General features: G+C 37.5%; 1 protein-coding gene and 1 pseudogene across 2 annotated transcripts; one reads left to right on the top strand and one right to left on the bottom strand.

Annotated features, from left to right (window-relative positions):
• Positions 1-11945: 11945 nt before the first annotated feature.
• LOC141519093 (mpv17-like protein 2 pseudogene) lies at positions 11946-17574 on the bottom strand (annotated as a pseudogene).
• Positions 17392-116932, top strand: USO1 (USO1 vesicle transport factor). 2 transcript variants are annotated; one of them, XM_074228467.1, is made up of 25 exons: positions 17451-17638; positions 35100-35186; positions 35270-35334; positions 37719-37798; positions 64660-64760; positions 77082-77184; positions 77318-77373; positions 79193-79313; positions 81718-81896; positions 88284-88424; positions 91704-91792; positions 93860-94014; positions 97355-97566; positions 98465-98485; positions 102692-102802; positions 103167-103285; positions 105227-105408; positions 105638-105759; positions 108489-108627; positions 110797-110960; positions 111521-111610; positions 113825-113923; positions 114484-114591; positions 115023-115238; positions 115753-116932. In XM_074228467.1, exons 1-25 carry the CDS (start codon positions 17573-17575, stop codon positions 115909-115911), a joined length of 2985 nt encoding a protein of 994 aa, XP_074084568.1. In that variant the 5' UTR covers positions 17451-17572; the 3' UTR covers positions 115912-116932. The 2 variants fall into 2 exon arrangements, with proteins under 2 accessions (XP_074084569.1, XP_074084568.1); XM_074228468.1 differs by lacking the exon at positions 98465-98485 and having other exon boundaries at positions 17392-17638.
• Positions 116933-144179: the final 27247 nt, after the last annotated feature.

Raw genomic sequence — 144179 nt, forward strand, 5'->3', positions numbered from 1 at the left:
TGCATGAATACACATATAATTTATAGGGAATTTCTGACCTTTTTAATGGAGGGTGAGAATTTGGAACTCGAAGTTTTAAATATGAATGTTAAAAATGTGTAATTGAGGAAAAATTAAATTAAATAAATGAAAAGAAAGAAAGAAAAATCTTAGCAAGTGGTTTAATAGAGTAATAGTCTGAAAATTGGAGATGTTTAGGTAACAAACTATATACTCCTTAGCTGACTTCCACCTTCTTATGAGTCCTGGGATTGATTCGACAACCAATTGTAATTTCAGTGGAGTAATAATGAAACATTCTTCTCATCACTACAACACAAGCATAGAAGTTACATGAGTATTTTTGGAAATGGCCACTGTATATATTTGTTTTTCCTGGCTATGCTCATTGATCACAAGAGATAATTATTTGTTTTAATTGGGGTTAGTGAAGTATTAGAGGAGAGAAAATGGGGTGATAAAAAAAAGGTTAAAGTGTCAAACATTTCAAAAATGCTAAGAAAAGAACAAAAGGTAGACCAGAGGCAAACAAGGACAAATGGGACAGCTTTGAAACTAAAATGTTGAATCTAAAAATTAATACATAAAGGATATTATTGGTAATCATTTTCTAGCTTTGTATGTAAAATCACTTTTGTTTACTGGTGCTTTCTAAATCAGGATAGCAAAAAAATTTTTTTTGAAAGCAATACCAAGGGGGCAGCTAAGTGGCATAGTGGATAGAGCACCGGACCTGGAGCCAGGAATACCCCAGTTCAAATCTGACCTCAGACACTTAATAATTCCCTAGCTATGTGGCCTTGGGCAAGTCACTTAACCCCATTGCCTTGCAAAAAAAAAAAAGCAATATCAAAAATTACCCAAGTGATAGGAGTGAGAGGGGAATTCTACAAAGTCAAAGAAAAGCCTATAGAATATTCTAGATGAATTACCTGTTTTGGGTCTGATTTTAACTTGGACTTTCATTTCTTACTGAACTTTAGAAGAAATGCTACAAAACAAGTGCATTCTCTCTACAACTCTAATGGGTGGAAGTCAGAAGAAATGATACAAGGATACTGTCAGGGTCTCTCTGAAGACCTTTGGAATCAATTGTGTAATATGGGAGATGAAGTACAAGATCTCCCATATTGCATGCTTTCTGTGCTCTGTGAACAAAGTACAATTGCAGAAGCTCAAAAGAAATAAGAGATGAGCAATTTAGAGACATCTCCATTCTCAATGTTCACGCAGACTATTTGTGCCTGACCTGTGGTAGAACCTTCTGAGTTTGTCCTGGTTTAATCAGTCACGGTCAGACACACTATGCCTTCAACGTGTTATGTCAAACTCCAACACAGTAATTTCATTTTGGTTCTTTTTGAGAGCAAAAGATAAAACTTACACAACAAAGGTTGTCCTGGGGAAGGCCTTCTCATCTTTGTGTGCTTTATTGACATATAATTCACCTCCCTTTTAGAAAATGATGATTAAAAATTCTTTTTTGAAAATAGAAAACATTCACCAGTTACCTCCTAAACTCCTAAATGAAAATACTAAATACATCAAAATATTTATAGCAGTACTTTTTTTGTGATAGTTAAGAATTAGAAATAAACTGAATTGCCATCAATTGGAGAATGACTAAGCAAATTATCTCATATGAATATATAGGAATATCACTGTGCTATAAGAAATAATGTTGTGAGATACAGAGATGAATGGGAAGATCTATATAATTACCAAGTAAAGTAAGCAGAGCCAAGAAAACAATATACTTAATTTTCAACAATGTAAATGGAAAGAACACCACACCAAAAAAATATATAGCATAAGTAAAAAGATCAGTCAAGACTTGTGTGAAGAAATAAGACATCCCCAACCTACCCCTCCATGAAGGTTGGAGGTCCACAGGTGTTACACATTCATTGCACATGTTTTTTCAACTTTTTCAATGTATTGATTAATTGTGCTGATTCCCCTCCTCCCTTCTCTGAAAATCACTAGATGTTATAGGATATAACTTTCTGAAAGAGGATAGAAGAGGGCTATCTGGGATAACTGTGATGATATAAGAAACAAAAAAGGATCAATAGAAATCTACTAATTTTATAGAAAACCAAAGCCAAGAAGGTTTAAAAAATTTGTTGTGGTCCAAGAAGTAGCAAGAATCTGAGGTAGGCTTGGAAGCCATTCCTCTCATTCTAGAGCTACCATACCAGGCTGCTTCCTCAATTCTATAATTTATAATCTGATTCTCTAATATATAGTTACGTTTTTATATTATTCATGTTATTAATATTTAGAAAATAAAATATATTTATATTATTATTATTCTAATTCCTGTACTTTTATAAGATTGTGTGTGTGTGTGTGTGTGTGTGTATGTATGTATGTGTCCATGTAAAATAAATAATTCCATAGGAGTTTTCTAAATGGAGCTTGTGGGTAGCATTGATAGAAATCTCTGGAATCTTGCCTACCTCTCTCTAAGGGAGTCTGCAATTTCTGTCTTACCAGGAGCAGGAGAAGGGCCAAGAGGCTGTGTTTTTTCCTCCATTTTCTGGGAAGGGTGCAGTTAGATCCTAATTAGCATGAACATTGTATCCCATGAAGTGGTTGCAGGTGTATTCAAATTCAAAATTAGCACTATTGGAAGTTATAATTATGTAAAATATGGCAATTGATTCTAGCCTAATGAAAATATGCAGTGTGAATTTGAATGAAGTGGCTACTTCACGAGAATCATTTTGCACATTAATTAGGACCTATCCAACTCACTATATTAAGTGAATATCACATCCAAATATTGCTGGTCTAGGGGTAAGATTTTGGGGGATTCTAAACAAAAGCTACTCCCTTCATTGCTAGTTCTTTAATTGCATTCACCAATTTGAGTTCTTCCTGCCAAATACAGGTTATGCAAAAGAACATTACAATTAGTGATGAATGAATAAACCCATTGATACAAGCAAATACTAAACAGAAATTGGAGGTTTTATAAATTAGAATATAACAGAAAATAGACAAGCAAATTATTTCTTTGGATGAAAGTGAGATAAGGTCTCAACTCAACCAAGAGAGAAAGACCCTAATTTCACCCAAGGAGAATTCCCTGAAGTTACTAAGGAGCAAAATAAGAAATCACAGATATGGTTAAGAAATATATTCCCCACAGTTTCCAAAGTGTTTAGCCTTTTCTCCTGAAAGAGAATCTAGCACCATAGGTGATGTAAAGAATATCTCTCTTCTCCAAATTCTTACACCAACTTTATCCTTCCCCCAACCTTATGTCAGCATTTTCTCTACAAATCCAGAGTTCCATCAAAATGATAACACCTAAAACTCCTCAGGCTAGAAAACCTGGGTTATACTTGGAAAGATTTTGTTTCCATCCCACTAAGTATGCAAAAAAAATAAAAAGAACTGAATATATAGTCTTAGAACTATCAGTTTTGAGTTTACAGCAGAAAACAAAAGAAAATCTACACGGAAACAAAGAAAAGATGGATAATTTTTAACCTAATGTGTAGTATTTATCATGTAGGCAATCTCGAAATGGAAATTTTTATTGCTTTATGTTTTGAATCCCCATGTTCTGCTGTGCACAAGATAATTTTTTCTTTTCTTAATTTGTATTGAAGTTTAAAAGTTAAAAAAATAACTATTTTATAAAACTATCTGTTCCTTTTGCAATGTTTTCAAATTTCAATCTTATGTTTTGATTACTACTTTATAAAAACCAGCAATGTCATCTCTATAATTTATTAAAAAATGACCCTGGGCTTCTAGTAGATAAAAGTGAAATATCTAAATATAAGAAAATATATTTCAAATTCTTGCTTTCTATACGAGCACTTGCTTTTGTATGATTAATGGGAGCATCCAGTAAACAAATATGCAGAGTTGTCACTTTTCAAAACAAGCAACAATTTGAAGAATATTGACAAATTGTAATGAAGAAAGAGAATAGGTCCTAGACTATAAAGGATCGTATTCAAATCCTGATGCCAATACTGTATAAAATTTAGCTAATAAGCTAATAAATTAGCTAAAACTAATAAGTATAAAATAATACTTGTAGCATTAAAATGTGAATTGTTATTATCACATAGCTGAGAGAAAACTGAAAACTTCAAAGTAAAACAAACAAAATAATAAAAGGCCATAGGGTCAATGACAAAACATCATCTTGCTTATTAATCCAGTAAATTACTCTTGAAAAGTTGCAGAAGGGAAAATCAGATTTCTGAGTGAAATTATATCTTACCACCAGATGGCATTGTCAAGCAAGCAAAGCTGAGTAGGTCATTATGTTCTGAACTAGAAGACTCCTCTGAAGATGCTCAGAATCTCACTTCCATTGCGCACCTGAGATGTGGCTTTCCTTTCAAGCCCAAGGACAACATGACATCTCTTCCCATTCTTGTTCCATTAGTTTTTTTTAATCAACCCAAATGTAACTAGGATTGCATTGGTCTAAGGTATTTAAAGTATTACCAGGTCTCCCCACTTTGCCTAACAGTCCTAAATTAGTTTCAAGCACCCAGATCAGCTTCACTTGACCAGTTTGTTTCTAATCTCTAAATAAGGAATCATTTCTCTAGAACTGGGAATTCCAAGGTTCTTTTTTCTTTCTTCATTTATATCAGTATCTGAATAATAAATAAACTAAGGTAAACAATACATATTTTTGTTTGCCAACATCCTTATTGCAGCTTAGAAGTCTTAGAAATTAAAACAAAATGTAAGGGAGTAATGGAAAAGTAGAATTAAAGAAAGTAAGTAGCAACAGGGAGACTTGATTTCACCAGTTGTGGAAAAGGTAGATAAAAGAAAATTCACCGTTCTCTTCCATGCTTGCTTGGGTCAGCAATGAATTGGTCTATCATACTTCTTGGTCTTGATTCTCAGCAAGTAATCTAAATGCTAATCTAATATCTTCTCTAATCAAGAATGTTATCTCTTGTATATCCAATAGCACAACTTTCCAGTTTTTTATTTGCTTGTCTTTCTGTTTCCCTTACAGTGAATTAAAGTACTAAAGGTTGGAAGGAGAATGAAAAATCAATGTTACCTGACCATCTGGTCAAATCCCTTCCCCAAATATTTCTTCCATCTTTGTGAGTATTACTAGGTTGGAGCTATACTCTACTCTAGGGCCACAACATTTTTTAGTTTCTTGTAAATTCAATCACATTTTATTTGAAATCTGTATATGTATATATATTATATATATAAAATATATATTTCAAAAGCATCAAAACAAGTGTCAGCACTTAAAAGAAAAATGATTATACCAAAACAAGGAAATAATCTCAAGGTTTCATTCACAGCAAATGTACATTAATGGTATGTGCAGTTATTTTTAAGAAGAAATTCAAATCAAAGACCCTTTGAAAAAATATTCTAGTAATACTTAGAGAAATATAAATGCAAAGGTTGTCTCCTCAGTTCTAGGGGTAACCTTGAGAGACTGAGAGGGTTTCTAATACTACTATCCATGATCCTATACCAGTGTATTTGTTATTAATTATCCAGTTAATATAAATTATTCAGCCAGAGTAATTAGCTTTTAGCTTGAAGGATTTGCTAAGATGGTATCAGAACAGTTAATTTTTTTAAAAAAGTATCTCCCCCTCCACAATCTGGCATGTACCACCCCACAAGTATGTAGAGAGTCATGGACAAAGTGGGCTCAAGCTTAGACAGCATATTTGACAAAATTTCTTCTTAGAATTCCTTTTGTGAGGTATTCATGAAGTTTTCTTGAGGTAGGTATAACTTTCTGTGGGCTCTGAGAGTTGAGGGCTGTTGTACATTCCTACAGCTGGCATTAATACTGCCCTGAAGAGGTTCTTCCTGAAGCTTCCTTTCCTTATTGTATATAAGTTTGCCCTATTTCAGCTCCCAGTTGGATACTCGTTTGTTACTGGACCAGTGTCACTGATGATAGGATCAGTGGGATTGGGGATGGAGGTCTTTCTAGGATCCCTCCCTCTATTCCCTTTTCTTGCCCTCTGTTGGGCAAGATTAGATGGACCAGATTCAAGGGTCTGATTTTTCAAAGCATCCCCATAGTTTACTCTTTTTAAAAGTTGTTTTAGTATATATGTTGTTTATTTTTTTAATGTAAACACATTTTTTAACATATGTTAATTAAAATGTTGATTTTCAAATTCTCTGCCTCCTTTCTCAAGCAACCCGATATAAATTATACATGTGCAGGCAAGTAAAATATTTTCACATTAGCCATATTACAAAAGAAAATGCAAGGCAAACCCCACTTTACAAACAAACAAACAAACCCAAGAATAATAAGGTAAAAGTAAAAGGATGCTTCCATCTGCATTCAATTTCAATCAATTCTTTCCCTGGAGGTAGATAGTATTTTTCATCAAAAACCCTTTGGATAATTGTGTCTGCTTCTGATCATTTCACTTTGAACCAGTTCCTGTAAGTCTTTCCAGATTTTTCTGAAAATATCCTGCTAGTTATTTCTTATTGTACAATAGTATTCCATTACAATCATATACCACAATTTGTTCAGTCATTCCTCAATTGATGGGTTTCCCCTCATTTTCCAATTCTGTCACCACAAAAAGAAGTTATAAATATTTTTGTACAAATAGATTTCCCCCCCCACCTTTTAAAAAAATCTCTTTGGGACACAAATCTAGTAGTGGTGTTGCTGGATCAAAGAGGGTGACCAGTTTTATAAACCTTGGGCATAGTTCCAAATTGTTCTTTAGAACAATAGGAGAGGTTCTTACAATAGGAGGTTTTTTTTAAAAAATAGCAGAAAAAAGAAATAAAACATTTTTGAGAAAAAGACAGTATTTCATCCAATAGAGGAAGAATTTGGTTTGCCTGGTCTCAATGGGCTTCCTTTTCTGCCAAATTTAAATGTAAAGGCCCCTAAAAGGAATTAGGATATGCCATACAGATGCAAGATCTTAAATAAGAAATTTCTTACTGGGTAAAAGGAGAAACTTTTTCAACCTGAAAGTTTTGTCTCTGATCAAATGTTATGCAATGGATTTGTAATAAAATTATGCTCATCTGGGAAAAATAGATTCAATGGAGAAAAGGGAAGCTAGATCTGAAGATAAAATTGAAAATATAATTTGAAAGGAGAGAAATATAACAGTAAGAAAATAATAATATAAAACAGTAAAATCCCAAATCAATATGAAAAGAAATGAAGTGAATTGCAACAAAAGTTCTGAGTTGGTCAATAAATAATTTAAAAACTAAGAAATAAACATTTACACAGTAGACAGAGTACAAATATTTATTTTTGACATTGATTTTTTTTTTAACAATTTTAAGTTCTACATTCTCTCCATCCTTACAACCTCCCCCCTCCATCTATTGAGAAGGCAAGAAATATGATATCAGTTATATATGTAAATGTATAGCTAAGTGGCCCAGTATATATAACAGGTTGGACTTGGAAGAGGAAGATCCAAGTTCAGTTTCATATCAAACACTAGCTGTATGGCCCTGGGCAAGTCATTTAACCTTGCTTGCCTCAGTTTACCCAACTGCAAGCATAGAGAAGGAAATGGCAAACCACTCCAGTATTTCTACCTTGAAAATTCAAATGGAGTCACAAAGAGTTGGCCAGAACTGAGATGAAGAGCAATAGCATATTTGTTGTCATTCAAAGTCCATTTCCATATTAATCATGTTGCCAAGTAAAGCTAAAGTAAGAAAAAATAAAGATACAAAAAGTATTCTTCATTCGTCACCCAGAGTTCATCTGTTCTCTCTCTGGAAGTAGATAACATTTTTCATCATAGGTCCTTAGGAATTGTCTTGGATCATGGTCCACTTCAGAATAGTTAAGTAACAGTTGATCATTGTTAGAATGTTGCTGTTGTTACTTAGTTATTTCAGTCATTTCCAATTCTTCCTGAAGTTTTCTTGGCAAAGATATCAGAGTGGCCTGCCATTTAAGTCTGAAACTCAATTAAAAGACAATTTGAAATGTATATAAATGCTATTAATAGTAGAAAATTTTTAAAAATTCACCTTTGAATACAATAGAATTCAAATGAGTGGCTTCCATTTCCACAGGAAGAGAGGTTTTGTGCCTTTTTTTCTTTTACTTAAACAAGAATTGATACTTTTGCCAACTTGTTAGAATTTCCTTTAAAGGTCAATTTTAAAAATCTAGAAGGAGAAAAATCTACCAAGCAGGATGGCAGAAAGTGGTAAATCAAATTTAAGATAGATGAGATAAGAGATGATTATGGTGACTACCAATACCTATAAATGAGCAAATGTCACTAAAAGAAATGGTAACATTCTGGCGGAGTCAGAGTTAATTTTGAGATTTCTTAGAATTTATTAAAAGTGAACATTTAAAAATTTGGATTTATTTAGGTTTGATCAATTAATTGTAAGCAATTATTATCCATGTCATAATTTATCTGTATACTAAATAGTAATTATTGGTACTAACTCTTTGTAGCTGTGAGATTAAAAGTACCAACAATTCTGGACTGATTTCTGAGAGTAATTATCACAGAAATGCTAAAAATTCTACTGTCTACAATACACCTTTCTTTTTCCCTCATAATATTAGTTCTTTCCCTCTATTCATTATTTCCTTTTACTCTTGTTTTTGTAGTTTGTTTCTTCATATTTGTTTAAATATTGTCTTCTCCACTAGACTGGGAGCTCCTTGAAGGCAGGGACCATCTTTTTTTGTATTTTTGTATTTTTTTGTACTTTTTGTATTCTCAGCACTTAGTAAAATGCTTTTCAGATGGCAGTGCTTAATAAATGCTTTTTGGCTGGTTGAAAATTGGAAGATAAATGAATGAAAGGTTATTCCATGATTTGGAGATGTATTAAATTAGATTTATGTTTTCAGTTAATGAGATTGTTTTCATTTTAGTGGGGTATTACATTGACAATTTGGCATGATCTTCTTCCAGATGAAGAACATATCAATTTTGGAAAGTTTTGTATAGTAGTGCTGGGTTGTTTTATTTTGTTTTGCTTGAATTTTGTAATAATGTAAGGTTTATATTACATTAGGAACCTATTCTTTAGCCTGAGTACTTTGATAATTTCATGAATTAGAGCTGTCATTGTAGAGACAGTTGTCTGGAAGGCAATGCTATGGTTCTTCACTGAGTTGATATGGGTTTGGCAGCCAGTACAGCAGTCATTGGGAAACCAGAAATTTTCACAGAAAGCCTAATTCTAAAACACTTAAGTTCAAGAAGGAACAATATGAATGTTCATATTGCTTTTGATGGTTGTTCTGTAGAAATCCAATGGTGATAGCCTCTCCAAATGATTTCCATGCTTAAGACTGTTCAATTTGTATCATTGATTTTTGCAGCAGGATCTATTAAAAACCCCTGTACAGCAGCCTGCAGACTCCTCTTTCAGATGAAACATTCTTCAAGACCTCTGCCCAAGTGGAGAGGAAACAAGTTTAGGAGAGTAAAAATTGAAATGAAACATTTAAGCCTTTAGCAAAATTCACCATCTTTGTTTTCACAGATTATAAGAAACCTGTACAGAGAGTTGTTTCAGAAATCAGAAATCCAATCCAAGACCATTCTTCTCTAAATCTCCAGGAAATTTAGAAAATGAAGGTGGAGGCAGAATCTTCAAGCAAAGCAATTATTACTTTATCTTACTTCTTCCTTAGCTTCTAATTAGCCATTCTAGAAGACTTTGCTCTTCCAAAAGCCCAACTGGCTCGTTTGTGCCTAAGGTCATTCTTAACTTGCTTCTGTGGTTGGCATAATAAGCTCAGAGTAAAGGGGGAAATTGGTGCTAATTAGTCCAACTACAATTCAAAGATGTTTTTCTTTAAAGGCCCAACAATATTATTGTACCAGCCTTATCTATCAACATAATACTGGAAAACCCAACAGAGACAAAAAGAGAAGCCTATATGATAAGTCTTTTTCTTTTCTTAGAATAATGTTGATTTTATTCAAAAGATCAAATCCTATAATGATATTCTTGTTATAGTAAATATGATTTTAGGATGAACTGAAATTTACCCTACTGTTAAAGCCAATGACCAAAATACTATTTACTGTTAATCACCCAAACAGCTGCTTAAACCAGGATCATCCAGGCTGAGTTCATGTATTCCACTGTAAAGAAACTTTTTCTCTATGTTGTCTGATGCCAAATGACAGGGTAATTATCTTCATAACCTTTCCCCTATCCAAAGTATAGTAGGGCTATTCCAGAGCAAAGACTGTGTTTTGGGGTAGTATATCTTCTATTTCCAAGATTTTTTGTTTCCCAAATATTGGAACATTTAACTGTCCTTATTTCTTCCAAATCTTTGCTTTCTACCTCAATGATTTATCAGTGGATCCTCTAAGTGTCAAACCCAGAAAACAAATGACCAAAGAGCCACAGAGGTTATACAACAGCTGTTAATTCTAAAAATACCAAACAGTTCACAAAGATTATACACCAACTGTTAAACTCTGAAAATAAAATAAAATCAAAGACCCAACAGTGGGTATAAACGAAAAACACTATTTTGTTGGAGGAGGGAAATTAGACATTCATGCTAAGGGGCTGCTCTATGATTGAGCAGACCCCCTAGGCAGTGACATTTAGCCTTCATATATATAGTTGGGGTTAAACAAAGAACCTAGCAGTGAAGTATGGCCATGGTAATGAGGGGTAAGAGTAATAATGAGGCAAGTTTGATTCACAGCAGGGCTTCATGATGGGAATATGGTTCCTGTAGGTTCTTGTCCGAGCTCAGGAATCACAAAGGATTATTGTTATGTCAGGCTCAGGGTACAGCTTTCTTTCTGGGCCTTAGCTCTGGAATGCAAGATGTCTCTGAATAGTAAAAAGAGAGGGGAGGTCTTGGCAATGCAGAACATTGCTAAGTATCTATATTTACATAGTATCTATAACGTTGCTGTTATTCAGTTGTGTCTGAGTCTTCAGATACAAACTTCATCTGGAGTTTTCTTGGTAAAGATACTGAAGTACTTTGTTTTTTTCTTCTCCTGCTCATTTTACAGATGAGGAAACTGAGGCAAAAAAAGGTTTAAGTGACTTGCCCAGGTTATATATTAGTAAGTATGTGAGGCTGAATTTGAACTCACATAGATAAATCTTCCTGATTACAAACCAGTGCTCTATCCAAACCAGCCCCCTAGCTATCCTGTCTATAATTGACCATTACTATTTATTGTAGGTACATTGATATAAAAACCATTCTTTATAATGCCAACTCTTCATTTTGTAAGGTAATAAATACAGCCATGGTTTCGGGTACTATTGATTTGGGTAAGATGGGAATCACCGGTATTCTGGAAAATATTTATCAACACACTCTCTGGGAAAAAATATATTTATGATACACTTTTTTTTTTTCAGAATTAGAATCTTTTATTAGCCCAGGACATATGGCAGCCCAGAACAAGTCTCCTCCCCAAACGCTTGGGCTTCCCCACATCTGCTCCTGTCCACCTGCTTCCCCCTTGGGGGAGCCCCCTGGCCCCAGCCCTGGGCCAGAGCTAACTTGGGGCCTTAGGATTTCTACTTTCTGATTTGAATCAGGGAAACCCCAGGCCAATGCTTGTTCCTGCTCTGGTCCTCCATCCCAAGGACCTGTCCTGGAGTCAGTCTGGCCTGACATAGGTCGGCCTAACCATGCTGCTTTGAGCTCCCTCCTTGCCAGCCAGCCCCTCCACTGCTTTGATCCATAAAGTGCTTTGAGATCCTCAGTGACTTGTCTCCAGAAAAGTGGAGTCCTATTTGGAAGAGTGGGTCTGAGTAGCCCCTACTCATATTCTTCTCTATTGCCTGGATGCAGGAAATCAGTTAAGTTAAATGACAATCTCCGATTAGGTTTCTAGGGCCCACGAGTGTTTAGCAAGCTCATGGCCAGTCTTGTTCCAAGCTCAGGCCCAGATGCCCAGGTCCCTGCCAGGTGCTTGGCTCCTCCTGGTAGCTCAGTCGGTACGGGAGGCAAGGCCCCTGTGGCCAGGGAGGCAGTCCCGGTGCTTGAGGTAGGACAGGCAGGTATCCCAGCCCAAGGTCATGCTGTTTACATACATCACTCGGTAATGGGTGGGCACATAAAGGAAGTTCACCAGCTGAGCTGCCGGCCACAAACACCAATCAGCCTTGTAAAACTCCCAGAATTTCTCCTGCAGCTCCTGGCAGGCACTGTCCAGGCTCTGGCCCTCTAAGCAGCCCATCCCCAGGAAGTCCCAGACACCCAGGAGCGGGGAGGCCACCAGCTGGGCCACGAGGACCTTCTTCAGGATGGTCCGGATGCCTTTAAAGCCCATGGCAGGGAAGAGCTTGTCCAGCCACTGCTACCAGTAGTGCAGGAAGGGGCCCATGCTGCAGCCCACAGCAAACATGCCAGCCGTGCGGCGCAGGTCCAGGCCTGGCACACGCCAAACCCCGCCGCCATCAGGGCGCCACAGCCCAGCGTGTTGGTGAGCCCAGCAGGCGGTCCACACCCGCCGAGGCATCGCGGCCCCCGCGACCCGCTGGGCTCGGCTCCGGCCATGATACACTTTTAAGCTTCGTTATTGTCCTCCTCCTCCTCCTCCTGTTTTTGCAAGGCAAACAGGGTTAAGTGGCTTGCCCAAGTCCACACGGTTAGGTAATGATTAAGTGTCTGAGACCGGATTTGAACCCAGGTACTCCTGACTCCAGGGCCGGTGCTTTATCAACTACACCACCTAGCCGCCCCTCATGTTCTTAAATCGAGATAATCAACAAAACAATAATTCAAACTGCTGTTTGTAGTGGTTGCTGATTTCTAAAATGTGAATTCTCTGAAAACTGAGCAATCAATTCCTCAGTCTATATGAACTGGCTCTAAGGTCCTCCTGGATGATACCATTATTTCTACTTTATTGTAGAATCTAAAATTGGGAAAGAAGGTAGGCTGTTATAATTGTTATACGAGGGATTTTTTTTTAATGACCCTTTTCTTTACTGTCTTTTGCTTGCTAAGAGGATAGGTCTCTGAAAGATTTGTTAGTACCTAATTGTCCATTCTGTCTAGGAGAGGTAAGCCAAATTAAACTGGACAACTCTTTTTTTTTTTGTTTTGCTTTCTAATTTTGTTTACTTTTTCCAATTACATGCAAAGATAAATTTCTACATTGTTCCTTTTGCAAGCTTTTGAGTTGCACCCCTCCCCATGGCTGCAAACAATGTGATATTGGTTGTACATTACAATTGTGTTTAACATATTTCCATATTAGTCATGTTGTGAAAAAAGAGTTGGAAGTAAGGCGAAAAATCACGAGAAAGAAAGAAAAAAGCATAAAAAATTTTTAAAAGCTCTGTTCTGTATTTGTCCTCTGGATATGGATGGCATTTTCCAAAAGAGGTCTCTCAGAATTGTCCTTGATCACTGAACTGCTGAGAGGAGTTGTATACTTCAATACATACTGGATATCTATGTGAAAAATGAAATAGGACCTTGTACTCTCCCAGATTACCTAATGTGGAGGTCCCCTACTTCTCAGAGGTCCCCTATTATTGGGACAGAAAGTAGCCTTTTTGAAGTCCTTAGTAGTCATCGACTACATCTTTAAGACGGGACAATCTCTGTCTAGCTATACCCAGAAGGAAAGAATAACATCGATAACAGCCTTAGGTATGGTGCAATTCCACTGGATCCAGGAATTTGAGCCAGAATTCCAGATGTAGAGAGTGAGCCCTTTACTTATAGTATAGTGAAGCTTCATGTCAGAATAGACTACTCCAGTCTCTTCTCTCCCAACCCTCCTCCAAAAGAAACTAATTCCTACCAGGAAGAAGAGCAGGGGGGCTGCTCTACTTTCCCAGGAAAGCAAGTGGTAGGCTAAAATTAAATCTAACTGCTTCCTTAAATATTATTAGACTAGAGGATATGATGAGGTTCACTTTAACCTCTGACCACTGTTTTTAATTATCAGGGGTAAGCAGCATCACAAGCATTATGTCCAAGACTTGACCCTTTCCCATCTAATACCAGTTTCACAATCAGAACACTTAGCAAGTAGCAAAGAACCCCAGTCTTAGCAAAACAGAAATTGGAGAGTGTGTATATAGGAAGATATATACCAGATGATACACAATGAAGGAGCTCTTCCATTGGGATTGAGATAACTCAGGAAACTCCCTAGTCTCTAGAACAGGGACATTGCAGAGACTTCCAGGTCCTCTCTTTTTTTCCCAGAGACATTTCCTTTAGCAACTTGAAGCAGGGTTGGCCTCTTTAATCCTCTCTCTTGAAGCTGGAAGCCACTTGTCTCCAACATAATTTTCTTCTTGAAGAGGATTTGAAGGTTGACCAATCCCAAAGGAAACTGGCCTTGAAGTGTCCAAAAGGGGTACTGATGAAAGCTGAGGCTCTCTGACCTCTCACCAACTCCATCCCATTCCTTGAAGGGTGTTGAACTCAATCAATAATGATCGAGTTCCCTAGCAGTGGGCTTAGAACATGGGTTATACCAGGCAAGACATTCCTACCAGTTTGGCAGAAAAACCCTGAGAAGTCAAAAACTGTACCCAAAGAGAGTTTAGGATTTGGCCTTTGAACCTATATTCTATACAGGCCTTTGAACCTATATTCTAGCTATCAATCTAATCTAAAGAGATTGAAGTAATATGGGGGTTAGGGTTGATTGGAATTATACCTTCCACAAGTTGGGGGGAGTAAATTTGTATATTTGAGGACATACCTTTTGAAGTCAATATTCCTTTGTAAAAACTAATCTGTTAGAGGGTGAATGGAATTGAGATATTGGGCATCTTGAGGGACACTCATCAGTGGGGGCCAAGGGAAGTCATCATATAAAGTCATATTGCAGTTTCAGTCTGGAATGGACATAAAGGTCAAGGAAAAGACCATTAGTCAATGTAATTAGAAAAGACCTCTGTCCTTAAGACAGAAGTCTAATTGAATCAACTCCAAGTAGATTCTTCCAGAGGCAATGCAGAGCTCTCCCCTCCTCATTAAGGAGTGCGATTGTTTAACAGGCTGAAATTCCAATGGAGCAATAGGTTATGAGGTCCAGAATTTCTGGAATTTCCAGCTCCGAGCCATTCCCGATGACTTCACAGATCAAAGTTGGCTTGACAGTTCAAAGAAAGAGCCAAGAATTCTTTCTGACCTATAGCCTGGAGGTTCTCAGGGTTGGGAGAACTCACTATGAACCTTTCCTATCTGTCTGATGGACCTGTTAAGGGAATCCTAGTCCCTGATGCAGGATCCAGGAAAAGGATGCAGGTGAAATTGAGTAGCCCATCCTGAGGCCAGAGAGAGCATCCTCTGGTCATACACCAATATTCCTAGAATCATGCCAGAATGGACTGGAATGGAATGGAAAATGGGATTCATGGACTTTGCCATCATAAGAAAAAATGTAGTTTCACTGTGGATAAAAAACAGAAATTTACTGAACCAGTCTCTAACCTAAGTGAAACAGAGTGGGCCAAAGACAGTGACAGTAATCAAGCATTGATTTAATTAATTACTCTTGTGTGGGGAATTTAAACCCTAACCCAAAATGACTGCTCAGAGTCCTCTCAAAGTGGCAGCAAAGAGTTAAAATTTAATTTGGTTCTGAGAGAGAGAGAGAGAGAGAGAGAGAGAGAGAACAGGAAAAGCTGAATTACAGAAGCTGAAGCAGGGTTAAAAAAACCACAAAACCCACAACCCATTCCCCCTCCTCTTTTCTGCACCCTTACAACAATTGGTCAAACTTGATGGTCCAAAGAGATGGGGAGTATACCTGAGCATTCCCATGAAAGTTAGTCTTTGTTTGCATCTTGTAAGGTTAGGGTGACATGATTTTTCTAGCCCGAGATCCGGGTTCTCACGCTTACCTGATTCTTAAGAAATAGAAACTGAGGCCTATGGCTTAGACTAATTTAGCACTATGTTTCTGAAAAGTCAGCACTTTGCCCCTCACACTCTCTTTGCAAGGAACTGATCTGCAAATCAAGATTTGTCCACCGTAAGGCAGAGAATGTATACTGGAATCATAAGTGGGAAGGAAGGGGGAAGGTAGATCCAAAAAATGCAAATCAACATTTGTTCACCTTCCTGCAGGTGAGGCAGACAGTGTACATATGAATCATGAATGGGAAGGAAGGAGGAAAGTGAATCACACACACACAAAAATACCCACCCAAACATTTTGGGGGCTTGAGTGATTTGCTTAGGTTAAGCCCACCTGTACAGGACTTTAGAACAATTACAGCAAATTTTAAAAATTGTGACCACCTGGGTAAGACAACACATGCATTGGAGGTCTGTGAAAATGGTGAAGTTGATTGCATAGTTTTGGGGATACTTCATTATTTTGCTTGGGGACAGAACAGGTTATACAATTTTCTGTTTCACTTCATTTCGCACAGACTGTACAGGTCAGGGAAAGAATTCTGGCTTGTCAGGGTTAATGAATTGTTCCAGGTTGCTTTGTTCTCTCTGATTCCCAAGCCAGAGCTTCCTGGGAAATGGATTTCCAGAAACTAACTTCATGACATGTCATGTGGATCAATATAAAATCATAATTCTCATCTAACGGAGTCCAAGCTGAGGCTCCTGGTAAGATCTGTTGGGTTAGACAAAGAAGATGGAGAATGCTTTGCAGGTATTAGAATGAATAGGTAAGATTCAGAATATTTATTTTGTAGTAGCTACAGCTAAGTGGATCAGACTCTGGCTTGCACAACAGAATGATATGAATTTTATTATGGCAAAGGGGTTAAGTGGCTTGCCCAAGGTCACACAGCTAGTCAAGGATAAAGTGTCTGAGGCTGGACTTGAACTCAGGGCCTCCGGACTCCAGGGCTCTATCCACTGCACCACCAAGCTGCCCCATGATATTAATTTTAAATTCACACTGCCTTGATCTTGCAGAACCTTCTGGTCCTGTTCATATTTAGGCTGGAGACCCAACTGTCTGAATCCTGAATTTCATCCGTGCCTACTTTATTGCCGCCTTCCGAACCCTGATCCGAAGCGGTTCTCTCAGCCCCGTCCCCCCATTTAGTGCCATGATACAGTGCCCATTATTTCTGAAGGTTTTATTTACTTAGAGTGCCCCCCCCCCGCGGCCTGCCGGTCTTCCCATCATTTCTGAAGGTTTTATTTACTTAGAGTGCCCCCCCCCGCAGCCTGCCGGTCTTTCCGCGACGTTTGCCGCCCGTTTGTGTCCCGGGACCTCGGCTCGGCGGGGACCGCGGAGGGGTCCCGCCTCCCATCCGGGCTACTAGGTGACTTGCGCCGGGTCTCGCCGCGAAGCCGGGGGTGGGTCGGGCCCCTCCCGCAGGGGGCGGACCGGGGGCGGGAAGGGGGCGTGTCCTCGGCGGCGGGGGCGGGGCTCCCGAGCCGTTGCCGCTCCCCTCCCCTCCCCCTCCCGGCCGCCACGTCAGGCCACGTCCCGGCGCAGGCGCAGGCGCAGGCCGGGCCGCGCGGCGGTGGTTTCCGGGCTGCGGGCGGGCGGACCGACGGGCCGGGGGCTGGGTCCGGAGTTCAAGGGCTAGGCCCGGGATTGGGGGCAGGGCGCCGGGGCCGAGCGGGCAGGAGCCTCGCCCTCCCGGACACGGCGGCAACATGAATTTCTTTCGCGGGGTGATGGGGGGTCAGAGCACCGGACCCCAGCCCTCGGGGGCCGAGACGGTGAGCGCGAGGGGCGGCGGGCGGGCGGGGGAGGGGCGGCCCCGGGCCGGCGGGTGGGGGCGGGGCGGCTGCGGGCGCCCCGGGGCCGCCCCTCCCCCGCCCCGGCGTGCCGCGGGGCCCGGCCGGGCTCCCCCCGCGCCTGCCCCTGGGCCGGCCGCGGGGCGCCCGGGGGCCTCCCCGGGGTGCGGGCTCCGCGGGGACCTGGGCCGCGGCCGCCGTGCGTGCGTGCGTGTGCGCGGCCTCCCGGCCTGCGGGCCGGCCGGGGGGCGGGGGGCGTGGCGGGGCCCCGCGCTCCTGCCCCACGGCGAGGTCTTTACTAAGTGTCTGAGGCCGGACTTGAACCCGGGTCCTCCCGCCTCCGGGCCCGGCGCTCCTTCCCCTGGCACCACCTCGTGTTTTGTAGTGAACGTGATGGAGCAGCCGCAGATTTATTAATTGCCCACTCTGTGCCAGTCACAGTGCCAAGTAACACCTGAAGATGCAAAGGGCAGATGCTTCAGTGTAGAAAGAATTCCAACTGAATTTTGCACCAAACTGAAGTTGGATTCCTAAAAACTTTTTCCTCCATTTTTCTTTTTTTTTAACTTTACTTTTTAAAATAACGAGCAGTTAAAAATAGGTTTTGATTGGCATGTCTTATCTCAATTTTTCTCATTAACCTCACTCATATAACAATTTTTTTTAAAAAGAAAAAAGAAGGGGGCAGCTAGGTGGTGCAGTGGCTAGAGCACCGGACCTGGGAGTCTGGAGGACCCGAGTTCAAATCCTACTCAGACACTTCCTGGTTACCTGTGTGCCCATTTGCCTTGCAAAAACTACTTGGAAAAAAAAGAGGAAAAAATCTGCACAGCTTCTCAATGCTTTGAAAAAGTAACAAAACACTCCCACCCCCCATCCCTTTCCCTCTGACACATCCCCACCAAGGGGGTGGGTGTGTTTGGAGAGTTCTCTCATTTATTTTGAATCAACTTGCGCTTCAGAATACTTACACTTAGCCCTTTTAATAAGTATCACTCTTAAAAGGTTTAGAATGATGCCTCTCGTTTTGAACTTCTGTTCTCCTCTGAGTTTTATATTGGTTCATTGCTGCTCATTTTAAAAGATTTTATTTATTTTGAGTTTTACAGTTTTCCGCTAATCTTACTTCCCTCCTCCCACCCCCCACAGAAGCCAGTTTACCAGTCTTTACATTGTTTCCATGGTGTACAGTGATCCAAATTGAATGTGATGAGAGAGAAATCATATCCCTAAGGAAAAAACATAAAGTATAAGAGATAGCAAGATCAGACAATAAGATATCAATTTTTTTTTCTAAATTAAAGGTAATAGTCCTTGGTCTTTGTTCAAAGTCCACAGTTCTTTCTCTGGATACAGATAGTATTCTCCATTGCAGACAGCCTCAAATTGTCCCTGATTGTTGCACTGTTGCACTCATTCAAACAAGTCCATCCAGGTTGATCATGCTGCTCATTTTAAAAAGTTTGTACTGGTGTCTACCTTTAATAAATATAATTAAGGGAAACAATTTGACATCCTTATTCTACTCTAGTCCACAGGAGAATGGAAGCATGCTTTTCTCTTTGAAGTTTTGAATGCTCAGAGTTCTTTAGTATTTCAAAACTTTTTTTTTTACAGTGTTGACTTTTTAGATTGTTCCAGTGTTCCTCTCTTCACTGTGCATCCATTTACATAAGTCTTACAGGATTCCCAGAATCTGGCCTTTTTTGTAATTTCTTACATCAAAATAATATTCCATTATATTAATACAATTGGTTCATCTTTTTCTCAATTTGAGCTTTCATTTTATTTTCATTTCTTTACTAAAAAGTGCTGCCATTAATATATTTGTTCAGAGGGTGTCAGAATTTAAGAAAAAAGTGCTGCTCTTGATATATTTATACATATGGATAAAAGTTTAAGAGGTGAGTTCTTAAATGATCATTTAATCTAGTCCACCTCCTTCATGCAGGAATTCTCATAAATCTACACTCACCTCTAATTGTGTGACTGTGCAAAGGTCACTTAACTTGTCTGCCTCAGTTTTCTCAACCTGTAAAATGGGGATCATAATCATACCTGCCTCTCAGGGTTATTGTGAGGCTCAAAAAGATAATATTTGTAAGCACTTTAATGTGGTGCTGACTGGCACTCAATGAAACCTTACTCATTTTATTTCCCCTATAAAATACAAGTGTTCACTCAGCCCCAGCTTCAGCATCCCTAAGGAGGCAGAGCCTGTCATGTCTGGAAGCAGGCTAATTACTTTTGGATTATTAACCCATTTCAACAAATTTCTTTCCTGACATCAAATCTGTTTTTGTCTTTTTTGTAACTCAGACCTAATGATCCTGTTTCTTCCTTTTGGGGCCAAACAAAAACTCCAATTCCTCTTCCACATTAGACAGCTGTCTTCTGCACAGTGTTTTCTCCAGGATAAAGTATGTCCTTTTCCTTTCACCATCCTCAGATAACATGAACTCGAGATCCTTCCCTAGTCACCCTCCAGTTTGTCAGTGCCCAGAACTGACCACCATGTGCTTAGGATGAGACCTGATAAGAACCCAGTGTAAGACTAACTTTCTTGTTCTGGGAAGTGGGGCCTCTCGATTTGGTCCAAGATCACATTAGCCTTTTTGGCCATCACATCACATTGTAGGCTCAAGTTGAGCTAATTGTAGTTCATGAAAACCCTTAGATCCTTTTTCTGAACAATTGTTCTTTTTCCAAGCCTCTGAGATTTGTGATTGTGAAGGTGTTTTTTTGTTTGTCTTGTTTTTGTATCCAAGTGCTAGACTTTACATTTATCCCTGTTGAATTTCTTGTACTTAGAATGGGCTTCAAACTCCAGCGAGGTTAGACTAATACTGCTGGATGTCCAATCCCTCTTTTTGTATATCCTTGGATAAGATAAATAAAGTGATATTGTATCTTAAAACGTAAAGACCATTCTTAGCTTTATAATTAGAGTATGCTTAGATCTAACTTGCATAGATCCTTTTGGATTTTGATTCTTTATCAGAATGTTGGCTGTTCCTCCTCCCTTTTCATTGGGTAGATCTGTATCCAAGTCATTGACAAAATGTCCAGCTGGGCTAAATAGATCTTTGGAGACCTGCTACTTTGCTGTTTGAAACATTCACTTCTACTTCTGAATCCATCTTGAATTACTTTCCAACCCCAAGTCATATACCTCTCCATATTCTCTGAAGAAAAGTATAAAGTACCTTATTTATTTTTAGGTTTTTGCAAGGCAAATAGGGTTAAGTGGCTTGCCCAAGGCCACACAGCTAGCTAATTACTAAGTTTCTGAGACCGCATTTGAACCCAGGTACTCCTGACTCCAAGGCCAGTGCTTTATCCACTAGGCCACTTAGCAGCCCCCTATAAAGTACCTTATTAAGGATTTTACTTACACCTAGATAAGCTGTGTTCACAGTATTCTGTCTTCTACTAGTTTAGTAATCTTGTGAAAAACGAAATGAAGATCACCTGGTTATAACCTGGGTTTTTTCCAGTTCTAGTTTTTCTGTGATTGTCTTTTTTTTAAAAGAATTTTTTTCCAGTTACATGTGAAAATAGTTTTTAGCATTTTAGAAAAGACTTCTGAGTTCCAAATTTTATCCCTTCCCTTTCCCCCTCCTTGAGTAGACAAGGAATTTTATTTAGATTACACATGGGCAGTAATGCAAAGCATTTCCATATTAGTCATGTTGTGAAATAAAATATAGATCCTAAAAAAATACCAAGAAAAGTATAAAGTATACAAAGCATAAAGTATGCTTCAAACTTCATTCAGAATTCATCAATTCTTTCTCTGGAGGCAAAGCATTTTTCAACATGAGTACTTACGTCTTAGATTGTAATGCATTGCTGTTGATCATACAATATTGCTGTTATCATGCAGTCTCTTATTTCTTCTCACTTCACTTTGCATCTGCACTTGCCATGTTTTTCTGAAAGCATTCACCTCAACATTTCTTGTAGCACAGTAGTATTTCATCACAATCATACCACAACTTGTTCAGCTGTTCATTCCCTAATTGATGGGCATTCCCTCAATTTCTTTTGAATTCTTTGTCAACACAAAAAGAACAGCTATGAATATTTTTGTACATGTATTTTATTTTCCTTTCTCTTTGATGTCTTTGGTATATAGACCTAGTTATGTATGATATTGCTGGATCCAAGAGTGTAATCCAGGTCTGGCTCTTGATACTCCCCAGTTCTTTTTCTAGATGATTGCCAACCATTTCTTTTTAATGATCTATTTTAGAATTGAGCTAGGAATTGCAACTCTTGAAGGATTTTTTTTTTCTTTATTAAATAATAATGGACCTAACCAACACCGAATAAGATGAACACTTCCTTACATATAGCAGAAAGGGAGAAGAGAATGATTATTCATCTCTATTGTGAATAGCTTTTCATTTTTTGCCTCATGTTTTTCTCTTTAAACATTAACCATCATTTCTCCAAACAGTTTTGTTTGTATTTTTTACTTGTTTCATTCTATTCTCTAATATGTTTTTAAATTCTTTAATACTTCTTTGCAAAAAGTTTTGGTGATCTTAGTGCTGCCCCCCCCCCCCATGCCTTCCCTCTCCTTCCATTCCCCATTTGAAAGAAAGAAAAATAAAACCCTCATGTAAGATATACATAGTCAAGTAAAATGAATCTCAGTGGCCATGTCTGAAAAGAGTTAGTCGAGTTTTTATATCTTTCAAAGTTATATTTATATACAATAGGATATTGGATATATTGTTCTTTGGTTTTTGCTCTTTTCATTCTCTGGTTCATATAGGTCATATCAGCTTTTTCTGAAAACATCAATTTTACCAATTCTTATGCTTCCATTTAATTAGATTTATATGCCATGATTTGTTCAGCCATTCCCCAATTACTGGGCATCCTGTATTTTTTTTTTCAGTTCTTTGCTGCTTCAAAAAGATATAAAAAGAAATTGTAAATATTTTTGTATATATAAGTCCTTTTCCTCATTCTTGGATCTTTTTTGGGGTTAAGTCTAGCAGGTTCATGCCTTGTATACTTGGGAGTATAGTTTTGTTTTGTTTTTTGTTTTTTGCAAGGCAAATGGGCTTAAGTGGCCTGGCCTAGGCCACACAGCTAGGTAATTATGAAGTGTCTGAGGCCGGATTTGAACCCAGGTACTCCTGACTCCAGGGTCGGTGCTCTATCCACTGTGCCATTTAGCTGCCCCTAGGAACAATTTTCAATGAAATTTAGATGATAAATAGTTAAATGACAAAATGTCCCAAATCACTCACAAATTTAAACTGAGAATCTACTAAATGCCTATTGGATCATCAAAAATGACAAAAAGGGGCGGCTAGGTGGCACAGTGATTAGAGCACCGGCCCTGGGTTCAAATCCGGCCTCAGACACTTCATAATTACCTAGCTGTGTGGCCTAGGGCAGGCCACTTAACCCCATTTGCTTTGCAAAAAACAAAAAACCTAAAAAAAATTTTTCATATCTTAACCTATAATTTGCAAACCTTTTTTCCCCATTTTTGAAAATCGGGACATGTATCCATTCATCTTTAGTCTTTTAGATCATCTCCTGTTTTCTATATTCTTTCAAATATCATTAATTTAGGTCAGCATTTAAATTCAGCAATTAAATATACCAGTTCTTTCAGGACCCAAGGAGGATATTTTGGGCTTTGGTGGTTTGTGTTTATCAAGCACAGCTAGGAGCTCTTTTACTATCTCTTTACTTCTTGTGTATCAACATTTGTTAGTAATTTTTGTTCTTTCACTTCTAGTATAAGGGTCATTCTCCTTTGCAGGAAAAAAAACCCAAATGATTTAGTACCTCTGCCTTCTCCACTATAAGCAAAGATCTATTTCATCTTTGATCCTTTTTCTCCTAATATAGCTATACTCCACACCTCACCCAGCAACCCCTTTTTATTTTTATTTTTCACTAGCTCCATTCATTCTGAGCTTTAGACTACAGAATACTTTACAGGACTATGTCACGCTCTGATATTCAGCTTTTGTTATTTTGATCTTGCTTTCTTATTCTGTACTTTTCTTTTTAACATTGTCAATCTATATCAGTCTCTTCAAGCATAGTCCCTTCTTCCACATAGAAATTATTTACCTTTGTGACATTAGAATTTTATTCTTGACCATTCCGTATTCATATTGAGCTTATTTCCTTTGAGGCATTTCAGTTCGTGGAATCCTATCCCTATTTTCTCTGAATCAGAAGTATGCTTTCCTAGAATCTTTGTGCAAATCAGACTGTCCTTTTCCTCTTCCTTTGATCTCTTTGAGTGAACATCCTTGATAGTGGAATTGCTAACTCAAAAGGATCACAGTTTAATGATGTTTTGGGTATAATTTCAAATTGCTCTTCAGAATGGTTGGATCAATTAACAGCTCCAACAGCAGTGTATTAATGTGCTTCTGCTCTCATTCCTTCAGTAATTGTCATTTCCCTTTTTTATATATCACCTTTGCTATTCTGATAGGTATGCAGTAGAATTTTAGAATTATTTTACTTAGTTTCTATGATAAGTGGTTTAGAGCATTTTCATTCGTTATGGATAGGTTTCTTTTGGGAACTTCCTCTTATCTTTTGACTTTTTAATTTCTTTTAAATGATTCTAGTTCTTTTATATTTGTATTAATTTCTAATGTTTTTTGGATAGTTGACTTTAACAGAGAAATTTTGCCAGAAGATTTTTCCAAACACTTAACTGTGAACCTTATTTTATTTTACTGCACTGCATCTATTTGTTTATTTTCAATTTTATATGATCCGAGTTGTCTCTTATCATTGGTGATCCTCTGTATCTCTTACTTGGTTAAGAACTCTTTCCATAGATAGTTATGAAAGATATTTATTTTCTGCTCCTTTGATTATGCTATTTATTGTGGTCTCTGGTGTGAGTTATTAGTCTAAAACTCTAAATCTAATTGTTATCAGTTTTCTCAATAGTTTTTAATTGAATAGTGAATCCTTACCTTCCTATTTAGAATCTTTGGTTTTATTGATCATCATTAGGCTCCTTCCTTTTGTCTGATCTTCTACTGATAAACTTATTTACTTTTAACCAGTAGCAAATAGTTTTTTTCTTCTTTTTAAAATTTTTTTTATTTTTAAAGATTTTATTTGAGTTTTACAATTTTTCTCCCAATCTTACTTCCCTCCCCCCACCCCCACCCCCACCCCATGGAAAGCAATCTGTCAGTCTTTATTTTGTTTCCATGTTGTACAAAATTTTCCAAATTGAATGTGATGAGAGAGAAATCACATCCTTAAGGAAGAAACAAAAAGTATAAGAGATAACAAGATCAGACAATAGGATGTTGGGTTTTTTTTCCCTAAATTAAAGGGAATGGTCCTTGAACTTTGTTCAAACTCCATTGCTCTTTTTCTGGATACAGATGGTATTCTCCATTGCAGACAGCCCTAAATTGTCCCTGATTGTTGCACTGATAGAACGAGCAAATCCATCAAGGTTGATCATCACCTCCATGTTGCTGTTAGGGTGTACAGTGTTTTTCTGGTTCTGCTCATCTCACTCAGCATCAGTTCATGCAAATCCCTCCAGGCTTCCTTGAATTCCCATCCCTCCTGGTTTCTAATAGAACAATAGTGTTCCATGACATACATATGCCACAGTTTGCAGTAGCAAATAGTTTTGATGATTACTGTTTTGTAATATAATTTGAGATCTTTTACTCCTAGGTTCTTTTCCCACTTTTTCCCTTGAGATTTTTGATTTTTGATCTCTATATATTTTATAATATCTTTAATACTATATAAAGTAACCTTTTTTTGGAGTTTGGTTAATAAAGAATTTCATCTATGTGTTAATTTAGTTAATATTACCATTTCTATTGGTATAGCCCAATCCAGAGTAATTGATAAAGCTCAAATTATTTAAGTCTTTTATTTTTCTAATTGGTTTTATTAGTTGATTTCATTTAATTTCTTTCTTGGTATTTATAAGGTAGATTCCTAGGTATTTTACACTTTTTGTTGTTACTTTGAATGGAATTTCTTTTATCCCTTCCTTATATTGCTGCAGTTATCATTTCTGGATATACATCAAATAATAGTGGTTATAATGACCATCCTTTTCTTTGTCTCATCTTAGTGACAAAAAAGACTGGCACTGCTTTTTGGATGGGACATCTGTGGGAAGCCTGGTTTCGCCATGTCTTTTCACATCACCATCTTAACTGGAAGCCACTCCTTGCTGTTCTTCACTCAAACCATTCCATCTCGCACCTCTGGACCTTTGTACAGGCTTTCCAAGCAGGGAATGCATTTTTTCTGCTTATTCTTTCCTCTTAAAATCTCTAATTATCTTCAAAACTTAGTTCAAACACCATGATTATCTCCTCCCCCAATCTTTTATGGGCTCCACCTGCCAATTACCATTTATTTACTTTGTATATATTTAGTGTATATTGCATGTTTAGGTCCCAGTTAGAATGTCAAGGTCTCTTTATATCTATCACAGTGACTTTCATACAGTAAATATTTAATAAATGTTTGATTGCTTGATTTGTATCTCCAGAATTTTGTTATGTGGCTTTTTTTGGTTTATCTATTTTGGATATTGGAGGTCAGACTAATCCACAGGATCAAATCATCCCTCAGATACACATTAGTTGTGCAAACCTGGTTCTCTTTCCTCCCCTGTAAAATGAGGGTGTAGAATTTGATTACTTCCAAAGTGTATTCAGTTCTTAGCCTATGAGCCTATGACTAAATTTCAGATATAGGTTAGTTTAGTCAAGTTGTTGCCATAGCATGTTAAAGGAGTGAGATAGAGTTCCTGATTGTTTTGAAGCTCAGGAAATCACAGGTCTGGGGTCAGGGGTGGGGGGAGGAAAAGTTTAGTAGAGTCCTTAGGCTTTATTTTGTTACTAATCTAGATTGAAACCAGGTAGTGATGCCATAATTTAATTTATATGATTGTATTAAATCGGATCTGAGAAACAAGGTTTTTTTAAATTTGTTTGTTTGGTTTGGCTTTAAAATAGATACCCTCAACCCATCTAGTGTAGATAGACTAGATTGAGATGGACTTTAATTCAAGAAGTCTGTGTTTAATTTTGCTTATTCACTTTGGGCAAGTCAGCCTCAGAACCTACTTTATCATAAAGATCTTGGTAAACCTTAAAATGTTTTATAATCACTAATAATAATAATAATTGTAAAAAATTATGCCTCTGCCTTTTGTGGCTCAAGTTGATTCACTTCACTAGTCGTTGAGTGACTGCTGGGCAGGAGATATTGCTCCAGATCTGGAGGGAGCACTGTCCTGATGAAGCTTAGAAGGGTCAAGTCCTGAGAAAGCTGCTCAGATTATGTGTGTTTCAGGAGTCCTCGACAGCTTTGATTTTTCTTTGGAAATGCTTCAAAGTCTAGTAGTTCACTGATGATCTCCTCTTAGGTTAAAGTCAATTTTTCAGGACAGCTTCTTTTGGTTGTAAGTGTTTGGTATTTGTCATTTGGAGTGTTATATTCCCAGATCTGCAATCTATAGTAGCAGCCACCAGCTCTTAGGGGATTCCAACAGGTTCTTGACTGTTTAACTTGTTGGTTTGGTCTTTGACCTCCCTGAGATAGCTCCTTTTGGAATTCTTTTTAGAAGGGGTTAAGTGAACAGCAACATGGGGGTGATGATCAACCTTGATGGACTTGCTTATTCCATCAGTTCAACAATCAGGGACAGTTGGGGGCTATCTGCGATGGAGAATAACATCTGAATCCAGAGAAAGAATTGTGGGGCTTGAACAATGACCAAAGACTATTACCTTTAATTTAGGGGAAAACAACCTATCTTATTATGAAATCTTGGTATTTCTTATACTTTATTTTTCTTCCTTAGGGACATGATCTCTCTCTCATCACACTCAATTTGGATCAATGCATACCATGGAAATAATGTAAAGACTAACAGACTGCCTTCTGTGGGGGGTGGGGGGAGGGAAGCAAGATTAGGGGAAAAATTGTAAAACTCAAAAATAAAATCTTTAAAAGGAAAAAAGGGATTAGGTGGATTCTTTCTGTCTTGGTCTTTTTATTTTAATAGATTGGAGAAGCTTTCATTTATCTCTTGAAGGATAATACCATTTAAATGTGTTTTCTACTTAGGTTTTTCAGGAACTCTGATGATTTTTTAAGTGCTTTTTCCTTTTGATTGGTTTTTCTAGGTCATTTATTTTTATTTTTTTAATTTATTTTTATTAAAGATATTATTTGAGTTTTACAGTTTTCCCCCAATCTTGCTCCCCCACCCCAGAAAGCACTCTGTCAGTCTTTGCTTTGTTTCCATGTTGTACCTTGATCCAAATTGGGTGTGATGAGAGAGAAATCATATTCTTAAAGAGAAGTCTAAGAGGTAACAAGATCAGACAATAAGATACCTGTTTTTTTCCTAAATTAAAGGGAATAGTCCTTGCACTTTGTTCAAACTCCACAGCTCCTTATCTGGATACAGATGGTACTCTCCTTTGCAGACAGCCCAAAATTGTTCCCGATTGTTGCAGTGATGGAATGAGCAAGTCCTTCAGGGTTGAACATCACTCCCATGTTGCTGTTAGGGTGTACAGTGTTTTTCTGGTTCTGCTCATCTCACTCAGCATCAGTTCATGCAAATCCCTCCAGGTTTCCCTGAAATCCTGTCCCTCTTGGTTTCTAATAGAACAATAGTGTTCCATGACATACATATACCACAGTTTGCTAAAGCCATTCCCCAACTGAAGGACATTTACTGGATTTCCAATTCTTTGCCCCGCAAACAGGGCTGCTATAAATATTTTTGTACAAGTAATGTTTTTACCCTTTTTCTTCATCTCTTCAGGGTATAGACCCAGTAGTGGTATTGCTGGATCAAAGGGTATGCACATTTTTGTTGCCCTTTGGGCATAGTTCCAAATAGCTCTCCAGAAGGGTTGGATGAGTTCACAGCTCCACCAACAGTGTAATAGTGTCCCAGATTTCCCACATCCCTTCCAACAATGATCATTATCCTTCCTGGTCATATTGCCCGATCTGAGAGGTGTGAGGTGGTACCTCAGAGAAGCTTTAATTTGCATTTCTCTTAATAATGATTTAGAGCATTTTTTCATATGGCTATGGATTACTTTGATCTCCTCTTCTGTAAATTGCCTTTGCATATCCTTTGACCATTTGTCAATTGGGGAATGGCTTTTTGTTTTAAAAATATGACTCAGTTCTCTGTATATTTTAGAAATGAGTACTTTTGTCAGAATCATTAGTTGTAAAGATTATTTCCCAATTTACTACATTTCTTTTGATCTTGGTTACATTGGTTTTATCTTTGCAAAAGCTTTTTAATTTAATGTAGTTGAAGTCATCTAATTGGTTTTTGGTGATGTTCTCCAACTCTTCCTTAGTCATAAACTGTTCCCCTTTCCATAGATCTGACAGGTAGACTAGTCCTTGATCTTCTAAATTGCTTATAGTATTGTTTTTTATGTCTATGTCCTGTAACTATTTGGATCTTATCTTGGTAAAGGGTGTGAGGTGTTGGTCTAATCTAAGTTTCTTCCATACTAACTTCCAATTATCCCAGCAATTTTTATCAAAGAGGGAGTTTTTATCCCAATGGCCGGACTCTTTGGGTTTATTAAACAGCAGATTACTATAATCATCTCCTGCTTTTACACCTAGTCTATTCCACTGGTCCACCACTCTATTTCTTAGCCAATACCAAACAGTTTTGATGACTGATGCTTTATAAAATAATTTTAGATTGGGTAGGGCTAAGCCACCTTCTTTTGCACTTTTTTTTCATTAAGCTCCTGGCAGTTCTTGACTTTTTATTTCTCCATATGAATTTACTTACAATTTTTTCTAACTCGTTAAAGTAATTTTTTGGAATTTTGATTGGTAGGGCACTAAACAGTTTAGTTTTGGTAGAATTGTTACTTTTATTATATTAGCTCTACCTATCCATGAGCAGTTGATATTTGCCCAGTTATTTAAATCTAATTTAATTTGTTTGAGAAGCGTTTTATAATTGTTTTCAAAAAGATTCTGAGTCTGTCTTGGCAAATAGACTCCCAAATATTTTATATTGTCTGAGGTTACTTTGAGTGGGATTTCTCTTTCTAGCTCTTCCTGCTGTTTCTTAGAAAAGTTGAGGATTTATGAGGGTTTATTTTATAACCTGCAACTTTGCTAAAATTGCTAATTGTTTCCAGTAGTTTTTTTAGATGATTTCTTGGGATGGTCATTTATTTTTGATATGATATAGTAATCTTTCTCCTTCATTTTTAATCTTTAGATTTTATTTTCATATTTCCTGCTATCTCTTGGAATCATGGTTTCTGTTTGGTTCTTTCAGGGAGTCCATTTCTTAAGTAAGGTTGTAAGTCTTTCCTCCAGAGCTTTTATTTCATTTTTATCTCTTGCTTCATTCTTCTTCTAGGTATTCATGTTGTTCTTGTGGAAAATCCTTCTTTTTCTCTCATTGAGCCTCATTAATTTTTGATAGTCAGTGTTTGCTTTGATTTGTTTGATAGGCTTATCCCCCACAGTGCTTTTTTTTTTTTTTTTAGGTTTTTGCAAGGCAAATAGAAGGTTAAGTGGCTTGCCCAAGGCTATACAGCTAGGTAATTATTAAGTGTCTGAGACCGGATTTGAACCCAGGTACTCCTGACTCCAGGGCTGGTGCTTTATTCACTATGCCACCTAGCTGCCCCCCCCCCAGTACTTTTTAAGGGGTGATTTATCCTGTTGGTGGTCCTGTCTTGATTTCCCCCTCTGGACCCTTGCACTGACCTCCCTCTCCTGGGTATTGGGTGCCCCTGGATCTTTGAGATTCAGAATGTTTTCACTTTATCTCACTCCCTTCCTCATTTCTTCTGGCATAGCAGGACCTCAACCCCCTGCCCTTTGTTCTCCCAGTCTTAGTGTGATGGTCACTAACTCCTATAGCTCCAAGGGCCCCATCCTGGAGCCTCCTTGAGAGATACTTCCTTCCTCCCTCCCCCAGCTCTCCTTCTTACTGCTCTTAGGATTTGGGATGAAAGAAGTCCAGTAATTTCTCATCCATTACCTCATAATTTCTTCTAGTTGAGAACTTTTTGAAGGTTTTGCTGGAGTATTACATGAAGCACCACCTCCCATTCTGCCAGTCATTGTCTGGAAGCTGTCTGTAGCATCAATTTTTTGGTTTCCTCGTTGATGTGCTAACTTTTCTCAGCCTGTTCATGGTAGTTAATGGTCCCATATTTAATAGTCTGTCCACAACATGACACTTGACTCCCTTTCTCCTCTCATCCAGCAGCAACCTGTTTATCCTTTGCCCGGAGCCCCTCTACTGTTATAATATACTGCTGTTCACAGGAATGACTTTGTAAATGTTTGTTGAATGAATGAATATTGCTCATGGACCCCCTCATCTGAAGGAGGCTGTGGAAGGCCAGGTTCAGAGCTATCTCCTCATGCTCTGGTATTGACATAAAAAGAATGACAATAGTGAGCAGATGTCTTCAGGAAAACAAATAGCCTGTAGGTGGTAAAGAAATTGGAGAGGGGCGGAGCCAAGATGGTGACATGAAGGGATCCAGTCTTAGGAGCTCTCTGATAAAACGTGAAACTAAGGACTCTAACTAAACTTTCGAGAGACAGAACCCACAGAGGGACCCAGTGAGGCAGTTCTCCTACTCAAGGTAACCTGGAAAAGAGCAGAAAGGCTCTGCTCCCCGGGGTTGGAAGGGTGGCCCGCCAGAGCAAAAGAACTTAAGCCTCCCGGAGGCAGGCCCAGGGCGCTGGGAGCCTCAGCTCACAGCAGCGGGGGAGTCTCTTGAGCTGCACCCCAGGGAGCACCAGGCACAAAGTGGGGGAACAGCGGGGGACCTCTGCCAGAGCCAGCATGTGGACCCCAGCCCTCAGGGCACACAGCAAGCAGTTTGGTCTTTCAGCAGCCCAGACCCAGAAACAGAAGCAGGCGGGGGCCAGTAAGCAGGAGCCCCCAGGGCATGAGCCCATTGAGCTGAGGGAGGGGAGTGAAGAGAGAGAGACTGCCTAGCTCTGTCCTCTGCCCCTAAACAGGACTCTGGAGCTCTGACCATATTCAGATCCTGATCGCAGTCTAGGCCTCCCCCAATAGAACAACAGGGCCCCCCCACCTCAGCCCCGTGGCAGAGGGAGGTGCTTATGGTCATTCACAGACCAGGAGGGAGGACAGAGCCTCACACACTGAGACCCTTGTGGGAGTGTCCCAAAAGCTCAGGAAGCACCCCAAAACCAGGCCCAGGCTGGGAAAATGAGCAAGCAGAGAAACAAAAGGAAGGCTATTGAGAAATATTTTGCAAATGATCCCAAGAAGGATCAAAATACTCAGTCTGAAGATGAGGAAGCACAAGCTCCTGCATCTAAAGACTCCAAGAAAAACAGAAATTGGGCTCAGGCTATGATAGAGCTCAAAAAAAGACTTTGAAAATCAAATGAGGGAGTTGGAAGAAAAACTGGGAAAAGAAAGTAGAGAGTTGGAGGAAAAACATGAAAATGAAGTCAGCAGCTTAGTCAAGGAAATCGAAAAAAATGCTGAAGAAAATAGCATGCTAAAAACCAGCTTAGGTCAAATGGATAAAACAGTTTAAAAAGTTATTGAGGAGAAGAATGCTTTAAAAAGCAAAATTGGCCAGATGGAAAAAGAGATAAGAAAACTCTCTGAGGAGAACAAATCCTTCAGATAAAGAATAGAATTCAGGGAGATTGATGAATTTAACAGAAATCAGGAATCAATACTTCAAAACCAAAAAAATGAAAAATTAGAAGAAAATGTGAAATATCTCATTGAAAAAACAACTGATATGGAAAACAGACTTAGGAAAGATAATTTAAAAGTTATTGGAATACCTGAAAGACATGATCAGGATAAGAGCCTTGACATCATTTTCAAAGAATTACTACAGGAAAATTGCCCTGATATTCTAGAAGCAGAGGGCAAAATAGAGATGGAGAGAATCCACCAATCTGCCCGAGAAAGAGATCCCAAAAAACCAACCCCCAGGAATATTATAGCCAAGTTCCAGAACTCCCAAGTCAAAGAGAAAATATTCCAAGCAGCCAGAAGGACACAGCTCAAATATCATGGATCTGCAGTCAGGATCACACAGGACTTAGCAGCAACTACACAACTACATTGGAAGCTCGTAGGGCTTGGAATACCCATATACTGGAAGGCAAAAGAGCTTAGAATGCAGCTAAGAATGAACTACCCAGCAAGGCTGAATGTCCTCTTCCAGGGAAAAAGATGGACTTTCAATGAACCAGGGCAATTTCAATGGCCAGAGCTGAACAGAAGGTTTGATCTTCAGATACAGGACTCAGGTGAAGCATGGAGATTGGAGGAGAGGGGGGAAATATGAGGGACTTAATGAGGATGAACTGCATGCATAGAAAAATGATACTGATAATATTCATATGAACCTTCTCAGTTAATAGAGCAGGTAGAGGGAGCTTTTATAGTTGAAGCACAGGAGAAAGCTGAATTCTAAGATAAATTATGGTGTAAAAATGGAGTCAATAGAAAAAAAGGGAAATGGAATGGGAGAAAGAAAAAGGAGAGGGGGAATAGTCCAAGATATTTCACATAATAAGATTTTTTTTATTACAATGAGCTACTGCAATGATATGGATTGGGGGAGGCAAGGGGGAATGAGGGAACCTTTGCTGTCATCAGAGATGGCTAGGAGAGGAAACAGCAAATATACTCAATGGGGTATAGACATCTGGAGTAAGAAGGAGGGGGGAGCAGGGGGAAGGGGTGGGAATGTGAATAAAGGAGGAGAGGATGGACCATGGGGGGAGACTGGTCAGATATAACACATTTTCTTTTTTACTTCTTGGAAGGGGCTGGGATTGGAAGGCCTGCCCAGGACCACAGGGCCAGGTGGATTCTGGGCCTAAGGGTTAGTATGGGGGCTCAGGGCTTCTTGGCCCCAGGACCAGGGATCTGTCTGCTGTGCTACTCAGCTACCCTACAGCAGAGTCAGAGTGAAAGGAGAGAGAAAATATAGTACATGGTAGTGGAGAAATAAGAAAGGAGGGAGTTGCGATCAGCAATGGCAGCCTTGGAAAAATATGGAAGTAACTTTTGTGATGGACTTATTATAAAGAATGTGATCCACCTGTGACAGAGTTGTTGGTGTTGGAACAAAGACTGAAGCACATTTTTTGTTATTATTATTTGGGGGAGGGTGCAGGGCAAATGGGGCTGGGTGGCCTGCCTGGGGCCACATAGCAGGGTGATCTTTGGGTGTCTGGGGCCGGATTTGGACCCAAGTGCTCCTGGGTTAAGGGCCAATGCTCTGTCTGCCACCCCTACTATTATTACTATTTTATTTTATTTTGGGCCTTTTTTTTTCTTCTTTTTGGTTTTTACAGGGCAGTGGGGATTGGGTGGCTTGCATGTCACATGGCTGGGTGATTATTGGGTTTACGAGGCTGGATATGGACTCGGGTGCTCGTGTCTCCAGGGCTGGTGCTTCATCCATTGTGCCACCTGGTCATACCTACAATTATTACTGTTATTTTTTTATTTTAATTTTTTTTCTCTCCCCTTTCCTTTTTTCGCTCAAGCAAGTCTGTCTATATTCATGGGGGGAAGGGTATTTTGTTTACTTGTAAACAAGAATATTTTATTAAAGGAAAAAACATTTGTACAAAATGAGAATAAAAAAATAAATTTAAAAAAAGAAAGAAATTGGAGAGGAAAAAAAGCTGAAGATCATAAAGTTATTATCCCTTCCCTCACAGAGCTTAGGTGTTTAATTGGTATGTGTGAACTTGTCAAGAAAGGGGACGCTGAAGTTGTTCTGGGATTCTTTACCTTCAGGGAGTCAGGGAAAAGTTCTGCTCTAGAGAAGTAAGGGAACTGTGTGAGATTGCATTAGTTGATAATGAAAGGGAATCTTGTTGGTCTTTGATACTTTATCAGTTCTTTTCCCCTTCCTTATCCCTTTCCTAATTTCGATTGTTTCTTTATATTTGCTTAGTTGCTGAAAATTCTCCTGTGTTGGTCTAGGCCTAATGTCTACCAGGTTATTTTCTAGTTTTTCATCAAATAGTGAGTTCTTTTTCTTATTTTATGTTTTCTGGTGAGTTGGACACAGGGCTGTTGAATTCCATTGTTTTTAATTCTATCTCAACTGATCCACTGATCCACTTTTCTCTTTTTGACCCTTTGTTTTGTAATCTTAGAGACTATTTTGCCCTTGGTCTTGAATTATTTTACTGGACCTAGAACTAGAATTTTTTTCATCTTGAGTTAAAAACAAGAGGAAAGCAAGCTGATACTGACCCCACAGGGGTTAGCAATGAAATTTATGAAAGCCTAGTTAGCAAATTAAACAGTTGGGTTTTTTTAAATCACAAATTTTATATCTGTCCTTTTAACTAGTTTAATGTTCTACTGTATCCTTCATGACAGATACAAAAACTTTGTGACCGAGTAGCTTCATCTACTCTTTTGGATGATCGAAGGGATGCTGTCCGTGCTCTCAAATCATTATCTAAGGTTTGTGACAGTTTGTTTTAAAGTATACCATTTAGACTAATTGTTCATTCTTTCTAATAATAGTATCTTTCTCTTATGGGCAGAAATATCGTTTGGAAGTAGGTATCCAAGCCATGGAGCATCTGATTCATGTTTTGCAGACAGACCGGTAAGTTTCTATATCTTAGAATTTTACATTACTCAGTAGAAATTGAAACATATATGTGTGTGTGTGTGTGTATGTGTGTGTATAATTAAAATTTCTGAAATTATTAATGTAAACTATCTACTTAATTTCTACTTTGTTAACAAATTTGAAGTTAAAAATTTTTTACCTTCTGTTAAATGAAGCTGCATTTTAATGACCATAAAGTACTCCAGTCTAATTATCCCAGTGTTCCTTTTAGTTTTTTAACTGAGTGCTCCTTGTGATAGAGACATAAGTAGCATTAGAGGAAAAATAAGGTGAAAATTTGATTATCTCAGTTGTAGGACCAATGGATTTATTTCCTATCTATGTAATCTAGACACAGAGTTTAATCATTTTTCTTTTTTGTTTTTTGTTTTGCCAAGGCAGTGAGGTTAAGTGACTTGCCCAAGATCACACAGCTAGGTAATTATTAAGTTTCTGAGGCTAGATTTGAACTCAGATGCTCTTGTCTCCAGGGCTGGTACTCTATCACTATGCCACCTAGCTGCTCCCCCTAATTATTTTTCTATATATATATATATATATTTTTTTTGCAAGGCAAAACTCTATCCACTGCGCCACCTAGCCGCCCCAATTTTTTTTTTTTAGGTTATTTTTTGCAAGGCAAACAGGGTTAAGTGGCTTGCCCATGGCCACACAGCTAGGTAATTTTTAAGTGTCTGAGACCAGATTTGAACCCAGGTACTCCTGACTCTGGGCTGGTACTTTATCCACCGCGCCACCTAGCCACCCTTTTCTATAACTTTGATGCTGTAACTTAGGTTTAGAACCTAAAATTGGTAAAAAAAAAAGTTCAATATACTTGCACTGTTTATTTATAACATTTTCTCATGATCATTTATATAAAATTTTTTACCATATCTGTTTTGGTTAGTAAAGAAGAAAATCTAACATTTCATTATATATAGAAAGTCTTTATAAAAAGAATTTAATATAAGGCAATACTCTTATGTTCCATGCACACTAAAACATACAGAAGCTTGGTTTCAATGAGAAGAATCTTTTAGTAAGAAATATAATTTACTCCTTTCAGTTTCAGATGTTGGCAAGTTGAAAATCTCAAGAAATTCCAAAGACATTATGGAATGAATTATATCAAGTAAAAAATCTGTAAACTCTGTATTGAAAATATATTTTGTTTATCTTATCAGTTATCTGCCTAACAATGATAGAATATTTATATAGTAAAACTTAATGAATTTATTTTCATTGGCAAAATACCTATAAGAACACAGTAGATTTTTACTTCGATTAAAAGATGAACCTCAGCTTTATCTCAATCTCTACTTAATCCGGCGAATTTTGAGTACTGGATTGAGGCAGAAGTAGGTCTAAATTGGATATGGAGCTGATGGACTATTGGCAGCCTGGACTTTGGGAAAAGAGCTATAAATCATAATGGCAGCTGCAGCTAAGGGCCATTGAGAATGTGGTAATAGAGCAATAAGAACTCATATGTAATATGACTTATAGTCTATGTGAGCATTTTTTTCATTGTAACCTTCTGAGATAGAGTTATACGATATTATGTCTGTTTTATAGATACGGAAACTGAACCTCAGATTTCATGCCTCCACTCAGTCACATACCTCTTAAGTCTTAGAATTCCAGGTCTTAAATTTAGAACTTGACTTCCAAGAGCGAGAGCTGTTTTGGATTTTCATATATCTAAGTTTACCCAGATTCAGAACAGTTCAGATTTTACTAAACCACTTAGAATTGTATTTAGCCTTTCCTCTGAAGAATTAGGAATTAATTAATTGATTGACACAGCAGTTCTGCCAGAAAAGGTGGTGTACCCTTTGTGTGTTGGGTATCTATGAGAAAATTAGAATAACAAGGATGTTTTTCTTCTTTAAACATTAAATATGAAATTAGTGTACATAACCACATTTTAAATGTTCAGACCTTTCTTGTTATGCCCCTAGTGTCATCATGCATGTATCTGACATCCATCTTGTGTTTCTTCATCTGTGGACACGTCAGATCTCCCTTAGTTAGAATGTAAACTCTTTGAGACTGAGGATTGTCTTAACTTTTTTTTGTGTCTTAGATTCATAATAAGTACTTAATAGATGTTTATTATTTGACTAGTACATTTTGGGGGTATGAAATTAGAATTGTTTTGCTCCAAAATTACACTGATATTTTATCTTGGGAGTATTAGGATCAACATTGAATCCACAGTGTCCTATTACCCAACTGGTTTGGTAAATTTTTTACTCCATAGAATTTCTCAATTAGTTGTAAGTGTGATAATCTAAGCATTTAATATATATATATATATATACATATATATGTGCATATGTACATATATGTTTCATATTTGTATTTTTTTGCAGTTCAGATTCTGAAATAATCGGTTATACTTTGGACACACTCTACAACATAATGTCTAATGATGTAGAAGAAGAAGAGCAAGGTAAGTTTCTAGTTATTTTTGTCTTTTTAGGTAAATGTTAATTATTTAAAAATTTTGCACAAATATTTAAATTTGTTGGGTGAGAGGAAGGAGGGAGGGTTGTTGCAACTGCAAACTGCATAATACATTTTAGGCACAACTTTGACTTTTCAGGTTAATGTGTGTATCAAGTCATTCTATTAAACTTGATAGGGGGGGTGGCCAGGTGGCATAGTGGATAAAGCACCGGCCTTGGAGTCAGGAGTACCTGTGTTCAAATCCGGTCTCAGACACTTAATAATCACCTAGCTGTGTGGCCTTGGGCAAGCCACTTAACCCCATTGCCTTGCAAAATCTAAAAAAAACAAAAACAAAAAAAAACTTGATAGGGCAAATGCTTCAGTAGATTTTATTTACTGATTTGTTTTTGGTAAAATTATATTAGAGCTCTAGCCTAATTTAGATTTAAAGTGCTTGACTTTGTGGAAGAATTTAAGTGCACTACTGTCTAATTGACAGGAAGGATAGTTGTCATTTGGAAACATTGGAATCATTTAAGAATTATAGGCTTCTAATGTATGACAGATTTGTTAGATTAGAACATCAGTTTCTATGATAATTCCTGGGGGAATGTTGAAAATGGTTATTAGGTGAAAGTGTGTGTCATGTTATAAATTGTATTATTATTTTTATGTATTATTATTCAGTTTCTTTTGCCCTCTAAGAAAACTTCTTTATCATTAGTGTATTTGATTTTCAGAAGGTTAATCTTATATGAATTTACAGTAAATTATAGATTTTGAACTGCTAGAATTGAAGTTCCTTTAAAGGGAATCTTTACTTTCTCAATTATGTTTTATCAAATTATTTTAAGAATACATACTATAAGGAAGTTGATATATAAAACAATTTAGTTATAATAGAAAACCTTAACTTTGCTCTGTTATAATATTCTGTATCAGCAATTCTCAGATTTTGTCTTTGTTTTCAACTATTTTTGTTTATATTATAGTTATTAATAGTCAGAAACATCTTTGAATTGAAAAACCAAATAGTTGTATTTAACACAGGAATTTAAAAAAACCTATTAATGATTTCTAGAGCCAAATTTCTTATCTTGTAGCTAGGTCCCATCTTAGTTTATCTTTTAAAAGTAGATATTTATCTTATTTTTAAAATACTACCCAAATGATTGTATTAATAGACTGTCCAATATGAATATGTTATAAACTTGGGTTTATCCAAGAGATAAATTAAAATTTGCATTTCTCATACTCCCATAACATTCCCATACTTCCTGTAATAATCTACATTAAAAAATATTTGATACTCAATGATTCTGAAGCAATCTGCAAGTCAGATTTTTTTGGGAGGGGAGGAAGGAGAAGAAATTATTCTTTAAAATACCTTTTCCTTTTTTTTTTCTTTTAGTTTTTGCAAGGCAGTGGGGTTGAGTGGCTTGCCCAAGATTACACAGCCAGGTGATTATTAAGTGTCTGAGGCCGGATTTGAACTCAGGTCCTCCTGACTCCAGGACTGGTGCTCTATCCACTGGGCCACCTGGCCGCCCCCTACCTTTTCCTTTTTTGATTCATATTGCTTAAAGTTCTTAAGCCAAGGTTATTTTCTTGTGATGTGTTTGTTTTGACTTGATACATTTTATCAGAATTCATACTTTTTTTCCCTTGTAGAGGGAGAAACCTCTTAAGAGATCATATTTAATACAGTAAGTACTTAGTACCACACCTCATTTCCTGATGGTGGGAGTGTATTTTTTTTTTTTTTAGGTTTTTGCCAGGCAAACGGGGTTAAGTGGCTTGCCCAATGCCACACAGCTAGGTAATTATTAAGTGTTTGAGACAGGATTTGAACCCAGGTACTCCTGACTCCAGGGCCGGTGCTTTATCCACTATGTCACCTAGCTGCCCCGGGAGTGTATTTCTTAGATGAGTTTGCATTGTTCTCAGAAAATTTGAAATATCTGGTAACTGTTTCTCATTGATAATCAGATTTTAGAATTAAGCAATTAGCAAAATGTTTAATCTTTTGTAAATTAGAATAGGAAAACCTTGACAGAAGGTAGCTATATTTTGACAGTATGAAATATTTTAAAAACAGCAAAAACTGATGAATGTTTTAGCAATTTTTATATATTACAGGATTGAACCTAATAGAAGAAATTCTTAAAAATAGTCATGGTAAACTTTTAATGTAATAATTTTTTTTCTTAATACCCAGACTTTCTTACTTTCTATTTACTCCCAGATATTTTGCCTACAGCTCAATAGTGGTGACCTTTCCTAGATGGGGAATCTCCAATAAGCATTACTTGGTATTCTTGGCTTGACCTAGATTCTTATACTAGGATCTGTCACTAACTTATTGTGTAATCTTGGGCAAGGCATTTTGCTGAGTCTTGAAGTCTCCAAATGGAAAAGGAATTAATAGACTAGGAGATTCGTAAGTTTTCTTCTAGCTCTAAAGTCCTTAGTCATCTCAGAGATTGTGTTGTGAAGCATTTTATGACATCTGTTTTGGCTTATATAATGCATATGAAGAATTGAGAAGTTTATTTAGCAAAAATATTTATCAATTGCCTAATTTTAAATAAATAATTGACTTAATTTTTAACTAGATCAAAATCCAGGTCTCTCATTAATGACGAGGGTTTTTGTAAAGAAGAAAATGAGAATCTCTTTCAGCATATGAAATTTGGTACTGCTGATAATAAAGGAAAAAGAAAGTCCAAAGTCAAATCTTTTTTTTCCCTAGATTATTTAAATTTTATTTATTTTTTTATTTAAAAAATTTTTTTTTAAAGATTTTATTTACTTTGAGTTGCAGTTTTCCCCTAATCTTACTTCTCTTCCCCCACCCCCATAGAAGGAAATCTGCTGGTCTTTACATTGTTTCCATGGTACACATTGATCCAAATTGAATGTGATGAGAGAGAAATCATATTCTTAAAGAAGAAACATAAAGTATAAGAGATAGCAAGATCAGACAATAAGATAGCAGTTTTTTCCTAAATTAAAGTTAATAGTCCTTGGTCTTTGTTCAAACTTCACAGTTGTTTCTTTGGATACAGATGGTATTCTCCATTGCAGACAGCCCCAAATTGTCCCTGATTGTTGCACTGATGGAATGAGCAAGTCTAGGGTTAAATCTTGAGCTTTTCTTTGTATGTTCGGTTTTTCTTTTCTATGTTTAAAATGGAAGGGTTGCCTCTAGAAACTAAAGAGAGAAGCCTGCAGGACCACCAGGCTCCACAGGTGGGTAGGCAGACAGGAGTCATGATAAGGATATATGCACATATGCATTCATTCAGCTGGTCTTTATTGTCTGCTCTGACTAGAGTTCAGTGGTCGATTTGGGGAGGTACATAAGCTGCACAAAGACTATGTGAGACTTGAACTTTATTTGGAGGAGTATGCACCAGTGACTGAAATGCAGAACAAATCCTAACTGGTTTTAGGGAAGGGAAGAGTAGGAAATAAGTTTCTCTAGCACTCCTATCTGCCAGACAGGGTGCTGAGGATCTTATAAATACCATTCCATTGGTTCTTCACAGCAACCCTGAGAGGTTGGGCCTGTTATCCCCATGGGGTATGTTAAAGGTTTGAGAGACATTTAACTATTTTATTAGTAATGCCATTATTTTCATCAAAGTTTGGTTCTCTCTAAAGACCCATCGTAGTGTTGGGTTTCCTTTGGAAGAGCAGATATCCCTGAGGTTAGCAATCAACTCAGACTGGCTAACAATTCATGAGAAAATGAATATTACAGTGAGAGGGTAGGCTGTTACAGTGAAGGTCTTGGGTTTCTTGACTTGGATCACCCAGATCTTGGTCATAGAGACATCAACTTCCATATCACCTCTCTGACAAAAGTCTTGAGTAAATCCAATGAACAGGAATGCGTCCATTAGCCTAAACTTAGAAGTTCTTGATCTGTCTTTTATTGAATCTGTTAATTTGACTGGGTAAGTGTTTTAGAAAGGTTTCCTACAGTGACTAGTTTCTGGATAAGGAATAGAAAAGAGGAAAAAACGTTGGTCCTAATACAATAATTAGTTATTGATACGAGATAGTTATTTCTCACCCTCATTTTGCAGTAGAGGAAACAAAGCCAAACATGGTCACAGCTAGTGTTTAAAGCTAGCTCAAACTCAGGTCTTCCTTACTCTAGGCCCTGTGCTCTCTATATACTGTGCCATCAGCTGCCTGTAAGCTACTAAAGCTTAAATCTAAACTAAGAGTTGAAAACAGTGATATTTTAGGTCTGAAGGAAGAGAGTTCATTGCTTTCTGCATAAGAAACCTTCATATTCATGACTTCAGGCCTTTAGACTTTTGCTAAGTATCAGTAGAAAAGTGAACTGGATATTTAAGTCTAAGGAGATAACCAAAAACCTCACAGAAGAATGGGGAATACCTTATCAAAAAAGTTAAAAGATGAGATGAGAGGAACATATCAAGAATTTAACCCTCTTGGAGCAGATCTATATGCTGAAGTGTACCAGCATGGGGAGGACCACTGGACAAGGTTCCAGTGGAGAGAGACAGACAAAATAGGACTTCTGGGCTAGAGAGCGAGCGTGGATTTATGAGCCCAGATCACAGGTGTCCGGGGTCTTCTTCCCCGGACTCCCAAGTGAGCTCCTCAGTGGGCACTGCTTCAGGCGTCCCTGGTTTTTCCCTCCCCCGGGGATCAGCGAGGAGGGACTCAGGCAGACACGTCTTCAGGAGGCATATGTTTTATTAGGTGCAGAGGGATCCCCCGAATAGCTCAGGGCGCTGGATAATATAGGGAGTTATTTCCGGGCTGCCACCCCAATCCGCCCCGAGGGCAGAACCTACCACCCGATTGGAGCAATGGACACAGGCCAACCAGGCGAAGCCACTGCTCCCCTTAAGGAGCCGTGTCTTCTCTGGGTTGGTCTGACCTCACTCCCGGGGAGGTCCTATCCACCCAGGCGGTCAGGGCCGACCCCCGACACACAGGTAGCATGAAGGTAGGATGGTAGCTGTGTGGGGGTCATCTACCTATCTGGGCATCTGTTCCATGTAGGAGGTCTCTGTGATGAGAATGGAGGAGATGAGGAAATCTTTATCAGCTTGATAATAATTTCATCCTTCAGAAGGTAGAGGGAACAACAAGGAAACTACTAGTCTAAGTCCCTTCCTGATGAGCTAAATAGAAATGAAGATGTGTCCTTGCCATCCATCAGTTCATGATAGAAAAGCGTGCCCAGCACAGCTTGTTATTATTTCACAGGCTTTGGGAAGACTGGTGTGAAAGCATTCAGAAAAGGGATTGGTAGGACCTTGTGATCTGAGATAGGACCAAAGAGGATGAAACTATTATTAATTTTTTATTTTAAGGCAAATGGGGTTTAAATGACTTGCCCAAGGTCGCACAGCTAGTCAATTATTAAGTGTCTGAGGTCAGATTTGAACTCAGGTCCTCCTGACTCTAGGGCTGGTGCTCTATCCACTGCACCACCTAGCTGCCCTGACAGTGTATACTTTCAAAGAGGAAATGATGTCAGAGGTGTCCAAAGAGGTCTTTGAAGAAGCAGAAAAGCCATAAACTAGGTCAGACTTGAACGATGAGTCCAGGAAGTGACAGTAAGAGCAGGATGAATTGAGACTTTGAGGAGATGGAGGAGGAAGCTCAGAAAAGGACTAGGGCCACTTGGGGTGGAAGGGACCTATGAAGAAGGGAAGGCAGGTTGACTAAAGTTTTATTTTGCTTCTGTTTTCTCTACCTAGGAGACTGGGAAACATAGAACAAAAATGGTTGACAGGGAATTGAGACCCAAGATAAGTGAGGAGTTTCTAAGGGTAGCTGCCTTCCATATGTCGAAATCATCAGGTCTGGACCAAGTATACTTCACAGGGTACCGAAAGAACTCATGGATTTGACTGCTTAGCTCTTGTTGGTGATTTGTGAAACATCCTGAACTGGGGGAACTTCAGATGTCACAGGACTGGAGATGGGCGAATGTGGACCTCATGTTCACAAAGGAGTAAAAGATTCTTTTAGTTAGAGCCTTGACTTTGACTCCTGACAAAATTCTAGAATGATACTGATGAGCACTTAGAAAAAAAGTAGTGATCACTAGGAGTTGACCAGAAGAAAGCAGGCCACACTAACTTCTCCTTTTTTGGGTAGGATTACTAGATTGGGAATAAGTTGGGGAAATTTCTTATATCACAGTACTTTTCCTATGTATCAGTATAGAGTGATGCAAAAGGATAGGTTTTCTACATGGTTTTTAAGAAGGCATTTTTTTTTAAGTATGGATAAGATGGTGACAGGTAAATATCTAAATAATCTGACACCTCAATCCCCTTAAGATGGCAACGGATGGGACAGTGTAAATGTGTAAAGCAGTCTTTAGTGAAATACCATTGAACTCTGTTTCTGATCCTCTTGTAGTCATCCTTTTTCTCATTAATTTGGATGAAGGCATACATGTTAAGTTTATTTGTGGATTCCATAGAATGGAAAAAGATAGTTAAAATTTTGTATGACAGAATTGGAATTCAAAAAGGTAAAGCAAATATGGTCTGAATTTAATAAATTGAAAAGTAATAAAGATAATTAAGAAATCCTTTATTTGGGTGAAAAAGCTTAAGTTCTCAAGGAGAAAAATGGGGAAGGCAATGCCCTAGATAAAGTTCTGTGTGCTTCAGTTCACTGTAATGCTTAATATAAAGCAACAATTGGCAAAAAAAAAACTAATGTAATAATCAGACTGCATTGGAAAAGGCATAACGGAATATATAGGGAGACTCTATTCTGAATTGTGGACCATGTTTAAAATACTGTTTTCTGTTCCAAATTGTACATATGAGAAAAGACATTGGAACCCATGCCTTTCAAAGAAGAGTTAAAAGAATCAGTCATGTTTTGATTAAGCAGTAGGCATTGTGCTGGTTGCTAAGGGTGCAAGTAGGAAAGTAATCTAACCTCTGCCTTCAAGGAACTGCTACTAAAAGGTAATGTAAGGTATATAGAATATGTATTAAACAAAAGTAAATGCAAGATATATATATATATATATATATATATATATATATATATATATATATAGAACATATGAGGGAGGGAGGGAGGGAGAGAGAGAGAGAGAGAGAGAGAGAGTGTGTGTGTGTGAACACTGACAATTTGAGAAAGACCTTTTTTTGTTTGTATCTTTGAAACTGTCTCATCTACCTGGAATTGCAGCAGCTATACTTGGGGCTGATCCCAATACTCATAGGCACAGAAATATTAGCCTGCTCCCCCATTTTTCCAGCCTGGTCTGATTGGTCCTTCTGTAAGTAGCCTTGTCAGGGTTCCTTGCTTTCAGGGCCTTGCTATATTGGTGCTGGACTTAGTGAGAACAGCCAATCCATATTGTAGTGGACTGCAGCTCAGATGTAGAAACTTGGGGTATCTAACAGCTACAGCCTCCCCGAAGCAGGGACTTGAGGTGTATGTGCCACGACCCCAAAGGTCCTTGGAAGGAAGAAGTGCTTGGGGGGCTAGAGATAGCCAGAGGAGCTGGGATGTTTAATTTAGTCTGGGGAGAGGAGAAGACTGGGAAGGTGGGGACATGGCAGCAGATTTTCAGGACTTGGACTTTTGTGTAGAGGTATAGGATGTGAAGAAAGATTTTGCCTCTTTGAAAGGAAAACCTTTGTTACATTTAAAGGTGATTGAAACCAGAATGGACTGACTTGTAAGACAATGAATCAATCATCTGTGGGAGCCTTGAGCAGAGTCTGAATTAAAGGATTGATATTGTAGAGGGAATTCTTGGTCATGTCTGTGGTAAGTGAGCAAAGTCAATACTCATGACCATGAGTCTGAACTAGATTTAAATATAATTGGGGGGCAGCTAGGTGGTGCAGTAGATAGAGTACTGGTCCTGGAGTCAGGAGGACCTGGGTTCCAATATGGCCTCAGACACTTAATAAATGCCTAGCTGTGTGACCTTGGGCAAGTCACTTTATCCCATTACCTTAAATAAATAAAAATTTTAAAAATGTAATTGGCAAATGTTTAACAAAGGTAGCATTAATTGGTGGTTTTCTAAGCCCTTATATCACCTCAGTGTTCCATTGAAACTTGAGATACTGTGTTTCTATGTTTTGGTGGTATTTGGACCAGACCTTTATGTAAAGGATGAGGAAGGTTCAGGCCTAGAGAATAGCATGAGCCAAGGCATAGGGCATGAGTCTGGCCCATAGTGTAGTATGAAATAGGCCCTAGATTGAAGGACTGAAACAAAGGAGTTTGAATTTTAATAAAAGTCTTGTGAAAGTGAAAGAGCTGTTAAAATATTCTATTAGGAATTTGTGGGAGAATGAAAATATTGAGTGTGCTGCTTCTCAGCTTGATGATTGCCCTTTGGTGTTTGTCAGAAAGCCAGTGCCTGTTGGAAGAGGATAAAGAACAGACTGAATCCCCTCAGAAGTTTTCATCCTTTGAACTTACAAGTTTGAAAAATATGCACTGGTCCCAAATCTTGAAAGAACTATTTTAATATCATGTATAGTAGTTGGCTAAATGAATTTGATTAATTTCTTACAACCAACTAATGTCCTAATGCAATAGCATATGAGATAAATCTATTTTTTAAAGTATTTTAAAAGTTTTTGTTGTTTATTGTTTATCTGTGATGCTATTAGGTAATGTTTATCTTTTTCAACCATTCTCTCTTCTTTCTTTTATGTCTACCTTTGCAGATGACATGGAAGGTAAAAGAGATTGCATTTATATATGCATGATGCTTTGGGCATAATTTTTGATAGTATAAAAACACTGTAATGTGATTTTGACCCCCCTTCAGCTTGTAGTAAAGATCTTCATATTGAAAGTTGCTTTATTGCTTAAGAATTCCTTATTGAAGATTGACCTTTAGCAAACTCATTGTTATTTATTGCATTTATGTTTCCCAAATTTAATATGTAAATGTTTTTGTTCTCTGGGACTCAGGAAATGTTTCCAGGGCAGTTTTAAAAGGGAAATAATGAGTCTCTTGAAACAGTGACAGTGTATGTCACAAGATTTAGTGTGCCTAAATTCATTTTATCGTAGTATTTTAAAATCTATTGACACATTTTGTTTTGATACAACTGATGAAACTTAACAAACCCTTAAATAGCTTCTAACTCCAGCCCTCCTCAAAGTACAATCATAATATCATTTATTGTTGATTCTGACCAAGTCTGTAGCTTTCTGAACTTGAAAATTCCCAATCTCTCCTATGAGTGAGAGTCGTATTTCATTATCTGTGATAATGTGTATAATATCAACACTAACCATTTAGAAATAATTTCCTGAAAACAAAAAATAATTTTTACAAAACATAAAAAGTCTTGTTGAGTAGGTACTTCAAATCCAGTTAAGTGTAATTATAATTTTTATTTCCTTGTGGATTAAATGATTTGTTTGTGAGATGAGGAAGGAAGTGCTTTAATCCTAAATGGTTTGAGATAGCTGAACAAATACCCAAGCCAACATAGATTTATAGATGAAAACATGACAAAGGAAAATAGATTGTTGGTATGTTTAGCATTATCTTTGATGTTGATGTCACTTTTAAATTAAATGAGAACTATATGTTTTTAGGAAGTGGAACAGTGTTTCTAAGATTTGTGGTGACATTTGGAAGAAGCTGCCATTTTATTTCTCCGATTTTTTAATATGAAATATTAGCTATAGTTTAATATTTTCTTAAATTAGAATAAAATTATACCCTAACAGTCTGGAGCCATTTTATTGAAAAATAGGCAATTTGGGAACCTGAATTATTTATTTTGATCAAATTTTTACTAAAAACATGTTTTAAAATGTTGATGCATTGTATTTTTACCATGACTGCTGTGTACTCTCTGGAACTTTAGCCTGCTTGGTGACAGAAGGGAGGAGCCTTCTCCTTTCTCCAGGTCATCTTTACTTCGTGCCAGGAGGGTTATTTTCCCTAACATATCTCTGCCTCCATCACCACCAACTGATTGAAGTCACTTAAGGTTGTCAGGAAAGTCAACCAACTCTCCTTCTTTCCTTTTTCTTAAAGCAGATTACTTGAAGAATACTTTTTTCTTTTAAAAAAATAACGTTTTGAACAAAGCAACTGGTTTTTTTAAATAAACCACATCAGCACAATTTCTTCATTTCATCCTTTTTTAAATCTATTAGCTAAGAAGATAGAATGTAGACTTATTCCACATTTTTTGTGTTTTAAGAAGATCATGGAATTGGTGTTTTCATCTCCACCCAAGGAATAGAATAGTCATACAAAATATTTGCAATATTTACATTGACCTAATTCAGTGAGTTGACCATAGTCATGTATGTTATTAAGTAATATTCATACTTCAGGACCATGGTTCACACAGAAGAGACTGTAGTGTTTTAAGAACTAATGCAGTCAACATAGTTTCAAGTACAACCCCCCATATCTGGCCACTGGACCCAGATGTTCCAGAGAAGAAAGTGAGGCTGGTGATTTAGCACACTAACCCCTTACTCAAATCCAATTCCTGTGTTTGTTAAGGCATTACTCGGATATCATGGTCTTCCTTGAGAATGAAGGACAAGGGGCAGCTAGGTAGCACAATAGATAGAGCACTGGCCCTGGAATCAGGAGGACCTGAGTCCAAATCAAACCTCCCACACATAATAATTGCCTAGTGGTGTGACCTTAAATAAGTTTTAAAAAAAGAGAGAGTGAAGGACAAGCATCATCAGCATTAGCAAGTACAAGTGAGCATCTCACCATTTATAAGGAATTCCCCCTAAATTTAGTTTTTGGGTTAGATATTCTTTATGACACTTGACAGATGCCTTTGGTGAGCTTATATTCTGTTCTTTCCTTGATACTGAATATTGGAGGATTGATCATTAAACATCTCCATGGTTGCATCTATCAGCGAATCATTTTGGCCTTCTATATGTATGAGAGGTAGCTTGGAGGAGAACCTTTAAGACCCAGCTTTGCTGCAATTAAATGAAAATGTTCTTTTTAATCCACATTTCAATACATGTATTAATCCTTTGTGTGATTATAAAGTTGTGTTATGCTATAAAAAAATCATCTGTGGAAGCCTGATTATTTTCTTCTCATATTTTCATGAAAGATATGTTCTGACCATTCTCATAAAGATGATAAAGTAGGTATATAGGATTAGGAGTGAATATTTTCTTTAAAAAACTTCCTTGAGTTCAGATCTTAGAAATAGTTTTCTGAGTCATTTCCATTTCCTCATTTAACATATGGTTAATTCCATTGTCACTATTGATGAAAATAGGTTGCTAAGTAAATACAGGCAAACCTTTTATTTTGCATCTATTTGTTTTCTTCTTTTAATTTTCATTTATATATGCTCTTGGGATGAAATGGATTTTCACAGCACAGTTCTGCTTCTTCCAAGTGACTGGCCACTCATATTCTATCTCTTTGCCCCCATTCCTAACTGTAGGTATACCCCCTATGCTTTGTCCTGGATCTTCTTTATTCTCTCTTTTTATACTCAGTTTTTAGGGAACTCATCAATTTCCATGGGTTCCCATGGATATCATCTCTATGCAGATGCTTTTCCAGATCTGTGTATCCAGTTTCTTTCTTGAACTCCAGTACTGCATCTACATATCTAGCTGCCAATTGGATGTTTCCAACTGGATGTCTTCGAAGCATCTCTAACTCAACACATGCAAAGTAAAATTAATTAACTTGCTTCTAAAAGCATCCCTCTTGAACTTCTTGACATGTTTTTTTTTTCCAAGTCACTCAGGCCATTTTAATATTTCTCACTGTTAACCAACAAATCACAAGCCCATGAGACAAACATTGAAAGTGCACATATAACAAAAGAAATGAACATATATGTGGAGCTCACCCTTTACCAAGTGCTCAGGAGTTCTCAGTCCAGGTAGAAGCTTTCATATTTTGAATTGTTATAAGAGGGGACAGTCCTGGGCAATTCTCTCCCAAATGGGAGTGGTGTGAGAAGAGGGAGGGAGCAGTAGGAAGGAGAAAGAGCACAGAATGGGAGGGGAAATAGGAGTGGAAATGGGAGTGAGTAGGATGGCAAAAGTCACCTTCTCCCTTGGATACTGCTAGACCCTGAAAGTAGCAGGGTCGGGGCAGCTAGGTGGCACAGTGGTTAAAGCACCAGCCCTGGAGTCAGGAGTACCTGGGTTCAAATCCGGTCTCAGACACTTAATAATTACCTAGCTGTATGGCCTTGGTCAAGCCACTTAACCCCATTTGCCTTGCAAAAAAAACAAACCCTAAAAAAACAAAGTAGCAGGGTCTGCTGATCTCTCAGGGTCTTTGCTGCCTGTTTATCAGTCTGGTACAGACCGATTGTGCCAGTCTTATGACTGGTTTGACCCTCAAGGACACATTGAGAGTCCAGCTAAAGGTGAAATAGCACATTATGTCCTGGAAGTGGGATAAGGGTGAGGGGGTTCATTGTTGACTCATTTTGAGGGGGGCCTCTCAGAGAGCCCAGGACTGGTGTTTCTGGACCATAAGGCAACTCTAGAAAACAATGTCACTCTTATTTCTCCATTAAACTCTGACCTCTTTGAGAGCAGAGAGTGGTGGTGGTGACTATTGTTGTTGTTCATTTCTTCATATCTTCAGTTCTGCACATTGCCTGGCATGTAGAAGGCACTCAATAAATGCTTAAATCCGCCCCATCAGTTGCCACTTCAATGTCTCTCCACTCATTTAATCACTACCTTGGTTCAGGACCTTATCACCTGTCATCCAGACTAGCGCAGTTGTCTTTTAATTGATTTTCCTGACTCAGATTTCCCTCTTCTTCAGTCCGTCCTTCACATAGCCAACAAAGTGAACTACTCACCTGCTGGTTTGGTCATTTTAATCCCCACCCTTTTCCCCACACCATACCACCTCACACACAGAGCAATTCATGTTTGACACTTTAAAGTTGTTCACAATTTGACTTTAGCTGACCTTTCCAGACCATGCACTCTGCCATGCAACCACACTGGCCTTATTGTTATTTCTCATGCTTGCCATAGTTCTCTTTTCTTTATTCTAGTAGAATATTTCTATTCTGTTTTCCACTCCTAAATTGCCTTGTATTTTACTTTATATTTATTTTGTTTAGGTATACTTAGAAAACTCCTTGAGGACAAGAAAGGATGGTTACTTTTCCTTTTTCTGTCTCCAGTGCCAAGAACAGTGCCTGGCCCATAGGTTCTTCATGAACATAGAACCCAGGTGCTTCTGTAGCTTCAAAAGGAAGAATACAAAGTCCTGTCATCTCCAGCAGCAAGTGTTACTCACCTTGACAAATCTGTTTAGCATGAGAGCATATAGTGTAGAAACTTCTTATGCTCCCAGAAGTATTACCAAGAAAGATGAGCAGCACAGAGTTTAAAACTCAAGAATTTGTAATGTACTCACTGTTCTCTACTTGATTAAAGTGTGACTTCAATAACTTTTTCAGGGTATGTTTGGCATTTTACATAATTCAAGAATATATAGTATATTTTAATGTCTTTGAGCCTTAAAGCCATCCTGTTGAGGAGGTAAGATGTATTCCAGTTTCTTAGAAGAGGGAAATGAGCCTCAGAGAAGTGGTTAGTTTTATTAGTTATGATTACTTATTAGTTCAAGCTCAAACCCAAGTTGTTAACATAAAATATGAAGATGAATGCTTGCCCAAGTGTTTGCCATTTCATGGATGATTTCTAATGGAGAGTTAAGATGGGAGTCCTTTTAGGTTGTGAGGTTTACCAAATGTTCCTGTTTGTGGATGACAGTGTGCTTATTGCATCAGTCAAGTCTTGGAACATGGCAGAGCCTAAATAAGATCCATAATCATTATAAGTAGTTTAGTCTAGCTATTTTCAGAAAAAACCAAGTGATTTTAGAATATCTAGTCCAGATTATACCTTATCCTATACATTGAACAAATTCTGCATCTAGATTGTATTTGGGAAATTTTTTTTTTTAATGATTTCAGTATGTTCTGGAAGCAATCTTGAGTTCTATGTCCTATGAGGAATTAAAGTTCTAGGTTGTTCAAAGGACAGTGGAGAAGATTTGGGCAGGTTTTCATATTACCACAATGAAGAATTGCCTAAGAGAAGAGCAAGTGAGCTAATGAAATAGCAGAAGAAAAGACTAGCTGATGGATGATGAATTACATACCTCCTTGGTGTCAAAACAATGGTCAAGGTTTAGAAATACAACCTCTTAAGATAGGAGGACAGATTTATGGGAAAACATAAAGAAGAGACAGCAAAGAAGGAAAAGGCATACATGGGTTGCAATCTGCTTTGTTGGAGGGAGTGCTTAGTCAAGATCACATTCAGTGAACTATCAATTGGAAAAGGTATTCCTCACAGGATCTTTTTTCTCATTTGTAACTTTTAGATGTAATTACTGTAGTGAGTTTGGAGTCATGTGGGCCTTCTGGTGAGGGGAAAGTACAGTGTGAGAACTAACTGTTCAGTTGTTGTGACTCAAGTCAACCCATGTGAAAATAGTTAAAAGGTGAATAAAAAGGAAATTATATACTCTGATCCTCATTCAATCAACAAATACTCAGTACCGATTTTATATAAATATTTGTTTTCCAATTATATACAATTTCTACCAATCTTTTTTTTGCAAGGTTTTTACAATTTTTCCTCTTCCCTCTCCCCTTCCCCCAACAGAAGACAATCTGAAAGTCTTTACAGTTGTTTCCATGATATGCATAGAGTAAAATTGAATGTGTTGAGAGAGAAAACATATCCTTAAGGAAGGAGAAAAAAAACATTAGAGATGGCAGAATTATGTAACACATAAGACAACTTTTTTTTGCTGGATTAGAGGGTATGCACATTTTTTTTTTAGGTTTTTGCAAGGTAAATGGGGTTAAGTGGCTTGCCCAAGGCCACACAGCTAGGTAATTATTAAGTGTCTGAGACCAGATTTGAACCCAGGTACTCCTGACTCCAAGGCCGGTGCTTTATCCACTACGCCACCTAGCCGCCCCTAGTATGCACATTTTCATTGCCCTTTTGGTATAATTCCAAATTGCTCTCCAGAAAAGTTGGATCAGTTCACAACTCCACCAGCTGTGCATTAGTGTCCCAGATTTCTTACATCCCTTCCAACATTGATCATTATCTGTTTTGATCATATTGATCAATCTGAGAGGTATGAGGTGGTACCTTAGAGATGCTTTAATTTGCATTTCTCTAATCAGTAATGATTTAGAGTAATTTTTCATATAACTATAGCTAGCTCTGATTTCCTCCTGAAAATTGCCTTTGCATTTCCTTTGACCATTTGTCAGTTGGGGAATGGCTTGGCTTTTTATAAATTTGACTATATATTTTAGAAATGAGTCCTTTGTCAGAAACACTAGTTGTAAAAATTGTTTTCCAATTTACTGCATTTCTTTTGATCTTGGTTAGAGTGGTTTTATTTGTGCAAAAAGCTTTTTAATTGAATGTAATTAAAATTATCCAGTTTGTTTTTATACTGTTCTCTGTTTTTTCTTTGGTCATAAACTTCTGTCCTTTCCATAGATCTGACAGGTAAACTATTCCTTATTCTCCCAGTTTGTTTATATTACTTTTTTTGTCTTACCATTTCATCTTACCTTGGTATAGGGTGTGAGATGTTAATCTAATCCTAGTTTCTGCCATATTATCCTCCAGTTTTCCCAGCAGTTTTTATTGAAGAGTGAGTTCTTATCCCAGAAGCTCAACTCTTTGGATTTATCAAACAACAGTTTACTATAATCATTTTCCTCTGTCTCTTTTATACCTGCTCTATTCCACTGATCCACCACTCTGTTTCTTAGCAGACAGTTTTGGTGACTGATGATATTATAATATAATTTTAGATCTGGTAAGGTTAAGCCTTTTTCTTTTGCATTGTTTATCATTAAATCCTTTGATATTTTTGACTTTTTGTTAAACATCTATTTTTCAGCCAAGCTTTCAGGTTACGAAAAAAATGAAGTAATACCCACTCTTAAAAACTTATTTCTGGTGTCTTTGCTAGGGAGGAAGAATGAGAGCAGTTCTTAAATCAAGGAATAACACAGGCAGTTCACATGGTAGATAGATGACCTGTGGGAAACTCTTGCTAGAGAGACATTGATCTGTGATATATTTTAATGATACTTAGAAGGATAAAAGGAACTCTGGGTTAGGAATATGCTCTTTCTTTCATACTTGTCTCAAATTCTAATTTCCTTCTCTGATTAAAGATTTAGAGACTTTTAAGGTCTTAAGGAAAATAGTCTATACCTTTGATTTTTATGACAGAGACTTAGAGAGGCAAAGTAATTTGCCGAATAACACATAGCTTTCTGTAACCCCTATTTTTCCCCCACCCTCTACTTTTTCCTCCATTTTCTTTTTTCTTTTTGAAGTCATTGGAGCAAAGACAGAAATTAATCACAAGATAAAAAGACTTGCAGAGCAGCAGTAAAGGTCTAGCTCAGGCTATGGTAACTTATTTATATAACACTTTAAGGTTTGAGATAAATATTACAAAGCTTATCTAATATAAATCAACAACAGGAACAGATAAATTGATGATGAATGGTACCTAGAGTTCAAAACTTCATTAGATGACTAGACTACAGAGAAAGGACATCTTAGAACATCATAGGATGTTTACTGAAGTAGCCAGGAAGAATCACAAGGGAAACTATCCAAGATTCATAGGGAATTGATAGGAAATAAGAATTTGAAAGGTAGCTTTCAAATGAAGAAAGCTAAATTCTCAACGATATTAAAAAATGCTCCAGATCATGACTATTATAAATGCAAATGAAAATTACTCAGTTCTATCACACCCATCAGATGGGCAAAAGTGACAAAAAAAGGAAAAAGACTCTTTAGAGGGATTCTGGGAAAAGAGCACATTTCTGTACTATTGGTGGAGTTATGATTTGATCCAACCATTCTAGAATTATATTTGAGTGTTATACACTTTCACTCAATATGATTATACTCACCCAAAAGAGGTAAGGATGCATATTTATAATAGCATTTTTTGAAGTAGCAAACAATTGGAAACATTGGGTACCCATTAGTTGAGGAGTGACTGAACAGATTATGGTATATGAATATAATGAAATATTGTGTAGTAAGAGTGAACAAATACTATGGATTCAGAAAAAACCTGGAAGGTGCAAAGAAAAATGGACTGAACCAGGAGAATAATTTGTACAATGATCGCAAGAGTAAGAGGAACATAATTTTGTAAGACTTCAAAATTTTGGAAGGTGTATTGTAAGACCGCAAAATGGTTAATATTTCTCCAATTATTCAAAAAAGAAAAGATTGCAGGCTGCAGACTTTAGTGCAGTGATCTTAATTCTGATTTTTTGGGGAAACTTTAATTATGCAAATAAGAACAGTAGAGGGAAAATTGGGAAATGAAATTAGAGTTATGCAAGAATACTATGAAAAAATGATTTAGTCACTTAGTAGAAGTACAAAAAATAGTGAAGAAAATAACCAAGAAAATCAGAATTGGCCACATGGGAAGAGAGGTGCAAAAAAGATACTGAAGTTTGGATCATTGTACAATGTGGAAACAAAGTAAAGACTGACAAATTGCTTTCTGTGGGGGGTGGAGGTGGGGGAGGGAAGTAAGATGGGGGGAAAATTGCAAAACTCAAAATAAATAAAATCTTTAATAAAAAAGATACTGAAGAAAACCCAAAAGGGTAATAGAATGATTTAATGAGTGGTGCACCGTCAGTCAGTTTGAGACTGTGCAGTAGAGATGCATCTCTCCCCACAGTAGGCAATTGCAGTGATTTTTACCAACAAAACTCCCTTTCCCTTCACTCCCCACTTTCCCCCATTCTGTCCTTTTCTGCTGTTCTCTTCACTTTTGCTTTCCTCTTCTAGTTGTCTGTCAGCCTCTTGAGGCCTTTGTAATCTGACCATGATGCATTGAGGTCCAGTAGCTCTGTTGGTGGCTTCCCTGTTCATTTTCCTTTCTCATTTGTGTGTCTCCTAACTCTGGGTGTCATTCAAGGGTGTGGCCTGGACCTTTTTTCTGTACAATCTCTCTCTCCCATCTTTTATGGACTCATCCTCTCTGCATAACTCAGATGTATCCAATCCCAATCATGCTCCTGAGTTTCAGGCCCAAATTGTGAATTGCCTATCCTACATTTTAAATTGAGGTGAGATCACCCTAGTTCATCTTGGCCAAATCAGAATCATTATCATTTTCCCGTAAGCACACCCTTCTTCCCACTACACTGATTACTGTGAAGGGCATCATGATCCAGCCACCCAAATTCATAGCATCAGGTTCTTGTTATCCCTATTCATCCCATATAGCCTATCAAGTTACTGTTTTTATCTGGGTCACATTTCTCTCATGCACTCCCTTCATTCTCCCATAGCCACCTCCCTGGTGTTCCCCCTTCTCCTTCATCCTCCACATAGCTGCCAAAGCTGCTTTCTTGAGCTCAAGCATGGGTCTAGTCATGTCCATCCTCTTACTCCGTGAACTTCTCTAGTTAATATTGACTGCCCTTACAAATTTCCTACACTTCAGCTGTGTTCCCATGGGCTTTGTGATCCATCCGTATTGGCTTATTTCCTGCTCTGCTCACCCAACAATCAGTGACTGTGCTCCATGGACTATCTTACCTCCTCCTCCTTTTAGATTCCCTGGTGCAGTGCTCCCTTCAACAAGAAATGAAGCTTTTCCTTATTCCATCATATCCCAAGAAGGACAAGGTAGCTGTGTTCAAGTTTTCAGGAACTGATATGGGGAGATTTGTATTTGTTCTGTTTGGGCTTCAGGGGCAGAATCCATGATGGATAAATGAGCTTTTCTTTTTCTTTTTCTTTTTTTTTGTTTTTTTTTTGGGGGGGGGGGAAGGCAATGGGTCTAAGTGGCTTGCCCAAGGCCACACAGCTTGGTAATTATTGAGGCCGGATTTAAACTCGGGTACTCCTGACTCCAGGGCCAGTGCTTTATCCACTGTGCCACTTAGCCGCCCCTACTGCGCCCCCTAGCTGCCCCTTCTATTTTTAATCCTAATAATATATTATTTTTTCCAATTACATACAGAGATAGTTTTCAGTATTCATTTTTCTGCCCAAGACAGAAAGCAATTTAACGTAGGTTGTTCATGCACAATAATGTTAAACATTAGTCACATTATGAAAGAAACAGAACAAGAGAAAAGCCATGAAAAGGAAGCAAATTTAAAAGCTGAAAATGCTTTGATCTGCATTTGGGCTCCATAGTTCTTTCTCTAGAGGTAGAAGGTGTTTTGATGAATGGACTTCTCAGAGAACCTCATTTAGGCTTGACTTTAGAAAGAAAACACTAACAATCCAAAAATGTTATATCTTTTTAAAGAGATAATTCGTTTTCCTCAATGGAAGTCTTGAAGCAGGCCTCCTATTGGTGTAGGAGCTTCCTTTCATTTGGATCGTACATGGCAGCCTCCACCCTTTAACTCTTCCTATGGAAACATGATTAGTCGTAGTTGTGGGGCATGCCCATTCCCAGACTTCTAGTTTCAGTGCTCAGGGGGTAGACTATTGATGGCCCAGCACTTATACCCCACTCCCCCTTGGAGCTGCTGTACAGGGCTGGGAGGCTCTCTGTGATGGCAGCATTCTGGGTGGAATTTCATTATGTATACAAGGGCAGATAGCCTGCATTGGTTTCATCCTTTCTTTCTTCACTTGACATTTTTCCTTAAGTGAAGTTGAAAGTGTAGTTCTTCCTGTAGCCACTCAACAATCTTAAGTATGCCCAATTTTTACCTAAAAAAAGTTGCTAAATCATCTTATGATAGATAATAAATGGACTAAAATCCTATTCCTCAACTGAGCCATTCCAAAGCTTTTTAGACCTTTTTCATCAAAGGATCTCATTTTAGATTTTGCTGAAAAAAATAGAGCCCATTCAATCAAATGCTCCTATCTTCCCCAGTTTACATTTGAAATTACCTCAACATCCCCTTTTTTCCTTATTTGCTTCATCAGCAGAGGATGAAGTAGCCCTTTTTTGCCAACTCAAGTCATTCTGTTTGTGTACTTAATCACATCTCCTGTCTTCTTATAAGTTTGCCCCTCTGATCAATTTTCTCCAATTTTCAACCTTTTCTTAGTCACCGAGTCCTTAGCTGCTGCATATAGACACATTCAGATTTCACAGTATTTGTTAAACAGCTGCCATATTGCCAGACAGACCTGATGCTGAGCAGGAAGGATACAAAAAAACAAAACAAAATAAGATCCCTGCCCTCCAGAAGTTTCCAGTCTAATAAAGGACACAGAATAGTAGCAAAAGGAAGGCACTAAAATTGTTCATCTTGACCTGATTCTACTAACCCTCCATTCAAGCCATCATCATCTCTCACCTTGCACAGCCAAACTCTGAAATCTGGCTTCCATTTTTCAAATTTAACTTTAAACAGTTCTCTCCAAGATTTTAATTAAGTCAGGTAACCTTTTCTCAGCAGATTGTCTTGTGGACCTAGCCACAGCATTTTAAACTGCTGAAGAGGCTTCCCCTCCTCTTCCTTTCCAGAGATTACTTTTTTTTAGGTTTTTTTTTTTTCAGAGATTATTTTCTTAGATTTTTGTGATACTGTTTGCTCTGGGCTCATCATTTCTTTTGTGGGGAAACTGGTTTTTCTTTTTTGCAAGGCAAGGGGGTTAAGTGGCTTACCCAAGGTTATACAGCTAGGGAATTATTAAGTGTCTGAGGTCCGATTTGAACTCAGATCCTCTTGACTCCAGGGCCAGTGCTACTTAGCTGTCCCACAAGAAGTTTCTTGATATGGAAATGTGATCAGTTTGGATCCACAGCTTATGTGTAAGATAAGTCAGCACTGATAAGACTGACTCCTGGCTGTATGGGTAACTTGTGTTAGAGACAGTACTTGAAAGCTAGCCAGCCAAGTACTGCTTCCTTCTCCTCTCTATCCCAGCACACACATTGAACCTCTGTATCCTACCTGGATGTTCCTTGATTGTAGCATTTTAACCTTCTTATTAAAAAATTACATCTGAATTCTTACTTCATGTTGTAGAGCATTTTGAAAGTGAAACAATTCTCCTGTTAGCACAAATTCTAAATGACTCTTGTAAGTGCTATAGAATGAGTGGATGAGTCAGCTGGAACTGTTGTCATTCAATAAAGATTTGTAAAGCAACCAGTATTCAAAAGAAATTTTAAAAAATATCAAAATCAAAACTAGGGATAACCAGGTGGATAGAACACCAGCCCTGAGTCAGGAAAACTTGAATTCAGATACCAGCTCTGTGAACTTGGGCAAGTCACTTAACCTCAGTTGCAGCAGTTCCCTCCCCCCAAAAAAAAACCCTAAAGATAAGTGCTGTTTATTTAGATACTCAATAAACAATACAAGGCAAAATTCAGCTAATAGTGTTTTCTGTATTTTCCCCTCTTGCCCTATTATTTTCTTTTACTTTTATTTATTTGTTTATTTTTTTCACATTACTACAATAGTCATGTTGTAAAAGTAAGCATAATCCCTCTCTCCCCCACAAAGAAAAACCTTATGAAGGATAATGTGAGAGAAAAAAAGTGTGCTTCAGTTTGTGTTCAGATCCCTCAACTCTGTCTCTGGGATGGAACAGATTCTTTATCATGAGTTCCTCAGAGAAGTTGCTTCACTATTTTTTCTCATAGCTGCTAGCAGCTATTCCTTCCCACTCCTATTTATTCTGTTCTCTCTCTCTTTTCTCCCTTTTCCTTCTCAAAACTGTGTTTTATCTGACTGTCCTTGCTTATGATCTTCCCTCTTCTATCACCTACACCCCCTCCCCTCCCCCTATTCCATCTCTCTCTCTCTTCCTTTGCCTCTCATTTTTCTCTAGGGTAAGATAGATTTCGAAACACTATTGAGTATGTTATTTCCTCTCTGAGCCATTCCTGATGAGAATGAAAGCTCACTCATTCCCCTTTACCTTCCCCCTTCCATTCTATTACAAAAGCTTTTTCTTGACTCTTTAACATGGAATCTCTTAGCCCATTCTACCTCTCCTTTCCCTTTTTAACAGTATATTCCTTTTTCACCCATTGACTCCATCTTTATAATATGTTATACCTTCATATTCAACTCCCTCCCGTGCCTTGTCTATACAAGCTCCTAACTGTTCTAATAAATGAGAAGGTTCATGAGTTATCAGTATCTTCTTCCCATGCAGGAATACACAGTTCTACATCATTAAATCCCTCATAATTTACCTTTCTTCATCTGAATCCTGTACTTGAAGATTAAAGTTTCTGTTCAGCTCAGTTTGTTTCAACAGGGAAGTTTGAAAGTCTCCTATTTCATTGAAAGTCCATCTATTTCCTTGAAAGAGGATGTTCAGTTTTGCTGGGTAGTTGATTCTTAGTTGTAAACCAAGCTCTCTTGCCTTCTGGAATATCATATTATAAGCCCTACGAGTCCTTAATGTGGATACTGCTAAGTCCTGTGTAATCCTGACTGTAGCTCCATGATATTTGAATTGTTTGTTTCTGGCTGCTTGTAATATTTTCTCTTTGACTTTGGGAGTTTCTATTTTAGGTTCTCTTTCTGGCGGTGATTGGTGTATTCCTTCAATTTCTAGTTTATCCTCTGCTTCTTAAGATCTCAGGGCAAATTTCCTGGAGAATTTCTTTAAAAATGAAGTCTAGGCTCTTTCCTGATCATGACTTTCAAGTAGCCCAATCATTTTAAAATTGTATCTCTTGGATCTGTTCTGCAGGTCAGTTGTTTTTCCAGTGAGATATTTCACATTTTCCTCTAGTTTTTCATTCTTTTGGTAGTATTTTATTGTTTCTTGATTTCTCACAAGTCATCAGCTTCCCTTGGCTCTATTCTACATTTGTAGGAATATTTTCTTCAGAGAGCTTTCTTATTTTCCAACTGGTCAATTCTGCTTTTTAAGGTATTCTCCTCACTGACGTTTTGGACTTCTTTTTCCATTTGACCTAAACTGGTTTTTAAGATGATATTTTCTTCAATATTTTTTGATAATCTCCTTGACCAAACTGCTGACTTGGTTTTCATGATTTTCCTGCATCATTCTCATTTCTCTTCCCAGTTTTTCCTCAACTTTACTTGAATTTTAAAATCTTTTTTGAACTCTTCCATAGTTTGAGACCAATTCACATTTTTCTTGGAGGCTTTGGACACAGAAACTTTGACTTTGTTATGTTCTAAGCATGTATTTTGATCTTCCATGTCTATAGTTGGATTTCTTCTTCTTCTTTTGTTTTCTCGTTTCTCTAGCTTATGACTTGATTTTTAACTATTAAGGTGGGGCTTTGCTTCCAGGCTGGACGACACAATGTCTCAAGCTTTCGAGAGTCTTTGCAGCTGTTTTCAAGGACATCCCCAGAGCCCTCAATTCCTTCAAGGCTTATGAGAGGCTCTGACCATTCTCCTGGCCTGTGCTCTGGTCTGTGGATGACCACAAACCCTCCCCTCTGCCCTGGAGCTGGGAGGAGGGGCCCTGCTCCTTGGCAATCCCTGGACTGAGTGCCTGGAACCTGCCCTTACTGCCACAGGCCCAGGCGCCTTGCCTGGGCTGTTCCTGGATGGCTGGAGCTGATTTGTTTTGGCAGCTGTGCTGGGGCCCTTTCTGACCTTGTGTAACAGACTTTTCCTGCAGACCATCCAAATTGTCTTGAACTAGAAAATTATTTCACTCAGTGTTTCTTTGGGTTCTGCCACTCTAGAATTTGGTTAGAGTCCTTATTCAGAGCTATTTGGAGCTTCTTGGGGAGAGGTGCTGGGATTTCCTGTCCTCACTCCACCATATTGGCTCCACCCTCTCCGATCTTTTCTTTTTGAGGAGCCTGCTTTATCATCAATGACATGCTCATTTTCCACAATGTAGGTATGTTTGCTCATTTCCACACCTTCTAATATTAAATGTCACATGTGGGGGAAACCACTATTATGATCTCAGTTAAAATGGCAGATTGAAAACTGAGGTGAGTAGGTTTTGATAATTTTTTTTATTAGTCTAAAGCTTTTAGTCAGCTGAATTAAAATATCCATGATTTTCAGTGATTCTAAGAATTTTTTCCATCTTTGTAGAAATAGTTGCTCAAATAAAGCAAAGTTATAAATGTAGGATTCTCAAAAATGATAATTCTTTTGAAGAGTAAATGAATGATTGATAACAAATTTTTGTTTTCAAAATTGAAGTCGGGCGGCTAGGTGGTGTAGTGGATAAAGCACTGGCCCTGGAGTCAGGAGTACCTGGGTTCAAATCTGGTCTCATACACTTAATAATTACCTAGCTGTGTGGCCTTGGGCAAGCCACTTAACCCCATTTGCCTTGCCAAAAATAAAAAAAAAAACAACCTAAAAAAAATTGAAGTCAACAGGAATTCAAGTGCTTATATATTCCAAGTAGTTTTATATGCACTTGGAATACAAAGAAAGGCAAACAGACCATCATAGCCATTGAAGAGTACATATTTAAGGAGAATGACAATATGTAGTTAGCTGGGTAGCTACAAAATAGAGTATCTCAATGCCCTATGAAGGGGGAGATGAACATGCTGGGGCATCCAGAAAAACCACCTGGAGTGGATGAAATCTGAGCTGAATCTTGAAGGAAATGAGGGAAACTAAAAGGTGCTTGCTTTTATTTTATTTTTTTAAATTGAAATTTTATTTTTGCAATTACATGCTGTGGTAGTTTTTCAATATTCATCTTGGCAAATTTATGAGTTGCTCATTTTTCTACTTACCCTCCTTCCCACCTGCCCCCCCGTCAGTGAACAGTCTGTTAAAGTTGTACATTTGTAAGAGGAATTAGAAATAAGGGGAAAGAAAGATAGGAGAAAAGCATAGGAGAAGTTTTAATAGAGTAAAAATAGTATGCATTCAGACCGTGGTTTTTCCTCTCTGGATGTGGATGGCATTGTCCATAGCAATTCTCTCAGGGTTGTCCTAGCTCTCTAACTGCTGAGAGGAGCTGCATGTATCAAAGTTGATCAACTCACAATGTTGCTGATAATGTGTACAATGTTCTCTTGGTTCTGCTCACGTCATTCAGCATCCTGTAATTCTTTCCATTCTTCTCTAAAGTTCAACCACTCATGATTTCTTACAGAATAATAGTGTTCCATAACACTCATACCATAACTTGTTCAGCCATTCCCCAATTGAAGGACTTTCCTTCTATTTGTAATTCTTTCCCCACTACAAAAAGAGCTGCTATGAATATTTTTGAATATGGGAGACTTCCTGTTTTTTATGATTTCTTTTCGATTTGGGGCTTTGTCAGATCAAGTTTTTTTTTTGCTTATTTTATTGCTCTTTGGATATAATTTCAGATAGTTCTCTAGAATGGCTGGATTAGTTCACAATTCCACCAATAGTGCATTAATGTCCCAATTTTCCGACATCCTCTCCAGCATTGATCATTTTCCTTTTTTGTCAACTTAATCCATCTAATAAGTATGAGGTGCTACCTCATAGTTGTTTTAATTTGCGTTTCTCTAATCAATAATGATTCGAAGCATTTTTCATATGACTATATAGCTTTGATTTCTTTTTCTGAAAATTGCCTATTTCATATCTTTTGATCATTTATCAATTGGGGAATGACTTGTAATCTTATAAAATTGATTCAGTTCTCTCTCTATTTTAGAAATTAGTCCTTTATCATAAATACTAGTTGTGAAAATTTTTTCCCAGCTTCGTGTTTTCCTTAAAATCTTGTCTGCATTGGTTTATTAGTGCAAAATTTTTTTTATTTGATATAGTCAAATCATCTATTTTGCAATTTATAATGTTATCTGTTTCTTGTTTGGTCATAAATTTCCATAGATCTGACAGATGATTATTTCTTGATCTCTTAATTGGTCTGTGGCACTGTCCTTTATGTGTAAATCCTATATCCGTTTTGAAGGTGTTTGCTTTTAACACTTTGGCAGTTAATGATTAAGTTGGTAGGAAGCATATCCAATCATTAAAAAGTTTTAACACACACACACACACACACACACACACACACACACACACACATATATATATAATATGATAAAATTGTTTATTGATTTGGTTTGCTTTTGCATAACTCATTTCCAAATATATCACCCTTTCTCCCTGGCCCCCACTCCACTTAGCCTTATAAAAAAAGGAATAAAAAACTGAGGAAAAAAACACCAAAAGTATGACACTATGCTCTGTTCCATATGTACAACAAGGGCAGAGGTATTCCTTTCTCCTTTGGGGTCAGACTTGTTGGTGATAATTGCATAGCATTCAGCTTCAAGTTTGTTTTTGTTTTTGTTTTTTGGCTTTGTTTTTAACTTTTATATTATTATAGTCATTGTATATATATTCTTTTTCTAGATCTCTTTACTTTGTTCTGCATTGGTGCATATAATTCTTTTCTTGTTTCTTTGAGGTCTTCATAATTTTTTTTACAGCATAGTAATATTATACTCATTTCTTTTTGTATAATCATTTCCTAGTCATTGAGCATCTAGCTTTGTTCCTTTAAAAAGTTCACTATAAATATTTTGATGTGTATAGATCTTTTCTTTGTAATTTTTATCCCTTTGGGGTATATACTTAGTAGTAGAATCTCTGGGTTGAAGAGTATAGACTGAAATATGTTTTCTTAGAAGGGGAAAATTTTGATTTAAGGAGTTCTGAAGATTGACTATTGCATGAAAATTAAATCTGAACCTTTAAAATAAAAAAAAAACTTTGGTACTTATGGAAGAATGACTATTGAAAGACTAGACTCTTATTAATAGAATTATATATTTCATAATTATAATTAATTTTTGAAATAAAGGGAAGCTTCAAAATAATTTAGCACCATATTGAAGAATTTTATATTTGAATGTTACAGAAGACAATTCTTCAAAGCAGAGTGATGATTTGGGAGGCCAGTTTACCGAAATTTTCATCAAGCAGCAAGAAAATGTGACCCTTCTTTTATCTCTCTTGGAGGTGAGTAGAGCACCTTAGATATTTTGGTTTTGTGATTTTTAGAAGCCCTGTCATTCGGTACATACACATAGATGGTTTCTCATCCTCTGTGATTCCATGAAACATAATGTGGTTCTTCTCATCTGTCAGTTTGTTGCATTATTTGTCCTGCACTTCTCTGTCCTCCAGCCTCTAAGAGGCTTGGCCTGAGTGCCCTCCCACCATGGCTGTGGTCTTCTGGGCTTCATCCTTGCTCCATCTGGATCCTTTCATTTCTACTTATTTTAAATGTGTTCCTGAGAACAGCAGATTATAATGTTGAGTTTTCTTTTCCATTCTGCTCTTCTTTGTCTTTGATTGGGAAATTGAACCCATCGACACTGGAAGTTAGAGTTGAGTCTTCCCTCACCTCCTTTCCAGAGCTCAGGCTCCGTGCTTCTGTTTTGCTTCTACAGGTCTGACTCTCAACCTTGTGTCCCCCATCTCTTCCTCTTGCCTTTTATTATGACAGGCTGTTTGAGTGAACTGGCACAAGCTATATACCAGACGTGCCAGGTGCTTGTCCTCACCACAGGCCAGGGAAGTGGAGGCTGTTATTACCCACTTTACAGTTGTGGCATTAATTAAGTTAAGTGACGTGCCCAGGTCTCACAGCTGGTAGGTGTCTGAAACAGGCTAGAGGACCCACCTTTCTCTGTTCTTTCATTTCTTTCTTAATTCTTAATCCTGCTTTTCTTTAGGATTTATTTCCATACATGATTGTTCTAGATATAGAAATCAAGGTACAGTGGAAGGTATGTCATAAACCTAGTCTCAGGTTCCAGATATGTTCCTCAGAAGTGTCCAACCCCTCAGAAGAGTTGACTGCAGACTTGGTTCTCTTCCTCATGTGTCTGTGCTGTTACTCCCTCTGGTGGCAGTTTTTCCTTTTCTGTTTTGCCTCTCAATGTTCTGTCCTATTTTCTTACAGCTCCAAAGTCAGGAGGATGCCTGACCTGTGTTTATCTGGCATTCCCATTTCATTTCTTTCTCTCCACAACTGAGAAAGGGTCCTCCCTACTATCGTAGCCCTACAATGTTGAATTATTATTATTATTATTATTATTATTATTATTATTTTTAGGTTTTTGCAAGGCAAATGGGGTTAAGTGGCTTGCCCAAAGCTACACAGCTAGGTAATTAAGTGTCTGAGACGGATTTGAACCCAGGTACTACTGACTCCAGGGCTTTATCCACTACGTCACCTAGCTGCCCCTTAATGTTGAATTATTAATGAGACTTTTATCTTCTGAGATCTTTTCTTATACCTATTCTGCTCTTGATGTTCCTGTTAAATCTTTCATGCCTTAAAAAACAAAAACAAAACCAAGATAAACTGATCAGATTTGTTGTTTTACATACAGTTAATTTTTGTTCGTGTTTGTTATGTCCCAAATAACATAATAAAAAAAACCAAGCCTTCTTTTTCTTTATGTTGTCATTCAAAGTGAGACTTAAAATTAGAAAGATCAGGTACAGTAATTGATGCAGAAAATGCAATTTTACTTTGAAATAAACAATTTTTTCCTATTTACTGCTATTTTCTTTGCTTTTTGTATTTTTTTTAAAAAAATATACGTTGCCAGTAGTCACAGCTTGGTCCTTTTAGATATTCGTAAATTCTGGTCCATTTAGTATTAAAACAAAAAATTAAAAAACATATTAGAGTAATTTGACTTCTTGGTTCCACATGCATTCAAGTCCCTTTCTTTCCCTAGCCAAATGAAAACAAATATTTCATTCCTTAGTTTTATACAATTTGAAAATAATAGCTTTTTTTGGTTTGATCATTGTATAAACTGAACACCTTGCTAAGACAGAACTGGAGAAATTCACAAAACCATGCTGTTTGAATCCATTCCAAATTTATGTTACATCATCCAGTTCTCAGTGCAGCAATGCAGTCCTTTTACACTTCCTCAAACAATTCATTATCCCGCGGCTGTTCCTTGCTCTTTTAATCCCTCCTCCAGTCTCCTATTGTATTTTTCCCTCATCCCCTAACATTTTCTCTGCTGAGAAATGTGTTTCATATTTCACCAAAACACTGAAGCTTCCTCTTCTTGCTGAGGCTAACACCTCTTCATTCACTTTTTTTTTAAGTTTTAGTTTTTGCAAGGCAATGGGGTTAAATGGTTTGCCCAAGGCCCCACAGCTAGGTAATTATTAAGTGTCTGAGGCTGGATTTGAACTCAGGTACTCCTGATTCCAGGGCCAGTGCTCTATCCGCTGTGCCACCTAGCTGCCTGCCGTCACTCTTGATACTCTCTGTTCTAGTAGATTGTCTCCACTATCATCCCTACTCTGTCCCTATCAGACCTGTTCTCTTCCTACCTATAAACCTGCCCATGTATTCCCTATTTTTTAAAAAGCTTTCTTTTTTATCAATTCTTCCTTGTTGGCTCTCATTTTCTTCTTTTTCTTTGTTTGCATGTCATTTTTTCTTTCACTTCTTAATACTGAAGTCTGACTTCTGACTTCATTCAATAGAAATTCTTTCTCTCATCAATGTTCTTTTAATTGTGTCATGAATGAAATTCAACAAGATGTAGACTGAGACATGTTTTCTCTGAGCAATATAATAGTTAATTAAGCAGGGGTACTACTTGTTAATAAAAACAAGTCTAATGGTTTGGTTTAGTTTGTCCAAAGACAAAGAATTGAAGACATAGCTTCTTTTTTTAAGTATAGAACAACTGAAGAGAAGGCATCCATACCATGGTCCATGGGCATGGCAATATCACCTGGCGGGGGCGGGGAGAGAGGTAAAGAATCATAATTGCTTACATTAAGATTGGTTACATTAAGGGAAGGGGTTTGCACACATACCTGGGATTAGGACTATTCTTCCTTCTTAGAAAAATGTTTTGTGAATTTATGAAACCCAGCTACATTTTGAGGCCATTGATAGTGGACCAGTGATAGCAGACTCACTGGTGCCTAGGAATGAGATAAGACCATTTTTAATTGGGCAAGAATGAGGCAAAGATGGGGCAAGGTCAGCTGGTCCATTTTCAAGGCTAGCACACAGTTGACTTGTAGTTTTTTAAGAACTTAAGTTATGAGGAACAACAAGCTTCCTTGACACAAAATTACTTGACTTAAAGTACCATATGAGTGTATTGAATTTCTAAACTAATTAAAAGTAATCAAATGGGATAATAAACTTTGGCATGTAACTCTGAGAGAGGAAGACTGAACATTTGAACTCATGAACTTTACTCAGAAAGAAGGATACAGAATGTGGTTATAGAATAGAATCAATTACAGAGTGAAATAAAAATAAAAAATACAGGATCAATATTTAATTTTCACAATTCCCATATCTAATGGCCTTTGTTCCTTCCTCATCCTTCTTGACTTAGACAGGTTAACCCTTTGACAGTATTCATCACCTTTCTTCATGTGTTCTCTACTCTCTTAGTTTTTGTTATTTGTATTGTTGCTCAGTATTGTCTGACTATTCATGACCCCATTTGGAATGGTTTGTCTTTTCCTTCTCCAGCTCATTTTATAGCTGAGAAAACTGAAGTGCAGACAGAGTGAAGTGACTTGACCAAGGTCACACAACTGTGTCTGGGGGTAGATTTGAATTCAGGAAGATGAATCTTCCTGACTTTAGGCTTGGTAATCTATACACTTCACCACTGATCAGCCTTATTCCCTCTCCTGAGCTCCAGTCCCATATTGCTAACTGTCCTTTAGACATCTTAAATTAGCTGCTTCCCCCAAAATCTTTCATCTCTCTTTTCAACTTCCTTATCACAGTTGAGGATATCACTTTTGATAGAATACAACCCCCCCATTTCTATTTAAAAAATTAGAAAAACAGGAATAAAAGAAGCCTTTCTTCTCTTTCTTCTTCTTTTTTAGCTTTTATATTTATTTTATTTTATTTTTCCCCAATTACATACAAAGATAGTCTTCAACATTCATCCTTTTGCAACCTTTTGCATTCTACATTCTTCTACCACCCTCTTTCCCCTCCTCCCTATGGCAGAAAGCAGTCTGATATTGGTTGTACATGTGTGATTCTGTTTAGCATATTTCCATATTAGTCATGTTGTGAAAGAAGAATTACAACTAAGGGGGGGGGAACCATGAGAAAGAAAAAATAAAATAAAATTTAAAAAGTAAACAGAATGCTTTGCTCTGCATTCTAATACTGTAGTTTTTTCTCTGCATGCAGATGGCATTTTCTTTTTTTCTTTTCTTTTTTTTTATTTTAAAGATTTTATTTATTTTGAGTTTTACAATTTCCCCCCAATCTTACTTCCCTCCCCTTCCCCCTCCCCCACCCCCACAGAAGGCAATTTGCCAGTATTTACATTGTTTCCATGGTATACATTGATCCAAATCGAATGTGATGAGCGAGAAATCATATCCTTAAGGAAGGAAAATAAAGTATAAGAGATAGCAAGATTACATAATAAGATATCAGTTTGTTTCCTAAATTAAAGGTAATAGTCCTTGGTCTTTGTTTAAACTCCACCACAGATGGTATTTTCTAGAATAGATCTCTCAGGATTCTCTTTGATTACTGAACTGCAGAGAGAAGCTTCATCCATCATAGTTGATCATCTCACAAAACATTGTTAGTGTGTATAATGGTCTTCTGGTTCTGCTCACTTCATTCAGCATCAGTTCATGCCAGTGTTTCCAGGCTTTTCTGAAGTCCTGTCCCTCATGATTTCTTATAGAACAAAAGTGTTCCATCGCATTCATATAGCACAACTTGTTGTATTGCATATAACCCAATTGATGGATATCTCCTCAATTTCCAATTCTTTGCCACTATGAAAAAAACTGCCATGAATATTTTTTGCTCATGTTGATTTTCTACCCTTTTTTGTGATTTCTTTGGGAAAAGACCTAGTAGTGGTATGACTGGATCAAAGGATATGCACAGGTTTGTTGCCCTTTGGGCATAGTTTCAAGTTCATAGTTTGTCCAGGATGGTTGGATCAGTTCACAACTCCAAGAGTGAATTAGTGTCAAAGGGAACCTTTCTTAAAATGCTAAATAGTATGTAAAACCAAAAGCAAGCATTGTCTGTAATGGGGATAAACTTGAAGTCTTCTTACTGAAATCAGGAGGGAAACAAGGCTATCCATTTTCACCTCAATTATTCAGTATTATGTTAGAAATGCTAGCTATAGAAATAAAAAATCAGAAAGAAGATGCTAATAAGATGATATATTTAGAAAATCCTAAAAAATCAACTTAAAAACTAGCTGAAGCAATGCACAACTTTAGCATAATTTCAGGATATAAAGTAAAATTATATCTGTATTTAGCAATTTCATATATTATCAACAAAACCTAAGCAGGAAGAGATAGACGTTCCATATAAAATAACCAGTCAATATAAAAATCCTTCAGAGTCTGACTACCAAGACCAAACTTGGGAGTTATGTGAACATAGTTACAAAACACCTTTTACACAAATAAAGACAGCTAATTACAATTGGAGAAATATTACTTGCTCCTGATTAGGCTGATATATAACATCATAATGTATAATATCACAATATAATAAAAATGACCATTCTACCTATATTAACTTATTTATTCTGTACCCTTCCAGACTACCAAAGAATTATTTTATAGAGCAAACAAAAGATCAAGAATATCAAGGGAGAGGCGGCTAGGTGCCGCAGTGGATAAAGCACCAGCCCTGGAGTCAGGAATACCTGGGTTCAAGTTCGGTCTCAGATGCTTAATAATTACCTAGCCTTGTGGCCTTGGGCAAGCCACTTAACCCCATTTGCCTTGCAAAAACCTACTACAAAAAAAAAAATATCAAGGGAATCAATGGGGAGAAATTGCGACTAAAGGTAGATTGTTAGTCCCAAATTTCAAACTATATTACAAAATAATAATCATGAAAACAGGTACTGGCTAAGAAATAGGTTCATGTTGGATCAGTCGAATAGATGAGGTATACGTTACACTGTAGTAAATCCAGTAGTATAGTAATCTAGTGTTTTATGTTACTCAAATAGCCAAGCTTTTGGGGGGGGAAAGAACTCAACATTTGACAAAATTGACTGGGAATACTGGAAAGCAGTTTGGCAAAAACTATTCATAAACCAACATTTCACACTTTATAGTAAGATAAGGTTAAAACATTAGTGTGTTGAGGGCAACTAAGTGGCACAGTAGATAGAGTCTCAGCCCTATAGTCAGGACCACCTGAATTCAAATATGACCTCAGATACTTAATAATTACCTAGCTGTGTGACCTTGGGCAAGTTACTTAATCCCATTGCCTTGTAAAAACTTAAAAAAAAAAGTATTGATATTTTTCCAATAAGTCCTTACTCCCAGACCCACAAGACCATTCCTCAATAACAAAGAATTAAATAAGAGGGGAATGAAGCAGTTTAACAGAACTAACCAATCCCTCTCAGTCATGTCCAAGAGTATGAGTGGTGTTCCACAGCTGTAGTTTGCCATCTTGGCAAAGAAGGGAAGAAATTGCATTCAAATACTAAGCTTGGTCACTATAATTAATTACATGCAACAGTTTCTTTCAATTTGTTCTTACTCTTTACTTTTCCTTTGCTGTCATACATTTTGTTATTGTATATTTTTTTGTTAATTTTTGCAAAGCAATGGGGTTAAGTGGCTTGCCCAAGGCCACACAGCTAGTTAATTATTAACTGTCTGAGGCCAGATTTGAATTCAAGTACTCCTGACTCCAGGGCCAGGCCAGGGCTCTATACACTGTACAGCCTAGCCGCCCCTATTGTATATTTTTAAAAGCAAGACAGAATGATTTTGCTTTTAAGGGTTAAAAATATTGGATATTGGCTCACTAAACTTCATTAAATTTTTTATCTGAAATACAGAATAAGACTAGCATTTTTGTCTACAAAATAGAGGATGAAAATTGTACGTGAAACCATACAGTGTTTGAATTCCTCTTTAAGTACAATAACTTCCATGTTACTCTCAAAGCTATTCTGCTCCTGTTTCCTTCCAATAACTGCTATTCACTTCTGTGCATTTTTTTTTTTTGGTTCTTCCTATTTGGTTTTGCATCAGTTCACACGAACTGTTTGTTTCTCCGTTGTCTTTATATTCCGGGAGTCTTAAGAAGACAATATTATTCCATTACGTTGGGCCCCCACAGAATGTTGAACCATTCCTCAATTAATGTGTGTGTCTACTTTGCTCCTGATTATTTGTTACTACAAAAAAGGCTGATATTTGACCTTTCTTTCTGTTTTGACTTCCTTGTGATAATCACCTATTGGGATCTCAGCAGTGTGTGAATATCTTAGTCACTGTCTTGGCATACTTGCTTTACACAATGGATAGACGAGTTCATACCTGATGAAAATATACTTAATGGTTTTTCCCCTTAGAAAACCTGACAGTTAGGGTGCCTCCCACAGCACTTGCTGCCTCTTCTTTGTTCCTTCATATCCCCATTAATCAGTGACCAGTTGGACCATTGCTTGCAAAGAGACTGCTAGGCTCAAACAGTAGAGTCTGTAGTTTACTTTTACTAGTCTCTCTTCAGTCACGCTCTCCTAGTTGCAGACTCTCAGGTCCCTACTACTGTTAATTGCATGGGAGTTTCTGTTCTTTTTCTTTTGGTGATTGATTGTTTGCTTCCTTGCTGTAATAACAGTTTGTAATTACTAATAATTTTTGGTCTCTTCCCTCCTCCTTTGGTGTCCCCCTCATCTGCAACTACCTCTTTTCCTGCTTGAGCTTCAGGTTGACCAGGTGGTAGGATTCTCTGGACCCTTTCCTGGGTTTCCTCCAAAAGGCAAGCCAGCTAGGTAGAAAGCTAGAAACAATATGGGATGCCCTAAAATTTGAAGCCTTTAAAGAAAATGTGCCCCAAAGTATGGCAGCTGAAAGAGTGGGGAAAAGAGAGCTTAGAACCTGAAAGCTACCTTGCTGGAGGATGTTCTCACTCTTCTTATTATCAAGGAGCTCTCTGAAATTGGGATTTTGTTTTCTTACGTGTCTTATTTCCTCTGGGAGTGGGAGTGGAGTGGGGAGGTGAGGGTGAGGCCATCCCTAGGAAATCTTATTGTGCCATCTTCCAGGATTTTGGTTATCTTCTTTTTTTAGTATTTTTTGTAAGGCAATGGGGTTAAGTGGCTTGCCCAAGGCCACACAGCTAGGTAATTATTAAGTGTCTGAGCAGGATTTGAACTCATGTTCTATCCACTGTGCCACTTAGTCACCCCTAGAATTTTGGTTGTCTTAAGAAGCAGTGCTTTGTTACTAGTGATAGGAAAGACTTCACTCATTACTCCCTTTGTGGAATAATTTCACAGAGATCAGGAAGGAGATTAGGGTAAAGGAAGGCTCAAATGGGAAAATGGGGAGGTGGAAGACTCTCTGACTCTTCTCCCTTCTCTCCATCCAAGAATGTAGGATATGAAAGTATACCTCAGTAAATTACTGGTGATTACAACCTACTTTTTTTTGAGGGGGGTAGTTTTATTTATTTATTTGTTTATTCTTATTTTGTACAAATAATTTTTTTATACATTACTAAAATATTCTTGTTTGAGTAAACATAATACCCCCTTCCCCCAAGAAAATATAGACCTGCATAAGCAATAAAGTAAAGGGGAGAGAAAAAAATGAAAATTAAAATTATAACAATAATAATAATAATTGTAGGTATGGCCAGGTGGCGCAGTGGACGGATCATCGGCCCTGGATCCAGGAGCACCCGAGCCCAAATCTGGCCCCAGACACCCAACAATGACCCAGCTGTGTGACCCCCATGCAAGCCACCCCAACCCCATTGCCCTATAAAAACCAACAAAAAAAAGACCCAAAATAAATAAAATAGTAATAATAATAATAATAGGGGCGGCGGGGTGGCAGACAGATCACTGGCCCTTGAGCCAGGAGCACCCAGGTCCAAATCCAGCCTTAGACAACCAACAGTCACCCAGCTGTGCGGCCCCAGGCAGGCCACCCAGTCCCATTTGCCCTGCAACACCCCCTAGAAAATAATAATAAAAAATGTGCTTCAGTCTGTGTTCCAGTACCTCCAGCTCTGTCGTGGGTGGATCACATTCTTTATGATAAGTCCATCACAAAAGTTACTTCTATATTTTTCTACCGTTGTCATTGCTGATCACAACTCCTTCCATTTATACTTCTCTACTATCATGAACTATACTTTCTCTGTCCTTTCACTCTGACTCTGCTGTAGGGTAGCTAAGTGGTGCAGCAGACAGATCCCCAGCCCTGGGGCCAAGAGGCTCTGAGCCCACATACCACCCTTACCCAGCATCCACCCGGTCCTATGGTCCCAGAAAGGGCATCCAATCCCAGCCCCTTGCAAGAAGTAATAAAATGTGTTATATCTGACCACTCTCCCCCCATGGTCCATCCTCTCCTCCTTTACTCACATCACCCTCCCTTCCCCCTGTCCCCCCTTCTTACTCCAGATGCCTATACCCCATTGAGTATATATATATATATATATATATATATATATATATATATATATATATATATATACATACATATATATGCTGTTTCTTCTCCTAGCCACCTCTGGTGAGAGCAAAGGTTCCCTCATTCCCCCTTGCCTCCCCCCTTCCATATCATTGCAATAGCTCATTGTAATAAAGAGAAATATTATTATATGAAATATCTTAGCCTATTCCCCCTCTCCTTTTTCTTTCTTCCATTACATTTCCCTTTTAGCTCTTGACCCCATTTTTGCACTGTATTATATATCTTCAAATTCAGCTTTCTCCTGTGCTTCCATCTATAAGCTCCTTCTACCTGCTCTATTAAATGAGAAGGTTCATATGAGTATTCTCAGTATTATTTTTCTATACAGGAATACATGCAGTTCATCATCATTAGGTCCCTCATATTTTCCCCTTCTCCTCCACTCTCTGTGCTTCACCTGAGTCCTGTATCTGAACATCAAACCTTCTGTTCAGCTCTGGCCATTCCAACAGGAACATTTGAAATTCCCCTGGTTCATTGAAAGTCCATCTTTTTCACTGGAAGAGGACATTCAGTTTTGCTGGGTACTTGATTCTTGGTTGCATTTTAAGCTCTTTTGCCTTCCAGAATATTAAATTCCAAGCCCTATGAGTTTTTAATGTAGCTGCTGCTAAATCCTTTGTGATCCTGACTGCAGCTCCACGATATTTGAATTGTGTCCTTCTGGCTTTCTCTCTGACTTGGGAGTTCTGGAACTTGGCTATAATATTCCTGGGGGTTGCTTTTTTTGGGATCTCTTTCTCGGAGGGATCAGTGGATTCTCTCCATTTCTATTTTGCCCTCTGCTTCTAGGCTATCAGGGCAATTTTCCTGTAGTAATTCTTTGAAAATGATGTCAAGGCTCTTTTCCTGATCATGACTTTCAGGTATTCCAATAATTTTTAAATTATCTTTCCTAAATCTGTTCTCCATATCAGTTGTTTTTTCAATGAGTTGCTTCACATTTTCTTCTAATTTTTCATTCTTTTGGTTTTGAAGTATTGAGTCCTGATTTCTCGTAAAATCAGCAGTCTCCCTGAGTTCTATTCTTTGTTTGTAGGATTTGTTTTCCTCAGAGAGCTTTCTTATCTCCTTTTCCCTCTGGCCAATTCTGTTTTTTAAAGCATTTTTCTCCTCAATAACTTTTTGAAATGTTTTATCCATTTTACCTAAGCTGATATTTAGCATGCTATTTTCTTCAGCATTTTTTTGGATCTCCTTGACTAAGCTGCTGACTTCATTTTCATGTTTTTCCTACATTTCTCCCATTTCTTTTTCTTTTTTTTTTTTGGCAAGGCAAATGGGGTTAAGTGGCTTGCCCAAGGTCACACAGCTAGGTAATTATTAAGTGTCTGAGACTGGATTTGAACCCAGGTACTCCTGACTCCAGGGCCAGTGCTTTATCCACTGTGCCACCTAGCTGCCCTCTCTCATTTCTTTTCCCAATTTTTCCTGTATCTCCCTCACTTGATTTTCAAAGTCTTTTTGAGCTCTGTTATAGTCTGAGCCCAGTTTTTGTTTTTCTTGGAGTCTTTAGATGCAGGAGCTTGTGCTTCCTCATCTTCAGACTGAGTGTTTTGATCCTTCTTGGGAATCACAGGCAAAGTATTTCTCAATGGTCTTCCTCTTGTTTCTCTGCTTGCTCATTTCCCCAGCCTGTGCCTGGTTTTGGGGTGCTTCCTGAGCTTTTGGGTATTAGTGGGATACTCCCACAAGGATCTCCGTGTGTGAGGCTTTGTCTTCCCTCCTGGTCTGTGAATGACCATAAGTGCAGCCCTTTGCCACGGGGCTGAGGTGGGGGGAGGCCCTGCTGTTCTATGGGGGGCTTAGACTGTGGTCAGAGCCCCAGAGTCCTGTTGGAGGGACAGAGGACAGAGCTGGGAAGTCTCTCTTCACTCCCCTCCCTAGATTCAATGGGCTCATGCCCTGGGGGCTCCTGCTTACCCACTCTGCCTGCTTCTGGTTCCTGGATCTGGGCTGCTGTGGCTAGCTGCTGTGCCCTGAGGGCTGGGCTTCATGTGATCGCTCTGGCAGAGGTCTCCCCCCCTCCCCCAAGTTGTGCCTGGTGCTCCCTGGGGTGTAGGTCAGGAAACTGCCCCTGCTGCTGTGAGCTGCGGCTCCCAGAGCCCTGGGGCTTCCCCTGGGAGGCTCAAGTTCCTTTGCTCTGGCCTGCCACCCCTCTGGTGGGCCACCCCCGACCCTATGGAGCCAAGCCTTTCTGCTCTTTTCCAGGTTACCTTGGGTTGGAGAACTGCCTCCCTGGGTCTCTCTGTGGGTCTCTCTCGAAAATGTAGTTAGAGTACTTTATAAATTTTGCTCTAGAACAACTAAGAGATGGTCTCCTGTCACCGTCTTGGCTCTGCCCCTCGATTACAACCTACTTTGGAAAAGGTTACACACTATTTTGGAAAAGAATGTAAAACATTGAGAGGAGAAATGTTTATGTATTAAGACTTTGTGAATTGTTTTCTACATAAATCTAAATATTGAAAGGAAGTAGTGAAGTTTTACATCTAACAGTAATAAATATGGACATTTCAAGACTCATTGAAGAGTGGATACAACATTTTTAGAAATACTTTCTGTTATTTATCTTATTTTTACAGTTCTTTTTTGTATAGTCAGTAATTGACAATTTATTTAATGCTTTGGGTCCTTTTTTCAATTTCCATTGCTTCTCAAATTAAATATTATGTTTTAATAAATCATCAGTTTAAAAGATTTTTTTCTTGTTTAAAAATATATATATATATATATATATATATATATATATATATATATATATATATAAATATTTTACATTCTGTATTGCAGGAGTTTGATTTCCATGTTCGTTGGCCTGGGGTGAAACTTCTTACCACACTTTTAAAACAGCAGGGGCCACAAGTGCAGCAGATTATTCTAGTCAGTCCTATGGGTAAGAGACTTGCATGATTACAAGAATTTTTGAAAATGGAATTGTAAGAGTGGGTTTACTCCTGACTCTTTAATTTTTTAAGATGTATTTTTGAACTACAAATGTTCATGTCAGTAATTTACTTTAATTCTAGGTGTTTCAAGATTAATGGATTTGCTTGCTGATTCCAGGGAAGTTATACGTAATGATGTAAGTAAATGGGGAGCAGTTCCATAAAAGATAATATAGGACAGCATTGTTTCTTTGGTTTCTTTTTATGCAGATCATTATTTTAACCAAAATATTTGTTGCCATATAGTTCTGCAGTGCACTTGAGTCTCTCTCTCTGATTAGCGTTGGCCTTGTGCTGTGTCCATTCCTTTTTCCACATGTACAGAGGAAGGCCCAGTAGACAATGAAGTGTATGAGTTAATTTCAGTAATATATCAACGTGACTCTTAGGGGAATACAGATTTTGGTATACCCTAGGCCCAGGCCATTGGAATATATAAAGTTGGACTTACTTATTAAGACAGTATTTTTCTGATCTGATTTTAAACAATTACAGAACATAGTTTACTTAAAAGAATAGTCACTTTCTAGTATACTGTTGAATATTTGCATATAAGACTTTCTATCTTTTACTGTGTACTTTAAAGTAAAGGCTCTTGAATGGTTTTCTTTGTCATCCTTTGGTATCACTAGATAATATGCACATTCGTGTGTGTGTGTGTGTGTGTGTGTGTGTGTGTGTGTGTGTCTGTCTGTCTGTCTTTATGTGAGAGGGAGAGAGAGAGCGAGAGAGTGAGAGCCCAGATACATTACATACATATTTCAGCTAGTTAATTAATGACTTGGCAGGTTGACATAAGGAATTTAAGTGGCCTTTGCTTAAAGTGAAGGGCATCTTGATAATGCCTGAGGCAGCCCATTTTAACTTTTGATATTATTAATTGTTACATTAGGCTTCAATTTTATGATGTGCAACTTCCACCATCACTTCTCTCTCTGACCTTTGTGACTAAGCAGACCTTATTTTGCCACTCTTTCACGTGAAAACCTTTAAAATATTTAAAGACAGTTCTCATGGTCTCCCCCCTTTTTTTCCCCTCTTCAAATCCAACAATTTCAGTTCCTTCCCTTACTATAGGGTATGAACTAAATCCCTTTATTGATCTGGTTCCTTTCCTCTGGACCTGTCCCAGCTTAAACTGTGGAGAAGATAGTAGATCAGCTATGGACTGACTGGGACCATGTGTAGTGAGCCTGAAACTAACTGATTCTTGGATATTATTTAGTCCCTAAGAACTGTCAATTTAAGGTTACATTAATGAACTTGTCTGCCATAAGAGCCTCAAGTCATTAAAGTTGAAATCCACCAAAACTCTCACATCTCTTACAAACAAAACACTATTTAGCATTTCTCCCATCTTTTACTGGTAAAGTTGATAAGTTTAAGCCTTTATAAGTATCCCAAGTAAAACTGTGTAATTATATGCAACTAGTCTATTAAGATTTTTTTGAAATTCTATCATCTAGTTTATTATCATCCAAGCTTTCTGTCATCTACATACTTTATGGGATCCCCATCTGTGCTTGTATCCAAGTCATTGATAAAAATATACATCTTCTTAGGCTTGTACACAGGCCACTGGGGCTTCCACTGGAGACTTTCCACATCAATATACAATCATTAACTCAGTCTCATGATGTTGCTTGTACAAAAAACCATGTGGGCAGTTCTTTTATTTTCTTGTGTAATTTTTTTTCTGTTAACAGTTTCAAATACAATAATATGACCTTTTGTGAGATTACTCTTTTATCACTTTTTAAATAGCTGTATAAAACCTTAAAAAAGTTCTGATGACCTCTCTGGGCCTCAGTTACTTTGTCTGTTAAATAAGGACATTAAATGATTCCTGAGACCCCCTTCTAGCTTTAAAATTGTATGATACTGTGATTTTGAGTGACTCTCATTTCCTATTAATATTTTAAGCTATTAAACATTGTTTCTCCTATTCTCCATTAGGGTGTCTTATTACTGCAGGCATTGACAAGAAGTAATGCAGCAATCCAGAAAATTGTTGCTTTTGAAAATGCTTTTGAGAGGTTACTGGATATCATTACAGAGGAGGGTAACAGTGATGGAGGTACAGTATGAACAAGTTAATCTGAAGTCTTGTCACCTTTTCAGATTTAGTATAAATCAAGGGAGTTTTTAAAAATGGAAAAAATAATGAGCCATAAAAGATAAATGCATATACTTTTAAGTCATGCCAGAAACCAGGTTTCGTGCCTCTTTTTTTCTCTTTTAATATAATATACTATTGCAGAAGAATGTGTTACCTGTTTCTACAGGGGCTGGTGGACAGAGGCTGAAAAACTAAAAAGCAAAGAACTGATAGGTTAATAACTAGAGTATTCAATAGTAAAAGTGCAGTACTAGAGTATTCAATAGTAAAAGTGCAGTATGTGATACCAGCAGCTAGGTAGTTCATTGGATAGAATTCAGGTCAGGAAGATCTGAGCAGATAGGACCTCAGGTGTGACCTCAGGTACTCCCTAGCTGTTTGGTCGTGGATTTAACCCTAATCCACTGGAGAAAGAAGTGGCAAACTACTCCCAAATCTACCAAGAAAATGTCATGGATAGTATTGGCATTATGATACACTGGGTCATGAAGCATCAGACAAACTGAGCAGCAAATATAAAGAACTCAAAAAAAAGGATAAGGTTATAAGTTTAGCATTAGAAAAGAAATTCAAAAGAACTGAATATTTTAGGTTTTTTTAAAAATTTTTTTAGGTTTTTTTTATGAGAACTAAATATTTTAACACAATTATTTTACTAGTTAATGTTTTATAAATAGCATTGAGAAAAAGATATTCCTTTTTGAGAGCAATGTACATTAAAAGGAGAGAAATTTTTTTTCCATTTTAGTTCCCAATATTATAAATATTCCAGTTGTATTACAAATCTGAAGTGGGTATACTCTTTGCTTTCCACATTCTTTATCCTTTTAAGTTTATTATATGATGTTAGTCACCTCTTTCTTTTTTCTTTTTTTTTTTAAGATTTTATTTGAGTTTTGAGTTTTACAATTTTTCTCCCAATCTTACTACCCACCCCCCCCCCGCCCCCACAGAAAGTAATCTGTTAGTCTTTACACTGTTTCCATGCTGTACATTGATCCAAATTGAGTGTGATGAGAGAGAAATCACATCCTTAAGGAAGAAACAAAAAGTATAAGAGAAAACAAGATCAGACAATAAGATATGTTTTTTTTCCTAAATTAAAGGGAATAGTCCTTGAAATTTGTTCAAACTCCATGGCTCTTTATCTGGATACAGATGGTATTCTCCATTGCAGACAGCCCAAAATTGTCCCTGGTTGTTGCACTGATGGAATGAGTAAGTCCATCAAGGTTAATCATCACTCCCATGTGTATACAGTGTTTTTTTTTTGGTTCTGCTCATCTCACTCAGCATCAGTTCATGCAAATCCCTCCAGGCTTCCCTGAATTCCTGTCCCTCCTGGTTTCTAATAGAACAATAGTTATCTCTTTCTTTAGCTACAAATGCAAGAGAAAATAATTTAGGATTTTATTATGACATCAACAGGCTTATTTTAGTTGAATTTAATAAATAAAAACAGAAAGATACTATTGCACCTTGTTAGTATCTACTTGTATTTGATTTCAAAAACAGAATTACTTCTAGCCAGGGGAAAAATCAGGGAAAATTACTAAGAATAGGTAGAATTTTCCCTGAGCCTCCAAGTATCAATAAAATGGAAAGGGAGCAACAGTCCAAACATGGGAGACCATATGAGCAGTGATCTGGAAGTTGCTGAGTAGAGAATGTGTTATATGAATGATTAGTTCGTTTTGGCTGGAATGTGGGGCTCATAAAGATAATTAGTAGAGTTGGAACATAGTTCTAGCCTTCTCATCAAATACCTTCTACACTATTCTTAAGACTTGATATTTTAGATCAGGGCAGCTCTTGGGCCATATTGGTCTAATGTTGCCAAGGCAATCACAATTGGGACTCCAAATTTATAAATCTAGCAACTTATTAGGGATGAATTAATTAAATGTTTGACCAAATGTAGTCTGTGAATGATATAATAAATATCCAAGTGGCCATTGACAAAAAAATTGGTTCCCCACCCCTGCTTTAGACAGTGTAGAATTAGTAAAGGTTTTGAGTTTTGGGGTTTATGTGATCGAACTTGCTTTTAAGAAATTACTCTTTATGCATTTTATTGCTATTTTGAAGATGATGACAGTCATCCAGGAGTGATAGAATGAGGGCTTGACCCAGGGCTGTGGCTGAAGGAACAGCAGGTGGGAGATAATTTTGTGTAAGTGTTGCCCAGTTAGTGCTGATGGCAGCTTAGATGGATGGGGAGAAGGAAGAGAAGATTTGGAAGGGGTTGCAAACAAAATGGACTTATAGTTCAATGTCTGCCTGACTTTTTAATGTTTCATCAGACAGGAATGCTTTAGATTTTTTTTTCAGGTCTTAACTTCAACCAGTTTATTTTTTTCAGGTATAGTAGTTGAAGATTGTCTCCTCCTGCTTCAAAATTTGTTAAAGAACAATAATTCCAATCAGAATTTTTTTAAAGAAGGTTCATACATTCAGCGTATGAAGCCTTGGTTTGAGGTTGGTGATGACAATTCTGGCTGGTCTGCACAGAAAGTGACTAATCTTCATCTGATGCTTCAGGTAAAATGTTCTTTGACACAAATAGAATAGTTTGCTTATGGTGATTCCATAAGCAGATTTCACTGTGAAGAACAGATTAACTTCTTGTTTTAATTTTATAGTCAGGATTTCCTGACTTGGAGAAACAGCATTGTAAGCTAAAAACCTTTCATATCCTAGAGTCCAGTGAAGGATTTTCAGGTTCAGCATTTGTTTATTCACGAAGTTTTATAATTTTATTCAAACTTATAACAAAGTGAAAACCATACATTTATGGTAATATTTTTTTCTCGAATATTTGTAAATACTTCTCTGAGACTGATGGTGGAGATCTAATGGTAGAGCTGACATTTGAACTCAAGTCTCCTGATTCTCTTGTCAAGTCAGCAAGCACTTATCAAACTCTTGTCCATTGTTCTTTCTGCTGGTACATCGTATGAGTTCTGCCGAAGTTCATTGTTGTTTGTGAGAGGAGATCATATAATTACAAATGGATGATTTTCTAATTTGAATTAAAAGAATTTAAATTCCATAAAAGTGCTTATTATATTCAATGCATTGGGCTAGGCACTGCAAGATAACAAGATTACAAATAATAAGATACTTTTGATGCATCTCTCTCTACCTCAAGTTTCTCCTCACTCTCCAGTCTCTTTCCCATTCAATTGTCCAACAGATCTTCCTTAAGTACAAATCTAGCCTTATTAACCTTTTTTCAATAAACTCCAGTGGCATCCTGTTATTTTCAGTATCAAATATAATTTGGTTTTTTAAAAATTTGGCTTTTTAAAATCCTTCATAATTTGGCCCTTTCCTTCTTTACAGTCTTTTTTCATCCTATTTCCTTCTGCATTCTGTGATCTTGCTATTTTTCATACAAGATACCTGCTCTCCCAATGTCATATATTTTAATTGGCTTCACTAGCTGTATCTTGACATGTACATACATAGCTTTAATAAAGTAAGAATTTCATAATTAAATTAGAAAACATAAACAGGTGGGAAAGTAAGAGATTGCTTCTAACCAGGTGTATCACGTGAATTAGATCTTGAAGGAAGAAAATGATTTCAGCAAGTAGAGTTGTGGAAGGATAAGAAGGATAAGGGGGAGGATGTGCCAGGCATCTTAAGAAGGGCCGAACAAATGCACAAAAGCAAGGCATAGTTGGTTGTGGGTAAGGAATCTAATTTACAAATGATAATGGTTTGAAGACACACTGAAAATTTAGATTTGAAGTCAGATTACAGAGATCATTGGGTAACAAACTAAGGGATATGTATTTTAACTTCTAAAAACTGAGAAGTTTATCATACTAGTTAGGCTATTCAAATTGTCTACGTAAGATCTACTGAAGGTTGGGAGTAGGATAATCATAATGAGAGGAGATTTATGGAATCATGACTAGTAGAAGGGATTGGTAGAACTTCTTTGACTAATTGAACATGAGATTGGAGGAAATAGAACTCTAGGTTTCACATCTGTGAGATTAAGAAGATATTGGTGCTGTCCACATAAGAAAATAATTAGGAGAAAAATTAGGTCTAGAGGGAAAAATCGAGTTGTTTTGGATAGAATTAGTTTAAGTTGTTCATGCATCATTCAAATAGAGATGTCTTCCAGGCATTAGAAAACAAGGTGCTGACTGGATGGAACTCAGAGGCAGATCAAAGCTGAAGGTGAACCTCTGAATAGAAGTGATGGCTGAAGCCATGGATTGTGGTAAAATCAGTGTAGTGTAGAAAGAAAAGAGATGACTGAGTACTGAGTGTTGGAGAATCCCCACCCATATTTGTGGCTTGCGAAGATGAGGCACAATTTTCAGTGAAGGAGATGGAAAAGGGGCAGTTTTAGAAGCAGGAAACACTCAGAGATGCAAAGGAGGACAGAGGAGCCAAAGGAGGATAACATCAAAAGGTACCATGTTGGTTGTCATTGTCAAATACAGATGTCAGAAAACATGGAGACTGAGAACATACCATTTGATTTGTCAGTGAGGAATCTTGAGTGATATCAAAGAGAATGCTTTCAATAGAGTAGTAGGGAAGAGTTAGATTTGAATGGCATAGAGAAAGAAAGAAATGGAATGGTAGCATTGTAGTGAACTGTCTAAAGAAAAACCAAGTAGTTAGGCCAAGGTGAGCTAACTGAGGTCACTCAGGTGTGTATTATTTTATCCTTTTAGTTTTAGCTTAATTTTCAGACTAGTCACTAAGCTTCTGGGCCAGTCATGAAACGTGTGGCTCTCTTAGCTTTCTACAAGTTAAATTTCCTAACCACTGAAGGCTTAAGTACTTGAGAAAGGGCTGGATGACTTGTGGAGATTGTCAAAGTAGTGTTTATTTTAATTTTTCTGAAATCTTTATGAAGCATTTTGAAGGTGAATAGGGAATAGGTAACTTCTTTATAGTCTTAATTTTTTGAATTTAAAATGATCAGTTGTAATTTTTGTATTTTAGATGATAAATTTTTTTCGTTTTTGTAAGACAGTGGGGTTAAGTGAATTGCCCAAGATCATACAGCTGGGCAACTATTAAGTGTCTGAGGCTAGACTTGAACTTGGGGTCCTCTTGACTCCAGGGCCAGTGCTCTATCCACTGCAGCACCTGGCTGCCCCAGATGATTTTTATATAGCTAGCAATCAACAAGCGAATATAAAAGTGAACATTATTTCCTTTTTTGTTGTCTTTTTTAAAAAATTCCATTTTATTTAACAAAACTGCTTAAAAGTGATTTTTTTCAAGTGTAGAGTAAAAGTCTTAACTAAAGTACCATGTAAGTACTTTTTTTGTTAGATTTAATTTGGGGTGGGAGATAAAAGTAAAGTGTATATTGCTTGGTCTTTAGTTGGAAAAAATTTTTCTTCATGTCATCTCAGTCTTGAATGGAATGTATATGCTCTCTAAAGAATCACGACTCAGTTAAGTTTATTACTCATTTCCTTGGTGTCCTGTATTAAGTACTTGATGCATTTAATATCTCATTGCCCATCCCCTCCAACCTTGGGAATAATCATACTTTTCAGCATCATTTTGTGGTACTTTTTATTTCAGGTTACTCTCCTGATTTATTTCAACTGATCACTTGAAATCTTTTTATAATAACTCAATGTTTCCCAGGGTACTTTGAGTAAATTCATGAGTATTATCAATATGATCTTAGTTGAAATATAAGCCATTGAAATTGAGGTTTTATGTTAGTCATTTTTCTTCCTTAGTGTACATAAGGATTTTAATTTTAGGAAATATTACAGAGTTCCCTGACAATTCAAGGTTTCACAAAATTATAGAAGTTTTATCTAGTTTGAGAGTTTTAGAGGGTTTTTATCTAGTCTGATCTTCTTTCCTTGCAGGAATTCTTCTAATGATCCTTCTCTAGCCTTTGCTCGAAGAAGCCCAGTTCTTTGAGAAATTCATAGGAGTTTTCATAGTGTTTAACCAGAGCACATTGTTCCTTCAGACCCTCCCTAAGTTCACACAGTAGAAGGAGAGTCCATTCAGAGAGCCAGGTTCTCTTACTCTAAGTTCATTTCTTTTTTTCTTACTCCTCTGTTATTCCCTGATTTTATTCCCTGATGTCAGGAGAAAGTGAAGATGGTTTCTAGCATGTTGGGGCAATCTATTGTGAGCTTATGGAGCAATACTTATCAGATATGGAGACTGATTGAGATCCCAGATTCATTTAAGCTTTTGGGGGAAACTGAACTTAGATTCAGCAAATGATTTGACCATCTCTCTGGAATTCTCATTGGACATTCCAATCTTGTCAAATAGAAACTGCCTCAGTCTGACTCCTATCCACTGGCCATAGCCCTGCCTAGTTTTTCCCTCCTTCATTGGAAAGTCCTTCAGATATTCAAAGAGAACCCTTAGCTTTCTTCGGGTTGAAATTTTTGTGGCTTTGACCTTTTCTCTTGTGATCTGCTTCCAGATTCTAGATTCTGCTGCTAGATTCCAATTTGTCAACATTCTTAAAATTGGATCCACAGTTTTTTGTGGAATAGACTCTTGGTGCATTCTGGGAAAAGGATCTCTTCTCAGAATAATGTTTATTAAATGAAAAAATTAAATATGTAAGATTACAAATGAGTCAATTATATTGAAATGGTTATAAAAATATTTTTTAAAAAATAATTTCACGGGGAGGCTAGGTGGTGCAGTGGATCAAGGACTGGCCTTGGAGTCAGGAGTACCTGAGTTCAAATCCAACCTCAGACACTTAATAATTACCTAGCTGTGTGGCCTTGGGCAAGCCACTTAACCCCATTGCCTTGCAAAAACTAAAAAAAAAAAAAAAAAAGTTCACAGGGGTGGCTAGGTGGCACAGTGGATAGAGCACTAGCCCTGGAGTCAGGACGACCTGAGTTCAAACCTGGCCTCAGACACTTAATAATTACCTGGCTGTGTGACCTTGGGCAAGTTATTTAACCCCATTGCCTTGCAAAAAACCCAACAATTTCACTGACCTCCTAAAAATCCCCTTAGAACCCGCTATAGAGTGGATCTGCAGACCTCCAACTAAGAACCTGTTCACCAAACAGAAGACCTGTTGGTTCATTTGATCTGGGGCACATTGCTTCTATAAATTCAGCCTCAGGTTGCCTTTGTTTTGCTTTTTTACATTTATGTACATATACTGAAGTGTATTTATACATACGTGTGTAATCATAATGTCTTTGTTATTGTTTCACTTATATATCTTATAAGAGTCTCAGGATTCTAGAAGATAATTAGCCAGTGGCACATAGACAAGCGGGAAAGTTTTTTTTTAATTAATTAATTTATTTTTGAACTTTACAATTTTCCCCCTAATCTCACTTTTCTCCCTCTTCCCCTCCCCACTCCCCCACAGAAGGCAGTCTCTTAGTCTTTACATTGTTTCCATGCTACACTAGAAAGGTTTTGAAGGAGGGCCTGATTGCTAATTGTTGGAGCATTTCTTGTTGAGTATCAGCCATCTAGCTAAGGTGTGACCATGAATTCAGTTTTTTCCTAGCAGCCAGAGGGGTTGTGAAGTTGCATGGGTGACAGTATCACAGATGCTGATAAAATTGGGTTCAAACTTTAGTTATTAAAATTGTCTCGATACTTTTTTACCATCATTTATAAATTTATAAATTTTTGACATAACCTGTTCTTTTCCCTCTTTTAAATTTTATTTTATGATTTATGAATATCATTTATTGGTCAAAGGGTAAGACTTGCTTTTTGGCTCTTTAACATTACCAGATTGCTTTCTGGAGAGATCACATCAATTTTCATGAATACCAGCAGCCTCAATAGTGATGCTGTCATTTTTATTTTTGCCAGTTTAATGGATGGATATGAAATGTAAATTCTTAGTGAAATTGAAAATGTTTTTTGAGCTTTTGTTTATCCTCAGATTAACTTTTCTGATTATCCTTTGATTATCCTTTGTTTATTGAATACTGCTTCCCTGTTCTGGAAATCAAGCTTTTTTCTTACATGTTATGGATATTTTTCTTCATTCAGTTGCTTTTCTTTGTATCTTACATGTATTATTCCTAGTTGTGCAAAAAAAGTAATTTTATTTTTATATAATCTGACTGCTCAAGCTTCTTCCAAATCATTTCTTTTAATACTTTGATTGATAGTAATTTCTCTCTTCCTTTCATCCTGGAGTAATATTCTTTTCTTTCTTTGAACATTTAAATCATTAATATTTTGAAGTTTGAAGAAATGAAGATAGAAGCTAATACTTAATTCATTTGTAGTTTATTGTGGATTAAAAGAAATTTATTTTGCTCCCTGTTAATCTAGTTTTCACAATGATAATTTTTGAGTTACCTTTTTTATTATTTAACAGGCATAGATTTGTCAGAGTTGAAAGGGCACTAAATCTGGAGACAGAAGCCTGGGCTCCAATTGAGGTTCTTTTCCTTGTCTGTGTTTTCTCAGGCAAGTCCCTTTATCTCTCTAGGACTTGAAATTTCTCCTTCTAAATTAAGGAAGTTGGTATAGAAGAAGGTCAAAGTCCCTTCAGCTCTTAGTTCTAGGATCTTTTATTGTCATTTGGTCTTCTTTTTCATTTTTCTATTTTTCTGGCTTTTGACCAGTACCTAGGAGCTTCAATATTGTCAATTTGTAATACAATCGAAGGTGTGGAGTGCAAATCTCTCATTGCCTTCTTTTTTTTTTTTTCTGCTGTACACTTTCATATCCTTGTCTGTCTGTTTTTCTAAATCAATTTTGTTTTCTTTTTTTCCAACTTTATTATTAATTTGTTAAATGATAATAGATGCTTGTTGATTGTTTTAGTATAATACATACTTGTTAGCTTCAAAATATTTAATATTTCTAATCCGCAAGAAGTAACTCTCTATTTAAACTTTATTTTATGCTTTCTTACTGTTTTCACAGTAATTCTTATTTTTCCTTTCCCTGATTTAGCTTGTTCGTGTTCTGGTATCACCTACTAATCCTCCCGGTGCTACCAGCAGTTGTCAGAAGGCAATGAATCTCTGTGGATTGTTGCAGCAGCTCTGTATTATTTTAATGGCTACTGGTGTTCCTGCTGATATTCTGACTGAGGTAAAGTAGCTGGTGTTGGGAACCCGAACTGTTTGGAGTAAGGCAAATTGACCCTGAGAATTAGCTGGTCATTCCACCAGCATTGACTTGTTATCTGTTCTGTGAAAGCCATGATGCTAGAAGTTCTAGGGATACCAAGAGGACTAAAGTAGAGTTCCAGAACTTAGAGTCTCTCAAGAATAAAATGTTTATGTAAATAATGTCTGCATCTGACAAAAATGGGAAGGGGCAGCAAGATTGCAGTTCAGTGGTTTACTGGATAGAGCCGGGGACTGGGGGTCAGGAACACCTGAGTCCAGATCTAGCTTCAGACACTCCTAGCTGTGTGATCTTGTCTACCTCAGTTTCCTCATCTGTAAGATAGAGGTAATAATGGCACCTGCTTTCCTGAATTGTGAGGATTGAATAAGATGTTTCAGAGGGTCTTTGCCAGCCTAAAAACACTACATAAAGTGCTTTCCTGATAAGACATTCCTTCTCATTTTTCATTGATGGCTCATTGTCTATATCCCACTCTCCTTCTCCATGATTTGTAGCTGCTCTCCTTAGGTCAACTCTTGGAAGCTTCATTAACTTCCTTAGTTTGATCTATCATCTCTATGGAGATGACTCATAAAGCTGTAGATCTAGTCCTGGCCTCTAAGTCACTGTTAATTAGAAAAAAGCAAATTAAAACAACTTCAAGGTACCCACTCACACCTCTTGGATCAAGGTTGTTAAGCAAACAAAAACACCATCCATGTTACAGAATCCCTGTATTTCAGTAGGAGATCTAGAACACATAACTTGTGGCCTTCCTGGGTATACTTACCTTGTTTCTCAAGTGCCTAGTATTGTGTATTACCCATAGTAGGTACTTACAGATAAAATGTTTAGTAAGTAGGCAGTGCACACAGAGCACAGTATGCAATCCTGAGGACACAAATAGAAGCAGAAGGCAGGCCGTCCTCTCCAAGAGCTCACCTTTGAATGGAGGAGACCACTATGGAAAGGTCCAATGGTCCTTAGAGTGCTGGAGCAGATTAGAAGGAGAGGTCCCTTCCTGAATGTCATCATTTCCTGCAGTTGAGCTATTTGGAGGTGCCCAGGACTACGGTGATAAGAACTGTCTTTCCTGCATCTTCAGTGGCTAGGGTTGCAGCCCCTGCAGGAGCCATAGACAGGCTTTATCTCCATGGAAGGACAGGGTTAAAGGCATTGCTATTCCTAAAGTTCTTGGGTTTAAGTTCCCAAGCTATCTCTGTCAGGGTCCTAGGGGAAATGGTGGTCAATTGAGATACTAAAGCTTCATTATTACTGTAGTATAAAGTTTACTCAGTATTGCTGAGATCCTTTGCATTAATACCATAGTTGTTTCATTTAGCTTGACCCATCTGTAGCAAATATTCATATTTTGAGGATTTCTGAATGTAGTGAGCATTTAGAAAAGACAAGTGAGCAGAATACAGTTGGAAGACTGATAAAGAAAAACATACTCTACTTTGAGGTGAGTGTAGTTCAGTATAGATTCTGTATGATGATTTATGATTCTTGTTCTAATGTGAATTAGAACATTGCATGAAGAAGGAAAAAAAATCCCCATTCATTTGGAGAATACTTGGTGGGATTTTTCAGTGAGGAAAGTGATTGCTTGTTTAAAATAGAACCAGACTAGGTGGGAACAAGTCTATCAAAGCATAGGGAACAACACATGTGAGGTGCCAGGGTGGAAAAAAGGGTAGGTGGGAGTGTGAGCCATCAAGGGTGAGGTCAAATGGCATGTACAATGAAATAGGATTGGCCAACCAAGAGAACAATGTACATGTTAACCACAACAATGTGAGATGATCAACCTTGATGGAAGCAGTTTCTCTCAGCAGTTCAGAATCCAGCTATGGACAATGTTATCCCCATCCAGAGGAAGAAAAACAAAACAAAACACACACACACACACACACACACACAGACACACGTGCGCGCACGTGTGTGCGTGCCAAAGAAAAACCAACCTTTCAGAACCTGATGAACACTTTATAAAAATTACCTATTACATATCTCGTTCCCTTAATGCTAATTCCTCATACCCAAAATGACTAATATGTAAACATTTTTATCAAAATATGTATGTATAATGCTAATCTGACTGTTTGCCTCTGAGGGGAGGGGAGTGGTAAGGGAGGGTAGAAGGAAATTTTGTAACTTAAAAATAAACATGTACATATAGATGAAAATAAATTAATTTAAAAAGTGTGACCATGTGGTCTCCATGCTGAGGAATGACGGAGTTGGGGTTGGAATGGAAAGACTGTGATGTGGAAGATACAATATGGCACATTATTGCAGGCCTCACAAGAGAGAGAGAAAACATGGATCCTCCTCTTAGTGGCATAAACCAAAGATATCAAGACACGTGGGTTAGAGCGAAGAAAATATGATAAAATAGTTATTGTAGGTTAGTTTGGAGACAACTTAGGCTTGGGTGGGATAGGACGTGGGGGGGGGGGTCTGGTCTAGAATAAATTCATGTGAATTTAATGATTGATTCACCAGCCATAAGGAGGTCTTGAATTTTAGACAGCCGTCTCTAAAACAAGTCCTATGGGTCACAGGGCACCAAGTTAAAGAAAGCATATATCTTAGTGCCAATATAATTATACAGTAGGGAGTCAGCATAGTGTGTCCTATGGATGGTGCATTGGTGGTGTTTAATGTTTTTAAGGACAATCAAATAATGTCAAAATGCAAAACAAATTACATCCAAAGGATACTCTAGAAGTAAATAAAGGGACACATACTTTTATCTAGGACCTTGACAGAGAACTTAATCCCAAGAACTTTAGGAATAGCAATGCCTTTATCATCTAGGCTGGGAAGAGGTGATTTGCAAATCCCAGAAAAAGAATTTGTAGTTAGACTGATTTTTATGAGCTTTGCTTATTGTGTCCTTAGAAGATTGCTTATGATTACTTAACTTTTTGGCAAATGGTGTTTTTTTTTTCCTGAAGAGTCTTCTCTAAGGTAGTATGGATTTTGAGGAAGCTTTATTTTAAACGTTAATAACTCAGATGTTACTGGGAAGTGTTTTTAAAAGGAACTTTATGAGTTGTATTTGTAAGAAAATTGATATGCAATATATGAGATTTAAGTGCTATAGAATATTTTCTAATGATCTTTGCAGTTTTTCAAGCAGACTTTGAAGATTAAACCAAAAGAAAAACAATTAAACTTTTTTGTACTCTAAAAATCAGCATTAGCCCTCTTCCTTTGTTTTCTGATGAATATTTAATTTCTTTACAACAGACCATTAACACTGTATCAGAAGTTATTCGAGGCTACCAAGTAAACCAAGACTACTTTGCATCTGTCAATGCACCTTCAAACCCACCACGGTAGGAGAAAGGAATTTGTCAACATTTATAAAAGATTCCTATGGAGACTACATATAGACTTACTTCACTTTGATTTGGTGGTAAAGCTTGTGTGTGCCTTGGAGAGGGGGAGACTTATCTTCCCTGCAAGTCAGATGAACTAGATTTTTGATTTCTATCCTTGAGCTTTGGGCCCAAGATTTCTTTTCCTGTTTTTTTTTTTTTTTATTAACAACTATCTACCCTGACTTAAAAGTTACTTGTAGGATTTGAAATAATTGCCACTTGACAAAACAAGCTGCCTTTCTTCTCCAGATTATGAATTCCCTCAGCTCACCTTTATCCATGATTCTTAAATTGAGCCTGTCAGCAAATGTTGGTACAAATAGTAGACAGGCAACAATAAGAGCTGTTGAACTGAATTCCTTTCTGCCACCAGCTTTTGTCCATGATTCCTAATCATGAGGTAGATAAATAAAAATAGGTTAAGTTGGTTTTTTAAAATTGTTTTTGGAAATTTTTGGATAGGATTTTAGTGGTGGGTAGAAATTTTCAGAAATGACTAGCATTGTTGTTTCCATTTTGTAGATGAGGAAATCCAAGTGCAAGGTTGGAGAGATTTGCCCAAGATTACTCACCTAGCAAATAGGTCATGTCCTAGGGTCTCTGCCTCGAATACAGTGTCCTTTCCACTCTCCACAATGGATGTGGTGCTATACCTCTAAGAAATAATTACGAATGAATAGGCAAATCTGTTATTTTATCTTTTTAAAAAAATTACTCATTTTGAATACAAATACAAAAAAGACATTTTCATGTACATAGCACAACTGTTTTTTACCAAATAATGAATTCTTATCACAAAAATAATGTTTTTACAATTGTCAAACACAAATTTACTGTAATCATTTGCTTTACAGTATGTGTTATATCTACTCTGTACTATTGCTCTACCTTTGTACTATTTCTTGGCCAGTACCAGATAGTTTTCAGAATGACAGCCTTATAGTATAGTTTAAGATCTGGTCTTGCTTAAACCTTCTTCCTTTAAATTTTATTCATTAATTCCTTTGATATTCTTGACCTTTTGTCCTTCCAAATGAATTTTGTTATTATTCTTTCTAGCTCAGTAAAATAATTTTTTGGTAATTTAATTGATATGACTATATACATTAGTTTATATAAAATTATTTATTATATTTATTATATTAACTATCCATGAACAATTAATATATATCAAATTGTTTAAGTCTAACTTCACTTGTATAAAATGTTTTTTATAATTATTTTAATGTAGTTTCAGGGTTTGTTTTGATAGATATATTCCCCAGTACCATATAGTATCTACAGTTTAAGTTTTTTCTTTTAGGTTTTTAGGGGTTTTTTGGCAAGGCAATGGGGTTAAGTGACTTGCCCAAGGCCACACAGCTAGGTAAGTATTAAGTGCCTGAGGCCAGATTTGAACTCAGGTCCTCCTGACTCCAGGGCCGGTGCTCTATCCACTGTGCCATCTAGCCGCCCCTACAGTTAGTTTAAATGAGATATCTTTTACTATTTCTTCTGGCAGGGTTTTTTTGTTGGATGGAAATGCTGATGACTTATGTGGGCTTCTTTTATATCCTGCTACTTTGCTAATATTAATTATTTCCACTAACTTTAGATGAAACTCTCAGATTTTCCAAATATATATCATATCTTCTGCAAAAAGAGATAGTTTTGGGGCAGCTTGGTACTGCAGTGGATAGAGCACCGGCCCTGGAGTCAGGAGGACCTGAGTTCAAATCCAGCCTCAGACACTTAATACTTACTTAGCTGTGTGACATTGCACAAGTCACTAAACCCTATTGCCTTGGAAAAAACAAAAAAAAACTGAAAAAAGAGACAGTTTTATTAGGCAAATCCATTTTTCAAGTTTTCCTAATTGGGTTTAGCCTTAGAAAAATAAAATAGCTCTGGAATAAAATAATATTTGAACAATCCTTCCTGCACACTAGTACTTGTCCTTTTAGTTCTCAGTCTCATATGGCTGAGTCTTGAGCTTTGTGTACTTTGTTTCTAATGTACATTTTTCTTTTAAAAATGAAACAGGCCTGCAATTGTTGTGCTTCTGATGTCCATGGTTAACGAAAGGCAGCCGTTTGTGTTACGCTGTGCTGTTCTCTACTGTTTCCAGTGTTTCTTGTATAAAAACCAGAAAGGACAAGGGGAAATTGTGGCAACTCTTCTGCCTTCTACCATTGATGGTAAATGATTTTTTTTTAGGTTTCTAAATTGAATCCAATCTTACACTTTCTTCTAAAATATTTTGTATTCTCCATCTACCCATATTTGAAGATTAATCTTAATGTTAAGTAAAACATAAATGTTTTGGTTTGGGCAATTCTTTACTAGTAATAATATTATAGCCTTTATTGTCCTATGAATGACCCACAATTTAAATTATTTGGGAAGATTTATATAAGCAAGACAGAGATAAAAAGTTATAGGTTGATTTTTTTTATCATGTACTTATTTTTTTTAATGCACCAATAAAAATTTAATATAATAAAACAAATAAAAAAACAGCAACTTTTTTTTAAACCATTCACAATTAAAGTGGAAAAAGACAAAATTATAAGGCAGCCATCCGTGGAATGATTTTTGTGTTTACAAAGGATCAAGATGAGAGACATTTAAAATCACTGTCAAGCCTTTGAATCAGAGGAACAGCAATGTTATCCCAAAGAATTCCAACTTAATAGAAGATGCTGCCAGAAAAAATAATTAGCCAATCTTCTTATGTATCATGTACTTTAAAAAGAAAAACGAACTCTACAGAACAGATATTCAATTTCTCGTACATTTCTTCCTTTACGTTTTGTAGTGCATATTAAAATACTCATTTTATTAGGTTCAAAATAAAAAATGAAAAAGTGAACAGAAAGCAACAGAATATTTCTAGACCTTTGTTTCATGGAAAAGCTTGATTTCATTTAAAGCACTTCATTTTCCCAAAGCTAACCCAGATCTCTGTCCTTCTCTTCCTCTTCCTATTCAGTTCTGATCTCCAGTTCACTGTACATTCACAGCTTCTCTTCCGGATGTACTAATGGACCACCTCTCCTAACAGGTTCATAAATCTCAGCAAGGATTTTTTTCAGATTTTTTTAAATTAACTTTTTTCATGATAAAATCCTGGGTGAAAATTCTCAGCAGAGTAAATGTACAAATCCTAAATAAACACTTTTTCATCAATTTGGCTTTCTTAAATTTAGCTGTGTCTCTGTTTTTGTAAATTCCAACAAAATTTGTTTTTATTTTTTTATTTTCCTTAAACCCCTGATCTTTTCATTCTTCATTAATTCCTTCCATACATTTGCAGGCATTTATCATCCATTCTTATCATACTCCTCTCCCCATTGAGAAGTTTAAAAAAACCAAAAACTAAAATCTTCATAGCAAATGTGCAGGAGTCCAAAAAAACTTAATTTCCTTATTTATCATTTCCAAAACTTTATGTCTCATTCTGCACTTTTAATTCATCACCTTTGGGAAGGAGATGGGGGTAGGGAGTAGTGGGAGGAGGAATTCATATGTAGGCCTCACAATTCGTGATTTATTATTACATAGAACAGAATTATAAAGTCTTTCATGGTTGTTTTTCTCTCATTATATAAAATTTTCTTCTAATTCTGTTTATTTCAATGTACATTAGTTAATATTGAAGTCTTTCCTCTGAACATGGACCATTTCATCATGTCTTATGACACACAGGAATATTTCTATTATATTTATGTACTACACTTTGTTTTACCATTCTTCAGCAGGTGGACACCCACTTAGTTTCTAACTTTTGGCTACTGTGAAAAACCTGGAGTCCTTGAGCTTTAAATAGTTGTATCTATTGATCAATCTCTGAATAGCATTGATGTCCTTGCTAATCCTACATATTTTATTTTATTTATTTTAAAAGAAATAGTCTGTATCAAACTGGAAAAGGGGTCCAGGACACAAAAATGGTTAAGAAACCTTAAGGTCACACTAAAAGAAATCACGGGCAGCCATCCATCCAACCCTCTTATTTTATAAATTACACAGAGATATATGTAATCACAGAGATTAACTGACTTCCCCCAAGATCATACTTGGTATCTAAGCTGAAAAGCTAGAATTAAAAGCTGGGTTCTCTGATTCCAAACCTGGTACTCTTCTGCCTCCACTTTCAGGTACATATCATAACATGGATAATAATCATTCTTGATCCATTTGACTTTTCTTGTGCTGACAAGGCCAAATTCTCAAGGGTTTCATTAGGAGACTTTTCAAAATCTTGTTCTGAAAAATTCATGGAATTAAAAATTCTTCATTCCAGCTGTTAGTTGTTGAAGTTAAGGTCCACTGATTCTGAATTGGTGGACTTTGTAGAAATGTAAATCTTCTGAACTTTAGTTGAACCATAATAATTTGGAAATGCTGTTTAACAATACTGAGGGAGCTAGCTTCCTTACTTTCTTTATATTGATAGATTATATATATATATATATATATATATATATATATATATATATATATATATAAACAAACCCTGTTTTCCTTAAGTTAACAACAAAAAAGTAATTTCTGCTTGATCTTTATTCCAACTATTTTAAAGAATCTATTTTAAAAACAAGGCTAAAACAAATTGATGATATAGTATGTATATTAATTCTTTTGGCTTTCCTGTCAGCCACCAAGGGTATTCTTTATAGAGACGGAAAAGGGAAAACTGGAAGGCATTCTCCTGTAAGTTTATCTGGTATCCACTTTGATGTGGAATATCTAAAAACAAATTGTGATTCATGAATGTAATGGAATTTTAATTTGCTATAAGAAATAAGATTTATAAAAATGGAGGCATAGTAAAGTAGGCTGAGCCAGGAAAACTGTCTGCCCAGTGACTAGAGCACAGAAAAGACAAGTGACTGTTGTAACCGTATGTCCAGGCTTTTCCCTTTCAGAACAACTGATCCAGTGCCCCTGGTCCCCTCCTCTGTCGAGGTGGGACCACTTGTGCACAGTGGGCCAGTTCTGCTGATGGACTGCAGTTTTCCTGAGTTGCTTTTCCTCCTTTCATTCTGTGTGGTGGTGGTGATGGCTCTCTGGGAAAGGGAGGGATACTTTTATATATGGAAATAAAAGTAATGGCAAAACAAAAGACCAGCAAAAAATTTAAATAGAGCAAAAAAAAAAAAAGACAAATGTTAGAAAAAGGCCCCCATGGCTTTGTTGAATCATTTCAACGGATTTTTCCTTTGTTTGAATTTATTTTAGAAGCAATTTCATCATCTCCAACATATGGTACCTATCATTGGTATTCTTCTGATATTCCTTCTATATGATTCATCTATAATTTCCTTTTTGGATATCATTTCTCCTTGGCTGTTGCATATTTTCTGAGTTGTCCTGTACTCATCCACTATGATTTAGGAGCAAAGCATCTTGTGGCATTTTCATGACATTATTAGGTGGCATCTTATGTAAAATGTAGACTATATCTTCAGTTCACTTTGATTTTAGTTTGATCACACACAGAGTGACACTTGCTTTTGCCTGCCAATTTTGTAGCTACAGGTGTTTCAGTCTCTGCTGGTCAGCTGTTATGTGGAGGCCTCTTTTCTACGGATTCCCTTTCAAATTGGTGTGCTGCTGTGGCCCTGGCACATGCTTTGCAAGAAAATTCTACTCAGAAGGAACAGCTGTTGCGGGTCCAGCTAGCCACCAGCATTGGCAACCCTCCGGTGTCTCTGCTGCAGCAATGCACTAACATCCTTTCTCAGGTGCAGTATTTAGTCATCCTGGGCCCACAGGGGAGGGGAAAGGGACTCTAAAGAAACGTTTTGGTTTCAGCACAAAAACCCTTCAGGATTTGTGGAATATCAGAAAAGTTTCAGAGAAAGAAGAAAAGAGCAGGGCTCATACACACTGAAGGCATCAGTTCTACCACAGGCTTGTACTGCCATGGCTCTCCATCTTGGCTTGGAGTTTTCAGCAGAGAAGACTGAACTTGCTCTCTGCCTCAGATTACTGATCAGTAACATGATGGCGTTGGGCTTGATGGCCTCTGAAGGCCTTCTACCTCTAAAACCGTGATCCTATGACTAGATTAGGGTCTTCCACAGGAATTGATGATTAAGTTTATTGAGGACAAAAGATAGATGTTAGGAAGCAGAACCTTATTTTGAATCTCTTGTCTCTATTAAAAAATCTCATCTTTATCTTTATTTCTAGTACTTTTTTATCTCAGAAATAATTAAAAAAAATAAATGCCCCATGTATTGGAAGTAGCCAAACCTTTGTCTTAAAAAAGCCATTTATAGTTCCTAAATATTTGTTAGCACTAGCGTTTGTCATAGCACAACCTATCAGAAATTCTGTCTTAATCCAGATAGTTGTTGATTTTCTAGTCATGGCTACCATACACATTGTTTAGTCATGGCCAGTCATACACAATAAGTAGTCATAAGGGTTTACAAATAATGAGGTTCATCTCTATACTGTCCCCAAAATAGGAATGTACATATTAGTAAAATAGAGACAAAGTAGATCAGCTAGAAATAATTATTTCATATTTAAAGCTGGGGGGTAGGGGGGGAAGAAACTTGTGGTAGGATTTTACCAGATTCAATTTTTCAAAAATAGTAATAAATGTGAATTTTTTTAATGTATAATTTACAGGGTGATAAGATCGACAGACGGGTATGTATCATCTGGTGGAGTTTAGGTATTTCCCTCTTACAAATAGGGCCTTTTCTGTGTCTTGGGTTCTGCTGATTGGTTTTTTTTAACTGCTTGTTGAAGTAATACTCTACTTACACTTTCATATGTCCTACAAGATGGTGCTCCTCAGGGCTTCTCAGTGGGATGCTGCAGTGGTGTCCTCAGTGCTAAGTGGTCCTTGGGCTTTTCTCTTGGGATGCTTGCACTTTGTAGGATTCAAAAGGTTTTAGTTCAAACTTTCTTCTCCCCCCCCCCCCAATGTTTTTTAAAGAAGATAAATTTTAGTTTTATGATACTTATGCCATTGCTTAATCATGATTTAAAGTAGAAATCATTTAAATAGATTACTAAAATCACACTAAATCTTGACATTTGAAATGTTTACAATTAAAACACATTGTTTTATTTTGTATATAATTGATACCTTAGAACATTTGGGAATGCTTTTATTTATCTTTTAGGAATGATTGGCAGAAAAGCGAATAGTTTAAACTAGTAAACATAGACATGATTGGTATATGTTTTTACTCTAAAATCTGAAGAGTAATAGCTGAATTGAGATGTTTGCTTTATTACATGTAAGTTAATGATACTAAGAATTATGTCTGTTCAGAGCATGATCTAATATTTTACTGTTATGAAACTTCTATCTTGGTGCTCTGTGTGGTATTTGAAAAGGACAAGGATGTTATAAGTATTCTGCTTAATACTCTAAAAAATAGGGGGGGGGATGAGCAGCAAAGAATGGAACACCCATTGATAAGTAAAACAAATTTTACCAGACCTAAAATTCCTGATGGTATATTCTCATATTTGAAATCATTTAAAATACTAGAAATGTTTTTACTGTTTTACCAAAAATAGAATTGAGATAAATTCTCTTGAAAAGGTTGGTTATTCCAAAAAATTATTTGGGCTGATTGCTTAAGAGCAATCCTCCAACATTAAAATCCACTATCTGAATTTAAATTAAATTAATGTAATTTAAAGTGTTTCAAGTAAGAAAGTGTTTTTTTTTTCCCCATTGTAAAGGATCTGGCATTTTGAATAAACTGATGCACAGACTGTATAGACTCCTTGAAGCAGGGTCTGTCTTTACTGTCATTTAGTGCCTTGCACATGCTAAACATTTAATACTTAATGAATTTAATTTGAAGAGAGTACTGACCTAAAAAAGCATTCAGCTTCCTCTGTGATCATAGCACTCCTCTGTAGCTTCTTGGGTACTATTTATAAATTTTTATTAGACTAACTTGTATAAGATAAGTTCTGAGTGACTAGTTTATTATGTACCTGCCATAATCCATTGCAAATGAAATCCTTAATTGAGAGCAAATTTTGATCAGAATTTGTCTGAGGGCCTGGCACAGTGCTCTTTGGTTGTATTGGGTTTGGGGAACTGAATCCCAGGCCAGATTTTTCAGTTTGCCAATGTGTGGGTACTCTGGGTATGTTTCAAGGCAGCTATATGTCCTTGTAGGGAAATTAGGGGTGCAGAGTCCTATTTAATCTACCTTCAAGGTTGGTTGTGTTGAGCAGATAAACTGTGCTACTGAAAGCTTTGGACCATCGTGGAGATATGCTTTGTGGAAGGAAATCTGAAGCCCGTGGCAGGGTGGGCAGGGGGAGGAGGAAAAAACAGCCAAGTCACTGAATCAGTGCTTAATAAATGCTAACTTAGTGGTTGACTGACTTGAGTCTGCTACTTAAGTAACCTCAGCTGTACGAGGTCTAAGTTTAAAGTGAGCAGGAACCTTCTAGCATGCTAGAAAGAACAGGGCTTAGGGCTTGTACTGCTTCCCTCCTGGAAATACCTCTTCACTTGAGGGAAAGAGTTTGGAGTTTTTAAACTTTCTGAATCAAAAAATATTTTGGAGAGGAAACAGGAAAGTCTTCAGTTAGGGAGATATTGGAAAGAGTTGAGACCCTTTTTGACTAAATAGAAGCACTAGAAAATCCAAGTAATGCCTCCCTTTGGTTAGCTTGGAAAGAGTCATTCAGCTTTCTTAGAAAAATGAGGAGGTTTATACAGGGTCTTGACACCAAGGGAAATTTCAAGGTAGAATAATTAGCATTTTAATCTTTGATATTATAGGTACAGAATCATATTTTATCTGTACATAATGTCTCACCACACAAGCATACCAACAGTTCAGTGGAAAGAGTCCATTCCAAAAGTAAGGAAACCTGGCTTCTCTAGGCTAGTTTCTACTTCTTTTGTAGGTAGGGGAGTTTGGGCAGACTCTGATATCTTAGTTATCTCAGTTATCTTACACTCTTCATCTTGGAAATGAAATTGCACCAGATGGTTTCTCAGGATACTTTGATCTGTTAGATTTTATAATTTACAATGGAGTTGAAAAGATTGTATCAGTAGTCTTTTATAGGGTGAGAAATTTAACTTTGTACTGAACTCTAGAAGAGGCTCTTCAAATGCCGAGAGATAAAGTGTGAGTAAAGAGTATTGGTTTATTTTTAAATTTTTTTTAGGTTTTTTTTTTTTTGTAAGGCAAATGGGGTTTTAAGTGGCTTGCCCAAGGCTACACAGCTAGGTCATTATTAAGTGTCTGAGACCGGATTTGAACCCAGGTACTCCTGACTCCAAGGCCGGTGCTCTATCTACTATGCCACCTAGCTGCCCCATTTTTAAATTTTTAAAAAATATTTTTACTCCTAAAGACTTTTAAGATGGTACTGTCCTGTCTTCTATAATGAGAATATTCCAAAATGGAACTGTAGACTTCATACATCCAAAACTTAAAAAGTGATCATTTTATAAGAGTGCAATCATTTTACATAGAACACTTTACTGCATAACTATTCTGCTGCCATTTAAAATGTTTTCCCAATCCAAAAAAAATCTTTGTTTTTTTTTTCCTTCTGAGAAGTGATGAAATGAGAATTTTCCAAGATTTTCTTGTACATTAGAATTAAAGTAGGGGCAGCTAGGTGGCACAGTGGATAGAGCATCAGCCTTGGAGTCAGGAGTACCTGGGTTCAAATCTGACCTCAGACACTTAATTACCTAGCCATGTGGGCTTGGGCAAGTCACTTAACCCCATTGCCTTGAAAAATCTAAAAAAAAAAAAAGAAAGTTAATGTAAATGGCTTCTATTTTTTATGACAGGGAATAAAGAAGTGGTCAGGGGAATCACAGAGAGGATGATTCAGTCTTGAGGTCTGGAAGACCTAGAATCAAGACCTCCCTTCTGACACAAACTTGTTTAGTGACTAAGCAAGTCCCTTAAGCCCTCATCTGCTGTGGTCAGCTATCTTAGGCCTCAGAGGTTATAGACTTATTTCCTGATCTGCATTGGTTGAGAGTGGTGTCCTCCCCCTAAGAATTCCTCTGCCACTGAGATCATTGGTCAGTTTCCTCAACTTTCCCACCCCCTCCATGGTAGAATATTATTAAATGATCCATAATTCAGCTCTATATTCTTGCTTATATCTCACTGTTTAAACAAAAAATTTGTACTATAGATTTTTAAAATTAGGAATGACACATACTCAGTTGAGAAATTTTGGTGTTGAGATACATACAAACATATTAAAAAAAACACATCTTCCTCCAGTACCTGATCATGGCTTAAAGGGTTTTGCTAAACAAAATTCACCTCTGGGGAGTTAGATCAAGTAGGATAAATTAGTGTGCAGTGCTCTCAAAGCTCCCCCCGTGATGTCGGATTTGGGCAATAAGGCAGTAGACAAGACCAGAGCAGAAAGGCAGTCTTCTAAGTTTGTATTTTATACATACTTGAACTGTTTTAAGAAAGATTGCCACATTCTTCAGAAAACATTGTTTTTCCTGTTAAAATTTTAGTTGGCCAATTTTCACTATGAATATAAATTAATTTTTCACAATTTTTAATTATGTTCTCTTCATCTTCTTTATTTGAGCTTGCTATTGATTGCATTTGGGAGTGCTGTGTGTGGATGATAGAGGAATGTACTCTCTTTTTGAATATTAACAGCATGTCTGGAAACTAGTTACTACCCATGTACCTAAAATGCTTTTCCTCCTGTTGAAGGGACATGGGAATGGAAGGGGAGGAAGGGGGGAAGGGCAGTAGGAACTAAGTGTTGCAGTTCTTATTAGTTTAATGAGAGAAAGAGACAGGAAAACTTCAGCAAAAGTACCTGAGTTGTGGGAAGAAATTCATGCATTTTTTTTTTTTATTTCAGGGGAGCAAAGTACAAACACGAGTTGGGTTATTAATGTTGCTTTGTACCTGGTTAAGCAACTGTCCTATTGCCGTCACACACTTTCTTCACAATTCAGCCAATATTCCATTTGTATCCTTTGTTTTAGATAGCTAAGACTGATTGTTTAACTTACATTTTTTTCTTTTAGAAGTAGTGCTAGGCTCTAACTTTGCCTGTGTCACCTCAGCTGTGCTAAAAGTCATGTGAGTATGGGGAATATTTTCTAGATAGGAAATATCAGTAATTATTTTTGATGAAATCTCACTAAGTTCTACTGTAGGAGGTAGTAGTATTCATTTTTATGATTCATCCAAAACAACATTGTACATGTGCCGTTATACCAAATTTTCAAAAGAAAATTCCTCCAGGGAATGTATAATTGCTGTGTAAAAAGCAAAATGCCATACATTGGTTATTTGATGAAGTGTGTCATCTTCCTTAACCAGAGTTTCAGCTCACAGCACAAATAGCAGAAAACCTTGGAGAAGAGGAACAGTTGGTTCAAGGCTTATGTGCCCTCTTGTTGGGCATTTCCATTTATTTTAATGATAATTCACTTGAGAACTACATGAAGTAAGTCAGGGGAGATTGATTCTTTTCAATGCTGTGCCCAGAAATGTGGATACGAGCTCTCCTGGTTGGTAAAACAAGTGGAGCCGAAGAGCTTGGCCTGTGCAGTCTGGGGCTGGGGTGGAGGGTGAGGATCACCCAGCCACACAGTCCAGCTCCTCTTGAGTAAGTGAGTGTCTGCTCAGCACCAGTGCCGGACTCTGAACGACAGTTTGTTGACTCAGAATTGCTGTGAATTAACACATGTTTCTTATGTGCCAAAGCTAGGCTAACTAAGTGCTGGGGATTCACAGAAAGGCAAGACAACCCCTGCCCTCTGGGAGCTCACTTTCTAATGGCAAATAACTGTATAAGCAAGCTGTCCGCCCAGGAGGTAGATCCAGGCTGAATAATAGGAAATGATCAGAGAGATGGATCAGTGTCCAGGGGCCTAGATTTGGGGACTGGAGGGAAGAGCCTAGAAAGTCGAGTTCAGGAAGAGAGGTAATACCTAGGGAAGTTGGAAAGATAAGTTGGGATCTGATTGTGAAAGGTTTCACAAGCTAGGCGATGTAGCATTTTTCCTGGAGACTGTAAAGACCTGCAGGGCTTAAGATACAAAGTAGTGTCAAGGACTGAGGACAAAATTGGTGTTGGGGAACCAGCAAGGAGACCATTGCCTTGGTCTGGCAATAAGGGAGGAGTGCCTAAGCCCATCAGAGCTGAGTTAGGTGTCAGGTGTGTGGGGTGCTACAGAGATCATCATCTAGTCAGAAAGCACAGATCTAGCTTACAACTCTAGAATTTGGAAAGGACTAAAATAAGGATGTTTGGAAGGGGGAAGAGAGTTGGGGTGGCAGGGGGAGATGAGAGTTTGGTTTTGAACCTGTTGAGTTGGAATCTTTTCAAGCCATCTCCTTTGAAGGTCCAGGAAGAAATTTGGATTGAAATCTGAGAGGCAATCCCCAGGCATTTATGGAGAGTTTACTGGGCCAGGAGAGGGTGAAGCAGTGGGTATACAATATAAAAGAGGAAATTATCTCTTGTTCCACTGAGCTGGATCCATGGAGTTATTTGCATGATAATTAAACCTTCGAGAACTGAGGAAGTCAACTGGAGAGGGAAGAGGAAAAAGTTCAAGACAGAGCTTTAGGGAATAGTCAGAAAGCAGGAGAGGAGAGGATCCAGGAGGCCATAGTGGTCCTTGGTGTCTGCCCATGGAAAGATCACATAGAACAAAAACTAAGATGAGACCCCCAGAATGTGCAGCTCAAGATCATTGGCAGCTTTGGAGAAAATTCAGTTGAGTGATAAGGTCAGAAATGAAATTGTAGTGGGCTGAATTGTCAGTGAGAAAGGAAAGAAAGGAAAGACTTGAATGTAATATAGGTAGCTTCTACAAATTTAGAAAGGAAGGAGAGACAAAGGAGAGCTGTGGGTGATAGTAAGATTCAGGGAAAGTTTCTTAAGGATTGGGGAGGCTTGAACATATCTAAGCTCATTATGGAAGTAACCAATAGATAGGCAGAGATTGAAGGGAAAATCTGTGGAAGAAATTGGGAGGGGAATAGCATCAAGGACTTGCAGACAGTCTGGCATTGGCCCTAAAAAAAAAGTCTCGTTAAAGACTAGAAGAAAAAAAGTGATGGTAGAGCATAATGTCCAGGGATTTTGAGATAGTGAAAGGGACAGGAGAGACCTCATGGCAGATGTCCTCAATTTTCGCAGGACCTTAACTAAGAGGGCAAGGCAGATGGAAAGGAACTGTAGCCCCTTCTGTCAGGCCTGGGAGAAGTGAAAAGTATTGCTTTGTTACTGGGAGAGTCCATTGAGATTGAGTAACAAATAAGCAATCAGGAAATGAAAATATTTTCCACCGAAGTATAATTTGAGCACTTTGTGTTTGAACCATTGGCAATTTATTAATATGTTTGTATACATCTATCTTTTCTTTTTTCTTTTTAGAGAGAAACTGAAACAACTCATAGAGAAGAGAATTGGCAAAGAGAACTTCATAGAGAAGCTGGGTTTCATTAGCAAACATGAACTGTACTCGAGAGCTGCCCAGAAACCACAGCCAAGTTTTTCTAGCCCGGACCATATGATGTTTGATCATGAATTTACAAAGTTAGTGAAAGAACTTGAAGGTGAGCTACATTGACTGGAGACTGTGTATCTGAAAAGAAATTAGGATAAATAAGTGCCTGCAGAACATATTCAAAGGACATAATGAACCCAAAAGGGCATCATTGTTTAGTTAATCCTTGGAATGCTAGCTATTAGGGCAGTTTCATCTTTTCATGGATAGATTATGCGTGGCTATTGAAATTTTATTTACAAAATTTGAAGGATTTAACTATAAGCCCTTTTTTGCAGGTGTCATAACAAAGTCCATATATAAGTCTAGTGAAGAAGATAAAAAAGAAGAAGAGGTGAAGAAAACATTGGAACAACATGACAGCATAGTAACTCACTACAAGAATGTGATCCGAGAGCAGGTAAATGCTAGGAAAGATATTCTCTGACCTATTAGCTCATTGGGTTAATGACAGAATTCTTTTAGGAGAATTCAGAAGGAATTTTATAAATGATATGATGTGTTAAGATGAAAATTCATCTTACTTCTAATTATATAACCCAAACCCCTTACAGTTTTGACAAATAGGCTCTTTTAGAATTGATCTTTCTTGGGGCAGCTAGGTGGTGCAGTGGATGGAGCACTGGCCCTGGAGTCAGGAGGACCTGAGTTCAAATCTGGCCTCAGACACTTAATAATTACCCAGCTGTGTGGCCTTGGGCAAGCCACTTAACCCCATTGCCTTGCAAAAACAAAAAAACATAAAAAGAATTGATCTTTCTTTTATGGACTCCTTGCAAAAAATATCATTTAAAATGATTCACAATTATTTGCAACTTATTGAGCATTTAGGCCAAAGGTTCTTAATGTTTTTTATGTTATGGACCCCCTTGGCAATCCCTGTGAAGTCTATGGATACCTTCCTTTTCAGAATTATGTTTTAATTCAACTAGCTCACACAGTGGACAGAGCATTGACCTTAGAATAAGATAGATGGGTGTTCGACTCCCACTTCCGACACTAGCTGTGTGACCTTGGACAAGTAACTTAACTCTGATTGTCCTGTATCCAGAGACATTTCTAATCATCCTTACTCATATCTGGCCACTGGACCCAAATGACTTTGGAGGAGAAAATGAGGCTAGTGACTTAGCATAGGACCCCCTCACTGAAATCCAATTCACATGCTTGTCATGACGTCACCTACCTGAGGTCATGGTCTTTTTTGTTTTTTTATTTGAGCAATTCTTCATTTTTTACCTTTCTCTCTTTATTTTACTTAAGGGTTATACATTTGAAGAAATGATACATTAGGAAGTAAAAAGGCATCTTTATTATGATTGCAAATCCGAATGGCAGGGATGTGGAGGAATTGGAGGAGAGGCAGATTTCTATTGAGATTATGGGAATCTGATTATGACTGAGGAATTTTTTTCCTTGTTAAGAAGCTGATCTAGAGAGGTTTGTCAAGTTCTCTTTGGTAATGTAAATTCCCTCTAGCACAACATAGATGCTGGAGAGGACTGGACCCATTCCTCCTCCTCAGCTGGGTCGTTTGCCATCTCACAACAGACATAGACATGACTCTGTGAGTTGGAGTTCCAGTTAGAATTCCTTCCTGTCGGGGTGGCTAGGTGGTGTAGTGGGCAAAGCACCGGCCCTGGAGTCAGGAGTACCTGGGTTCAAATCCAGTCTTAGACACTTAATAATTACCTAACTGTGTGGCCTTAGGCAAGCCACTTAACCCCATTTGCCTTACAAAATAAAACAACCCTAAAAAAAAAGAATTCCTTCCTGTCAAAGCATTTCATGTTTAAAACTATTTGCCTGTGATTATTTTGCACTTTTGACAGCCCTAAGTATGAAATCAAAATCTGAATATAATATTTCAGGTTCAGACTTGTTCATTTCTCATAAATCAAGTTAATTAGAATGTTTTAAAATGGTGATTTGGAAATAATTTATTCTTAGCATAAGATTACAAATGTCAAAAAATGACTTTCCCTTTATTGCACATCATGAAGTATTTGGTACCAGATAACTGGTTTGGAGAGTCTTGGATTGTAATGTATAATCTATACCTGGAGCTAATAAGTAATTGATTAGAGAGAAGAAAATAATATTTTATGTATTTATGATCATTAAAAAATTAATTTGGAAAGTCATAAATTACTCATTTTAGTTTTTATTGATTATTAAGGTGTTAAAAAGCTTTTATACTTTTTTAGTTATAGTAAAATTACTATATTACTTTATTAATATTATTTATTAATGAGTCACACTGGACACCTTAAACTTTGGAATTGTTAATCAGCAATGTGCCGTATTTTAAAGTGTTATTCCTTGCTTAGCAAATGTTTGTGAATATTAAACTATCCACTCTACAGAATGGGGGTGGGATGTTGCAAGGATGGTCTGCATCAGCATCTCACCCACATAATCTAAAGAATATATATGTTATGAATAGCTAGTTTATCATGGGACTAGAGTGAATGTTTCTGTTGTGCTGTAACTATGATCTATAATTTTAAAAGAATAAGAATGATTTCTCCTATGACTTAGAGACATAAAATGTTAAAATTGAAATTTTTATTCATCTGGTCCAGCCCCACTGAAACAGAAATCCTCTCTGTATAAACTCCAGACAAGTGGTGATCCTCTTTAAATCCTGGGGTGGGCAGAATGCTTTATTTATTATTACTTTTCTCCTTCCAGAAGGGGAAAATTTCTCTTTCTTTCAAACTGAAATCATGTCCATAAAAATTTCCTCTTAATTGTATTCTCTAGAGGCTAAGCAGAACAAGTATGATCTTTCTTACATACTTTCTTGCAGAATCCAAACACTTGAGTTAAGTTTGACTTAATTGCTTTTCTTAAATATCTACTATATGGAAAGTATTGAGTCAATTGTTATAGCTCTGACATGTGAAGGCCTGTGGGAAGTGGGGAGCAGAGTCAAGGAGGGATACTACAGGTGTAGAAAGACATGGATGCAAATGAACATACCAATCGAATATACTGTTGACTGATTAGATCCATAATTTTAATTCCAATTTCATGTCACCCTGTAGAAATGATTGTCCCGAGTGTGACATATGCAGCAATATATACGTCCTCTTGACAGAAGTGCTCTGTATTTTTATTCCATAGGACTCCCAGCTTGAGGAATTAAAACAGCAGGTTTCTACCCTAAAATGTCAAAATGAGCAGCTGCAGACAGCCGTCACCCAGCAAGTGTCTCAGATCCAGCAGCATAAGGACCAGTATAATCTCCTCAAAGTACAGCTAGGTACCACAATCCCACTTTGAGTGTTGGGATGTATGTATTGTTTTGCACAATGCTTTCTGTGTAGGCGTCCACACCCATTGATTTCAGTCTTTGAATAACAGAAAAGAGGACAGGCCTTTTTAAAAATGAAAGTCTTTTGGAGATGGGGGGAACTTGTCTTGGGTTTTCATTGGAGAAGGAACTCCCCATGAGTCACTGTCCTACTTGGAATTTGGCTATTTTAGAATTTCACATTTGAGATAGTCACATGGGACAACCAGAAATATTTATTAAATACTAGCCATATGTAAGATACTGTCCATTGAACATATGTAGATTAAAGAAGACATGGTCCCTATCCTCCTGATTTTGTTTAAGCCTCAAATCCTGTGATTCTATAATATGAAGTACAGAGAAGTCTTAGAAGAGAAACAGGAAAGATTTGAGGAGAGGGAGGCAGTTTTTGCTATGGGATCAAAAATGTTTCATGAAAGAAATGTTGAAACATGAGAGTAATGTTAGTAATAGTAAATACAAAAGGAATCTTGTAGATACATGAGAAAAGGGTGTTTCAAGTTGAGAGAAAGTAAGACAGTAAAGAGTGTGGACAGTCCAATGTGTTTGAAATATAAAGAGCACAAAACAGTGCAGAAAGGATAGGCTGGAGTCAGCTATGAAAAACTTGCAGTGCTAGGTTAGGGGTTTAAGTAGAGGGGATGATATGTATACCAGGACAAATATTTTAGAAGTATTGTTAAGGCTCTCTTTTGAGACTTAGTCTTCAGAGAATGGTTGCAGGGAGATTGGATTAAGAAGCTATTCTAGGAGTCAGAGAAAGAGGGAAGGCACTCCTGAGCTGATGCAGTAAAAGTAGTAATAGAAATGTATAAGGAGATAGACAAAGAGGTACTTTCGAACAGGTTTGTCCAACCTGTGGTCCGGCATGTGGTCACAGATGGCTGTGAAATGCCATTTATGCAACATTATTATATTTTGTTATTATATTCATTGATAATGTGGTTACACTGTATCATAAATAAATAGAAATCCTTATATGACCCATGACCAGTTTTTATTGGATGATGTGGCCCAGAAGAGCTAAAATATCAGACTCCCATGCTGTAGAGTAGAAGGTACATACTTAACAGTTTAGTGGATTGGGGAGAGATATAAAGGAGAGGGAAGAGCCAGAAAGGACTCAGAGTGGAATTGGATTGAGGGAGGGGAGTAACAAAGAAATAAAAGAGCTCTGCTTTATGTATGGTGACTTTAAATTATGGGTAGGATGAAATATTCATCTGACAATTTGGAAATGAAGAGTCAGGGGTCATGCAGCAACAATTAAAACTGGAGGTGATAATTGGAATATATGAATTTTTGTCTACTCTTTTCTTTGCCAAGAATAATAATCTTAGGTTTGAGGAAGGTAGAACAGAAGTGGTTATGGGGAAAGGTGAAACCCAGAGATTAAAATTGTAAGATTGGTTACTACCAGCTACCTTCAATGGATTCAAGGTTCCAGACCTACACTGACTACATTCATTCTAAAATTGTAGATATTCTTAGGATTACATTTGCTAAGCAGTCAAGATTGCTAAAGGTGCAGCAGACAAATTGTTGTACCTGCCTTCCAAAAGGTGGGGTCCTCAAATTATAGGCTAGTGAACTTGACTGTGATTCCAAACAATTTCTAGAATTGTGTTCTTCATGGCATGCTTGTAAACATTTAAAAAACAAGGGTAATCAATAAGAATCTGCTGGTCATGCTAAATTAATGTCATTTAAAAAAATTTAATAGTATTATTAGAGTATTCAATTAGGAAAAACCATAGATCTAATGAACCTGGATTTCTGCAAAGCATTTGGCAAAGCATATCATTATATTGTGGAGAGGTTAGAACATTTTGATTGAGGTAAAGATAGTATAATTTTAGTAGATTTGGTAATGGGTTGGCCAGAAACAGAAAGTAGTAATCAGCCTCATAAATGTTTATTTTGAGATTAAATTATCATGTTACATACAGCAAAGTGTCTGATAGTACCATAAAGGAGACCCAATTATCTAGCCCTTATGGGGCACACACAGACTTTATTTTATCTTTGCTATCTATATATTTGGATCTTCTGGGACAGATAATACCCTACTTAAGTGTTTGTGTAACTTTATCAAATTTCATGCATGTCTAATAGGAAAAGACAATCAGCATCATGGTTCTCATAATGATGGAGCTCAGGTGAATGGCATTCAGTCAGAAGAAATTAGCAGGTTGAAAGAAGAGATAAAAGAATTGAAAAACAAGCAAGAACTTTTACAAGGCCAATTGACTGAAAAGGATTCCTTGATTGAAAATTTGGTAAGATATGAACATTCAGAGTTAAATTATAAAAACAAATTTTGTTAGTTGTCCTTTTAATTTTACTGTGACCACTTATTTATCATTCTTGTAAGACTTTGTAATGTTTTAATAAACTTAGTAAAGAGCTTGTTCTTTCCATGATATGTCTGTGTCATCTGTATTAGGCTCACGTGAATTGCAAGTCATGAGTGCTAAAATGAGAGGAAATAGCTGGTCTTAATATTCTTTAATGATCATTTATAGAATGATTTTCCACATCAACTTAAATGAAATCTATCTGATATGTCTAGCTTTATGTTTTCAAATATTCCAGCAGTTTAGAGTAGTATAAAAGGTAATGTCATACACAGAAGTGATTTATTCAGAGACTAGACCATCCTATCTCTGGACAATCAGAGGCCAAAGTAATTCCACAGTCAAATAGTTAATTATTGAGTAGGACCTAGAATCCAGGTCTTTTAGAGTTAAAAAAAAAAACAAAAAACAACCCAATCTTCTTTCTACCGTACTGATTGTCACTGTGATTTAGTTTTATAGTTTTTCCTTTATTATTGTAGAAGACTACACAGTTAGCACCTGGGAAAATGGAACAATCTCTAGAAATGTCTATGGATGGTGATGCTGAACGGACAACAAAATTGCAACGGGTAAATTTGTACTCTCTCTTTGTTATAATTAGTGATTGCTCTGAATAATCATTAATGTGATCTAATTTTTTTAAGATGACAATAAAAACTTGTGATCAAATTTTTGTCTTTAATTTTTGACACTTATAATCCTTATGAGCATTATTGTTTTTCTTTGGTTTCCTTTGCTAAAAAGATGCTAAACTCTGTCAATCTATGAAATAGCAGTTAAAATTTTTTTTAAAAGAAATCATGTACATGACAAGACTATAAGTTACCAATGAATTTAAGATGTAAACTTTGCCTAATTTTCATGACCAGGTTTTCATTACTTGTTAATTGGTAAATAATTTATTTGTGCCACATGTTTCACCCTGTCTCAAAAAAAATATACATCTTTGAGCACATGCAAGGAAAAAGTAAATGAAAAGGGGAACATTATTTAAAACAACTGCTTTTAACTTTGGAAAAATCCTCTTTTTCCTTTTCTGGCATTTTTTGTGACTTGGAAATTCCTATCAAAATGGAAAATTATGCTTCAGAGTTGCAGTTATTAAATATATTGGTTTTTCTAATTCTACATATTTCACTTTCCATTTAGTCATATGCTGCTATGAATTTTTTTTTTTTTTTAGGTTTTTGTAAGGCAAATGGGGTTAAATGGCTTGCCCAAGGCCACACAGCTAGGTAATTATTAAATGTCTGAGACCGGATTTGAACCCAGGTACTCCTGACTCCAAGGCCAGTGCTTTATCCACTATGCCACCTAGCCGCCCCTGCTGCTATGAATTCTATGAAACAGTGATAGTCCATTACTTTCATGTTCCACAGTTGTTTTAGTCATTCCTTAATTGATGGACAACTGCTTCTTTTTCAGTTCTTTACGATCACAAAAAATGCTGCTACACATTCTTTCATATATCTAGGATCTTCCATTTTTGTCCTTGACTTTCTTTTTAAAATGCTCAACAATGGGATATTTGATCCAGAGTATGGCAGTTTACTTTTTAAAGCATAATTCCAGTTTGTTGTCCAGAGTGATCGATCAATTCATATCTCCGCCGAAATATTATTGTGCCTATCTTCTTCAACTCCTATTGCTGTTTTTTGTCCTCAGTTAATTGGCTGTAAAGCCAGAGTTATATTAATTTACTGTTTTCTTATTATTAGAGATTTAGAACAAGATCTTACATAGTTGTTAATAGTTCATAAATCTTATAAAATATTTATTCATTTTCTTCGATGATCAATTATCCATAAGGAAATAGCTTTTTGTATACATATTTATGTTATTTCCCAAATATTTAGCTATCATACCCCTACCAAAGAGTCTTTGATGGAAATGTTTTCTTCACCTGACATTTTTCCTTCTTATCCTACCTACTTGCTTTGGTTTTGTTTATTCAGTAGTCTTTTAATTTCATGTAAATGAAATTACCTATTTAATCATTTATCACTTTTCTGTCTTTTGTTTGGTTAAGAGGTATCCTCTTAATTTATTTTATGGTGTTACTTTTTATATTCATCCATTTTGGCTTTGTTGTGCTATATATTCTTTGATATTTGCCTAAATAAAATTTCTGTCATATGCTTTTCTGTTTTCCTAGCATTTTCTTGTCAAATAGGAAGTTCTTCCCTGGGTTATCTATGTTTTCAGGTTTATCAAATTTATCAGATTATTGAATTTTATTGTTTATCTAGTCTGTTCTTTGATTAGTTTTTGGTTTTTTTTAACCAATATTAAGCAGGTTTGATTATAAAATACAGGTTTGTATTTTGGTAATATATTTTGAGGTCTGAAATTCCTCCCTCAATTCTTTTTTCATTTTTTTTCCTGAGTTTCTACTCTTGCATTTCACTAACTAATTTTATCTAACCTCTATCAAGAGTTCGTTAGTTTTGATTGGTATAGCATTAGATCTGTAAATTAATTCAGGCGGCATGGCTACTATCAGTACAGTGGTGTGGGTCAACTAAGAGCAATGAATTATTTATTATTTGTCATTTCTTGTTTTGATGAATGTTCTGCAATGATACTTATATGGTTTCACTGTGTTTTGGTAGGTTGATTCCCAAATATTTATTAATAAAAATATCACATATAGAAATGATGATTTTGTGTATTTTTTTAAGTTGATACTTGATCAAAGATGTTATTTGTCTCCATTTCTTTACTGGTTCTCTATAGTTTTCTAAATAAATATAAAATGGTTTTTGCCACTTTTGTCTCTGAAGGAAGTTGAAACACTCCGGGCTCAGCTCAACTTGCAGTCTGTGGAGATCTCTAAATTACAGATGGAAAAGCAGGAGCTAATACAGAAAACCGAAACATTTGTAAGTTTCTCTTGTTTTCTTTAACCAAAAATAGCAAAACGAGAACTGGACTGATTTGACTGCTTTAGGATAATCAGCCGATTCTGCTTCCTTCCAGTGGAGGCTCACCATGAACTAGTAGTCTTGGTTTTAATGCATCTTTTGGAGTCCTTCAGCACACTCTCTTTACTGACCAGGGGTTCTGTGGTACAGCAGAAAGAGCTCACATCATAGTCAAAGACCCTCAGTCCTGCTGAATCATCATTTCCCTGTCTCTTAAAAGAAGCATTAGATATTTTGCCCTTCCAGCTCTACATTTGTGATCCTAGGTGTTAGGCACTGTTAGATTACAACTCAGAGCAACTTGGATCCTTCCTGGATCTGTCTCTTTTATTTTCTTAGTTGTGTCTGCATAATATATTGTGATTTAGGCGCTTCAGGTTCTTTCCAAATGTCATTCATTTCATAAAACAATATTTTGTTTGCAAAGAAATCCAGAGACTTTTTTGATCTAATCTTGGAAACCAAATTCCAAAATTAAATAAAAACTTTTCTTTTAAACTCAAATTTCTACTTCTTAGGCTAAATCCCTTCCAGTGTCAGGAGACAATGGCACTGTAACAGCAGCAAAACCCACTGATGTAGAAGGCAGACTCTCAGCACTGGTGCAAGAGACTAAAGAATTAAAGGTTAGTGGTGTCATTTCCAAGTCTAATACACAGTATTTTAAAAGATAACATGGATCATAGTCAGAATTTTATTTCTGTGCATATGGGAAAATAAACTCTGAAAAGTAGAATGAAACCAAATAGTTGATTTTATTATTTCATTTGGTTGTATTATTTGAGTTTTGGGCCTGAAATTTCATTTAATCTATCTGTTTCTAGTTTGAATAGATGTATTGAAACTCAAGTGTCTTAAAATTATTTACTTTTGATGGCATATAAATGTCTTGGCATGTAAAAAATACATTTTAATAAAAGTAATTCTTTGTATTCAAGACCTAGTCTCCAAGGTTGAACTGGATGCAGCAGGTTTGAATGAAAAGAACATGTCATCATGTGTTGCCCCTATGTGAATGCTCTTTTTAGGTTAGTTACTTGAGTATTTCTTTTGTCAGAATGAAGTTAAAGCTTTGTCTGAGGAAAAAGCGTCTATAAAACAGCAGTTGGATTCATCAAACAGCACCATTGCAATCTTACAGAATGAGAAAAGCAAACTGCAACTGGGACTTGCAAAATCTACCAAAGAACAGGATGACCTTTTAGTGCTGCTGGCTGATCAAGATCAGAAAATGATTTCATTAAAAAGCAAACTGAAGGAACTTGGCCACCCGGTATGACCACATATTTCTACAGAATTTATCCTGGGGCACAATGAATAGAGTACCTGGAGTCAGGAGGACCTGAGTTCAAAGTTGACCTCAGACACTTAATTACCCTGCTGTGTGACTTTGGGCGAGTCATTTAATATCCCTTTAATATGCCTTGCAAAAAAAAAAAAACAAAGAAGTTGTTTAACTCTATTGTACTTAAGATATTTTATTTGTAGTATCATGAATTGGTTGTGCTGCTGTTATGTTAGCCATGACATAACACTCAGGAGATTAAGAAGATGTTGCCATTATTTAGTTTAGCTTCATGATAGTCTTTATTATACCGGAGTAACTATCTTTTAAATTGTCTCCTAAATCATTTTCCACAAGTTGCATAAGTCATTAGGTCAAGGACATAAAGAACTTTTGTATTCTAAAATTCCAGATCTCAAGATAGGCAAAGAATTTCATTCTTTGGCAAAGAAATGAAGTTTATTTGGTCCAAGCTAAGTGAAGATTTTTTTTCCCCATTTAGGTTGAAGATGAAGATGAAGATGATCTTGGATCTGGAGACCAGACTGGTAATGATGACATTGATGATGATGATGATGATGACGATGATGATGATGACGACAACAGTGATGATGAAGATGATCTTCATAATACTAATGAAGTAGTGGAGGGATCAACCTAAGCTTTAAAATATCTCTTAAAATAATGGAGATTACCATGTAATTTTTAAGATGGAGCCTCAAGACAAAACTTTGGTCTGTCTCCATATATAATAAAAATTTTTAGGAAGCAAATGGAAAGCATTCACTAAAAGACTATTGCCGTGTTTCTAAAAATGATGCCACCCATTTTTTTTTTTTTAAGAAAAAGACCTAACTGGGTAAAACACAACTGTTTTATTTAAGTTCTTTTGAACTCTTTTAGAAGGCGACCATCTCTTAGCTTTAGACACCAAAAAAAATGTACTGTTAAAAGCATGAGGTAGCCGAACAGTTTGCCTTTAATTCCTTGTCATTTACAGAAGATTCTGCATCTATCTTTTTATTTTAAAACTTGTGATTTTTAAGTGCTTATATATTTGATTTAACACTTGAATTGGGCTCTTTCCTCTGTAGTCAGCTTTAGTGATACTCTAAACCCATGGGTTCTTTTAAGAGATGCACAAGTTTAAGAGCAGGAGCCAGGGTAATTTTGGAGAAATGGTCGATTCACCAATGGTGACTCCTAAAATAAGTACGTTGAACATTGCAGAGGGAGTGCCATTGCAGCTAGAATGATTGCAAAGAGACAGAAAGCCTGACGCACAGGGACACAGGGGCTTGTCTGTGGAAGCTGCAAGGGTGTGGAAGCAGAACACCCCAGTTAAAAACCCTAATAATTCCTTCAAAGCAAGTTTAACATGTTTGCTGGTTGTCATGACCAGTTCCATGTTCTTGAGTTAAAACAAATATAAAAGCCCACCACTCTGATGTGATTTATTGGCTTTTATATAAGGAAGCACCTTGAGGGCAGGGATTCTATTCTTCTTGCTATCTCCCAGTACCTGACCCAGTGCCTGGCACTGAATAGGCAGTCAAGGGATGCTTGTTGAATTGAATTAATGTTGAAGTAGGTTTGACCGGTATAAAAGATTTAAAAGAGTGCAATAAAAAAGATGTCAATCTCATGTTTTGGTAATAAAAATAGATATTATGTTCACTTAAGTCCCTAGTCATTTGTTTTATCATTGGTTCGTTTTTTAGATTTTGAGCAGCAATGTGTTTATTTTTCATGACTTAATCAAAAATTCATCTCTTATGTTTTTATACAGAACCGTGATAGAAGGTCTTTAGCATTCTTCCAGCTCCTAGGTGCCTTCAGGAAACTTTTCCTGATTCCGTCCTGGTTGTTAATGCTTGCTATCTGCTCAGATCATCTTGATTTTCTTTTCTCTGTACATATTGTATCTCTTCAAAGAATATATATGTGTGTGTGTGTGTGTGTGTGTGTGTGTGTGTGTGTGTGTATGTATATACATATACATGTGTATATGTGTATATATATATATATGTACATATATATATATATATACATATATATGTGTATATAATCTTTGAAGTTTAGAATTGTCCTTTGTATTTCCAAAGCTACTGCTTTGCACAAAGGAGTTTACTAACAAATGTGTTTGAATTAATCCAATGTTAAAGTTGTTAGGTGGAAGAACACACACATCTCTTTCTCTTTTTTTCCCTCTTATTTCTTCCCAGTGGAAGGAAAGATAGGTTAGCAAAGGAATTTGGAAATCCTAACTTACCTTAGAAAAATCAGGGGAAACTGGGGTTTTAAGACCTTTCCAATAAAATCTAATCATTTAATTCTCACCAGTTGCTGTTAAGACCCTCAGAAAAATTGGGAAAGTGTGTGTTTTTTCCTTTGCAGCCATCCTTTCTCAACCCCTCCTTTTGCTTCCTGCCTATGCTTCCTAGATAACTGATTTCCTTCTGCCAGTTCACAAAGGTAAAACAACAGGTCTGTCCTCTTACTTCACAATGTATGCCTCTTCCATCCTTTATCAGAGGGTGCTATTGGCATTTAGGTATTGGTTTTATGATGGCATTAAGGTAATTTACTCTCATAAATAAATGAAGTTAAACCATCCAATAGAACAGAAACCAACAAAGACCAGGACATCTTAGAACACTGAATGGAACTAAATAAGATGAAAGTCATTAGGAATCCTTGCCAAATCTTGTACTTGATTTCCAATAATCAGCTACCAAATACCAAAAGGTGGGAAAGCACAGTTAGACAAACGTTTGAAAATGTCTGGAGGTTTGGTGGACTTCAAGCCCTGAAAGAGTCCTGATAATGTTGCAGTCACAGAAACTATTGCCATATCAGGGCTGCACTAAGAGATAAAAAGTGGTTGTTTCTTTGTACTTTATCCTGATGAAATTATACCTATAGTATTAGGATTAGTTGAAGAAATATACCACCGTTTAAGAAAAATGGCAACTAGGATGGGGAAGGGCCTTGAGTCTGTGTTATATGATATCCATTGAAGGATTCTGTATGTATTCTGTAATATGAATAAGAGGAGGAAAATCTGGCGGGACATGTTAGCAGTGTTTAAGGAAAAGAATAAGGCTCATTTTATTTGACTGCAGTGGGCACAGCCAGTAGCAAATGGGGAAAGTTGAAAAGGCAGTGCTAGATTGCTATGTGGGGAGCACTTTTATCAATTATAACTATTCAGAAGTGGAATGGATTATATTCAGAAATTGTGGTCTTTCAATCATGATCATAAAATAGAGATTGGATAGATCAAAGGGTGACCATTTTTTTATATCATAGTGACAATTCTTTTTCTGTATGAGCTATGCAGTGAGCAAATTAACGGGTATAAAGTAAAAGACAGTAAACACAAAGCTTTTAATATACAATATGCCCTTTTGCTAAAGTCACTTGTTTACTGTAGCAAGTTGACATTGTATTCACAAGATTTTGACACATTCTTGAATCATCATGAGACCACATTTTAATCACATTGGTTATTTGACACACAGAACATTTTTTCCAAGGGTAGCCTTGATTATAGAGCCTAACTTTTTAATGGGGTTTAAATCAGCTTTAGTTTTCAGGCACTGAAAGAAATTTATATCCATTTCTTGTAAAAATTGCTTCATTTTGTGAAGTAATAATGCATATGTAAAGTTGTGCTGTAATACTCCATTTACAATTGGGAATTTCTAAAATTTTTGAATAATTCAGTTCAATATGCCAATATCAACTCAATTCATATGAGTTCATTTTTCTCACAATCAAGACAAGACTTAGTGGTCCATTGGAAGTAGAAAAAATTCCCAAAACATTTTTAGGTGGTGGTTTTACAGTTTGTTGAAGATATCCGCATCTTTTAGAGGTCCATTGTAACTCTTTCTGATTTCATCACTGATAATTACCTTTTTCTAATGTTCACTGCTTCAGTCAAAATGGTGTCTTGCTTTTGATGGACATTTTTTCTTCATAGTAATGGTTGCCAGATTTTTTCCTAGTCATTCTTTTTTTAATTTTTTTTAGATTTTTTTTTGCAAGGCAAATAGGGTTAAGTGACTTGCCCAAGGCCACACAGCTAGGTAATGATTAATGTCTGAGGCCGGATTTGAACTCAGGTACTCCTGACTCCAGAGCCCATGCTCTATCCACTGTGTCACCTAGCTGCCCTGAAGTTTGTTCTTTAAGAACTACTTGTCCTTCAAATATTTATTCTTTAAAAGCATAACAAGATAAAAAGGAAAGGAATATATAAAACCACAGAATCCCTCAACAGAAGGATTAACTAAAGGTGAGGAATTCAGTTCAAATTGGTTTCATCTTATCTGGATCACACATTCAGAGTCATTCTAATGACAGAAGGAATTTACAAACATGACCAACATCACAAATATAAACCTCATCAAAATTTTTTCTTGTCCCCTAGTGCACATCTTTGTTAGATGACAGGAAAGGACTCTTCCACCTCTATAAATATTACTGCATTATGAAATTTTAACTTAATACTGCTAGCAAGTTCTTTAGCTATTTACATAACCTACTCTTGGTCCCTTAACCAGGTTGCTCAGTAGGTTGCTCAATACATGGACTGGACCTTGCAATATACCACCTGATTCCTCCAACCCCACTCCTCTGCTTTTGCAGTTCATTGGTCAGTATAGGGAGAGCTCAGGACAAGAGGGTCATCTTTTGGTGGAAGAGCATAGCTTGGCACGGGGTCTCTTAATTGGAAATTTGAATTTCTACAATTTGATGAACTGATTTGTTTTTCTTAGTCACAAAAATCTAGTCCTTAGCAAAATAGAGGTTTATGTGAGTGAATATTAGTTGCTTTTAAAAACTCATTAGTTTTCTACTATTACTTGACCAAGTTCCCAAATCCTCATTTTATAAAAATATCAGAGCAGACTAAAGATAACCTTTTAGTTCTGTACAGAAGGATTATATTTAAGAGCTGATACTCTGCGGAGTCCTATCATAATTTGTATCTGTTTTTAATGATATGACTTGGAGAATCATACTGGTCATTGACCTTGGTCAACTCAACACAATTTATTGTGGCTCTAAGTTAGCTCTTAAGACAAATGTTCTAAACTTATACTCTGAATCCTTTTGTGAATCATGAATTTCTCAGAACAGTGTCTTTAAATGATAGAACTAAAGTACAATGGAAATGTCAAGGAAATGAATTATATTGAAATTAAAGATAAATATTTTCCCCCAAATTCATGGATCCCTTTAGGTTCTGCATCCTTGTTCATAGAATATAAATTGTAGAAAGATACTGGTCTGAATTGGTAAGAGGGCCTTTTTTTTGCCAGGCATTTTTTATACCAGTGTCAGAAATCTGCTTCTGCTTTCCCTCCAGCATCCCCCAAAATGAGTTTTTCTATTACCTTCTAAAATAATGCCCTCATTCATTTACTTACATAATGAGCTAATTCTTAACAAAGGACAAAGAAAAAGGGGATAAAGTAGTATGATACAACCAAATATTACATCAATCATCTGATGGGATTTAGAGTGTCCTACTTATGGGGAACACCCCCTCTCCCCCACACCAACCCTTGCAGAGAAGACAAATGGATATTTTTGTCCTTTTTCTGGGGCCAAACTTGGTTCTTATAATTATGCATTGCTGTTTCATTTTATTGATGATTTTATATATATATATATATATATGTATATATATATATACATATATATATATATTTATATAGTTGATCATTATTATGCTTTGGTTTACTGAATTCTATTTTATTTTACATTAATTCATAAGTTTTCCCATACTAATTGGAGTTAGATATTTTCAGTTTCTCACCACAGTGAGATTTTGTCACCTTTATTTTTCTGTCATATTGGAAGTTTCCTGCTAACTCCCTACAATGGAAATTCCTACAATGGAAAGTCAAAATCAAAAGATCTCATATTTGTGTTTCTGTTTCGTACTGCTATTAAATATTAAAAACAAACCTGCTATGATATTACTTGACATTCAAGTATAAGCTATTTCAAGGAAGGAAAAAATATTAAACATGGAGAGATTCAAGGACATTTTTTCTCCTAAAATGAGATTTCCATGTAGCAAGAGCAAGGGAGAACTGATTAACAGTGTATATTGCTTTAATGTGTTATGATTAATATTAACTAATATTAATACATTTAATATTTATATCGGTATATTTCATTAATGTCAAGACATCTGGAGGGAGGACATTGGATCCCCTGTGTAGTATTTTTGGCAAGACAAGGACAAGAGGTGAGAAGTAAGGTTTACTGAAATGCTTTGCTCTGGAAGGGAATGCTTTGCCAGGTTTGTTAGCATGAAAGGTTAGGAGGACTTTACTATTCCTTGTGGCTAAGAACAACCCACCATTTTTGATTTTCTACACAGATCAAGCCATCATTGAGATATTTTCCAAAAGGTTCCTATCTTACTCAAGAGTAAGATGTATCATGTGCCAGACACTGGGAACTTAGGATAGAATCTTAAGCAAGTCCTGCCTGAAGGGAGGTGATGAATCCTCTGCTGGTAGTGTAAAGTCTTGTCAGATTCTACTAAGCTAATCAAGTTTGGGACTACACAGCTAACATCCAGACTGGCTGATTTTAAGGGCTTCATCTCCAAGGGCTCCATCTTACCATCAGATTTTTTTTTTTTATTTAAACATAGCAACTTAGTCTCTTAAGGAATAGAAGAGATGATGAAAGACCTTTAGTAGAAGTAGTAGCCAAGTTGAGGCCCAACACCTTGATGAAGCTTTGGTCCATTAGTATGGGCATTTTCTTTCATTAGTTCAGGTTACAACTCATTCATACCTCATCTTGTATGATTCTCATCTTTGCCTTCCATAAAGAGAGAAGTTATTTTATAGCTCAGAGGTCTTTATTAGTATTTCATGCACTGATAACAGTGTTTGGGACTGTTCACCATTTATTGTTGCTGTAGAACAGTCCACCTTTCTGCCTGCTGTGCCATTCTAATAAAACCTTGGTTTGTCTTCCATTTTACTTAAAATCAACATATGATTTGCATCACTAAGAGTTTTGATTCTGAAATTTTGGCACCCTTTGATTCAGAACCAGGAGAGGCAGCTGGGGAATAGCAAATAGAAATTTGATTTTAGAGGGTAAAAGACTTGGGCTTGGGTCCCTTCTCTGACAATTCCAGACTTCATGAGGTCCCGGGAAGGGCATGGAACCTCTTGGAGGCACTGCTAAATTGCAGTTAGTACCATTCCCACTAATGCAGAGAGTTGATTCAGAAGACATTCCCTTCTGATGGATCTATGAGCTAAGATAGAGTAAATAATCATTCCTGGGGCCATGCTCAAAATCTTCCACTTGGTAGGACCTGCCAGAGTTCACTGGCATAGCCCTTCAGCACCCTTAGTCAATACTACCCATTATGAGGTATCAGAGTGAGTTTTTATGGATGGATTCAAGCATGATAATTACATATATAAAAACTTGATCTACATTTCTGTTTTCTCTAGGCTTCATATACTTCAGTATTATGTAAAGAATTGGATCAAGTCTTCAAATGCAGACAAGTCCTTGCTGCTGTAGTGAGGGTCAAAATGTTGATTATGCCATAAAAATGAAAGTAATGTCCCCACCACTAACAGGAATTCTGCCAGAATTTCATCAAATCATCCTATAGCCTCTAAAGCCTCTGAAACCTAGATTTATTGAGGAAACACCATATGCTAATAAAAGGAATCAAACTGCAAATATTAGTGGTACATGAAATAATAATCTTCAGCTACAGCATCACTTTAAATTATAAGCATTTTAGTGTATTATTTTAAAATGAATCAGTCACAGGATGTTTCATGCCCCTATGAAGAAGATTGATCTGTAGGACAGTCTTGAAATAGCTATTCTAAAAAAAATTTTTTTTTTAGGATGCGTATGGGAGTGGAAGGGAGGAGGTAAGAATTAAGCCTCAATAAAACATTGGAATGACACGTTGTCATAAAGGTTAATGTGGTTTCCTTTCTTGACAAATAATCTTGTGTCTAGACATGGGGTTTTGTGTAGCAGCTCTAAGCAAGTGTTAGTGACGGTAAGACAGATTGTGAAAACTCTAGGCATTCTCTTCCTTGCGTCTAATTATTATCCGTAATATAGCTGATTTAGTAAAATCATAGCATTCCTTGATGATTGTAGCTTTCCATTTGTAAGAACTGTAAAAATATAAATTACCATTCTGGTTGGCTTTTCCTTTACCTCTACACAGTATTTTTAATTTGAATTAATTTAAATGACTTTAACTTAGCTTAATTTCAATTCAACAAGCATGTAAGTGCCTTCTCTGTACCTGACACTGTGATACGCTATGGGGATACAAAGACAGAAATCACAGTATCCCTACCTTCAAGGAGTTTACTTTGTACTGGGGATTGGGGGTCAAGACAAAGGTAGACAACAGGGAGGGTGTGTGTGTGTGTGTGTGTGTGTGTGTGTGTGTGTGTGTGTATGATACATGCATTTTTTGTATGTATATGTATACTTACATATGTGTATGTATATTATGAAGTTACAGTCATTTTGATGATGAAGGGGGAATTACCAACTGGAGGAATTAGAAAAGGTGTCTGGCCGGAGGTGGCACTTGAGGTAACCTTGGACTGGGGCCAGAGCAACAGCCAAAGTGAGGGGAAGATTATACCAAGCAGTGGGGGTAAAGCTTTGCAAAAGAGGCCTGTCACATCTGGGGAAGAGGTGGGCCTGTTTGCTTCTCAAAAAACCATGTATGAGGAGGAGGGAAATGTTTGTGGAAAGAAAGGTTCAATATTGAAGTTATGTATTTTTAATATAAATAAAATTTTAAGTTCATATTTAAATTTAATACTTAAATAAAATTAGTTATTTTGGATTGACAAAATAATGAGCTTATTTTATCTGAAATATAACATGTTCTGTTTCATGCTTATATATAGTAGATATACATACATATAAAAAATATAGATGCACGATGGCACTTTTACTTAATAAAGTCCTTCAAATGTATGAAACACTTGATTTAGCTCATAATTGTCATGAGGTTCAAGTTGGAAAGAATCTGAAGAGATTATCTAAGCAGGCTAAACCCATTATTTTGTGGATGAAGAAACAAAAACCCGAAGAAGTGTAACCCTAAATCTCTTTTGGTATTTAGGGAGTTGTTCAGGTCTTGAATGCTCAGGGAAAAGTGGGAAAGGGAAATGGGCCAAGCTAGGGGCAGTTAAATGGTGAAGAGAATGATGGACCAGAGTCAGAAAGAGCTAATTCAAATCTGTGCTCAGATACCAACTATCTGACTGGACTAGTCACTTAACCTGTTTGCCCCAGTTTCCTCATCTTTAAAGTTAGGGTAATAACAGCATTCATCTACCAGGGTTGTATGGACCAAATGAGAAACTGTTAAGTTCTTAGCCCAGGGCCTGGTGCACATGAAGTGTTCTGTAAAAATATTAATCTACAGCTAGTGTGCTGTGGCGAGGTATAGAGGAGGGGGCCTGGGAGCTCATCTCTAAAAATAGGTATGTTGCAGACATAGTGTTTATTAGGCACTGACTTCCCATGAAACTAGAATCCACAAGATAAACATTTACTATTATTCTAATTTCATATTTATATAGATCCAAGTCATAAAGACCTGGATTCTAGTCCCAAATCCTAAGAGTAACTTTATGTCCTTGGACAAATTGCATTTGTGGGTCACAAATTATTTGTGTCTCCAATGAAGAAACGTGACTATATGATTTTCAAGGTTCCTTTCAACTGTAATATTCAATGACTACTATGAATATTCAACTCTAAAAATTTTTTTAATTTAATTTTTCACTTATTTTTTCAAATTATAAGTAAATATTTTCAGCATTCATTTTTGTAAGATTGTAAGTTTCAAGTTTTTCCTCTCTCCCCTCTCCCCAAGACAGCAAGCAATCTGTTAAATATATTTTCACATGAATCATGTTGTAAAAGAAGAATCAGAACAAAAGGAAAAAAAAAACATGAGGAAGAAAGCAAAATGAAAATAGTGTGCTTCGATCTGCATCCAGATTACATAGTTTTCTCTGTGTGTGTGTGGATAGAATTTTACACATAAGTGTTTTGGAACTGTCTTGGATCACTGAATTGCTGAGAAGAACTAAATCTATTGTAGTTGATCATTACACAGTGTTGCTAATGTGTAAATGTGTACAATGTCTTGTTTGCTTCACTGCATCAGTTAATATTGTCTTTCTAGATTTTTCGGAAATCTACCTGCTCAATTATTGGTCAATGCCTAGGTTTCTACCATACTATTTTCCAGTTTTCTTAGATTTTTGTCAAATATTGAATTCTTATCCCAGGACCTATAATCTTTAGGTTTATCAAATAATACATTATTATAGTAATTTACTATATCTAATGTACCTAATCTATCCACTGATTTACCACTCTTTATTTCTTAATCAGTACCAAATAGCTTTGATAATTGCTATTTTGTAATATAGTTTTAGATCTGGTATGTCTAGTCCTCCTTCCTTTACAGTTTTTTTTACTATTTCCCTTAATATTCTTGACCTTCCAGATGAATTTTATTACTATTTTTCCTAGCTCTTTAAAATAATTGTTGGTAGTCTAATTGATGTGGCACTGAATAAGTAAATTAATTTAGGTAGAATTGTTGTTATGTTAATTGGTCTACCCATGAGCAATTGATATTTTTCCATTTGTTTAAATCTGACTTTATTTGTGTGAGAAGTGTTTTTGTAATTGTGTACATTTAGCTCCTGGGTTTCTCTTGGCAAATAGTAGTTATTTTAAACAGAATTTCTTTTTCTGTTTTTTGATGCTGAGCTTTGTTGGTAATATATAGGAATGCTGATTATTTAAGTTTTTTATTTTATTTTCTCTGGCCACATATTTTGTAAATTTCATTTAGATTGTCATTATTGGCATACAGTAGGGCAAAATAGCTTCTAATTATTGCTTTAATTTTCATTTTTGATAGTGTTATTTGAATTTTTTCTTTTTTTTCCTATCAAATTAGCCTAAGATTATCTATTTTAATGGTTTTTCATCAAACCAGCTCTTAGTTTTGTTTTATTAGTTCAATTTTATTAATCTCTTCTTTATTTTCAGAATTTCTAATTTAGTATTTAATTGAGATTTTTTAATTTGTTCTTTTCCTAGATTTTTTTAGTTGCATGCCCAATTTCACTGATCTCTTCTTTATTTTATTCATGTAAGCATTTTAGAGTTATAAAATTTTCCCTAAGAACTGCCCTTATGTTTTGGTATATTTTCTCATTATTACCTTTTTTTTTTTAGCATATTGTTGTTCTCTGTTGAAATTATTGTTTCTATAATCTGTTTGACCCACTTATTCTTTAGGATTAGATTATTTAGTTTCCAATGAATTTTTAGTCTGCTTTTTCATGACCTTTTATTACATATGATTTTTATTGCATCATAATCTGAAAAGGAATCATTTAATATTTCTGCCTCTACATTTAATTGTGAAGTTTTAAATGACCTAAGACATAGTCACTTTTTATATAGGTGCATGTATCATGAGAAAAAAGGTATATTCCTTTCCATTCCCATTCGGTTTTCTCCAAAGGTCTTGCTAATCTCAACCTTTCTAAAATTCTCTTCACTTCCTTAATTTCTTTGTTGCTCATTTTGAGGTAGATTTATTTATTTCTGAGAGGGAGAGGTTGAGATCCCCATATAGGTTTTGTTGTCTATTTCTTCCTGTAACTCACTTCTCCTCTAAGAATCTGGATATACCTCTGGGTACATATAGGTTTAGTATTGCTATTACTTCATTGTGAAACCTTTTAGCAGGATGTACTTTTCCTTCCTTATCTCTTTTAATTAGACCTAATTTTGCTCTTGCTTTATCTGTGATCAGGATTGCTATCCCTGTTTTTGTTTTTTATGTCTGCTAAAACATAATTTATTCTGCTCTAGCCTTTTACCTTTATCCCATGTGTGTCTCTCTGTTTCAGATGTCTTTCTTGTAAACAGCATGCTGTAGGAGTCTGATTTTTGGTCTACTCTGCTATCTCCTTCCATTTTATGGGAGAGTTCAGTCTTCTCCCTACCTCCTTCACTTCTCTTTCCCCTTTTCCCCCTTCCCTATAGGGGAATATACTTAAGTGAGTGTATTTGATAAGATAGTCTTTGATAAGAGTAAGGTTCAAACAGTGTTCAACCCCTTCCATCTTTCCCTCTACCATAGTAGGTCTTTTGTGTTTTTTTTTTAAAAAGATTTTTGCAAGGCAATGGGGTTAAATGGCTTGCCCAAGGCCACACAGCTAGGTAATTATTAAGTGTCTGAGGCCAGATTTGAACTCAGGTACTCCTGACTCCAAGGCTGGTGCTCTATCCACTGTGCCACCTAGCCACCCCTTTTGTGTTTCTTCATGTGATACAATTTACCCTATTCTGCCTTTGCCCTTTCCTCCTTCCAGTGCAATCCTTTTCTTTATCCCTTAATTAATTTTTTTCTATTATCACATCATAATTAGCTTATACCCACACTCTCCATCTCTGTATACTTCTTCTAATTGCCCTCAAAGAAATATAATTCTCAAGAGTTACAAGTACAATCTTTCCATCTAGGAATGTAAACAGTTTAATTTTACTAAATATGATGAATTTTTTTTTCTTTACTGTTTACCTTTTTATATTTCTCTTGAGTTTTGTATTTGAAAGATTATGCTCATTTTTGCTGGCTAGTTGATTTATGTTTGTAATCCAAGCTTCTTTGCTTTTCATCATATTCTACATCATCCAGTCCTTCAATGTTGAGATTGCTAAATCCTATGCAAACCTAACTGTGCTTCTTGGTATTTAAATTTTCTGGCTGTTTGCAATATTTTCTCCTTGACCTGATAATTCTGGAATTTAACTACAATATTCCTTGGAGTTTTTATTTTTTTGGGGGGGTGCTTTAATGAGGGGTGAATTCTTCTAATGATTATTTTGCCCTCAGGTTCTAGGATATCAAGCAATTTTCCTTGAAAATTTCTTTAAAGTTATTGTCCAGGTTCAATCATGACTTTTAGGGAACCCAATAATTCTTTAATTATCTCTCTTGGATCTGTTTTCTAGGTCAGTTCTTTTTCCAGTGAGATATTTTACAATTTCTTCTACTTTTTATTCTTTTGATTTTATTTGACTAGTTCTTGATGTGTCATAGAGTCATTAGCTTCTATTCCCCCTTCCCCCCCACAAAGAAAGAAACATCAAGAAAAATAAGGTGAGTGAAAAGAAAAAAGTGTACTTCAGTCTGTTCAGATACCCTCAGCTCTGTCTCTAGGATGGATTGCATTCTTTATCATAAGTTCATCAGAAAAATTGTTTCAATATTTTTCCCACAGTTGCTATTACTAGCTGTATTTCCCTCCAGCCTGTTCCTCCCTGTTCCCATTTATTCTGTTCTCTCTCTGCCTTCTCCCTTTTCCTCCTCAAAAGTGTGTTGTATCAGACTACCCTCTCCCATGGTCTTTCTTCTATCATCTACAAGCCCCTTCCCCTCCCCTGTCCCCTTTCTCCCATCCCTTTCCTTTCCCTTTTTCCTCTAGGATAAGATATATTTCTATACCCTATTGATTATGTGTTATTTCTTCTCTGAGCCATTTCCTTCCTCCCTTTCACTCCATTGCAAAAATTTTTTCTTGTCTTTTTTACATGAAATATCTTAGCCCATTCTACCTTATCTCCTTTCTCCCTGTACATTTCTTTATTACCCACTGACTCCATCTTTACAATATATTATACTTTCAAATTCAGTTCCCTCCCATGCCTTATCTATATGTGCTCTTTCTAACAGCTCTTATAAATGAGAAGGTTCATATGAGTATTATCAGTATCATCTTTCCATGCAGGAATACACACGGTTTATCATCATTAAATCCCTCATAATTTACCCTTCTCGTGCACCCTCTGCCTCACCTGAGTCCTGTATTTGAAGATCAAACATTCTCTTCTGTTCTAGTCATTTCAACAGGATGGTTTGAAAGTCCCCTGTTTCATTGAAAGTCCCATCTTTTACTCTGAAGAGGATGCTCAGTGTTGCTGGGAAGTTGATTCTTGGTTCTAAACTAAGCTCTTTGGCTTCCAGAATATTATTTTCCAAGCCCTAAAAGCCTTTAATGTAGATGCTGCTAAGTCCTGACTGTAGTGCCACGATATTTGGATTGTTTATTTCTGTCTGCTTGTAATATTTTCTCTTTAACTTGAGAATTCTGAAATTTGGCTAAAGTATTCCTGGGAGTTTTATTTCGGGTGCTCTTTCTGGGGGTGATCAGTGGATTTCCTCAATTTCTATTTCACCTCTGTTTCTAGATATCAGGGCAATTTTCCTGGAGAATTTCTTTAAAAATGAAGTCTAGGCTCTTTTCCTGATCATAACTTTCAGGTAGCACAATAATTTTTAAATTATCTCTCCTGTATCTGTTTTCCAGGTGAGTTGTTTTTCCAGTGAGATATTTCACATTTTCTAGGTTTTCATTTTTTTTTTGGTTATGTTTTATTATTTCTTGATTTCCCACGAAATCATCAGCTTCTCTTCTACATTTAAAGGAGTTATTTTCTTCAGAGAGCTTTCTTATCTCCTTTTGTATCTGGATAATTCTGCTTTTTCAGATATTCCTCTCCTCACTGACTTTTTTTTTAGGTTTTTGCAAGGCAAATGGGGTTAAGTGGCTTGCCCAAGGCCACACAGCTAGGTAATTATTAAGTGTCTGAGACCAGATTTGAACCCAGGTACTCCTGACTCCAAGGCCTGTGCTTTATCCACTATGCCATCTAGCTGCCCCTCCACTACACCACCTAGCTGCCCCCCTCACTGACTTTTTGAACTGCTTTTTCCATTTGACATAAACTGGTTTTTAACATTATTTTCTTCAGTATTTTTTGGTATCTTCTTCACCAAGTTGCTGACTTGGTTTTCATGATTTTCCCACAACACTCATTTATCTTCCCAATTTTCCCACTTGCCACCCTTATTTGATTTTCAAATTTTTTTTTTTTAGCTCTTCCATAATCTGAGATCAATTCCTATTCTTCTTGGAGGCTTTGGATGCAGAAGCTTTGACTTTGTCATCTTTTGAGTGTGCATTTTGATCCTTCATGGGACTAAAGTGATTTTCTGTGGTTAAGTTCCTTTTTTTTCCTGTTGTTTGCTCATTTCCCCAGTTTATGAACTGATTTTAATGTACTTTCCAAAATTTAAAGAACTTTGGGATACCCCCTCCTCAAGGACCTTGATTTCTTCAAGGTCTTATAAGAGGTTCTGACTGCTCTCCTGCCTTGTGCTCGGGTCTGTGGATGACCACTAGCACAGCCCTCTGCCCTGGAGCTGTGAGGAGGGACCCTGTTCCTCTATGGTAGTATGGGGGCCCAGACTGTGATCAGGGTGTGAGTATGAACAAAGCAGGAGAGTCTTGCCCCAGGGACAGCAGAGAGACCTCTGCAGTCTCCCCCAACTCCTTAACCATAGTGGACTGATCTCTCTGGAAGCAGCTGCCAGGCAGCTCTGCAGGGTCCTGGGGCAGGGCTATGCTGAGACCTGGCCTGGCCTGGGCTCCGCTCACTTGGTACAGCAGAATTTTCCCACTGACCTACCAAATTGTTGGTGATCCCTGGGCTGAGAGGTCTGGAAACCTCCCCTGCTGCCATGTCCTCAGGAGCCTCTAGGGACCCTGGTGCCCGGAGGACTGTTCCTGGAAGGCTGGAGCTGGTTCATTCTGTGCCTGGGACAGCTCTGCCTGGACTGCACCTCTGCCCTTTCCAACCCTGGGGGAATAGAACTTTCCCATGGATCTTCCAAGTTGTCTTGGGCCAGAAAATCATTTCACTCAGTCTTTCTGTGGTCTCCGTCACTCTAGAATTTGGTTAGTCATAATATTAAGGCATTTGGAGTAGTCTGGAGGAGAGCCTGTGGGAATTCCTGCCTCCACTCTACCATCTTGGCTCCATTCCCCCCAATTCTAAAGAATTATTTTCTTCAGTTAACTTTTATAGCTCCTTTTTCATATGGCCAGTTTCTATTTTTTAAGTTGTTTTCTTCAGTCAATTGCTTTGCTTCCTTTTCCATGCTATTGACTCCTTTTTCATAATATTCCACATAGCTCACATTTCTTTTCCCAATTTTTCTTCTACCTCTCTTGATTTTTAAAATTCTTTTTTGAGATCTTCCAAGAGGACCTTAGGAACAAAATGTCTGTGTCCTTCTTGAGGCTTTTTGAGGCTTCTCATTTAGGCATTTTGACACTTGTCCTGAGTTTTGTGTTTTGATCTTCCCTTTCACCATAATAGCTTTCTATGATTAGGTCTTTTTGGATTTTTGCTCAGTTTCTAAAGCTTATGGGACACAGAGTGCACTGTCCCAAGCTTCTTGTGCTGGGGTCAGGAGCCTGGTCACTGGCTTTCTGCCCTGGCATCTTAGGTGCTGGTGGCTTGCACAGTAAGCGGGGGGTGGCCTGTGCTTGTCATGCCGGGGACCTGGGACTGGAGCCCTTCCAGTTGGCCATCTGAGCCGGGAATGCAGGGCCCTGGTTATGATTAGGCTTGTGGCTAAGAGCCTCCTGTTCTCCTGCCTGAACACCGTCTGCCCTGGGCTACGCCCCCTTTTACTCAAAGGAAAGTATTTCCTGAAAGAATCCCAAAATGGAAACTCCAAGGAATGTTTTCTGAAGTTCTTCTTAGTTATCTTAAAGCTAGAGAATTGGCTCTCTGTCTTTTTGTTGATTCTGTGACTCCAGATTCTGTTGAGTTGATTTACCATTTTTTCTTTTTTTTTTTGCAAGGCAATGGGGTTAAGTGACTTGCCCAAGGCCACACAGCTAGGTAATTATTAAATGTCTGAGTTCAGGGGGGGCCGGAGCCAAGATGGCGACAAGAAGTGATCCAGTCTTAGGCGCTCTGTGATAAAACTCAAAACTAAGAACTCTAACTAAACTTTCGAGAGACAGAACCCACAAAGGGACCCATTGAGGCAGTTCTCCTACTCAAGGTAACCTGGAAAAGAGCAGAAAGGTTCTGCTCCCCCGGGTCAGAGGGGTGGCCCGCCAGAGGGGTGGCCTGCAAGAGCCAAAGAACTTCAGCCTCCCGGAGGCAGCCCCAGGGCACTGGGAGCCACGGCTCACAGCAGTGGGGGAGTCTCCTGAGCTGCACCCCGGGGAGCACCAGGCACAAAGTGGGGGAACAGTGGGGGACCTCTACCAGAGTGAGCATGAGGAGCCCAGCCCTCAGGGCACACAGCCAGCAGATTTGGTCTTTTGGCAGCCCTGATCCCAAACAGAAGCAGGCGGAGCAGGTGAGCAGGAGCCCCCAGGGCATGAGCCCATTGAGCTGAGGGAGGGGAGTGAAGAGAAACTGCGAGTTCTGTCCTCTGCCCCTGGAACAGAACTCTGGGGCTCTGACCACATTCAGATCCTGATAGCAGTCTAGGCCCCCCCCCAATAGAACAACAGGGGCCCCCACCTCAGCCCCATGGCAGAGGGGGGGTGCTTCTGGTCATTCACAGACCAGGAGGGAGGACAGAGCCTCACACTCTGAGACCCTTGTGGGAGTGTCCCAAAAGCTCAGGAAGCACCCCAAAAAACAGGCTTAGGCTGGGAAAATGAACAAGCAAAGAAACAAGAGGAAGAACATTGAGAAATATTTTGCAAATGAGCCCAAGAAGGATCAAAATACTCAGTCTGAAGATGAGGAAGCACAAGCTCCTGCATCTAAAGACTCCAAGAAAAAACAGAAATTGGGCTCAGGCTATGATAGAGCTCAAAAAAGACTTTGAAAATCAAATGAGGGACTTAGAAGAAAAACTGGGAAAAGAAAGAAGAGAGATGCAGGAAAAACATGAAAATGAAGTTAGCAGCTTAGTCAAGGAAATCCAAAAAAATGCTGAAGAAAATAGAATGTTAAAACCAGCTTAAGTCAAATGGATAAAACAGTTCAAAAAGTTATTGAGGAGAAGAATGCTTTAAAAAGCAAAATTGGACAGATGGAAAAAGAGATAAGAAAACTCTCTGAGGAGAACAAATCCTTCAGGCAAAGAATAGAATTCAGGGACATTGATGAATTTAACAGAAATCAGGAATCAATACTCCAAAACCAAAAAAATGAAAAATTAGAAGAAAATGTGAAATATCTCATTGAAAAAACAACTGATATGGAAAACAGACTTAGGAAAGATAATTTGAAAATTATTGGAATACCTGAAAGTCATGATCAGGAAAAGAGCCTTGACATCATTTTCAAAGAATTACTACAGGAAAATTGCCCTGATATCCTAGAAGCAGAGGGCAAAATAGAAATGGAGAGAATCCACCGATCCCCTGGAGAAAGAGATCCCAAAAAACCAACCCCTAGGAATATTATAGCCAAGTTCCAGAACTCCTAAGTCAAAGAGAAAATATTACTAGCAGCCAGAAGGACACAGTTCAAATATCGTGGAGCTGCAGTCAGGATCACACAGGACTTAGAAGCAACTACATTGGAAGCTCATAGGGCTTGGAATATAATATACTGGAAGGCAAAAGAGCTTAGAATGCAGCCAAGAATGAACTACCCAGCAAGGCTGAATGTCCTCTTCCAGGGAAAAAGATGGACTTTCAATGAATCAGGAGAATTTCAAATGTTCCTTTTGGAATGGCCAGAGCTGAACAGAAGGTTTGATCTTCAGATACAGGACTCAGGGGAAGCATGGAGATTGGAGGAGAGGGGGAAAATATGAGGGACTTAATGAGGATGAACTGCATGTATTCCTGCATAGAAAAATGACACTGATAATACTCATATGAACCTTCTCAATTAATAGAGCAGGTAGAGGGAGCTTTTATAGTTGAAGCACAGGAGAAAGCTGAATTCTAAGATAAAATATGGTGTAAAAATGGAGTCAGTAGAAGAAAAAGGGAAATGGAATGGGAGAAAGAAAAAGGAGAGGGGGAATAGTCCAAGATATTTTACATAATAAGATTTTTTTTTTATTACAATGAGCTATTGCAATGATATGGAAGGGGGGAGGCAAGGGGGAATGAGGGAACCTTTGCTCTCATCAGAGGTGGCTAGGAGAGGAAATAGCATATATACTCAATGGGGTATAGGCATCTGGAGTAAGAAGGAGGGGGGAGCAGGGGGAAGGGGTGGGGATGTGAATAAAGGAGGAGAGGATGGACCATAGGGGGAGAGTGGTCAGATATAACACATTTTCTTTTTTACTTCTTGCAAGGGGCTGGGATTGGAAAGCCTGCCCAGGACCATAGGGCCAGGTGGATTCTGGGCCTAAGGGTTGGTATGGGGGCTCAGGGCTTCTTGGCCCCAGGACCAGGGATCTGTCTGCTGCACCACTCAGCGACCCTACAGCAGAGTCAGAGTGAAAGGAGAGAGAAAATATAGTACATGGTAGCGGAGAAATAAAGGAGGGAGTTGTGATCAGCAAAGGCAAAGTTGGAAAAATATGGAAGCAACTTTTGCGATCGACTTACCATAAAGAATGCGATCCACCCATGACAGAATTGTTGGTGTTGGAACAAAGACTGAAGTACATTTTTTACTATTATTTGGGGGAGGGTGCAGGGCAAGTGTGGCTGGGTGGCCTGCCTGGGGCCACATAGCAGGGTGATCTTTGGGTATCTGAGGCCGGATGTGGACCCGGGTGCTCCTGGCTCAGGGGCCAATGCTCTGTCTGCCACCCAGCCACCCTTACTATGATTACTATTTTATTTGATTTTGGGTCTTTTTTTCCCCTTCTTTTTGGTTTATGCAGGGCAGTGGGGATCAGATGGCTTGCATATCACAGGGCTGGGTGAATGTTGGGTCTATGGGGCTGGATGTGGGCTCCGGTGCTCGTGGCTCCAGGGCTGGTGCTTCGTCCATTGCGCCACCTGGCCATACCTACAATTATTACTATTATTTTTTAAAATTTTTTTAAAATTTATTTTTTATTCTCATTTTGTACAAATTTTTTTTACATTAATAAAATATACTTGTTTACAAGTAAACAAAATACCCCTCCCACCATGAATATAGAGTTGCTTGGGCAAAAAAGTAAAGGGGAGAGAAAAAAAATTAAAATTAAAAAAAATAATAGTAATAATTGTAGGTATGGCTGGGTGGCGCAATGGACGAAGCACCAGCCCTGGAGCCAAGAGCACCCGAGTCCATATACAGCCTCGTAAACCCAATAATCACCCAGCCATGTGACATGCAAGCCACTTGATCCCCACTGCCCTGCAAAAACCAAAAGGAAGGGAAAAAAAAGAAGACCCAAAATAAAATAAAATAGCAATAATAGTAGGGGTGGCTGGGTGGCAGAGCATTGGCCCTTGAGCCAGGAGCACCTGGGTTGGAATCCGGCCCCAGACCCCCAAAGATCACCCTGCTATGTGGCCCCAGACAGACCACCCAGCCCCACTTGCTCTCCACCCTCCGCCAAATAATAATAATAAAAAATGTGCTTCAGTCTTTGTTCCAACACCATCAACTCTGTCGTGGGTGGATCACATTCTTTATGATAAGTTCATCACAAAAGTTACTTCCATATTTTTCCAACATTGCCATTGCTTATCGCAACTCCCTCCTTTCTTATTTCTCCACTACCATGTACTATATTTTCTCTCTCCTTTCACTCTGACTCTGCTGTAGGGTCGCTGAGTGGCGCAGCAGACAGATCCCTGGTCCTGGGGCCAAGAAGCCCTGAGCCCCCATACCACCCTTTAGGCCCAGAATCCACCCGGCCCTGTGGTCCTGGGCAGGCTTTCCAATCCCAGTCCCTTGCAAGAAGTAAAACAGAAAAGGTGTTATATCTGACCACTGTCCCCCCATGGTCCATCCTCTCCTCCTTTATTCACATCCCCACCCCTTCCCCCTGCTCCCCCCTCCTTCTTACTCCAGTTGTCTATACCCCATTGAGTGTATTTGCTGTTTCCTCTCCTAGCCATCTCTGATGAGAGCAAAGGTTCCCTCATTCCCCCTTGCCTCCCCCTTCCATATCATTGCAATAGCTCATTTTAATAAAAAAATTCTTATTATGTGAAATATCTTGGACTATTCCCCCTCTCCTTTTTCTTTCTCCCATTCCATTTCCCTTTTTTTTCCTATTGACTCCATTTTTGCACCATATTTTATCTTCGAATTCAGCTTTCTCCTGTGCTTCAACTAGAAAAGCTCCCTCTACCTGTTCTATTAACTGAGATGGTTCATATGAATATTATCAGTATCATTTTTCTATACATGCAGTTCATCCTCATTAAGTCCCTCATATTTCCCCCCTCTCCTCCAATCTCCATGCTTCACCTGAGTCCTGTATCTGAAGACCAAACCTTCTGTTCAGCTCTGGCCATTCCAAAAGGAACCTTTGAAATTCTCCTGGTTCATTGAAAGTCCATCTTTTTCCCTGGAAGAGGACATTCAGCCTTGCTGGGTAGTTCATTCTTGGCTGCATTCTAAGCTCTTTTGCCTTCCGGTATATTGTATTCCAAGCCCTACGAGCTTCCACTGTAGTTGCTGCTAAATCCTGTGTGATCCTGACTGCAGCTCCACGATATTTGAGCTGTGTCCTTCTGGCTGCTTGTAATATTTTCTCTTTGACTTGGGAGTTCTGGAACTTGGCTATAATATTCCTGGGGGTTGGTTTTTTGGGAAGTCTTTCTCGGGGGATTGGTGAATTCTCTCCATTTCTATTTTGCCCTCTGCTTCTAGAATATCAGGGCAATTTTCCTGTAGTAATTCTTTGAAAATGATGTCAAGGCTCTTTTCCTGATCATGACTTTCAGGTATTCCAATAATTTTCAAATTATCTTTCCTAAGTCTGTTTTCCATATCAGTTGTTTTTTCAATGAGATATTTCACATTTTCTTCTAATTTTTCATTTTTTTGGTTTTGGAGTATTGATTCCTGATTTCTGTTAAATTCATCAATGTCCCTGAATTCTATTCTTTGCCTGAAGGATTTGTTCTCCTCAGAGAGTTTTCTTATCTCTTTTTTCCATTTGGCCAATTTTGCTTTTTAAAGCATTCTTCTCAATAACTTTTTGAACTGTTTTATCCATTTGACCTAAGCTGGTTTTTAGCATGCTATTTTCTTCAGCATTTTTTTGGATTTCCTTGACTAAGCTGCTGACTTCATTTTCATGTTTTTCCTGCATCTCTCTCCTTTCTTTTCCCAGTTTTTCTTCTAAGTCCCTCATTTGATTTTCAAAGTCTTTTTTTGAGCTCTGTCGTAGCCTGAGCCCAATTTCTGTTTTTCTTGGAGTCTTTAGATGCAGGAGCTTGTGCTTCCTCATCTTCAGACTGAGTATTTTGATCCTTCTTGGGCTCATTTGCAAAATATTTCTCAATGGTCTTCCTCTTGTTTCTTTGCTTGTTCATTTTCCCAGCCTAAGCCTGTTTTTTGGGGTGCTTCCTGAGCTTTTGGGACACTCCCACAAGGGTCTCAGAGTGTGAGGTTCTGTCCTCCCTCCTGGTCTGTGAATGACCATAAGCGCCCCCCTCTGCCATGGGGCCGAGGTGGGGGCCCCTGTAGTTCTATGGAGGGGCCTAGACTGTGATCAGGATCTGAATGTGTTCAGAGCCCCAGAGTCCTGTTCCAGGGGCAGAGGACAGAGCTCTGCAGTCTCTCTCTCTCTTCACTCCCTTCCCTCAGCTCAATGGGCTCATGCCCTGGGGGCTCCTGCTTCCAGGCTCCCCCTGCTTGTGTTCCGGGTCTAGGCTGCAGAAAGACCAAGCTGCTGGCTGTGTGCCCTGAGGGCTGGGCTCCACATGCTCGCTCTGGCAGAGGTCCCCCTCTGTTCCCCCACTTTGTGCCCGGTGCTCCCTGGGGTGCAGCTCAGGAGACTCCCCCACTGCTGTGAGCTGAGGCTCCCAGAGCCCTGGGGCTGCCTCCGGGAGGCTGAGGTTCTTTGGCTCTGGGAGGCCACCCCTCTGTCGGGCCGCCCCTCCGACCCAGGGGGAGCAGAGCCTTTCTGCTGTTTTCCAGGTTACCTTGAGTGGGAGAACTGCCTCACTGGGACCCTTTGTGGGTTCTGTCTCTCGAAAGTTTAGTTAGAGTCCTTAGTTTATGAATTTTTATCAGAGAGCTCCTAAGACTTGATCCCTTCATGTCGCCATCTTGGCTCTGCCCCATCATTTTTTTTATTTTAATTTTTTTTTCTGTCCCCTTTACTTTATCACCCAAGGAAGTCTATATTCATGGGGGGGGTATTTTGTTTACTCTTAAACAAGAATATTTTAGTAATGTTAAAAAAAACATTTGTAGAAAATGAGAATTAAAAAAATAAAATATAAAAAACAAAAAATGTCTGAGTTCAGATTTGCACTCATGTCCTCCTGACCCCAGGGCCAGTGCTCTATCCACTGCACCACCTAGCTGCCCCGATTTACCATTATTTCGGTGAGAAACTGGAAAGAACTCAGGCAACTTCTTGGATTCTTTCTGCTTTCTTTACTGCCAGTTTTCAAGTCTTTTGAGCAGCATACTTTATGTACTCTGACCAAAATGTCAGTCCTTACACACACACACACACACACACACACACACACACACACACACACACATGCAAGCAAGCATCAGCAGTGAACATCAATTAGGAGAAGCTATGATTATAAGGAACCTCCCTGGCTTCATCTAGATGGGCTTATCTTTATTCTTTTTTTTGGCTAAGATTATTAAACCTACAAGTAAGGGGAAGGCTATGGCTAGTGACTATCTAGATTTTCAAAAAGCTTTTGATAATAGTATCCAGAGAGATATAGAAGTAGCAATAACTGAGTCAGATGGATTCATAATTGGTTAAATGGCCATATTCAAAGGATGGTTTAGCGGCAACATGGCAGGTCTCTAGTGGAATGTCACTTGACAGTGTTTAACATTTTTATGAGAAACAAAAGTAGGAGGGATAGTTAACACACTGGATGACAGTCAAGAAGCAAAAGAATTTGGAACTTTCCCCCCAAAAGTCAATAACCTGTATATATTCTTTTTTTTTTTTAGGTTTTTGCAAGGTAATGGGGTTAAGTGACTTGCCCAAGGCCATACAGCTAGGTAATTATTAAGTGTCTGAGACCAGATTTGAACCCAGGTACTCCTGACTCCAGGGTCAGTGTTTTATTCACTTTCCCACCTAGCCGCCCCCACCTGTTTATATTCTCCCACAATACCAGGCTATTTAACTGCTAGATCTTTTCTCCAAAGAGAAAAAAGAGAGAAGGAAATGCTTTGTATGTACAAAAATATTTGTGGCAAGTCTTTTTTTGTGATGCTGCCTTTTCACTGCAAGCCATGCATCACTGCTCCCATTGGTGAGTTCTTGGAACCCCCATTTTGGGCAGGATCCTTGACCAGCCATCCCTGACTCTTCACCTTCTTAGGTGTGCTTATGCTTCCCATAGGTGAGCTCTACTATACTCCTTCTTGGGTACTGGCTTCTATTTTCTCACCTCCACCCAATTTTTCAGTTCCCCATTTATCTGTTATCTTTTCCCCTCTAAAACTCAAGAACTGTTTTTCCTCTTTCTCATATCCCCAGCACTTAGCATGGGGACTGATAGATGGTAAACATTGGTAAATGTTACTTGACTGACTTTTCCATTGTGTGTCAAAGAACTTTAAGCTGGGAGGGGAAGGGGAGGCTGCCTACTCATTGAAGAAAGACTACATTGTGGTATAGGAATGTCATGGAATATTATTGCAGCATAAGCAATGATGGGGGGGAGGGTTGTAGACTGGGTAGACTGGGATGCAAGAGAGTGAAGTGAGCAGACCCCAGGGAAGATGTTCTACACGGAAAGCAATACAGAGAGGAAGCTAACTTCAGAAGACCCCGTATTTCTGGTCCATGGAATGACAAAACATGATTTCAAAAGTAAAATGATGAGCCATGCCACCTATCCCTTGTCAGAGAGGTCATGGATTTAAGACGAAGGGGAAAGGATACACATATACATACATACATACATACATATACATATGTGTGTTTTAGATTATACATATATTTATATATATAGCTATATATATCATCATTATAGTATCTGCCGTGTGTCAGTCACTGTACTGAGTGTTTACAAATCTTATCCTATTTGATCCTCTCAAAGACCCCATTTTACAGATGAGAAACCTGAGGTAAACAGGTTAAATGACTTGCCCAAGGTCACACAGCTAGTAAATGAAGCTGGATTTGAGCTCATGTCCTCCTGACTTTAGACCCAGCACTCTAGTCTAGTCATTAGGTCACCTAGGCCATCTCCCATCTCTTTTTTTTTTCCTTTTCTCTGATCTCTAACATTGAGGATGGATCTTCTTGCCAAGGGCAACACCTCTACATGTGCACTTGAGCCCATCCTGCTTTCATCTTCAGATTTCCTCCTTTATCTCACTCATTCTGTCTCTAATCCTCAGTCTCTTCCTATTATCTTATTCCTTCTCTTACCACCTCCAAACATGTCCAAGGCTTCCTCTGTGTCTGAAAAAAATATCTCCATTAAACTCTGCCTACTAATACCAAAGGCTATTATCCTTTTCTTAGTGAAACTCCTTGAAAAAGTTGTCTCCACTCACTGCCTCTCTTCTCATTCACTCCTCAAGTCCTTGCATTCTGGCATTTGGTCTCATCACTCAGCCAAAATTTCTATCTTCAGCATTTCCTATAATTTCCTAGTGGCCAGATCCAGTCATCTTTTCTGTCTTTCTCCATCTTGTCCTCTCTGCTACCATTGACCACCCTCTCTCTTCCTGGATGCTCTTCCTTCTCTGGTTATTCCTGACACGACTTTCTTCTGGTTTTTCAGAGCAGCTGTCATTGTCTTTTATCCACACAGCGCTTCATCTCCTATAAAAATAGAAACAATTGCCTTTCTATGAATTCTTCCCCTTCCTGGAACAATGCCTGTTCCCCATGATCTGGCCTTCTCATAGATACTTGAAGTTCAGCCATTTTATTCTACATGAAGCCTTTCTCCATTTCCCCATATCCTAGTCCCCCTCCTCCCATAATACTGCATATTTAACCACTGTCTATAAATATGTTTATATTTATACTATATATTTAATGATGATAATAGCATTTATATGGTATTTTGAGATTTACAAGATACTGTGTAATTCTCATTTTATCCTCACTACAACCTTGGGAGATAGGTGCTATAAATATCCCCATTTTACAGATGAGAAAACTGAGGCAGAGTTTAAAGGGTCTAAGGTCACACAGTATCCAGAGCAGCCTTTGAATTCAAGTCTTCCTGACTGCAGACCAAGCACTCATTCCTCTGAACCATCTAGCTGCCTCTCCATAGGATAGAAGCTTATAGCAAGTAGGGATTGTTCCATTCTTGGCACAGATAATAGGTGTTTAATAAATGTTTGTTCATTAATTGATTTCACTGAGAATAGTTTGTAGTGTTTTAATTCCATCTATAGTTAGCACGATGGAACATGTCATCAATAGGTTATCCTTTTGGATTCCATTTAGTGCATCCTCTATAACAGTAGCAAACACCCTTATTATATCTGTCTCTCTGTTGTTCTCCCTCCCTTTTCTTTCCTTGTTTATCAGACCACTGAACAAAGTTTAATGTCATCTGCTTTAGACTTTTGTATAATTTTCATATATTCATTTTATGAAATAAGGTTGGGGAGAAATCTCAAACCACATTTGCTGTACCAAGTCATATTTTCTAAAAAAAATCAAGAAACAATAGACACATCTATATCTTTCAGGTATGATTCTGAAGATTTAGCTTGTTACATGAATTATTGCCAGAAATTTGCTTGTTCTTTTTTGTGATGAATCAAAAGTCGGAGATACTTAATTTCTGAGTAATTCATCATTTTATTAATTATGGTTCATGAGGAATTAATAAAAGTTTAGTGAGTGAGAGTTGGTTTTCTGTTGTAAACAAAAGACACCCCATGGAGACCTCTTGGCACTTATGACCTTAGAGGAGGCAGAAATCAACTCTGATTGGTTGGTGATTAATGAGATTGAACATTATAATGAGAAATGGGGCTAGTCTAATGAAAGATTGAGCATTCTAATCAGATCATGTCACTCATGGACAAAGCGACTCATCACAAGCCAAACTACACGTGCCTCAGGATCCATCTTCACCCAATCAATAAACAATTAAAGATGGTGGGTTAAGAATTCCACCTAAATTAGATTCTCTTTGCAAGGTTTGGCTTGGATGAAGTTGGATGGAGTCTTGCCCAAGATTGGAAAGCATGTATCCCCAGGATTTGGGTAGTCTCATGTATTATGTCCTTTGGGTGCTAGTAGAATAACCTACAAAAACCAATTTCTGAATGAGGAAATAGAAAATGGAAAGTCTTAATCTCAATAATTGGTTATTAATATTTCTGGTGTTCTCTTTACTGAGTTGTTCTTTCCAGTGCTCTAAGAATGAGTGTTCTCCAAGGGACTGTCCTGGACCCTCATCTTTTCTCTCTCTCTTTACTTGGCAATTTGCAATCCTTTCTACTCCTGTGATTCAGATGATTCTTTCTATCCAGGTCTCTCCATTGACTTCCCAAATTGTTTGCAGTTTATCTTCACCCGGCTGTCTTATAGGCACCTCCCACTCCACATGTTCAAAACAAAATACTCTTATCCTCTTCAACCTGTCCATTCTGCCTAATTCCTTATGATAAATCTCCACTTCCAGCCACCCAGACAACACTTTGAAGTTGATTCGGCTTTCTCCTCTCCATCCCACTCTTAATTAGTTATTAAGATGTGTTAATTCTACCTACAAAATCTGTCTCCACCTTTAACTTCCATACATACCCTCGCTGTTCTCACAAGCTTAATTTAGAGACTTATTGCCTCTGATTTGGATGGGACAATCAAGCAAGCTTACCTAAAGCTGTCAGGGGTCCTGAGGAAGAGATATAAAAAGGAATCAAAAAGAAACTTCTTGGAAAGGCTTGAGCAACTCCTAGGTACAGGTAGATAGGCAAAAGAGCCCTAGGAACAAGAACATCAGTCTTGCTTCCTAATTAGCCTTCACAGCCATGCTCTGGCAGTGGAGAAGGGACCAGTCATTCTCAACAACTGCCAATTATCTGCCACTCTCAACAAGCCAACCTACCTGAAGCATGGAGGCTTCCTGAGGAAGAGACAAGGCAGTGAATCTAAACACCATCACCTTGACCAACATCTTCCCCCAGATACCAATGAAGATAGCCCTGGACCCTAAACCCAAAAACATTGGGAAGAACCTTACTTCTCGCTCTGCACCTTCCTCTCTCTCCATGATTCTGTGAAACAACCCCTGTGGAGATGCTCAAGGTGTTTATAGCTCCTGGAGACCCAGGAAAGAAAGTTATTGCTAACAAGGTCCTTAGCACTAAGGCCAAATAATTCATATCAGGAAGTTATATGGTTTTATTGAGGGATATAATAAGAAAAATGAGACAGTAACACCTCCTTTGCTGTTGCATCTTATGGATCATGGGGCTTTTCCAGCAGACTTGGAGCTAAAACCATCTTTATGTGTTGCTTCTTCCATTTGACTGGGAACACTTTACTTATTTGTATGCTTACTGTTAAACATAGTGTTTTGTATACAGGAAGGGCTTCATATATACCTATTTCACAGATGAGAAAACCAAACTAGTGTGGGGATGGATCAGCAAGCTATTACTTAGTAGAGACAAGATTTGAACTAGGGTACTTTGATGTCAATCCCAATACTTTTTCAATTTATTTCATACTGCTTCCACTTGTACAAAGTCCTCTTTCTTCTAGCATCCTTCCTCTCCAAACTATCCTTCACACAGTTACAAAAATCAATCTTCCTAATATTTAGGTCAACCCTGTCACTCTTTAGTGTGAAAACCTACAGTGACTCCCTATCACCTCAATGAAGAAATACTCCCCCTCCGACTTCCCACCCCCCAACCTGATTTTTAAGGCCTACTACAATTTGACCA

The sequence above is a fragment of the Macrotis lagotis genome, chromosome 3 (genome assembly GCF_037893015.1).
Source record: "Macrotis lagotis isolate mMagLag1 chromosome 3, bilby.v1.9.chrom.fasta, whole genome shotgun sequence".
NCBI lineage: Eukaryota > Metazoa > Chordata > Mammalia > Peramelemorphia > Peramelidae > Macrotis > Macrotis lagotis.

Excerpts from the sequence above, each read along its gene's own strand:
- USO1 (XM_074228467.1), top strand. The coding sequence starts at position 17,573 with ATGAATTTCTTTCGCGGGGTGATGGGGGGTCAGAGCACCGGACCCCAG. Across the intron at positions 64,761-77,081 it reads TTCTTTTATCTCTCTTGGAG|GAGTTTGATTTCCATGTTCG; the intron begins GTGAGTAGAGCA and ends TCTGTATTGCAG. Across the intron at positions 79,314-81,717 it reads GGAGGGTAACAGTGATGGAG|GTATAGTAGTTGAAGATTGT; the intron begins GTACAGTATGAA and ends TATTTTTTTCAG.